Source organism: Taudactylus pleione, unplaced genomic scaffold, assembly GCF_031769625.1.
Source record: "Taudactylus pleione unplaced genomic scaffold, aTauple2 ptg000095l, whole genome shotgun sequence".
NCBI lineage: Eukaryota > Metazoa > Chordata > Amphibia > Anura > Myobatrachidae > Taudactylus > Taudactylus pleione.
In genome coordinates, this window is record NW_028284497.1 from 27,502,649 (window position 1) to 27,646,827 (window position 144,179).

At 42.2% G+C, this 144,179-nt stretch overlaps 1 protein-coding gene across 1 annotated transcript; it reads left to right on the forward strand.

Annotated features, from left to right (window-relative positions):
- The first annotated feature begins 17,239 nt into the window (after window positions 1–17,239).
- PTCH1 (patched 1) lies at window positions 17,240–104,156 on the forward strand. Its single transcript, XM_088470281.1, has 24 exons — window positions 17,240–18,112; window positions 21,481–21,673; window positions 62,233–62,422; window positions 65,168–65,237; window positions 66,042–66,133; window positions 67,206–67,404; window positions 68,500–68,621; window positions 69,958–70,105; window positions 72,336–72,467; window positions 72,631–72,786; window positions 73,338–73,436; window positions 75,685–75,810; window positions 77,411–77,529; window positions 77,963–78,365; window positions 79,347–79,656; window positions 87,926–88,068; window positions 92,561–92,741; window positions 93,929–94,209; window positions 96,082–96,219; window positions 96,690–96,832; window positions 99,824–99,923; window positions 100,544–100,795; window positions 101,380–101,893; window positions 103,493–104,156. Exons 1-23 carry the CDS (start codon window positions 17,927–17,929, stop codon window positions 101,890–101,892), a joined length of 4,296 nt encoding a protein of 1,431 aa, XP_088326407.1. The 5' UTR covers window positions 17,240–17,926; the 3' UTR covers window position 101,893; window positions 103,493–104,156.
- Window positions 104,157–144,179: the final 40,023 nt, after the last annotated feature.

The following is a 144,179-nucleotide window of genomic DNA, read 5'->3' on the forward strand; positions in this document are numbered from 1 at the left end:
CTAAGACCCAGATGTATGACACAGGATGTACATGTTCTGACTGCTAACATGTCAACATTCACAATGTCGACACTGACATAACGTCAACATTGTTAGAATGTTGACATATGAATTTATGTTTAGGCTGCAATTAGTGTTAGGGCTTAGGCTGCAACTAGGGTTAGGCTAGAATAGCATTGTGGACATTCTATCAACATTCTGACAATATCAGCATTATATGACTGTCTACATTGTGTATGTCAACATGTTAAATGTTGAAAGTCAATATCCCGAATATCAACATTCAGACCATGTTGACAATATGCTGTCGACATAATGAATGTTGACATTCTGAATGTCGACATTTTATATCATACCCGACACCGTACATTGTAAAATTTATGATGTAAGAAGAAAAGAGAAGTTATTGCTAGAATAGGGCCCACTCCTAAATTAATCCACTTTTGAACATCATTGGAGTGAATCAGTCAAAGTAAATTGTTTTTGTAATATAGTTGGCAGGGTTTGTACAAATATAATCTACAATTTAGGGGTAGATGGAAAGAACATAGGCTTGTAAAACTTTGACTCAACTAATGCAGATGCTCTTTTTATTTCTTCTTATTTTAATGTTAATTATTCTTTTTGTTCTTCTTTATTATATTACTTATTCTAACACACTAATGTGCATTAGACAGCAATTTGCTTTTCTTTGAAGTACAATACAAGTTGAAGTGAATATACTGAGCAGCATATTCTCCCTACAACTGCAGTAGACGTCTCTAATAAGGTCTGAATGTAGAGCAATGATTTATAAACTTTCAGATCATATTAAAATTTTCTGGAACTGTATAAGGCTATTTAAAACATATCTGAACAGGATATTCAAAATATATTTGAATCTTTAATTGATCTTCAAATTTTAAATTAAATACAAAGTTTCTACATGGACTGCCTATACTGTACTATACTGTATGAGAGATTAAATTACCTGTCTTGTGGTTCTTCTTTATGTAGCATTATGGAAAAGTGTACACAGTTGTTAATACAGGTTGAGTCTCCCATATCCAAATATTCCGAAATACGGAATATTCCGAAAATACGGTATTTTTTTGGCATGACTCAGATAATGAAACCTTTGATTTTTGATAGTTCAATGTACACAAACTTTTTCTAAAACACAAATTATTTAAAATATTGTATAAAATTACCTATAGGCTCCGTGTATACGGTGTATATGACACACAAATGAATTTAATTTCTGTACACAAACTTTGTTTGAGCCACAAAATTATTGAAAATATTGTAGAAAATTACCTGCAGGCTGTGTGAATAAGGTGTATATATAACAAATGCATTCTGTGTGTATATTTGGGTCCTATTCCCAAGATATTTCATTATGGTATTCAAATATTCCAAAATATGGAATATTCCATTATCCAAAATACCCCTGGTCCCAAGTATTTTGGATATGGGAGACTCAACCTGTAATATGAAGACTTACCTGTAATTATAGGTTATAAAACAAAATACAATAGTCCATTCATTTTAAAAACCTGGTCTAGATCTAGATAAAGTTAGAAACCTAATTTAAAGTATATGTAATTTTGTCCATCATTGACTTAGGAAATTGTGTGTTAAATTTACAAATACTTATTACTTTTCTGCAGCTAGACCAAACCATACTTTTACTACCTTACAGTAAAAAAACTGTTCACTACCTGTTGAAAGAGTTTTTCCACCTGAAATTTATTGCTGACCAATATTGCTGAGTGCAATGAGTTACTTCTCCTGCACATGGGATTGTCAAGAGGGAGTTTGGGCTCCTGCATGGTAGAGGGTGCATATGCAGCCTAGTGTTTGCCATCATACAGACCTATAGTATAGGAAGAGGCAAATTCTCTGCTATTGGTTTACGCAGTCTCACCAACCATGTTTTGTTCCAACTTCCCTAGCATAGATGAGGCTGTAGCCATGGCTTACCTACTGCTTTGGGCCCAGAGTGACTAATAACTCTACCTCTATTATTTTATTTTGACACTGCTGTGCTAATTGCCAATAACTACAATGACAAATTGCTTTGATTTTGTATCAAAATACCCAGATGGATCTGCTAGTGCACTCCATTGTGTATGCCTGGTGTGCTGTCTTTAGAGAAGCTTATCAGGTTACACTGCAGCGGTTTTAATCTTATTATTATTATTTATTTCTAAAGCACCAATTTATTATGCTGGCTTGCCTATTGAAGGGATAATAACTTACTTATAATGACATGATACAGAAGATAAATATGGCCCTGCCCACATGAGCTTACAATCTGAAAGGTATGAAGAACATGAGGTAGCGGAATAATAATTGTAACTGTAGGTGATGAGAGTGTGTGTGCCTACTGTAAGGCAAAGTATTATTAACCACCTATATTTAACTGGGAACTCCATTCAAGTTTTCATTAAATAGAAATAAAGCCAAGATCCCACCATGGGTCCAAATCCTTCTTGAATTTGGTGTCACAAACTAAATTGGCAGAACAATCTTGTACTTGGCTAGATGATACTTTTAGACTTAGCAGGTAGATAAAGAGTTAAGAGGGTCCTGCTCTCAAGATTAAAATTTATAGAAAACTAGGAGCTATATACATATGGTTTAGTCAGTCAGATCGCAAAAGGAAATGTGATAAATAATTGTTTTGAGCTGGCGGGCTTAGATGCAGCAGCCCACATTCCCCCGCCGGGTGCTGGCCACTACCTAGCAGCCCGTGGCACCGTCTGATGTGGTGACGTCAGCCAGGGGGGTGAAGGTCCTGGCAGTTGCCATGGTAGCCAGGACACCTCTAACTAGTGCTCCCGTCCCAGCAGCTGCTGCTCATCTACTTAACTATGGGTTGGTTCCAGCGGGCAGCCTGATTGGTTCCTGGGAGGCTTAGCCTCCCTGCTGGTTATGTTTTTGCCAGCCATTGATGTGACCAGTTCCTTGTTCCCTCCTACTTGTGATCTGAATCCTGGCTCTCCTGGTTCAGCACCGGCTTCCAGTAAACCTCCAGCTTGCTCCTGTTCTGCTGTTTTGCCTGCACCTTGTCCTAGGCTCCAGTCCAGCTCATACCTTCTAGCTAAATGCTTGCATCATCTCTTTGTCAGTTTGTACCTGATCTCAGTTCTGGCTTTGAGTGCAGCACACTTCACCTGGTTCTGGATCTTTGCAGTATAATCACCTCCTTGTCAGTTTGTACCTCATTTCATCTCTGGATTTGAGTTTAAGTACTCTCCGTCTGGCTCTGGATTATCACAGCCTGATTTCCATTCCAGCCATCTCCCTGCTGCCACCTGCTGGCTATACATAAGCTCCTGCTATCCTGAGTATAAGACCTAGGGACATCTGACTTCCTGTGGGAACATAAATCTCTACAGGAAATGCGATTGCTATAGATGAAGACCTCTCTAGCCTGATTCTAGGAGTTTATGTGGACTGTTGGGTGCGGGAAAAAGGGAATATTTGTTAACAAGCATCACCTAGGTGTATATGATATTGCATTAGTGAATCCTGTATCTGATGTATTTAAGAAATGCTTGCCATCTGTTCCTTTAATTAAAATCACCCATTTTATTTGGGGTCTCTATAAATAAATGAAAAAATAGTTTTTCATACATTCTCTCTGCCATTTTATCCATGTCTGGGAAGGGGTAAGTTTACCTTGCCTCTCTGCTTCAGTGTGAGGGAGGAAAGAAGCAACAGTTCAGCTAAGGACAGAGCGCCGGAGCAAGAGTGGATTGCTGCCAACATACCAAAACCCAGTAACATCGCGTCTGTGATATTCCAACACACTTTAATATCTAATATAAATTTATTCAGGGTACTCCACCTACTTTAACCTCTAACTTCTTTCCCTGCCACCCCTGGTGTGGATGCTTCATCTTGGAGGAGTATCTGTCAAACATGTTGAGGGTCCTGATCACTAATCTCAGTGGAAAAAGGCAAAAGAGGTATGTGCGCAAACAAATAATTGCATTACTGGTGAAAAGCAACAATATAATTTGCAGTATGTTTCCTCACATACTGCTAAGTCCTGTAACAACACTCTAATTTGTAATAAATGTGTGTCCATTCTCTCTGTATCTTAATTTACTTTGTAAGTGGGCATTATCTGAAGAATGTGATGACTTTGGGCATGCATAAAGTCCCTTTAGATGCTGCTGAAATCACCAACAGTGTAGTCATATCAATAGCTGGGTTCTGTGGTGGGGGAGTCGTTATACTGAGCTTGGTGACTTGTCTGACTTTCATCAGCAGCAGGAGGAGCACATTCAATGTACAGTAGACAACATGAAGGTCAATGATGGTGTCCTTATCTTTGCTGTACAGTCTCTGCACAAGTTGCCATGATAATCTTCTAAATGTCTTGACTTTTTCTTTTAAAGGTGTGCAGATACTCATTTGCATTTGGATCCATTTGACTTAATAGGACTTCTCTGTGTGGGTAACCTGTTGATTGAACCATAGGACAATAACACTACTATTTAATAGTACTGCAATAAGCCCAAACCGTGGCATATTACAGTACTTATTATTACTTATCTTTGTCAACCTGGCTGTACTGATTTGTACATGTTTATCCTGCACAGATTTCAATACAATTAAGCAAATATTTAAGAATTGTTGTCCAGCAATTATGAGCATCCAACCTGATGGAGCTTAAGCAATTTTGTCAAAAACAATGGGCTCTAATTCATTATGGTACAAATCCCACTTTGCTGTATAAATATATATTTATTTTGCGCATGACAAGTGTCCCAGCTGAGTGCGCTCGTGCAGGCTTTCCTGCTTGTGCATGCGCTATACTGACACAAAGTCCAAGATTGGCAAAAAGCCATACTTAGGGCCTCATAGAAGTTCACCTGTGGATGATGACATTGCGGCGTATCGGAAGACACCGGAAGATAAGTATTTATTTTTAAATTACTACAAAAGTTGTTAAATAATCACCGCAAAGCCATATGATAAGTACTACTACCTACCAGAACTTCCTTGTAAATAGACCCCATTTTCTCCTCACTTATCCTGGCTCTGATCCTTGTTTCTCCTGATGTCCCTTCTTATCTTCTCTCAGTGGCTTTTCTTTTCTCCTGCTTCTCTCTCTATGGGGCTTATGAATCAAACACCATGCAGAGACAAGTTTTTCCGCATCATGATCCATCGGTCCTCTAATAGACCATTCCTGCTTATCACTGACAGAACAGATCAGAGACCAATATGAACAGATGCTGGTGCAGGGACGGGAGAATGAGAAACATAATCAAGGAGACGTATAAAAAAGTTTTATTTTCCAATTTGCATTTATTTTGTACAGCCCTCCCACTTCGTTTGTGAGTAGCACTACACCTCTGGCTGCAATGTACTCCCTCAGATATCACAGGTGATGCCTTGCAGGCTGAAAGTTGAAGGAGCCCGCTGGTTCTCATGGAGCAGAAGATTGAGTGGCCGGGAGAACACTATCCTCCTCTCCTGATTGGCCAGTCTGCATTCTGATCATCTAATTGGCAGCCCCAAGAAGCAGTGATTGATTGAGGACAGTGCAGTATTATTGGGTGGAGCATGTTTGCGGGACCCAGGGGTCTATTTACTAAGCCTTGCATGGAGATAAAGTGAACGGAGATAAAGTACCAACCAATCAGCTCCTTACTGCCATGTCACAGGCTGTGTTTGAAAAAATGACAGTTAGGAGCTGGTTGGCTGGTACCTTATCTCCGTTCACTTTATCTCCATCCTATGCTTAGTAAATAGACCCCTCGGTCTTTTCTTTTTGGTGTTCCTCACCATAATTTCACGATAAAAATAAATGCTATAGCTAGATAGATACTAAAGCCAAGGCGTGCTCTGCTGGGGCTGATCTGCTCCAGTCACCAGGTCTGAAATTTTAATTGCCATGGCGACCAGGCGATCGTTATTTGTCAAGCCCTGGTTTAATATACAGGAGAGATATAAAGTAAACAATGCTAATAAACCTGTCAATACAAATAGCTGAAGATTGCAGCACTGTCATTCTCATCTTACTACCTCTCATTATCATCTTTTTGCATTGTTTATTGCCCCTTTTTCATTCAATTTATCATTTTCTGTGTTGCATAATCCCAACTTGAATTACAAATGTAAGGAACCAGTATGTGAGTACATTGTGGAAAGAGTAAGATGAGAGTGCCGTGGTCATTTTGGGGCTTTTCTTTCATTATTGAAATTAAGGGTAATGTGTAGCCCTTTTTAAATTAGCAAAACAGTTTTGTTTAGTTTTGAACCAGAAGGCAGCTGAGAAATCTGTTTTTAATTTGAAGAATATGAAAAAATTTAATTGTGTGGAATTCACTTCTAAAGTCACTTTTGATTTGTACTTATATTAGGTCAAAACACAAATATTTATTTTTACAGTAATGGCCCCCCGCAGCCACCAGCATATGTGATAATATGATGCCGCAGAACAAGGGTCCAGGAGCAGGATTATAGGAACTAGGTGCATTCTAAGGGTGTGCAGGGCTCCACCCGAGGCAGCAGGGTGCCCTTTCTGGCACCCCACAAGTCATAGATAAGTACCACAGTGCAACCATGGTGCCCACCACTCCATCTGGAGCCCTGTGCACGCAAAATTATATAAGACCCTGCACATATCTAGCCATCTAATATATGTAAACGTCAGGGCCGTAGCTAGGGTAGTGCGGCTGGTGCCATCGCACAGGGCACCACAGGTCAGGGGGCGCTGTTTGGGCCTGTCAAATTTCTGTTTATCATCATTCTTGCTTGTAACTTCCTCTTATTTCATCCCCAGCATCTCCTGGCCTCTTCTATCACTTCCCTGGCCCTTCCCCATGAAGCCATGGCCCTTTTTTGGGTGCATTATGTCCCTTTGAAAAATGAGGGGGGCGCCAATACTCTTTCTGGCACAGGGCACCAAAAAGTCTAGTTACGGCTCTGGTAAATGTCATCAATCTCTCATTTATATCTCTATATATCAGTGCCATATATACTGTATCTAACTATAACATACCTCCCTATTTATCTAATATATGTGTATTTAATTTGCATTGTATCTATAGATCTATCTAATATCTACCGATCCTTGAATTATCTATATATCATCATCTGTTTATTTACCTAGCTCTTTGTCTCTATCATCATTTTATATATATCCGTGGATCTATTTAGTAAAATAAATAAAAGGCTTTTCCCAAGCATTTTAGCTGGAGAAAGCCGAAAACACTGTTTCTCTATATTTAGTATGGAGAAAGTGGGGAGAAATCACCATAGGTATCAATGCTGGGGGCTGTGCTCAAACACTATTGATAAAGATGAGAGAAGCAAAGCTTCTCAGAAAAAACATCATGACATCCATGGATGGCGTTATGTCTGCCAACACTGGAGAAAAACAAGGAAGAGACAGCTCTCTTCCTGCTCTCTCCTGGGCCCCCATTTAATAATATTCGCATTGCAATGTGATCAGGGCATGTCAGTACCGGCCATGATTGCATTGTAAAATGCGATCATATCGTCCGGATGTATCACATGGACTCCGAAAGGAACCCATCCCTGCAATGTCTCTGGTGAGCTGGCAGCCAGTACCGGGGCTGCTGCGCGTGCGCAGTCCCGGTGACCGGTGGCCATTGCCGGGGGAGGAACCCTTCGCTGGCTAATTATGTGGTGGTAGCCCATAGGCTACAGTGGCTAATGCCATCTTCAGATGGCGTTAGCTGAGGGGGCCAATATCGGGAATGCATCACATTACGGATATTGGTAAATCTGGTAGCATCGCACCCCCCATAGAAACCTATGGGTGATGCGGCTGCCTGCGGGAATTGAGGGATCACAGCAAATACCTGCTGCGTTCCCTCCTTAATACATCCAAAGGATACTAAATATTTCAGGTAAACCTTCAAGAATGGGTGTTTTCTGGTACTATACCTCCATGATAAATGGGCCCCATGGAGTGCAGGCCTTTGGCTTGATCCTCAAACTGGTTCTGCATGTGCACAAGTAGGCACATGCGCTTTGTGCTCTGAGTATATTTTATTGAGAGATGGCAAACTGAGGGCAGGTTTCTCCTCGCTAGGACCGGTCCTTTTCGCATGGACTGTAGTTTTATATAAATATACAGAAAAACTATTGCCAAAAAACACAGAAACTACATAGACCCCCATGTATGTATGCATGTATCTATCTATCTCTATATATTTTTACTAGTGTGTGTGTGTCTGTGTGTCTTATTAATCTATCTTATATCTACCTCTCCCTGATGTGTGCAGCTGTGTTTAGTGACAAGTACATCAGGTAGTGTATGATGTTGTTACCAATGTCTTAGCCCATAGACACACCTACTAGAAATTCCTATCCTTAGGATGATTGACTTCTCAGCAGACCATCCCTTTCACCTCAGTGGTCTCCCCAGCCTGTCTCCCACACACAGAAGCTAAATAAATCATCACAGGAAAATTACATTTCAACAGTTTTCTGTCTTTATACATCAAACATCTAACCAATTCCCTAGTGTGCCGCTGGTAGTGAGCAGTGATTAATTGAAGTCAGATAACAGAGCATGACTGCCATTTCCTCAAAACACTGATAACTAAATATTTTTTGTCCACAAGAGGTCTTGCTTCTATATTTTCATACTTTCCTAACACATTCATCACTTTTATGCAAAGCCAGTCACTTATCCACCACTGTATTTCCTTAAACTTACTCTGAGATGTTTCACAACAGGTAGCCTTCAAAAACAATCAAAGTTTATTGAAGGTATGGTCCTATAATCAAAATGTATAGCACAACTTCAACTCTATAGCATTTCCACAAGGGTGAATTGAACATTAGTACATTTTTAATTTAAAAATGTTCCTTAAGCAGCAGAAAATTATTTCAAATAACAGGACTGAGCTGACAGGTTTGAGGTCCTGAGAGAGTTTGGTATATGTTTTGTCGACATTCAGTGGGTGGTATTCAATTGTTTTAGCCAGCAGCTGTCCCCCCATCACGACCGACTGAGCTATTCAATTGTTGCTCCTGTCGGGCGCGAACAGCTGCCGGCGCTGGCATTTCAGCTTGCACCCACCGGGGGTGGCAACCTAAAATGCGTGAAGTGACCCGTTTGGGTGCCCAAATGGCACTTTTTGCGATCGCGCCCATTGCACATGCGGACTGCACATGCACAGCCGCCATAGTCGGGGAGGGTGCCGGCTATTTATCCGCAGTGTAGCCCATAGGCTACAGCGGCTATCGTCATCTTCAAATGGCGTTATCTGCGGGGGCCAATATCTGGAATGCACTGATGTCGGAAAAGACCAGCGGGAGCGCGCATCGCTGGTCGTTTCCGACATTAATGTGCCCGATTCATGCCCGATTAATTTGTGATTGAACGATAACGATATCGTTCAATCGCACATAGGAATCGGCAAGTGGATGTGCGCCCTAATGTGCACACACCCACAGATGCACTGAACGATATAGCGTTTGCCGGCTGTACGAACGATATATATCATATAGTGTGTACCCATTATTATAGGGCTTCCTTTAGCTTTTTTCTTGACAATATCTATAAGTAGAGCATCTTTCTTTGCTTTATCATTATTCAATTATAGGTAAGAGGATAAAGGGTGGAACAGAAAATACACTGTAAAAGCTATTGGCTATAGTAAATCTGCATGGCGAGGGTAGTGCAGATAATAACATGTTAGAGGAGTTTCTCTTGTAGAGTTTATTGTATTAAAAAGGTCAATGTGTTTCTTTTTATTTCTTTTTTTCCCTTTAGGAACCACGTGACGCTGACAGGTCCTGCCTATTGAGGCCAGACCACCCACATGGAAGACGATGGAGCTGCTTAATAGAAACAGTCATGTAATTGTGAGACCTTCCAGCATTCTGCAGAATGCCTGCAAACCAGGAGGATTATTACACTCTCAGTTCCTGATGGCAAGAAACTGATGTGATTTCAAAGGGCGGCGTAGCACCAAGTCCCCCCCTAAGGATAGAGGGGAAAAAATAATATCATCATCCCTTCAAATTTCACCGGGGCTTAGCACATGAGAGAAGGGGCCCGATGGTAAGTAAAATGATGCTGCGCTGCACTCAGATACGGGTGAGATTATATGTTAGGTTAGTAAAACAAAATGACTCTCTGGAGTGGGATCTTGGCAAATGGCACTGGCTGTGTTGTGATCTTGCTGCTGCTGCTAGGCTTAGATCTGGGAGCATAGAGAGGGCAGCAAAAGGTTGGCAGTGGAGCACATAGGACGTGTGTGCCTCTATATGTTTGTGTGCGTGGATACAGGATCTGGGAAATGGGGATTAGCTGGTGTAATAAATAGATTTTTCAAAGGACGTGGTGAAATAAATAAATAATAAAAGCCTAGGAACTTGCCAATACTTTAATATTAAACAGTGCAATATATATATATATATATATATATATATATATATATATATATATATATATATATATATATACACACACACGTAACATATATAAAGCAACCGCTTGTTTATATTGTTACCTGGCCATTGCTGATAATGAGTCGGTGATGTACTGTACATACTAATTAGCAGGTCGTTTTGTAGATTACTGTCAGAGATTTGTATAGCAATATGTATGCACTGTGTGTGTACAGTTACTGTTGTACAAGAAGATTTCCTGGTTACTTATGATTTATGAAAGATGTATACATTTTTGTTTGGCTCTAGTAAAACAGTCGTGTAGATCTGACAATATATTAGACAGCTCAAGGTATTGTGGGACGCAGCCTTGAAATCAAATCCCCTTTCATAGTCCCCTACGGGCGGCTGATAGAAAAGTGACAGCAGATCACTGGGATTCGCAGTGGAAAATGTCCTGATTTTTTTCTTCTTTTTTTTTTATCTTTATTTCACCCACACACATATTATACCTTTTATACTCTCTTGCCTCGGCCACAGTCTGTAAAGTCCTATTGAACTGTAGGCGTGATGTGTAAACCGGATTAGTTTGTATGAAAGAAAGATATACAATGAGGCTGAATTGTTTTACTTCCTATTCAGTACTCACGCTTATATCTCTAATAAATGTGTTACTCCAGCAGAGTCATTGCCTGGCATAGACACTAGTAACCAGGCTCCTGGAAGGTCTTCTGCTGACAAGCAGAGTACTGTATATAGATTCTTCCTCAATATAATAGCTATATATTTTACTTTAACATCATAGACAACAATAAATGGGAATTACAGATATGGGGTTCTCCATATAGAACACAAAATGGGTTTTATAAATGATGACATAAGTCTGTACCATAAAGTTACAGTGCTGCAGTAAAATATGCGGCCTATACATATCAATAATGATGTAGACCAGGCAACCTGTGACTCCTTGGCTAATCTGATATGTAATCATTGGACATACAGTACCATAACAGCTGGGTAGCCATTAACATGTCAGTAGCTGGTTTAAAACATATGTACATACTCTGATACTATTATATATATTATATATTTGTTACTCATTGTAAAGTTATAGATCAATGGTGCTCTGATTAGCTAACACTATGGGGCCCAATTATCAATAATCACATACTCAATACTATCTGGGTGCAATATTAGTGCACAAAATCGCACTGCAGTATATGATGATAATACCGCCGGAATGTATGAAATAGCACACACAGGGACTCCGAAAGGAGCCCATCCCTGCCATGTGCTCGAAGTGAAGTGACTGCATTAGCGTTCTCTTCACTCCGCTAACGAGACTCCTGCACATGCAGGGCCTACTGACCATGCCTGTGGTCAATTGTGTTAAGTGTAGCCTATGGGCTACAATTGGCTACGACATCTTCAGATGGCATTAGCTGTGGGGGCCAAACCTCAGAATGCTTTGCACTCCAGAGCTTGGTAAATCTGACATCATCACATACCCCATGGAAATCTATGGGGGCTGCAGTTGCTGTCACAAATGGATGGACCCAGATATCTGCTGAGGTCTCTCCATGGTACATATTTGCTGGTATCCCCCAAAATGGGTGTTTTCGTGGAATCTGACACAAATATAAATAGCCCCCTTAGCATCCTCCAGGCCCTGACACACGTAGTTCTACTTTAGTTACCAACTCAAATGACATTTGACAGACAAAATATTGCACCCAGTTCGCATTGAATATGTGATTATTTCTAAATGGGTTCCTTACTCCTGCAATCAATAGTGTATTACTAATGACACTGGACACTAGCCACCACTAACCTGTATTCACTAGCTTCTAGAGACTATTACCTGTTGCCTTCATCTGGAATGTGCTACCAATGTGCAAACATCCATGTGCATATGTTGCTTGACAAGTAATAAATAATTAACATGTAATAGTATTGGATGATGCCTGAGAAAGCAGGTGCGGGAGAGATGGGGCCTATATGGATTATATATAATACCACTGTTATACCAAAGTTCCTGGTCTGACCGAGGGGTTGGAACAGGGATCCAATCCGGATCAGACCCGGAACTTACCCCTGTCATACTGTGGCGCCAACCCAGCAATTCCCGAGTCGGCACCGTTCACGCCGGAGCCGGGCCTGCAGTGACCCGGCTCTTCCGGCATTGCAGTGGACACTTGGAGATGATGTCATCTCTAAGCACCACTGAAGCTGGCCTATCGGCTGGCATGCAGCACGATCCGGGTCATCGTGACCCAGATCACGCCGTTTACACTGCAAAGTACCCGTGGCCAACCCTGCAAAGTACCTGAGTTGGATCCCCGAGTCCCTGGACCTGGGTGGATCCATTTACACAGACAAAAATTCGGGGATGATGCGCAGCAACCCGGGATTTTTAGGTCAGTGGAAAAGGGGTATAAAAGAGCAGGCTCCAGCTAGCCCCCTACTAGGCTGTGCCTAATACCCCTTTCACACAGAAAAAAAATCGAAATGCTGGCTTTTACTCGGCATTTGATGCACTGGTTTCTTTTCCATTCCCAGCCTGTACCCCCCTTCACACAGAAAAGCAAATTCCTAGGTCAAGCATTTGGACCCGGTAATTTGCGGATCAACTCGGAATTTCCACCTAGGTTGACCCTTTCACACAGAAAAAGGACCCGTGTTGATCAGCAAATTATACCCCTTTCACATCGCAATTGGCAGGTCGCACCCGAGATTTGTACACACGTCCACCCCTGGTGCGACCTGCCTGACACCCCTTTCAGATTGGCGGCCCAACTTGACAATAATGCCAGGTCGATTACATCAACGCCATCGCTGCTGAGCCAGTGCTTGGAGATTAGATAATCTCCAAGCGCCGGCTCTTCCTATGCAGTGAACGGAACCCGGGTCTCCTCGACTCATGTTCAACCCTGCTCGTTACCCGGGTTGAAATGCCGGATCGCTCGACCCAGGTTATTTCAACTGGGCCCTTTCACACTGAGCAGTAACCTGGGTTGCTGCGCGTTCATTTGCAATAACCCAGGTTATTTGATGACAGTGTGAAAGGGGTATGACCTGGGAAATTGCTTTTCTGTGTGATATTATGAATCACAGTTACTACTGTAACATTGGAATGATACTATTGTTATGTCTTTCCTGAAATACAAGTTACATTGCAGTGTGGGATCCTAGGGATTAACAAAACCTGGTGTCAGCACCAGACCATGCATATTAAAGCCACAAAGCTAACACATGTAAATAAGGACAAATTGATTAGGAAAAGCATTATTGCCAGGTATAAGGCACTCAGTCAGGCAAATTGGGGGCAGGCATGCCTCTGACCACCCAAGACGAAAAAGTCAAGTACAATGACACCTTTTCCTTTCTTTTTTTTTTAGAATATTACAGAAACAAGGCCAATTATAGCCCAACAGTAATTCATCTGTGCTGTATGAGAGAAAGTAGACCACAGGGGGAGAGACGACTAAGATGGTGCTTGTTTAGTACTAGACTACAGCTGAAAAAAATGCTGTCACCACTTTTTTTTTTATTTTGGGAGGGGGGCACTGCAAACGTGAACCACATAGAGAATTCGTTGCCCTCCAGCAAACACCACTCCCAGTACCCAGTATCGTCAGTGGAACGTGTTTCATGCCAGGGTAATTGGATGTGCGCCCCCAGCTTGTCCAATGACGAGGGACAGCGTGTTTCATTCATTCTGTGCCCAGACTGTACTTCTCCCGTGCTGTCCGACGTCCCGCCAGCATGTGTTGGCCAAGCCCAATAGTGCCTACAGTATGAGGTCAGCTCGTCGTAAACAGGACTTGGCTGTGGGTTACAGTACAAATCGCTCAGCTCTGCTAAATTTTTGCGATTGATTCATTCATAAGAAACTGATTTTTCCATGGTACAAGCGACATATGCTGTCCATAGGTCTTTCTGAGGCTTGTAGTTCCACAGCTGCTGGATTCCAAGGGTTGCCCAATTTTGGTAAACAAGACTGTATACAAACCAAGCCGTTGTTCGTGTAACAGTTCCATAGGGAAACAGTAAAGCCACAGCCTGGATGAATATTTGCAACATTGTTGCAAGTCAGTGAATCTACTGTAAGTAGTCTGCAGAGACGTGCTCAGTTTTTATACTGTGTTCTGAGAAAGGGGAAAATCATTTTATGACCTAAAAGTACCAATCAGGTCCTAACAGTTATTTTTCAAACACACCTGTAAAATGTAAGTTAGAAGCTGATTTGTTGGTAATTTATCTCACAATTTTCTCTCTTAGAGCTAAGATACCTCATTGTGCTTTTCTCTAACACCAAAATGTTATTTGTCAATTACATAACATAACAATTCCACTGATAGAGGAGATTATCTATGGGATGAAGTTTGATAGAACATTGGGAAAATATACATTTTTTTTTTCTGTGTCAGGCAATGTACATGTATTTTATTGGAGAAAGCCTCCCAATTCTAGCCAAAGCTAGCCATTCTATAACCAGTTATTACAAATATGGCAGCTCTGTTATACCCACACTCCATGGCAGAGGGATCATTATGTGTAACCCTAAGAAGAGATAAAACTGGTTCCTGGACTGCAAAACATACACAATGCACAAGAGCTAACAATTCATTAGATGGTGTGTGGCGAAAGTACAATGCGCCGTGAGAGCCAGGAGGGTGCAGCAGATAGCCGTCCAGTCAGTGGGTAGGATGCGCCCTGTGCCAGTGGATTCCCCAGCTCGCCGGTAGCCGGGATGTGTAACATAAGCGCCTTACAAGAGGGCTCTTTTCATCCCGCTATTGGCCGGTAACTATCAGCCCCTAACGGTATTGGGTAGCGTAAAGGGGGACGGGTGCAGCGCTCACCGCACAGGAATGTACTATGGCTTGCATGGTATTTCTGCACGCAGCAGCCCAAGCATGTGTTGGAGAGAGATCCGGGCACACGGAGTGTGAATATGAGAGTATGGGGCAGATCCCAACCCAGCACTAGTAAAGACTGGTGCCGGAGCGGGTAGAGAGAACAAGCTATTAGTATAACTCTTCCACCGCCTCCATTGTAACCCACCCACCACCACCAGTGCGCCTCTGACAATGCTTGTACTGCCTGCTAATAGAAGTGTAAGTGGCGGCTGTATGCATGAGCACTGCAGCGCCGCACACAGAGAGGGAGAGGGGCTGGCTGGCTGGCTGGCTATACGGGGGAGACTGAGTGAGCGCCTTCAGCAGAGGCCCGTCCGTCACGTGACGCGGCTCCGACCCCGCCCCGTGTCCCGTCCCCCTCTCCCCCTTCCCAGCCTGAGACGCTTCATTTTTTTCAATGGACACACACAGTGCTCGCCTTAACCCCTTTGTGGCTGAGCAGCTCATGGCCGCCCATGGGGCTAGGTTAGAACGATACAGAATTTTTTTTTATTGCATGAAGTTTGCTCTAGCTCTTCCCAGGAACTCTGAGGCATTGAGCATTAGTGTCACATTTATGTTATGTGACACATGAAGAAGGATTACTGCGGGCCTGAGAAGTCCTTGCCTTAGTCCAGAACATAGTTTATTGACACTTCATAGGGCATCAGCCTTAAGTTATCACTAAGGACTGGTAATAATGTCCTCAGCCAGCTACACGTTACTAGAGGCCCCAGCGGACACGGCCTTTTGGTGCTGCCCTTTTGTCTTATTTGCACACATGTGACATTGCTATTTTGAAATGTCTGTATTGAAGCTCTTTAATCAAATGCCAATGACATTAGCAACGCCCATGAGAACGTATACATGGCTACAATGACCATGGCATGTTTCATCATCTATATAGATGGGTTCAGCCGATTTTTGAGATCCCAATAGTTAAAACTTCAAAGAAGCAGTATTATACGCCCGATGTATCATTCCCAAAATACATATATGATTTATTACAGGAGGAATGTCTGCTGTAGTGTACATCCATGCCACAAATCTGTATCATGTGTTACACTGGAATCCTTGAACATAGCGTGAGGCAGGTCGTTAACCCATGCCATGCTGTAGCTAGACTGAATTATGTGGGGGGCAATAAGAGGTTACATTTCCTGCATACTTGTGCAGAAGGTATACAAAAGGTTGAACACACAAAAGGGAGACGAAGTCGGTTGGATCATAGTTGACACTGTAAATAAGTGTTTAACGTCGGTGCCCTTTTAGTTCCCTGCACATGGAATGTCAGAGAAGAAAGAGAAATCTGGCACTTCCCAGCCCTGCTCCCACCAGCACTCTGTCATTATTTCTGCAAGCCTGGGAATTCTACCCGGACCTCCCAGTATCTGGTTCTGCTTGGGGCCAAGGCGCCTCTGTAAAGGTTCTCTCCTTCCTAGTGTATTCTGCAGAGAGGTCCCGTAAGATGTACCAGGGCACACAAATAACAAAACGCAGAATTACACACGGGTGAGGGCTGACCAGTTTCCTCCGATTAGTCGCAGCAAGACGGAGAGCAGAAAGAGAAGAGGGTGGCTAATGGCTGGATTGCATGCGAGAGGGTTGGATCTCTTTAAGGCTCCCCCTGAAGCTGGGAGATACACTCATACACACACAGGGCTTGTCTGCCTGGGTGGTCTCTCTACTTTGGTGAGCTGTTGCTAAGCAGCTAATAATAGTCATGTTTGTTGAGTATTTTTTTGCTTCACGCTAGCCAATGGGATCCCAGAAGTCGCAGCCATCTGACAGCCCCTAGGGCGGCTCTCTGCGGCTTCTCCCCTCCTTTCCTCTTTCTCCAAATGGAGAGAGCTAGATTTTCCCTCCCTCCCCCCTTCTGCATCTCATCTATTGAAGCAAGGAAAGAGCAAGGGAGAAAGAGAGCGCACAGGCAGCTGAGCCAGTCTCCCAGGCCCCAGTTACGGATCGGGTTGCCCTTCTGCTGCAGTGGGTGCACTCTGCAAAGGCATGGTCACTGCCTGCTCCAGAGGGAGTACTCCTCAGCAGTTCTCCATCGCCTCCTTTATGCGCCCGGTAGTGCAGCTGCATTGAAGAGCATCCAGGCAGCCGGGAGAGCAGCGCCGCGCACACTGGCTGTGCTTTTTAAAGGAGAGATCCAGGCTGCTCTGTGGGAGATCAGTGCTGGCAGCCGGAGGGTCTATTGCAGGATAAGCGGTGTGGAATTGGTTGATTGCCTTTGCGTTGTATCCATCTCTCCGGGGATCGATGTGGAATAGTGCGGGGAGCCCGGGCTCGGTGCGTCCTATGGTGTGACTGAGCACTGCTCCCCTCTCTCCAGCTCTCACACATAAACAAACACTTTCTGAATGTGGGAAGCGGCTCAGACCTCCGGATCGCGAAATGTGGGGATGGAAGGCGCAAAGTCTGACTCGCCGCCCTCTGCCACCTCGCCTGGAGAAGCATGAGGACAATCCCCCGGAGAGCTGTGCCAGCCAAGGAAGAAGAAGCGACAGCATTTGCCGTTCTTCCTCCCCCAGCGCGACCCTCACCTCACTGCACCAGCTAAGCCCTAGGGGTAACGCGGAGTACAAGCCCCGGGCTGCTCCCCACCAGTGTCAGGAAAGCTACGGCCACATTCCGGCCAGAACATGGCTTCTGCTGCCTATGCCTCCGAGCTGCAGGGCGGCGGGGTGCCAGCTGCCCGGCAGAGGGTAGCCAGGAGGAGGGGACGGGGCAGGGAGCCGCATATCACGGCCGCAGGGCCGCCTGACCCGGACTATCTGCTGCGGCCGAGCTATTGCGATGCGACTTTCGCCCTTCAGCAGATCTCAGAGGTGAATTGTTCTGCACTGTTGTATCATGTTGTGTGTGTGTGTGGTCAGTGCAGACACAGCCGCAGGTCACTGCTCCCTGGCTCCGAGGGGGTTAATGTAGTGTTACAGAAGGTCAGGATACTGGGAGGTGCACTGTGATGATCAGTATATACATAGTATGGGGTATAAACAGACCTACGTGAAAGTGAGTACAATGCAGCGTGTAACGGTGCTGCAGTCATTCCCAGTGTGCTCCATTCACTGCTGTTAGTATATGCCACCATGTTAGTCACCTCGTCCAAAAGTAGTCTGGTCCTAATCCGCATTTACATTAATTTTAAGGTGATGACTTGATGTTTGGTAAAGTAATTTTGTGTGTTCTACATTGTGACTGCTGGATTTGATCCATATGAGCGGTTGAATTGAAAAGTAAAGGGAAACAAACGGTGAATGTTGTGGACAAAGTGACACCTCCTGTCATTTTATTTTAGCAAATCACCCCTGCCCTTATTGCAGATCTGGGGGTGAAACTATGATTGAGAGACGTTTAACCTACTATTCTGAGCGCACATGTTCCATTATAGACCGCCTGCAAGCCGTCCTGTTTGTTTTCACAGTGTATATGCCACAGGGAACAGTCCTCTCAAACTGTTGTGTGCAGTGGGGAGAGAGAAACGAGCAGACCATGTGGCTGCCCTCTTCCGTTCACAAATATTGTCGTGAGGTTCAGATGGCTGATCTGCTTCATAATTCACATCCCCAGAGCAGACGCTCTAGAGTATACTCTATGGGAATAAGCAAATCCAGCACTCTAACCACGTGGATAGTCCCAGTCTACTTACTATTAAGCACACACTCTGGAGACATCACTCCTCTAATATGTATGTGCTGGGGGTCTGAGGCCATCATTTATTTTGTATGCGGTGGTATTTAAATTAAAAACAGAAATGTATTCAGACCTGCATGTGTTACTACGTCTCAGGTGGAGTTTTGAGAAACTTGAAATATTGGCACCCATGTTGATTATGTTGTTACTCCAGCCACAGTCTATAGAAGAAGCAACTTGTATGTCTATTGTGGATGACAGTCATTATCTATTTGAGATATTATACATTAACAAAGTACAGATCGATATGAGGTAACCCACAACAACTATTCAGAAATTGTGGGTCTATTCAGCAAGAAAATTTTTACTTAAATCATGTGGAAACTAACGTTTTCGCATGATTTAAGTATCCCAGCTATGTAGGAAAGGCTTAACAGAGAAGATAACGCAATTATCTTCTCCGTTAATGCTTGCCTCCTACAACACCTCACAGTAGAGAGCAAGCCATTGCTCTCTACAACGTTTAGGGGTCTTTTTACTTCGCCTTCGATAGAGATAGTCGACGGTGATAAGGTGCCAACCAACCTGCTCCTAACTGTCAGTTTTAAAACACAGGCTGTGACATGGCAGTTAGGAGCTGATTGGCTGGTACCTTTTATCTCCATCCAAGGCATAGTAAATAGACCCCTTAACATTTTTTGCTACTCAGGTAGCAGGAATTTATAAAAAAAAAAAAAAAATCCTTAATGGTTTACTTTATATAACGTCATCTGAGAATGGTGTCGTATGATGAAAATCCTTATTCCAGCCGAAAACTGCAAGGACAGATGGTTCTCGTCCAATCAGACCCTGCAGCCTGCTGAAACCCCACCCACTCTCCTCCCCTCTTTCCGTAATTACACTGCCAGTACTCCCGGCAGTGTAATTACACAGCTTTGTAAAAATGCATTTATATATATATATATATATATATATATATATTAAATTCATATTGCTCCCTCCCCCACACGCTCCTCCGTCTCCTTGGTGGAGTTTCCACGGAGGAGCGTGTTCGGGAGAGCAGTATGAATTCAAGGCAAACAAGTGCCGGGGTGTGTGTGTGTGTGTGTGTATACGCACACACACGCGCGCACACGCTTGGCACTCTTCCACAACTAGTAGGCAGTGACAAACACAGACTTGGTACTCTTCCACAACTAGGAGACACTGGGTGCCCTCCGCTGTAATGGGGATACAAGCGACAAAAAAGTGGCAGTGGCACTCTCACATAAATGCAAATAGTAAAGTCTGGTTAGATATAACCTTCAAGTAAATATTATTGTTCACTCTAGCTCCGGCGGCAGGCAGAGAGCGCACCCGAAAAGGGGGCGTGACCATTGAAAAGCGGGGTGTCTATAAGACGTGTCACCTTTTGGTCAATCTTGGGGGCGTGTCCGGCACTTACGGACATGCCCCAAGCGCTGCTGACGGGGTGAATAGATGACTGGCGCATGCGCCCAGCGTCTATTCACCGACGGTGACTGGGTCACCGCACATTTCCCCACTGCGACCTGTGGGTGAAGACTGCACCCACAGACTGTGAGGGCAGCGCCCCGCTAAAACAGCCTAGCGGGAACGCTATATATGTATATATGCGTTTCCGCTAGGTTGTTTCAGCGGGGTGCCTGCGCCCTGCCCTATTTCTACAGGGCAAAAAGCACCCTGCCCCCCTCCGGCATGGTGCCCCGCTGAAACAGCCTGCGGGTACTGTTCCCTCCTGCGGGTAGCAGTGTTCTGCGGGTGGGGGAGAAAACGGCAGTGCAGCGGTTACCGCCGATGAATGAATGCCGGGCACATGCGCGGCTGCCTGGCATGTACGTAAGTGCTGGGTACGCCCCCAGAGTGACAAAAAGGGGACATGTCATGAAGACACACACCGTTTTCCTTGACCATGCCCCCTTTAATATTAATATATATATATATATATATATATATATATAATAACACACACGGAAAAGACTGCTTGTGTGGACTTTGCAGGCACAACATGTTGACGCACAAGCTGTTGCTGGGACGATAATTGCTAAATACTGGGGAAAAGACTAGGAAATATTCAGGCCAATATCAATCTGATGATGAATGGACCCCTTAGCATCACTCAGTCTAGTGCAAGGTAAACAATAAAAGCATTTGATTAAATGTGTGTATTATGTAAGTTTGCATACACCGCTACCACCATGTGTGGGGTATTCACACGCCTTCATATCCAAATGACTCATTAGCATCTGTTTCTCTCAGTTTAATCTTATGGTTTGACATTATTCTGTAGTGGTGTTTAATGTGCAATAAGTAACAATTTTTTTTTAACCTACAAAGGAGGATAACGGAGATAACGCTGCAGCCAGTATTTGGTAGTTTATTACTTTGTACATCCATATTAGGCACATGTCAGACTTGGGTATTTATGATCAATCTCTTTCAACAAATGTAATTTTTTTTTGTTTAATGTTGCTTTATTAGAAAACCATATTACTGATAAAGACTGTACAATGCATCTTTTTAATTATATGTTCTCTTTTTCCAGGGGAAAGCTACGGGCAGGAAAGCTCCATTGTGGCTCAGAGCAATGTTTCAAAGACTATTATTTAAACTTGGTTGCTACATACAAAAAAACTGTGGCAAGTTTTTGGTCGTGGGCCTCTTGATATTTGGTGCTTTTGCTGTGGGATTACGAGCAGCAAATCTAGAGACCAATGTGGAAGAGCTTTGGGTTGAAGGTAAGAGACCTCTTTTTGTCACAGTTTTTGCCTTGTTATGACTTGTTTCCTTCATGATGAAAATAATACAAACCACATGATTTTAACATGATTTTATCCAGGTTATTTTGGAATGGGCATCATGGATAATTTTACTACTTTTATAGAATCCATCATGACGTCCATGGCAGTATCCATTGGTGCTGCATTGTGTTGATGAGTTTAACAGTTGTATCAAAGCTTGGAGAAAGATAAAGTGTAAACGGAGACAAAGTACCAACCAATCAGCTCTTAACTGTCATTTTTCAAACACAGCCTGTAAATTGACAGGAGCTGATTGTTTGGTACTTTATCTCTGTCCACTTTATCTCCCTCCAAGGCTTAGTACATAGATCCCATAGTTTGTTGAGGTTAAATAATGTATGCTAGTTAGTATTTTACCCCAGTGTGCGGTGCCTTGTTTAGTGTTTCAGGTCTGCTGGATCTTACCAGTTGAACTAGTCCTTTTTTCTGAGCTCAGGCCTCTAGCAAGAAAATGTGCACATTGCAACCTGTAAGAAGGCCCTGTGTGTGGTCCTGTTTTGGACAGCTTTCAAGTTTTTCTTCTATGGGGAAGTGAGTGTTTAACATATGTCTCAAGGTAAAGGAAGAGAAGAAGGTATATGGTGAAAAATGAAGCACGGTGCAGAACAGAATGTATGATTGTAGATGAATGTTTCATAAAGAATTTATGCCTAGAGTGATTGTTTTTTAAAGACAAATCCTTTTGATAAATTTGTTTTTATAATAATGAAGGAAGAGTCGCTTATAATAAACCTTTCCCTTTCTTTGAACTATGTATATATTTTAAGTCTGTTGGCATTTACTATTGTTTTTTGTGGTGGTGGCTTAACATTAAAGTCGGCACTTGTGAATCATGTGTTTTAATTGTTAAACATTACACAGGCATATTGTCCAATGTCATGTGAAAGTATATGTGTATGTGAGGTTGCCATATGCCTGATATAACATGCATGAATCCTTACCTAAGCTGCGTTTATTTGTTCTGAGTGATAGAGCTGGTTGGAATTTTTTATTATTATTATTACGATTATTTATAATGATTGAGATATAATCATGCACCCATAAGTACACCTATTCACTAACATGAGATTTCTTTATGCTCTCAAGATATTAATACCTCTATTTATTAAAAATCCCGGCAGTTCTGCTATTATTAATCCTGATCATTGCGGGAATAATCATTTTAAACATGATTATCCTACCTATGAATGAAAAGTTTCTACTGCAAACAACACTTTTAATAAGACACTGTTTCTGCGAATAACATCCTGGTACATTGGAGGGGGTCTCATATTTTCATATACTTGCTTTTCCATATAAGATTGATGAGAGTTAGATACCACAACCTAAAAACATAATCTTTTATTAGGATTTGTTGATTACATGGTTTAGAGGCCTATGTATCAAGCTTTTATTTATTTTAATTTTATTTATTTTACAGACAATTTTGTTGAAACTGCAGTTTCTGTATAATGTTATGTATTGTTGTTATGTATTGTTGCTATGTACTAATAGCACAATGCAGGAGATTTCACAGAAATCTTAGGCAAATTGCTATTTAGCCCTGCAGATCGCAGTCCATATTATTATCAATGGGTCTACGATCTGACCACCTATGTCCCAAACTCCACAAAGCAAAGCTTTTTGGAGTTTGGCCCTGGTAGTTTAACTTGACACCATGTTCAGATAGTGTAAACTGCTTCACGCCTATGGAGGCTTAGGAGCAGAAGAGAGATCTTTTAATATATATCTGTCTTGCACAGCCTCTGGGAGGCTCCGGAAGCTGGCACTGTTCGCATGCGCAGTGTCAGCTTCCACAGGAGAAGTCTTTAGCAAACGTGAAAGACTTCTACAATTTGCCAGGGATATAACCCGCAAGGACAGCAGTTACCACAACCATTGTCCCTGTGAGTTCCCCTTTGTACATAGCGGGGATATTTTCATTAACAATGAAAATATCCCCAGCGATATGTATACTTAATCGCTGAACTGCCATGATTATTATTATTAGTACATAGACCCCTTAATTTCCTATCATAGGTACACTGTATTTGACCAGAAATTAAAATTAATCTCCAGCATTCAGTAATTATCTCAATCTTTGCAGGTTGCAGATACCAGTAAACGTCTAAATGTAATGGTCACTACAAATGCAGTGTCTTCTGTTTCTATGTTGTGAAGTAGCTGGAACCTATCTGTGGGCATAATTCACATTTATGAGCATATCCAACTATATGGTGCTGCTTTGCACAATGACAATCCATGTTATAATGCAAATGCATGTTTGTTCCTGCATGAAGGGGAAATGGTGTCTGCTTTTGCATGTAGCACACACTGGGCATCTTTATTTTGACATGGAGTTGAGCTAGAACAGAGGTTCCCCAATGTGGTCCTCAAGGCTCCCCAACAGTTCACGTTTTAGAGATATCCGTGGTTGAGCACAGGTGGTTAAATCAAATTGACTGAGGTACTAATTAAGTCACCTGTGGTCAAGCATGGCTATCCTTAAAACCTGGACTGTTAGGGTGACTTGAGGACTGAGTTTGGGAACCTCTGAGCTTAGAACATGTATCTCCCAACTATGGGCCTGGTTCAGAGTTGTTACGCTATTCTGATGTTCATGTAGTTGAGTGATTATCAGTGGTCTGCACGTGCGTCACAGCGCAATGCGCACATGCGGCAATTGAATTGCGAACACGCTTGCAGTGAGTATTCAAGCGCAACTGATTGACAGGAAGCAAACGTTTTGTGGGAGGCAACATGGAGTGACCGCTAAAACGTGTTCCGGCCGCTTTCTGGGCATTTCCAGCAGTGTCTGCGATCCTGTACGCAGATAACATTACTCCAGCGCCTCGGGTACGGCGGCAATGCTGCATGACCATAGGCTCACTCAAGGAGTCAGTTTGCCTGATCTGCGTCCAATGATGCATATGTGTACGCAGTTGCGGACAGCTACAAAGGCTCCGGTGGGCGTCTCAGTACAAGTCTCTGCAGCCGTAGCATATTTTTGCACTTCCACGCAGTAGCGTCCATCTCTGACTCAGACCCCATGTCACCATATTGATATTTGCTGCTCCTAGCTGAATTTACTCCCATCTGTAAATGAGACCTGGTGTGTGTCTATATGGGTACCCAGTTTTGAACTGTTGAGCCCTTAATAAGGTGTATGATACTCCAAATTCTATTAAGGATGTAATATTGGAGTTTTGTGTCTAATAAGAACAAAATATGTGACATCTTTGGAAACCTGATTGGACTGATATCGGCATACATCTTTATATCCCATGTTTGTTTGTTGTCACGCATGCCTTAGGTGGTCTGTTTATGATGGTGGCTAGTGGGCAAACGTAATTTATCATTTTGTATCGCTATATTAGTATTCACACTAGGTGCGGGGAGGGCGACGTACCTAGAAAGGGGCATGTTTACGCACGTCCCGAAAAAGGGGTGTGGCCATGAGAAAAATGGGGCGTATCTTTAAAGATGCACCCCCTTTTCATCACTCGGGGGCGCACCCGGCACTTAGACATCCCGGGCAGCCACCAAGTTCTCCTCTGTCAGTAAATAGATGCCCGGTTGCGGTTCAAAGCTGCCCAGTTTTCATAGTGGTGCTGACCTTTATTACCGGGTCTGCGTCGTTCACACTGACGCAAGCGCCAGAAGCTTCAGCTCTCCCCTGAATGCCAGACTGGAGCAGTCTAGTGACCTGGAGGGGGGGGTCCTTCCGGGAGGGTGCCTGATGTCACCAGGGAGACTGGCAGGGAGAGATTAAAGCTTTCCTGTATGAATCAGGATGAGGTAAAGATCGGAACGTTCTGGACCATATGGGGTGGATGTAATATCTCCCTCCCCGGTGACAGATGTCACAGACACGTCTCGATTACACCCAATCACCATATTGTAAACTGGTCCTGGGTCGAACGACCCGGGTTACTCGTTTACACTGAGCCTTAGCTGGGTCTTGCCTGCGTAAAATCCTACTCGAGACCCGAGAAGAAATGGCGGGTCAGTCAACCCGGGATTTTTTCCTAGGAGCCTTTTCCACTGAGCTGGGACCCGGGTCGACACAGCAATAACCTGGGTTTTTGCGGTGATGGAAAAGGGGCATAACTTTACAATTATTGTAAGAAAAACATCTTGTTCACCTTATTTGTTTCACTCCATACTGTTGTCGTCCTATCCAGTACTTATCACCATTTCCTTGCACATGATATAGGGGCCTATTCATCATACCTAACATTTCTCTGGAGGTAATTAGGTTTAGAACTCGCATGGAGTTCTACCTAATTACTGGAGGAATTCATCATTCCTCCTCTCTATAACTATCTATTTCGAAAAGCTGTCATTTTTGCGATGACGGCTTTTCGGGAAATAGTTTTCCCTCTCTACACTAACTTACCGCAGCTGGAATCTGTGCTGCAAATGCGCTGTTATATCTGTAAAACCAGCGCATATATGCTGTAATTTTGTGTCCCCCATCCCCGCACTTACCTGCCAGCTACAGCGCCTCCGGCTCCATCCTGCTGTTCTGACACGTTGTCTTTCTTTCTAAACTTTATTGTGTTCTGCTGGGAGAACAGAACCGGTGCTGGAAGGAGACACCAGGGGACCTCACCAGCTGGAAGCAGGCAAGTGTCACCTGCTATTCGTCACCTCACAGTGGCGAATAGTAACTTCAGCAAATTCCAAAAATAAATAATTTTCGGAATTTGATGAATACCATAATTTCCACATCCCCATACTAATGTATGGGGAGTGTGGAAATTAACGCAGGGGGACTTAACCAGGAGATATCAGTGATATCTCCTGTGTTAAGTCTCTTCATGAATACTAAAATAACGTTAATTAAGGAAAATGTCCTTAAAAACTTTATTTTAGTGTTGATTAATAGGCCCCGTAGTCTTGTTTCAGTGCAATGCAGATTTGTCTCTTAAAATGGGCGGGATGTACTAACTGTGCGGAGTACATCCCGCCAGTCACCGCATCCCTAATGATCACATATGTACTAACATATGCGATCAGTACCGCAAAGGACAGCTCTTTCGATAAGAGCTGTCCTTCGCGATCAGCGCTGCGCCCTGGACTTCCGGGTTTATGACCCGGGAGTCCATCTGCGCATAAACAGAGTGAAGCGTTGGCCGCGGGGCATGCTGGGAGGAATCCAATCGGATCCCTCATACCAGCACAATGCGGTAAAAGCCCATAGGCTTCTATAAGGTTTCCCTCCGCGTCGGAGTCCCGGCGGCGACCCAATAGTGCATATGTAAAATGCGGTAAAACCCACAAAAACTGTGTTTATCACATTTTCCATTTAGTACTTCCTGCCCAAAGTATTTTGCTTGTCTGTTTTACATTCTAGGACAGAATGTTTGTTATTGTTAGAATCTAGCTGTGGTGTGTGGTTTTTTTTTTTGTTGTTGTTTTTTTATATCAAATAATTTTATTGTATTTTTTTTGCATGGAAACAAATGGGTTGGTATGTGCCGCATGTTTAAAAACACACGTATACACACACTGAGAGTTGGCGCCTGATTGAATGGCCACATGACTCATAAACGATTGATTTTGAGGTAACTTTGTGGAGCTGATTACTAATATGGCATCGGTTTAGCTAGATTGACAGACAACTGTCAACTGATTTGCTGGTTGGGTGGCCGATCACTTATATACACAGGGGAATGTTCTAGAATGATTGCAGAGTAAACACCTAAAATATTTGCGTGTCTCAACTTCTAGAGTGTTCCGTTAGTCTCCCATATGCATGCATTATGGCTAAAGGCCTCATTCAGAGATGTACGCTATAACAATCACAGCTGCGATAATATACTAATGACTCACTCGCCGTTCAGTGTATTACAGTGAAAGCATCTCACATCCATCACTCATGCACAAAACTGGAAACATCGAACGCAGATCAGGTGACCATCAGCCTTCTGAGTAAGTCTAAGATGCTGCAGACACACAGAGGGCTCTCCTCCTGCGAGCATGAATTCAGTGGCTAATTTCTGGACGCCCATAAAACTGCATTTAAGCGGTCAGAGACACCTGAGTGTATCTAAGCACCCCCACATTACTTCCCCCCCCCCAAACTCTGACTACCTGTCACTCACTTTGTGAGCGATTCCTCTCTGCGAGTGTAATAGGAAATAAATTGCTGCGCAGTGCGGCTTACACGCATGCACAGTGACTAACAATTGCTCGATCTGTGTAAATACCACCATTGCATACATCCCTGAATCAGGCCTTATGTTACCTATTATTTTAGGGTATCCATTATCTCAAGAACTAAAGCCAATTCGAAAAAATTTTCAGCAACCCCAAGATACCATAAATTCCTTAGCAACAAAACATATTTGTGTAATGAGTAGCCAGATACATAGGGCTCAATCCAAGTAGGTGCGAATTGCAAGTAGCGAGTTTTTCTTTAAACTCGAACACATCGCCGCGAAGCGCACTCCAGAGAATTCTCCAATCTATTTACAAATGCCTATTCGCACTTCTCGCAGTGGAGGGGTGCGAATTCTCTGCCAAATGAGATTTGCGAGAAATGCATGAAATGTGGGTAGACCAACCTGGAACTCCCAAAATGGTTAATTTCGTTAGCAGGACTGCATAGACGGCTGTTTGTGACCATTAGGAAGTTACTGTAGGTTTTGAAATGGTGTCAAGTGGCTGATTGCTTTTTTTTTTTTAAATGTAAGAAAATTATAAAAACAAACTTTATCAGTTTAATCTCAAACGAATGAAACGAAAAATGCAAAAAAAAAGTTGGAAAAAGGGTGATTTTGGGATACTTTGAGGGCACCTTGAAAAATGGAAAAAAAAATGATATAAACATTTTTCAACTAAATTACTGTAATTAAATTTGGGGTGCCTAAACTAACAAAAAAGTCGATTTTGGGGTAATTTGAGGACATTTTTTTTTTTTACCTCCAAAAATGACATGTAATTAATTATTTGACTAAATAAGCGAATTAGAAACTTCCAATTGCCTAATTGGTCATTAGGGGGGGGGTGTCCAAGGGGTACAGCACAGTGTCCCCACATTTTTACCTTAAAATAAAGATTTTCCTTTACATCTCTCACCCTCAGGGAGGTGCAAGTGGAAAGTTGTGAATTCAGTCTGACTGATCAGTGCGAGTTGCTAATTGGATTGTAAAATTAATTCGCTATGCGGATTTGAAGTGAAAATCGCAACTCTCATCTCGCAACTCACACCTAATAAGATTGACCCCATAGTGTTCACTCTAGGTCTGGCGCAGGGCAGGATGCCAGACCTAGAGAAAGGGCACTCCGGCGCGTGCCCAAAAAAGGGGCGTGTCTTTAAGACTCTCCCCTTTTTCGTCAATCTTGGGGTCGTGCCTTGCTGCCCCCAAGCTCTCCCTTCTCTGTGAATAGACGCCCGGCACCGCAGTTTTCCCCACCCGCGGGATACTGCGGCCTGCGGGTGGGGACTGCACCCACAGGCTGTTTTAGTGGGGCTTGGCCAAAAGGGGCAGGGTGTATTCTGCCCTTTTGAAATCTGGCAGGGTGCGGCGCCCCGCTAAAACAGCCTAGCGGGAACGCTAGTTACAGGGACTATCAAAATATGGCAATTTTGCCAAAAATACCCCTACCCGCTAAAGCAAAAGCCCGTAATTTTTTTTTTTTTTTTATTTACACAGGGAGGGCTTTGAAGGAACTGGAGATAACTACAATAGAGAGATATTAAAGAATATTTATATAACAAATGTAATATTGAAATTTAGGACATCATTGCTGTCTAACATTCTTAACAGGCGATTTTGACAGTATAAATGTTAGTTCCACTGTGACCTGTTTTTCAAGGATTTTCTTGAGTTATACCAGTGGAAATCTGTAAGCTTAGGAAACAAATTGCCTTATATACTAGAGCTAATAATAACATTCAAAAATGTGGAAATGTCAAGAACTTGTCAGAGCTGAAGAGATTTTGACATGGCCAGTGACAGCACGCTCGGTTATCTGACAGAACATTTTCCAACTACAACGAAGAAAACCTGGTGTCATTGGCTCACCATATCCTCTGGAAACCAATTCATACTACTTAACACCTACAAAGCCCTCAACAACCCTTTCACAATGGCTGACTGCTCCATCACTCCTGCTGCAGCCTACAGGGTCAGTGGCAGGGGCCGCATTACTCAGCTGGGAAAAGGGATGTGTTATAGGGGGTATTCACCCAGATCGCACCCCCTCTTGGATCCGCCATAGCCCTTTCATACCCTAATCTCGAAACACACTCCTTCACACCATCTTAGATGTAGCTCTGACCTGCACCTTCTCTCGGACACCCAATCACTACTGCCTACAAGACGTCTCCCAGGCCCGGCCTACTTGTGGAATTCCCTGCCAAACCTGACAGACTCGCTGACACCTATACTTCTTGCACGAGGACACCCTCATAACTGTCCCACTCTACACTCTGAGCCTCTCTTTCTCCTCTTGTCTCAGCTGTGTCCATTCCCACTAGATTCTGCACTCTCATGAGCAGGGGGTGCCCTTATGGAGGCGCACTGATGCCCTGCTGATCACAACCTGAAACCAGAGGGTCTGCGGCACTCCGCCTCCCACTGTGCTACTGCACCTGTGCCTGCCTTCCCCCTTGTGGGTCGCAGTGCAGTGGGGGTGGGGTTAAAGTTTGGGGGAAGCAGTGAGCAGTCGGTGAATAGATGCCATGCGCATGGCATCTGTTCACAGTGTGGGGAGATCCTGGGGGAAGCCTAGCATCTTTCTGAGTCCTGGGAACACAACCTAATGGAAGGCCACACCCTTCCCTGAAAGACCACACCCCCTTTGTGCCATACTTCTTGATCTGCTCCCTGGCCATTCAGGAAGTTAGAACACTAATATAGATTGGTCTACAAGCTCATCCTTCCCTCAGGGGCATAATATTTGGGGGGGTTGGTTGAAAGTTTCAAACATTTAAGTGTGGACCACGTAAAACATATGCAGATCAATTTGCTTACAGTAAATGACAAGCAACAGGGAACTGTGGCATACAACTACAATTGATTCCTGACATGCAGCAGTTTGCCTTGGGTTGATCTCATTAAAAAATACCTGCTTAACAAATACAATGTAAAATTATCTCTAGTTCTGTTAAGGTAGGATAATGTGTGTGTGTGTGTGTGTGTGTATATATATATATAATGTATATATATATGTATACAGTATCCCTATATAGATTGTAAGCAAGGTCCTCTTACCTTTTTGTTTGCTATTACCCAGTCTTGTTTAATTACTGCTCTATTACTATTTTGTTCCCATTTGTAAAACTCAATGGAATTTACTGACACTATATAGGTAAATGTTAATAAAAAAAATAAAAATAAAAATGTAAAGGTTATAAAATGCATTTACGCATTACACGTTAGCCTTCAGATTATAATGGCAATAGTTTATTAACTCCTTCGCTGCTAAAGGGTTTTCTCACCACATGGCATTTTGAGGCTAGGTGTTTGAGGACCCATCTATACATACATTTCATCTCAATACTACCAAGTAATTCAATATCACTCAAGTACACGGACAGCTGCTCTAAAAATCAGCGTCCCCTCGATCCCTAAGACTACTGAATTCTGCCGCTAATTATTAATGGCGGAATTTTACACTAATGGGTTTCATGCTTCAGTATTAGTGCATACAGATGTGTCCTTACACATCTTTGCTGCAGTCGCGCTAAAAAGCCCCTCTCTCTTCACACCAGGTCCTACTAGCGCCGGATGTCTTTTTTTTGGGGGGGGGGGGGCGGGGGGTTTCCCGAAAATGTGTTTTAGTCACAATGTGATGCATCTAGGACGCACCAGCAGACTGTGCTGATTAATTTGATATTTGACACTTGTATATCTGTGTGCGACTGAGTGTTTGAATTTGTATACAAAGTGCTACAATGTAGCATTCACAGCTTTTTTTTCATTCCACGTGCCATTGTGCTTCATATAAAGACTCATGTGCACACAGATATTTGTTGCCTATCAAATTAATCGGCACAGTCTGCTGGTGCACCCTAGTCGCATCATAAAAATAGGCACCCGACGCTAGCAGAGTAGCACGGGAACTGGCGGCTCACTCACTCCAAACAAGTCTAGCTGTGTGGCGTATTGAGGCTAGATGCAGGTAGTGTAGTGTTCACTCTAGGTCCGGCGTCGTGCAGACCTAGAGAGAGGGCACATCTGCGCTCTCCCGGAAAGGGGTGGGTGTCTTTAAGATGCGTCCCCTTTTTGTCACTCTTGGGGGCGTGCCCGGCACTTATGGACATGCCGGGCTTCCCCCAAGCGCTGCTGTCAGTGTGAATGGATCCATTCACCGCCGGTGACCGCTGCACCGCAGTTTTCCCCACCCGCGGGACACTGCGACCCACAGGCTGTTTCAGCGGAGGGCAGGGTGCTTTTTACCCTTTAGAAATAGGGCAGGGCGCAGCGCAGCGCTAAAACAGCCTAGCGGGAACACTATGTATGAGGACACATCTGTATGCATGAACTGAATTAACTCATGCGCAGGGTCGGAAGGTTTCAAATGTATTCCTCGTCACAACCCGGACCTAATTTCCATAGGAAGGAGAAGAGCTCCGGAAAATAACACCATTAGCAGATGGCGTGGGCTCCCACAGTCAAACTCTGAAAACTTCCAGTTTTGGAGTTTGATGAATGAAGGTCCTCATACTGGACTGCAGATAGGATTGGGAAAGAAAGGTAAGCAGGGGAAATCAGTGATTTCTCCTCCTTTTACCTTTTTATAATGAATGGGTACATCACTCCTTCAAAAGTAGGTGAAAAATAATATTTTCTCCTACTTTAAGGAATGATGAATGGGCCCCACTGACACAAACTCCATCTTTCATACAAACACTGACACACACACACTCCCCTCTCTTATTCATTCATACACTACATACACTGCCTTTTCTTATTAATATAAACACTGACATGCACTCCCCTCTCTCATTCATTCATACACTACATACACTGCCTTCTCTTATTAATACAAACACTGACATGCACTCCCCTCTCTCATTCATTCATACACTACATACACTGCCTTCTCTTATTAATACAAACACTGACACGCACTCCCCTCTCTCATTCACTCATTCATTCATACACTACATACACTGCCTTCTCTTATTAATACAAACACTGACACGCACTCCCCTCTCTCATTCATTCATACATTCATACACTACAAACACTGACACGCACTCCCCTCTCTCATTCATTCATACATTCATACACTACATACACTGCCTTCTCTTATTAATACAAACACTGACACGCACTCCCCTCTCTCATTCATTCATACATTCATACACTACAAACACTGACACGCACTCCCCTCTCTCATTCATTCATACATTCATACACTACATACACTGCCTTCTCTTATTAATACAAACACTGACACGCACTCCCCTCTCTTTCATTCATACACTACATACACTGCCTTCTCTTATTAATACAAACACTGACATGCACTCCCCTCTCTCATTCATTCATACACTACATACACTGCCTTCTCTTATTAATACAAACACTGACACGCACTCCCCTCTCTCATTCACTCATTCATTCATACACTACATACACTGCCTTCTCTTATTAATACAAACACTGACACGCACTCCCCTCTCTCATTCATTCATACATTCATACACTACAAACACTGACACGCACTCCCCTCTCTCATTCATTCATACATTCATACACTACATACACTGCCTTCTCTTATTAATACAAACACTGACACGCACTCCCCTCTCTCATTCATTCATACATTCATACACTACAAACACTGACACGCACTCCCCTCTCTCATTCATTCATACATTCATACACTACATACACTGCCTTCTCTTATTAATACAAACACTGACACGCACTCCCCTCTCTTTCATTCATACACTACATACACTGCCTTCTCTTATTAATACAAACACTGACACGCACTCCCCTCTCTTTCATTCATTCATACATTCATACACTGCCTTCTCTTATTAATACAAACACTGACACGCACTCCCCTCTCTCATTCATTCATACATTCATACACTACAAACACTGACACGCACTCCCCTCTCTCATTCATTCATACACTACATACACTACATACACTGCCTTCTCTTATTAATACAAACACTGACACGCACTCCCCTCTCTCATTCATTCATACACTACATACACTGCCTTCTCTTATTAATACAAACACTGACACGCACTCCCCTCTCTCTCATTCATTCATACACTACATACACTGCCTTCTCTTATTAATACAAACACTGACACGCACTCCCCTCTCTCATTCATTCATACATTCATACACTACATACACTGCCTTCTCTTATTAATACAAACACTGACACGCACTCCCCTCTCTCTCATTCATTCATACATTCATACACTACATACACTGCCTTCTCTTATTAATACAAACACTGACACGCACTCCCCTCTCTTTCATTCATACACTACATACACTGCCTTCTCTTATTAATACAAACACTGACACGCATTCCCCTCCCTCATTCATTCATACATTCATACACTACATACACTGCCTTCTCTTATTAATACAAACACTGACACGCACTCCCCTCTCTTTCATTCATACACTACATACACTGCCTTCTCTTATTAATACAAACGCTGACACGCACTCCCCTCTCTCATTCATTCATACACTACATACACTGCCTTCTCTTATTAATACAAACACTGACACGCACTCCCCTCTCTCATTCATTCATACACTACATACACTGCCTTCTCTTATTAAAACAAACACTGACACACACTCCCCTCTCTCATACAGATGTGTCCTCACTTACTCGTTCGTAAGCCATAAGATGCAAGTAGTAGCGTACTGTATTTTGCCTCTTGGTGAAAAAGCTACTACGTGTACCAGATAAGCTGGGGTGACTGGCAAAGGATTTGGTTTTACACACGTGAAGAAAAGCCACGGGCACTCACATTGGAGCTCTTTTTACATAGATTCAGACTCTGTTGCACACAGATGTACAAATTTCCCACATCAAATTGATGAGTAAGCTAGTAATATAGTTTTGTCGCTCCTAGTTTTATTTATGCGAGCAAAATGCATATTTTTAGCAAGAAAGATGCTTTGTGCAGCCGTGTCGCACGGGACCTGGCACTCTTGAGGTTATTTGGTGTTACTTAAGCAACAGTAAGAAAGGACACATCTGTACATACACACTCCCCTCTCTCATACATGCACAAACCTTTCTCTCATACATACACACTGACCACACTCACACTTATCTATTTCTGAATACTGACCGAGTCCAGCTTCCTCAGTGGCTTGTAGTGTAGGTCGGGGCAGGTCTGTGCTCTGATTGGCTGAGTCACTGTTTTATGTGTGACACAGCCAATTAGAGCACAGCAGAGGCGGCTGAGGAGTTCCTGGCTGTTTAGGAGTCAGGACACTACAGAGACTGGCCTTTGCTTCCTAGTAGCATGTGGGGAGTGGTGAAAAAGAGCTGTGGAAATGGTATTCGCATAAGTGAGTGTCTGAGCACACCCTGTGTGCACGCCTATGACCATATGTACTGATTTTCATAGGCAGCATGAGCTGAATATCATTTTATAATGGGTTCTGTTTGTTTAGTCGACATGATTTAGAATGTCGAAAAGCTACAGTTCCAGTGGTGCAACTGCTTAACTTACCTGCTCTGGGGTGTCGGATGACGCAAAGTTCTGAGGGAGTCATCTGTTAAAGCGGTTCCTGAGTACACTACCCATATCCCTAACCCTCTGCTTCCACAGCCTAAGTCTAACTCTCCACTCCCGCAGCCTCACCCTAATGCCGGCATTGTGCAGAATTTCAAAATCATAACTGTCAACATTGTGGTGTTGACATTATGACTGTCGACATTGTTATTGTGGATATGGTGACTGGATCCCTTTTTATAATATATAAGGTTACAGGTTGATTTCTGGGTTAAGAAGCCAAATTGCTGATTGATCTAGAACCTCACCATGTTTTTCTACCAGATTTAAATATCCACTGCAGCTTATGTTAATCAAATGTGTTACCTGCCCACACTCTCAGAAAGAAATTTAGTGAGCTGACCGAACACTTTCTTGACACTAAAAATGTTTTATTATATTTGATATCTAACCAATATTGCCCTCTTCTATTCCCATATATAACATTTTTCCAGTATTATATGAATGTAACTGGTGCAGCATGAATCCTGCTCCTACTACTTCAATGCAGGCGAAGGAATAGTCTTGTTATTTTAAATGGCTATCGGAACAAGGGAGGGAGGGTAAGGGGGACGTCTCCCCCCCCCCTCCCCCCCCTAAACATTTAAAATGGGTGGCGGCCGCGGAGGCTGCACAGCCCCTGCACTGCATGGAGGAGGTGGTGTACTGTGTTATCTTTAAGTTGAAACACCGCACATTACACTACCTCCTCCGTGTGGTTCAGGGACTGTGTAGCCTATTACTATAAAGCGCAGCCCCTGACAGTCCGCTGGCGCCGCTCCCTTGAAATGTTTGTAGGGGGGGAGCCATCCCCTTGCCCCCCCCCGGCGTCAGAACGATTTTATGTTGCCCACCCGCCAACATACAAACATTGTGATGCCCCTGAATGATACCATACAGTCTTTCTATCTTCCCTCCCCAGCCAGAGACCCTGATTCTGTAATAGAGAGTTAAAGCCCCTATACACGGTGCGATATGCACCTTGCGATGCGACTTGTGATCCGACGGCTGGCATATCGGGCGGTCCCCACACACAGAGCGATCGGGTGGCCGACCGCCCAATATGCCAACACCCCCTCCCTCACCCGCATAGCGCTGCGTGAGATCGCATCCCCAGATCAAAGGAACATGCAGAAAGATCTGGAGTTGCAATGTACGACCCAACGGGAGCGAGCACTGGCCGATATCATGCCCACATGCGGTACGATATAGCAGCGATATCGTACCAATCCGGATGAGTAGTAGGACCAACCATGAGCTGCAATCTTTAGGGGGAATTCAATTCTACACCATGTGCAGTGGTTGCACACATATCGCCAAGTCTCTAGTACTGACATTGCCTCTTTTGGGTACCTCTTTTGCGATTCTGGCAAATGCTTTATGCCGTTGCATTGCATCAGTCCCTTTTGATTGTGGCTTGTGATTGGTCCTTGTGCTCAAGCCTCACCCTTTCCCCGCCTTGATTTTGGCTGGGGCTGTTAGAGGCAAAATCTTGTTAAAATCTTATACTAGATGACAAGGTAACTTTAATATAACTATAGTGTCACTGCCTAAAAATTGTATTTCTACTTCAGGGTCCATAGGGTATCCACAGGATACCTTGGGGTATAGGTGTGACGTCAGTCGCAGGGCACCAAAGAGTTAAGCTTTCAGCCTCCCAGGATGCACTAGGTCCCCCTCCTATACCCCGCCCCCGGGCCAAGGCACCTCAGTTTAGTTTGGTGCCCGGCCGGAGTCGGGTGCACCTGTTGGAGTGGGGGCTAGAAGAGCCCCTGAAGCTTATTCTTCATGCAGCTGTGGCTGCACAACTGGATGTACAGCATGGACAGTCAGTCCTGACGTCCATGCTGTCTTCCCTACACCCCGCCGGTACCAGAACGCCGGTACTGATCCGGGGATGCTGGTGGGCGTCTGGGGTCACAGCTAGCGGTGACCCCAGATGCTCCGGACCATGGCCGGATTCAAGGGGGACAGAGGTAAGCAGCGGGGTCCCGCGGTGGGTCCCCGCTGATCACATGGTCCTAAGTCCCCAGGCAGGGGGCTCCCTGGGGACTGGCTGCAGCGTGGAGCCAGGCGACCAACCTGCGCTTCCACTACCCCCTGGGACAGCGGACCGCAGCAGAGCGGTAGCGCTGCGGCGTCCCAGGGGTTAAATGCATGCCAGGGGAGCGCGCCTTCCCTGTCTCACAGCCGGCGCCTCCCCCGCTGCACACAGCCCTCTCTGCATGCTGCCGACTGGTCCTGTGGCAGCGCTCCTCCCCCAGGCCAGCCTCCTCTCTGCTCCTCGGCGGCCATCTTCTCCAGAACGCATGGTGAACGCTGCTGGAAGCGCTGGACGGAAGCATCGTGGTCTGGGTCCCCCCGCATACCTCTCCTCCGCTGTGGTCAGGTCTGTGTATGCAGCGCTGTGTCCTACCAGGCCCTGTGTCTGTGTAGTTGAGTGATCAGCGCTGTTAGTGCAGGAATTGTTATTTCTCTGCATTGTATGTGACTGTGCTAGCGCTGCTGCCTGTAATCTTTTCTTCATCTAAACTGTCAGCTTTATTACTGTCCCTGTTCTTTCTGCTAAAGCCCTTGCGGTGCGGTGCTGCAGGGTGGTCTCTCGCCTATTTAATACTTAATTGGTGAGAGAGGTCACATACGTGGTGCCATCATGTCTGAAAGTGATTTTCCCCTCCGGCTACAGTGTACCACGTGCAAAGTACCGTTAGCGGAGGGGGAGGGTAGCGCGGAGGGCCTTTGCCGGCAGTGTTTGTCCATGGCGCGGCCTATTACGGTTACAGCACCGGTACAGGAGCCGCCCTGGGCTTGTTTCGCTCAGGCGTTAACAGCTTTAGTGGGCCAGTTAGCTCCGCAGCCCGCGTTTACTCCGATGGGTTTGTCCCAGCAGTCTGTGGTGTCGTCACCCATGCAGGGGTTCCCACGACAATTGGTGGTACCCCACAGTCTCCCTATTTCCCCGCTCCCGGGTTCTCAGGAGCCAGCGTGGGTTAACTCCCTGACGAGTTCTGTACAGCACTTGTCGGATGTGTTGCAAGGGGAGTCTGTGATGCGGCCTCATAAACGGCCGGTGGCGTCTCTGTCCGCTCCTTATGAGGATGACGAAGGGACGTCTGATGATGGGGAGATTCTAGATCCTTACGATCAGGAACCTCTCCATACTAAGGACGCTGATGCTAAGTCCAAAGTATATATTCCTGGACTTATTCGGGCGGTCCGCACAGCCTTGGTGATTGAGGACGAAGTTCCCCCAGCGGCTAAATCTAAGTATGCCTTTTTCAAAGATGTGAAGGGCGATGCCACAGTCTTTCCTCTTTCGGGTCAGTTGGTGGACCATTTAGAGGAGGCGTGGAAACAACCTGGCAAAAGATACCAGCCGCAGAGACGCCTGGCGGTGGCTTATCCGTTCGCGGATAATTATTTTGCGAAGTGGGAATCCCCTCCACAGGTGGATTCTCACGTGACCCGTCTTGTCCGTAGTGCCACATTGCCGATGCCATCCATGTCCTCCCTTAAGGATGCTACGGACCGCAAGGTAGAAATCTGCCTGAAGTCCGCTTATTCCCTTGCAGGGGGGGCAGCACGGCCGGCTATGGCCATTTGCTGGGTTGCCAGAGCGATGGAGCGCTGGGCGGATTCATTAGAGGCTTCTTTTGAATCCGACTGTCCGGCCGATCAGGCGGAGTTGATTGGCAATCTCCGTGATTCGGCCACCTACATCAACGAGGCGGCTCTAGACATTAGTACTCTGGTGTCTAGAATTTCTTCAGCAGCGGTAGCTGCTCGTCGCACCTTGTGGCTGCGATCCTGGAAGGCGGACGCAGATTCCAAGAAAGGTCTGGAAGCGTTGCCGTTTACCGGAGAAGTTCTCTTCGGTCCGGATCTGGATAAGATTGTGGCCACGCTGGCGGCAGCCAAATCTGCCTGTCTCCCGTCGGCCGCTGCTCCTTCTGGTTCGGGACCATCGTCCTTTCGGTCATCTAGGGCCCAGGGCAGGCCCAAACCACAGTCGTTTCCTCGACAGGCTGGCCCTAAGAAATCGGTCAAGCCCCGGAAGCAGGCATGGAGTACCAGACGTCCGGCCCCCAAGCCAGATGACAAGCCTGCGGCCTGACGGTCCGGGCCTCCCTTTGGGGGATCCCAGGGTGGGAGGCCGCCTGCTACAGTTCGCCCAGTGTTGGTCGACCACTACGACAGACACTTGGGTTCTGGAGGTGGTTTCTCACGGATACGCCCTCTCCTTCCGGCACAGACCCCCGGCTCGCTTCTTCACCACGGGTCTCCCATCAGACCGGAACAAGGCTACGGAGCTGCGGAAGGTATTGCACACTATGCTCCAGGCTGGAGTTATAGTGGCGGTTCCATTCTCCCAGAGGGGCCAGGGTTTCTATTCAAATCTATTTTTGGTACAGAAACCCAATGGGTCATATCGTCCGATTCTCAACCTCAAAGCACTCAACAAGTCTTTGCGGGTCCCGAAGTTTCGGATGGAGACCCTACGGTCCATCATTCTGGCGCTGGAACCTGGGGACTACTTGGTGTCATTGGACATACAGGACGCTTACCTGCATGTCCCTATTCTTTGGCGCCATCAACAGTTCCTCAGGTTCGCAATCAGCAGCGACCACTTCCAGTTTCGGGCATTACCTTTTGGCCTGGCAACAGCACCACGTGTTTTCACCAAGGTGATGGCGGTCATGGCGGCTTCTCTGCGGCTGCAGGGAGTCCGCATGTTGCCGTATTTGGACGACCTGTTATTGGTGGCAGGATCTCCAGAGCTCCTGTTACGCCACTTGGACCTGACCATTGCACTGCTGCAACGGCACGGCTGGCTAATCAACTGGCAGAAGTCCACTCTAATCCCGTCTCGGAGGATTCTGCATCTTGGAGCCTTATTGGACTCGGGACAGCAAAGGATCTTCGTGACGGAGGACAAGATCTCTGCTTTACAGTCAAGGGTGCGCAGTTGTCTGCACAGCCGCCGGGTGTCCTTACACTCGGCGATGAGGTTACTGGGCTCCATGGTGTCGGTGTTCGACATGGTGGAATACGCCCAGTTTCACTCCAGACCTCTGCAGCACCTGATCCTGTCCAAGTGGAACGGGCTGACTCAGTCTCTGAAGTCCCAGACGATTGTGCTCACCCAGGAGGTTCGCCTGTCCCTTACGTGGTGGTTACAGACGACCCACCTCAACAAGGGACGTCCGTTCTGGGTTCCAAATTGGGTCCTGTTGACAACGGACGCCAGTCTTCGGGGCTGGGGAGCAGTTTCGGGTCCACACTTGTTCCAGGGCAGGTGGACGCCGACAGAAGCGGAGCTTCCAATAAATATCTTGGAACTCCGTGCGGTCTTCAATGCTCTCCAGCAGGCACAGCGGTTTCTCCAGGGTCGCCCGGTGCAGGTCCAGTCGGACAACGCTACCACCGTGGCCTACATAAACAGGCAAGGAGGAACTCGCAGTCGGGCGGCTCTCGTAGAGGTCTCTCGGATCCTGGTTTGGGCGGAGCGCAATCTTCCGGCCATATCAGCGGTCTTCATCCCGGGAGTGCTCAATTGGGAGGCGGACTTTCTAAGTCGCCAGGACGTTCATCCGGGGGAATGGTCCCTGCACCCGGACGTTTTTCAACTACTGGTGGACAGGTGGGGTCTTCCAGAAATCGACCTCATGGCGTCCCGGCACAACAACAAGTTGCCGGTGTACGGGTCTCGCACAAGAGACGAAGGGGCGTCTCTGGTGGATGCTCTGTCCGTCCGGTGGACGTTCCGGTTCGCATACCTGTTCCCTCCGGTCTCCCTTCTTCCACGGGTAATCTGGAAATTCAAACAGGAAGGAGGGACGCTCCTGTTGATAGCTCCCGCGTGGCCCAGACGGCACTGGTTCTCAGACCTTCAGTGTCTGTCCGTGGACATTCCTCTGCGGTTGCCGCTACGACCGGACCTTCTGTCTCAGGGTCCTTGCCTTCACCCGGACCTGACTCGGCTGTCTTTGACGGCGTGGCTGTTGAGACGGCCATGCTGAGGTCCCGGGGGTTTTCCAGCTCTGTGGTGCGTACCATGTTGCGAGCTCGGAAACCGTCTTCCGCGAGGATATACCATCGCGTGTGGCATACGTTCTTCCAGTGGTGTCGACCGAGAGGTTATGCACCGCGGGAGTTTCGTCTGTCTCGGATTCTCGCCTTCCTGCAAGCGGGACTAGATCATGGGCTTCGCCTTGCTTCTTTGAAGGTACAGGTTTCGGCCCTATCTGTCTGGTTTCACCGTAGGATTGCTACAATCCCGGATGTGCGCACCTTTATGCAGGGTGTTGTCCGCATTCAGCCGCCCTTTGTTCCACCTGTGGCGCCTTGGGATTTGGCTGTGGTCCTGAGGGCTCTCCAAGGACCGCCGTTTGAACCACTGGGCTCAGTGGATCTTAAATGGCTAACAGCTAAGACTGTTTTCCTTCTGGCCATTGCTTCGGCCAGACGTGTTTCTGAGTTAGGGGCTCTTTCTTGTAGACCCCCTTTCTTGGTTTTTTATGGGAACAGGGCAGTGCTCCGCACTCGGCCCGAGTTTCTTCCCAAAGTTGTTTCCCAGTTTCATATTAACGAGGAAATAGTTGTTCCGGCCTTTAACTCACCGGGTCTTTCCGTGGGTGAGGCCTCTTTGGATGTTGTGCGGGCCTTAAGGACTTATGTTGACCGCACTTCTTCGTTTAGGAAGTCGGACGCTTTGTTTGTCCTCTTTGGCTTCCGTAAAAAGGGTTGGCCTGCTTCAAAGCAAACTTTGGCAGCCTGGATCCGTATGGCTATTTCTGAAGCTTATCTTCATGAAGGCCTACCGGTCCCTCCTTCTCTGAAGGCTCATTCCACTAGGTCTGTGGGTCCTTCGTGGGCAGCTCGACGTGGTGCCTCGGCAGTTCAGATCTGCAAGGCTGCTACGTGGTCTTCTGTCCATACCTTCGTGAGGTATTACAGGTTTGACACCTTCGCCTCTCAGGATGCTTCCTTCGGGCGGCGGATTCTCCTTTCTGCACAGGAGCGTCCCCACCCTTAAAGGATACTGCTTTGGGACATCCCCAAGGTATCCTGTGGATACCCTATGGACCCTGAAGTAGAAAATATGAGATATGGTAAGAACTTACCCTTGTTATCTCTATTTCTACGAAGTCCATAGGGTTCCACAGGACTCCCGCCCTGTCACACCTGTGCTGCAGATGGGCTTTGCTCTGGTCACCGGTTTTCCGTCTCCCTCTGGTGAGAATGTGATTCTTGTATGTGTCCAGATCTTTGTTCTCTCTCTTCCTTCTCCTCCTCCGGCCTATGGCTTGGTAACTAACTGAGGTGCCTTGGCCCGGGGGCGGGGTATAGGAGGGGGACCTAGTGCATCCTGGGAGGCTGAAAGCTTAACTCTTTGGTGCCCTGCGACTGACGTCACACCTATACCCCAAGGTATCCTGTGGAACCCTATGGACTTCGTAGAAATAGAGATAACAAGGGTAAGTTCTTACCATATCTCATATTTTTTCCTTTAATAGGACATTTCAAAGAATTTGGTGGAGACACTACAGATATCGAAGTGAGCTGTTAGTTGCTGGAAAATTAGCAAATACCATAGCATTAATAGTACAGCTGTTATGCTTTCAGCAATTTGTCCTTTGTGCAGCCATTCTCATGTTCTCAATAATTTCATTTGGTTCTTGAGTACAAAGCAAAGACCAGAATGTGGATAAGAAGGACAAAAGGAGGCTTTAATACATAATTTGTGACTAATAAAGGAAAATTATACCCTACTTGTATAGTACTGTTTATAATCCCTTTTATTTTCGATATCTATGTCTAAAATGATTTGTGCAAATTAATTCTATATAGAGAAACTATTATATTTGCACATTAATATTTATCAACAGCTGTGGAAACGGCCATCCTTTATACTGTTTATGTTCATTCACGTTTTTAAAAAAGCATATTTATTAACAAATCTCTAACCTCCTGGGATCAATTTCTTATTTTGTAACAGAGCATTTCATCCATTTGAAAAGACTGAGGACCTCATTCAGAGCCGCTCGCTCTAAATGACGGCGGCCGCATCTTAAAAATCATCCGGCCTCCTGGCCGCTCGCTAGGATGTGGGTTACCACCCACAGTTTTAACGAGCGGCCAGGATGATGGTCGCGATGGTCAAGACCATCGGGGCTTGCGACAAGACCCTTGTGGTAGGGTCTCGTCTGCCGCAAGCCCCAGAGAGCTTTCTGCTCTAATAGAGCCGTAAGCTCTCCCACTGACATCAATGGTGATGCCAGTGGGGACGCCCACAAAGGCAAGCGTTCGCTTGGGAACGCCTCAGTTTGTGAAGCCACCCCCCGGCCACGCCTACAAAACTGGTCGAGCTGTCGATCAAAATCGACAGCCGCCCCTTTTGTAGTGACCTCCGGGGCTTGCACACGCGCAGTGCGGCCACTGCGTGTGCGCACAGCCAAACATCGACCCGCTTGCGAGCGGGTCTGAATGAGGCCCTGAATGTTTTGAAAATTAGATAGATATATCTATCTATCTGCTTTATTTGCTAATGTTTGTTTACTATGCAGAGTGTGTATGTCCATATTTCAGTACACTTTGCACATGTAGCCTCCTACTAATAATGAGCCTTTTTATTTCTGTTGATTAGCAATTTTATTTATAACATAAGTGTCCACACCCTGCTTTTTTATATTAAGTCTATATGTCCACCCTTGCGCATATATATATATATATATATATATATATTGTTTATTTTTATATTACAGCTATATATATCGCTTATTATACTATGCCTTGATAAAGGTTCTAATGTGGACCGAAACGTTGGCAACTATTTCTACGCATGCTAATAAAGCTTATGTATTATTGTGAATAAACAAGTCTGGAGAGTAATCTCCGCAACTCGTGGAGTTACCTTTTGGTTATTATTATCTGGTTACCCATATGATAGTGGGAACTCTAAGGATAACACCCCAGCATTCACTGTATCCGCATACAGGTGTGAGTGCCAGACCACAGATCGTTTTATTATAATATATATATATACATATATATATATATATATTATAGTAATCCAATAAGAATGCACTCAATAGTAAATCCAAATGAATAATTGGGGTGCTCCGTTAAAGACACTGAAGTCCTGTATACAGCAAAAAATTGATAGGCACTCACCATTTAGTAAAAAGCTGATATTTTACTCACAGAATTTCCATAGTGTAGTCGACGTTTCGGACCACGAAGGTCCTTTTGTCAAGACAGTACAACCATGGCAAGGCTACCACCTTGGGTGCTTTTGGTGGGAGCCTTGCTATGCTATGGAAATTCTGTGAGTAAAATATCATCTTTTTACTGAATGGTGAGTGCCTATCAATTTTTTGCTATATATATTATATTATATTAATTTATTTTTTAAGTTATTTATATAGCTCACACATATTCCGCAGCGCTTTACAGAGAATATTTGGCCATTCACATCAGTCCCTGCCCCAGTGGAGCTTAATAAATAAATAAATAAATAAATATATATATATGTATATATATATATATATATATATATATATATATATATATATATATATATATATATATATTAGTGAGTATGTATGTATGTATGTATAAATCTCAAAGTGTATTTCACTTTCAGAACAGACTGATGCCTGTTTATTTTAACTTTGTTTGATGAGAGTCTCGTTACTTGGTTGAGTTTTGTGCTTATTATTAAATGGGTTGTCCATATGATTAATAACGGTCTTTCCACACTTCGCACTTTCAGGATAAAGCCTCAACTTTTTAATGGGGCACTCTGGTACACCACTTTTCACTAATAACATGGACATTACCATACTAGATACAGGGTGCAGTTCTACAGCTGCAGGACTAGACTGAGGGTGGAATATATCAAGCCTTGGAGAATGATAAAATGCAGAAGTTGCCCATAGCAACCAATCTGCTTCTGTCATTTCATAGACTGTGCTAGATATATGACCGTAGAAGTGGATTGGTTGCTTTGGGCAACTTCTACACTTTGGGCCTGATTCAGAGACTGATGCAATGCCAATATTTACGCAGAACAAGTGATTGTTTGCTAAATCGCAGTAGTGACCAGTAGTAACCAGTAGTAACCAGCTGCAGTGTTTGCAGCTGGTTAGACCTGCATATGCAGCGTGGCTTCACGATGTGTGTCAATGGTTACCGATGTTTACGATGTTGCACGTCATCGTACAGATACAAGAAGGCAGCATTAGGCGTCCCTATGCTCTACTGTGTTTGGAAGGCATTCGCATACTTTAGCAACTGCGATCTGTGAGAGAATGCAATTGTGATTGCATTACCGTCTGTCTCTGAATCAGGCCTTTTATTCCTCTCCAAGGATTGATACATGTCCCCCTGGGTGAGACAATATGTAGTAAATGGGTCAATTTTTTGAGCAGGGACTGCAGCCATTAACTTAGATGCCACATCCAATCCCACAAAGTCAACTATGGACTCCAGCGCTGGAATCCTCCATAGTCTAGAGCAGGGATGGGGAACCTCCTACCCAGGGGCAGTATAAGGCCCTCAGAATCATTTGGTGTGGCCCTCTGAGCTTTTTTCTGCTAGACTCATCTGGCTAGCAGGGTGCCTAGAATGGCATACTGCAGCCAGAATCTATGCAGCAGTGCCGCCTGGAGGGTCCTTAGGATGCTTCAGATGGTCACACTGCTGCCCTTACAGCTCCCCGGAGCATCCTGAGGATGCTCTGGGCATTGCTGTAATCATCGGCGATTGTGGACCTGCCCCCGTGTGATGTCACACGGAAGGGGCACAGCTTGCACCAGGCCCACAAATAAGGTTCTATATATCAAAACGGCCCTTGGCAGAAAAAAGGTTCCCCACCCCTGGTCTAGAGCATGGATGGGGAACCTTTTTTCTGCCAAGGGCAGTTTTGATATATAGAACTATTTGCGGGCCCGGTGCTGGCCACGCCCCCTTCATGTGACCTCACACGTGGCGGGGCCACTATCGCTGGTGATTACAGCAATGCCTGGAGCATCCGGAGGTGAAAAGTCTCAATGATTGGCACCCTATTCATACAATATAATGTGCATATTTAGGGGAAATCCCAATTAAAGAGCATATTATATAGATTCTGATGGTTATAGTCAGTCACTGTTCGGATATGATCATGGCAAGCTAAACTGTTGTATTCATCAGTATATTATGTTCTTACATTTTGGAGCTACAAAAAAAATGACGGTTTCCAGATGTATGAATTAACTGATCCATTTGTTTAGATTATGCTGTACAGTTGATGCCTATATTAGTGCTGGCTGGACAAAGAAGAGGGAGATTTGTATGGTTTTCACAATGCAGTGTTTACATTTAATTTGGGCTTCTCCTTCAAAGCTGACCTTTCATTGACCCACTCAATTTACTTACACAAAAGATGTCACCTTGGTTTATAAACTTTTTGAGTCGTCATTTTTGCATAAAGTTAAGGCCCCCATACATCAGAGATCGATTGCAGCAATCGTGCAATTTGCAATCGATTGTGTATAAAAATCTTTACCTTTTTCAATCGATTGTGACATCTCTGCAATCAGCAATCGATTGAAAAAGGGAAAGATTTTTATACACAATCGATTGCAAATTGCACGATTGCTGCAATCAATCTCTGATATATGGGGGCCTTTAGTTATTGTAAATTTAAGATTTTCATGATTCTTAAAATATTTCTGGCCCCGATCATCTCAAATGCTAAGAGGAAACTTCTTTACATTTTTTGTAAGGACGACAGGACGACTCTTTCCCGAACGAGGTGAGTCCTGTTAGCTGCGCGGGAGGGGGGGGTTGGTTTTAGGGCATTAGTGGGGTTAGCGTTAGGTTTTTTGGGGGGGAGGTTAGGGTTAGGCACCCCTAATGGGGATGGTTAGAGTTAGGCACCCCCAGGGAGAGGTTAGGTTTAGGGAGCGGTAAGGGGGAGGTTAGGGCTAGGCACCCCTGGGGGGGAGGTTAGGGTTAGGCACCACCCCGGGAGTTTGGGTTAGGCACCCCTAAGGGAGGGTTAGGGGGGAGAGGGGATGGTTAGATCACTTACCTGCTGCTGTCGGGATTTAACAGCCGCCGGCATTTCAATCCCATTCCTTAGTGAACATGTAATGATGACATTATGGTGCACTAAGATCCACTTGCACAGCACCGTACATATTGGGCCAGATGCAGAGTTGGACATCTAGCCTGTTTGAGGAGTGTATTTTGCATGTGTTCATGCTGTGCATGCTCTGTAACCAGGTGTAGGGTCATACGGGGCGTAACTGCGCTGACACTGGTTCTCACATAGTTCAGTGAGGGTGTGATGCCGGAATTGCGGGCTATGCACAGTTAGACAAAGACATAAATACACCTGTTTCTATGGAAACTGGAGCACCGCAAAGATGCTTTAAACTCTGGATATTAGCGCACACATATTCCGCAGCACTTTACAGAGAATATTTCAATCAGTCCCTGTCCCAGTGGAGCTTACAATCTATGGGCCTGATTCAGCGTGCACTGCTGATCGCAGATTCCTGATTATCAGGTATCTGTGTATATGCAGAACAGGTCCTGTGTGATTGCACGCAGGCTTCTGTATAACTCTGTCTGATTGACGGGCAGAGACGTTTCCGGGGCGGTGCGGGTGTGGGGACGGACTAATTTCCTGGAAACTGGGCATGTCACCCCCGTTTTCCGGGAATGGGAAGGCCAGGATCTGCGTCCATGCTGAGGCTGACTTAGCTGACCGACACGGTCATGATGGTGATCTCAGGCTGCGACCTCCTGGGTAGTAGAATAAAGGCAAAAATAAAATTTAGAAATTCATCTAAGTGCTGCTGTGTGTAAAATGCAAAGCTCCATGGTCCTAAGACAGCTTCCCAGTTACTAACATAAAATGTCTATTTTTTATTTTAGAGCTTAAATTTTGCTTAACGAAGCTGCATTCACAACTAAAAACTAAAGAAAAAGTTCTGATTTAGGGGCTTATTTATCAATAAGCTCGATTCAATTCAACGAGAATTGAATAGCGCCGGGTAGGAGCTCCTGAAGCTATAAAATTTTTGCGCGCTGTTTAGGTTGGGGAATGCCCGTTCTCCCGCCCCTTGCGCCTTAAACAGGGTGAGTCTCGAGAATGGGCATTCTGACTAAACTTCCCGGCGCGTTGCTGTTTCCACAGCGCTAAAGGCAGAAAACAGCATCGCACCTGTTCTTTTGTCGGAATTCTGCTCGCATCCCAGGAGGGATGTGAGAAGAAATCCTTAGTCAGGCTTAGCAGCGCGCTGAATTGAACAGCTCCTGGAGCCCAATGAGTGATAAAACTCATTGCTTATGATAAATGGTGCTCCAGCCAATTGGCTCCCAACTGCCCATTTTTTAAACAGATATGGGAGCTGATTGGTTGGAGCACCATTATCATACTCAACAAGTTTTATCGCTCATTGCATATGGTAAAACTTGTTGATAAATAGGCCCCTAATGCGGAGTACACAAGTGACCTGTTGATACAGCGGGTAAAATAAGTATTGAACACATCAACTTTTTTCTCAGTAAATATGTGTGTAATGCGGCTATTGTAATGACATTTTCACCAAATTTCAGCAACAATCCATGCAATCCATATATCAAACCAGAGCTGTCCATAAATTAAGTTATGTGTAATAATGTGAAATGACACAGGGTAAAAGTATTGAACACACTTACTGAAATGTATTTATTACTTCGTACAAAAGCCTTTGTTGGCAATGACAGCTTCAAGACTCATCCGGTATGGAGAAACTAGTCGCATGCATTCCTCAGGTGTGATTTTTGTTTCCCATTCTTCCACACAGTCTTCAAATTTTGAAGGCTCCGTGGGCCTCTTCTATGAACGCTGATCTTTAGTTCTTTCCATGGATTTTCAATTGGATTCAAGTCAGGTGATTGGCTGGGCCATTCTAGCAGCTTAATTTTCTTTCTCTGAAACCAATTGAGAGTGTCTTTGGCTGTGTGTTTTGGATCATTGTCTTGCTGAAATGTCCACCCTCATTTCATCTTCAGCATCCTTGTAAATGGCAGCAGATTTTTATCAAGAATGTCTCGGTTCATTTTTCCATTCATCCTTCCTTCAATTATATGAAGTATGCTAGTACAGTATGCTGAAATACAGCTCCACACCATGATGTTCACACCTCCAAACTTCACTGTTGGGATGGTTGTTTTGGGGTGATGTGCAGTGCCATTTCTCCTCCAAACATGGTGTGTATTATGGCATCCAAAGAGTTCAATTTTGGACTCATCTGACCAGACTATATCCTCCCCAGTATTTCTTCAACATGCTTTTTCTTCAGCAATGGAGTCTTGCGTGGTGAGAGTGCATACAGGTCATGGTGGTTGAGTGCATTATTTATTGTTTTCTTTGAAACAATTTGTACCTGCTAATTCCAGATCTTTCTGAATCTCTCCCCAAGTGGTCCTTGGCTCTTGGACAACTCTTCTGATAATTCTTTTCACTCCTCTGTCAGAAATCTTTTGCGAGGAGCACCTGGTCATGGCCGGTTTCTGGTGAAATGATGTTCTTTCCACTTCTGGACTATGGCCCCAACAGTGCTCACTGGAACTTTCAGAAGTTTAGAAATCCTTCTGTAACCAATGCCATCAGTATGTTTTGCAACAATAAGGTTGCAAATGTCTTGAGAGAGCTCTTTGCTTTTACCCATGATGAGATGTTTCTTGTGTGACACCTTTTTATAGGCCATCAGTTGGGACTGAACCAGCTTATATTAATTTGCACTGACAAGGGTCAGGATTGCTTTCAAATTACTGATAGATTTCAGCTGGTATCTTGGCTTTCCATGCCTTGTTGCACCTCCCTTTCTTAAGGTGTTCAATACTTTTTCCCTGTGTCATATTATTATACATAACTTAACTTAATTTATGGACATCTATGGTTTGATTTCTTTGCATGTGTGGATTACATATGTTGTTGCTGACATTTGGTGAAAATGACATTACAATAGCCCCATTACAAATATATTTACTGAGAAAAATGTCAATTTGTTCAATACTTATTTTACCCGCTGTATATCTGCAGATGATGGTTCATACACACTGAACAACCAAACCTGATCTGTTCTCTGGCCGAGGGTGTATGGGCGGTTGGCTGACTGCCTGTGTACATAGCACGATGGCCTGATATATCTGCAGATATATTGGGCATCTGCTGTGCAGCACAGCCGAGGTGATATGTCTGTGAACGACGTTCACAGACATATCACTGGTATACACTGACCGACGCACACAAGATATATTGGCCGATCAATTGATTGGCCTATATATCTGCCAGTGTGTACCCAGCATAAGTTGTTGCATACTATTCTCTCCTACTTGTCCTATACTAAATTCACATGTCTGCATCTATGTTGTCTTCCATGTTTTATGCACTATTGCAGTGGTTTCCAAACTGGGTGCTGGTAGTCATTTGTGGGAGTGCCATGGGTTTGATGGTCCAGGGCCAAACCAAATTATTTATTGTCCATGAGATCAACTAAACCAGTGCAGGTGGCTGCCAATCATAAAATGTGTGGACAAGCAGAATCTGAACCCTGTCCACCACCGCATAACTCACCCTAAAGATGCATATAAGCACATTTACCTAATTTAATACTTTTTCTTATCTGAATTTCTCAAGAAGAAACTTGTGGCCTAGGAGTGGTGTGAAAAATTTGTTGATACTCTAGGGCGCCATGATTCAAGAAAGTTTGGGAACCGCTGCACTATTTTGTAATCAGTCTTTTAGATCATATATTTAGTTTACTTTCTGTTTATATTTTCCTCACTTGCTTTAAAGATTACCTATTGCCTACACACCTTTTCACCTTAAACAGATAACTGAACCCGCAGCCAATAACTAAAAATTTAGAAACGCTGTTTTGGTTCTTAAACCGGATTGGGGAATCTCTCCTAAAATGTAAATATTCTTAAGAATGTTTGAACATGAGAAACCGTTCAAAATTGCAAAAATTTAACAAGTTTGAACTATTATAGTTTTGATTTTTAAAGTTTGATTTTGTTCTTTAATGAAAGCTGAACCTTGAATGCGAACTGTAACCACAGTAGTGTTGAGTTTAAACAAATGCTTTATATCAAAATAAACACTAATTGTAACCCAAACCTTAGGTCAAAAATTTTGAACTGAAAATTTGAGTTGGGGTCATCATCTGAGGATATTCAATTGATACTAAAAATGTTACATTTACCATGTGTTGCAGCTGTAAAAATCCCATATTCACCTTTTCACATAACTGAAAGCTATTAATCATCTGGGCAGCTATGAATATTCATAAATATTAATGAGTGTTAACAGCCCATGTACTGGCAGGAGTATGCTCCGTGTGCTCCTGTGGCATAATGAAACTGTCAGCTTTCAGTACATTGGCTCTTAATAATCACATCTGTCTAACAGGAACTGCCGCCCACAGCGACAGACTAGTGGCTTCACTTGGGGGGTGTGGGCCGCACCGGGTGGTACCATCTGAGGGGTGACACCAAAATAGCATGGCTGCTCTGCTATTTTGGTATCACACCCTCAGATGGTGTCACCGAGCAGCGGTGATGAATGACGCGTGCATGCGTTCGTCCTCCACTGCCCGGAGAGGCTAGGGGATACCCAACAGCTCTTGAAGCACCGAGCAAGACCCCAGCGTGATGAGGCAGGGTGCGGGACTCAGTCACGCTCTCAAAATGACACAACCAGTCAGAAGACAGCCGCACGAGGGGTCACTTCACATAGTGACACCACTGCACCAGATTTAGTGATTTAAATAATGTCTAAAACCTTTTTGACACAAAATGGAAGGGGCATTGTTGTACAGTGGCAATGGTTTGTGCGTCATGACATGGGTGGTAATCAATGTTTTTGACATATTTCTTAACTGATTAGTGTAATGCGCCAATGTAATTTGATATTTTGGCGATAGAATGTGAATTGACTCTCCTTAGGTAATGGCAACATGACTGCTTTATTTTGGGGCATAATAAATACCATGCAAATAATGTGTTGGAAACAGCAATTTATTGTAGTGAAATTGGAGAACAAATGTAAGCAATGTGATATTTCCTGGAATCATTTCCTTCTATCCAAAGTATACGCAGCTTGGCTTTTAGTACTCCTGTCCCCGCACCACCCCCGCTACAAATGCATACTCTTCAAATATTCCATATCAAACGCTACTGAATGGCCCCTTCAGAGAAGTCTAACCATATGATCTAATTACTGCTAGTATATAAGCTACATCCAGCTCTCTGGTTCACTTATTTTATTGAACAAGTGCATCATTTTCTTTTGTAAATATGCCATACTAAAACCTGTATATTAATGGGTTTTTCTTCCCTGTTGTTTTTTTTTTTTTCTTTTCTTTCTTTCTGAAATCTTTGCTTAAGGGCTTCTGGCCCCCAGCTCAGGAATCCTGACCAAAATGCCAGAAGTATTACACAGTCAGGGCTTGCAATGTAAACAGTGCTGGCTGCCATAAGAGCAGGGTGGTCCTTTTTTTTTCCCTTTAGGAAGGGGAGAGGAGGGAAAATGCCTCTGCTCTCAGCACAGTAGTTGTAGTGTTATTTGTATTTTGGCTGAGCAGATGGGTTTTTCTTATGAGCTACAGTATGAGAGTACAGATGAATTCATATTTTGGATGAGGAGGACCTAACATCTGAAACTCTGAGATACTGTGCTATAAACTGCTGCTAGGATATTGTTGCTTGGGTTGGCACGATAACGCTTTACAATTGGAAGGCTGTGTGGAAATCTATATGTGTGTAAGTGATACTGAAGTAATTGCTATTTAGTGCTCTGGCTATAGAGTGAAAGTGTAATCAAAATGTGGCATATGAGTGCCACACACAGTGTTTGGCCAGATATCCGATCCAAAATGTGTATAATGGTATAGTATGAAGAAATGATTGTGGTGATATAGTATGAGATTTTAAAGCCCCTATAGTTTTGCCATTTCCACCAGAGAAGCTAAAAAGTAACATAATCTAAATACATATAATAATAAAGCTGGGTATACATTATGCTATAAGTCTTGCGTTATATCACTCCGAGGTGGATCGGAAAGATCTATTGTGCGGATTGTATAATGTTTACGCCCAATCGCTTATGCAAGGCAGTCGTTCATCATGCTGCTGTGCCGCACAACAGATGGCATGATGCAATAAACGACGCCTTGCTGCTAAATGCAGCATGGAACAATATATTGTGCCATCGTACACAGGATCGTGTATTGTGTACGGCTGCAGCAATATATCGTTCCGTTGCTGGGTACATGCACCGTATAGTCCCCCTAGTGCCTAAACCTAACTCATACTTACCGACTTTGTATAAATCATCTCCGGAGAGCTGCTGCAGCTGGCCGGTTCGGGGGCAAATTGCCTAATTACGTCTACAGCCCCACCTCCTCTCTACGAACCTACAAATTCCCCTTTAAATCTCCCCATTATGCCCACTAGGAAGTGGGTAGGATGCAGGATATCTGACTAGACGTGCGGGGGGCTTTCTGAAAAATCGTAGGCCTCCCACAACTTTCGGGAGTGTAGACAAGTATGACCTAACCTCACCTCCCCGCACCCTAAACCTAACCCTCCCCCTAACCCCAGTACTTACCGTTGGGATTCTGGCGCACGGATTCCCTGCTGATCCCAGACACAGTGTGTGTGTGTGTGTGTGTGTGTGTGTACACTAACAGTAACTCTAGTGCTAATACATTCACCTGGCAAAATAAGAATTTTAATGCCAGCTTGTTATGATCAGAGTTCATTTTTAAAGCCAATCCAAGTGACAGGAAAGTCATCCTAGTTGCTTATTTACAAGCAAGAGCGGTAAATATTTTGGTGGAAGATGTATAAATGCTGTATGGCTTGTGTAATGCACACTGACACACAATGTCATGTGCAACAGTCTCACAGGGCTGGTGAAGAAATGCCCTCTCTCCCTTTGTTTCCCACACCAATTGATTTATCATTTTGCTTGCAAGCAGACTTGAGTGTTAGGGCACGAACACACTCACTTTTCTATCGTAACTTTTGTTGCGGACCGAAACCAGTTGACTTGAATGCATTTTTCTGTGGCCTGAATGAAGCCAGCAACGTGGAAAAATCTTGCCATTCAAGGCCGTCTGAATGTACATTTCAGCCACACAGTAAGCTGCATTGGTAGGCAGTGGACTGCTAAATACAACCATTTTTCGCAGCAGAGAGTTAGACAGGTGATTAGCATAATTAGCACAGAGTAGGCTATACATATGGTAATGTTAAATGTGTAAATGCCAGCTGCGGTGTAAAATTTATGTCAGGGGTCGACAGGGTTGTGCGAAAGTATTGTGTTACCGCTGCAGGTCAAATCCCCCTTTGCCTACACCCTTTTCTCTTGTTGGTGAATGCAACTACAGAATAGAAAAAAGCAGAAACCTGATTGAACAAGCAACAGGGGGAAGATTGTATTCTGTTCTACGGCACTACACTCCTCTAGTTATACCATACATGCCATTTCTAGCTTTAGCTGATGAAGCTGCTTATATGGTATGGCCTGCGTATGTGCACGAGGCAGCCAGTTATTGTGACAGCATCAAATCATTCTGTAGCTGACTTACTATAAAGGCCCTATGTGGTTTTGGTGTATAGGTTGGTATACTGTGTACTTATTCCCTAGGCTTCTCCAGACTTCTAACCCACATCATTATCTGTACATTGAAAAGCACCATTAAGTGTGTGTACATGTATGCAAATCTATATTTAATAGAGGACATATTGGACAGTAGAGAAGTCCCTTTTCTTTTGTTGCAAGAAACTGTATATTCGTGTCAGGGTCCCTTTTGCAAGTAGTAGTGGTGTTGACAGACTATAGTTCACACCACACTGACCTTGTGATGAAACTTCCTCTAGGCCGCAGGGGGTCCTTATGAATCAAGCCCTAATCCAGCTAATCCTGATCGCAACAAAAATCATGAAAGTGGCCCCTAGTGCTGTGTTTCTCTCTGCACAGATGCAGAGAGGGAACAGAGTTGGGTATAAATCAGTGCATATGATGCTGGGGAGCCTCTGTGAAGCTGGGGGCTTCTTTTGTGCTTTGCCCCATGCGGCCTCAAGTAGGAAGCCAATGAAAGGAGAACAGGATGCATAATGAGAAGTGTTCAGAGCCATGAAGTGATGTCAGCTCTACCCAAGTCAAGGCAAGAGGAGTGGGGTTAATATTATGCAATAGCTTCAAGAAAGGGGGAAATTGTTTTTACTATAGATTTTGGTCTTGTTTTAAATTATTTTTTTTTTGTATTATAATTTTCAAGCTGAGCGATTTCATGCAATGTTCATTTTGTGACACCTGTTCTAAACTTGTCCACCTTTTAATGAATACGTTCTATTACCTGTATAAATGCTTCTATTTAAATATACTGCAATCTTGGTTTAATGTTATATTAGTTTGTATGTGGTTAATCAATGAATCTTCTTTTTTTTTTTTTTTTTTTTACCACTAAACTTGGTATGATTATCCTGTGTGTGTTGGGTTGCTAAGAGGAGTTGACAGTGAACTCCTTGTTTGCGGTGCTGTCTGTTGAGATTTCTGAATGAACCATTTAAGTATCCAGTGAAAAATAGGCTGCATGACAGGTCCAGTGTTGTGTTTGGAACTGGTGGGCATGTAAGAAATATAGAGTTGGGGAGGGCCATGACAGGCAGCAGTATCATGCTGGGGGAGTGCTGACCTGACCTGATTGTCTCTGACAGTGAGAGCAGTTCTGCTTCACTGCAAGGATTTTCAATAGGAAACCTTTTAGGTAGCAGATGGCATAACAAGCAGCTGGCTAGGAATCCTGGAGAAGAATAGAGGGACCTGTATTTTAAGCCCTTATATTTTCATCTCCTCTAGTTGATCTGCTGACCACCTCTTCTGCTTGAAATGTTAATCATTATATTTATTTATTTATTTTTTAAAGCTACTATTGTGCTCCTCTTATTTTTGTTATACATTTTTCTAGTAAATTGAGTAGGTGAAAATAAAGCATTATTTTGTGACTGACCACACCTGTGCTCTGTTAATTAACATTGGTTATTGTGCATGTGCTCAGTCCGTGGAGGGATCCCTCTTTGGTGATACTGTAACCTAAAGACTACAGCGATTAACACCATCCTAAGATGGCATTAGCTGTCAGGGTGAAATTCCGAATAGCTAACTATCTTGGAGCTTGATAAATTGGCACGGCCCCCATACAGAATTATGGGGACTGCATTATTCTGTGTTACTTCGCTGCTCCTGCGTTCAACTTTTAGTAAATTGCCCCAATTACAGTGCATGATTTATGATTTGATAATTGGGCCCATGTATAAGTGCAGTGCAGTGGTCTTATAGATCAGCTTATTTGTTATGTTTCTGTTGATTTTATTACAATCCATAATTATTCATTTACTTACCGGCATGAATGCCATGTTATGTTACTGTGAGATAGCACTGGAGGTGATTTTAACGGTGCTTTGCCCGTTTTTGTCTTGCCGTGTCCCTACTTTTACTGAAGGGTTCCTACATTTCCACCAAAGAGCATCATTTCCAGAGCAGGACAGCAGCATTTATGGAGGTGAAGTTCGCAATGCCCAAGTTGGTGCGGAGTAAGCTATAGAGTAGGCACACCTAGTTTTACAGAGGTGCCAGAGATTTCTTTTATCACAGCAATAGTATTGTAATGACATGAGAAGGTGAAGATGGGGCATTAGGAAGGCCATTCCTCGCCATGTGAAAGGTAACACAGCTATTTCCACACTACAAAAATATTTTATTTTTGCTCCAGTTCTGAGTTGGTGGAGATTGGGTTTCAACCTATACTTTTAGTGGGATCCTTTTTGTAGCTCAAGGCTGTAGTTGGGTGGAGAAGCTCATTTCTAGGTGCACTTTGATTAATGCAATACAAATGATTACATACAGATGTGTCCACATATATCTATCCTCCATGCGCTACACAACGCGGGAGCTCCGTGTGATTCTTTACCTTCAGTTGCGACTTATTCGCACAGCAATGCAAATAGGCAGCACAAGCAGCTTCTGCTGATTAAAATGATATACAGCATGCCTATGTTCTGTGTGCGAGTGTATCTGCATGCGAAACGCTACGTTAGTGTTACAGCAGCTGACACTGCAATGTAGCATTTTGCCTGCAGATACACAAGCAGTCGCACACAGATCTGCATGCGAAATGCTACATTGCAGTGTCAGCGGCTGTAACACTAACGTAGCATTTCAGATGCAGACGCACACAGAACATAGGCATGCTGCATATCATTTTAATCAGCAGAAGCTGTTAGTGCTACCTATTCACATTGCTGTGTGAATAAGACACATTTGAAGGTAGAAAGTCACACACGAAAAGACGATCTGTGTTACCGAGTCACGCCATGGCATAGTGCGACTAGAAGGGCTGCTAAACGCACAAGGAGGCTAGATGTATGAGGACACTTATGTACATATGTCTGAGTGACATATAATAAAGGCTGATCCAATGCCTCCTCACTCTCATGATAAATTTAATGAATGGGGTGCTACTTTAGTGCTGTCCTGATCCATACACTACAAATTCATTTTGACATCAATCTTATTAAAAGAAGTGTGAACTTTGAACTGAGACTGGAATGAGGAGAGAAATTAATGTGACTTTTGTTATTATTAATCTACAGTTTATCCTATCATGGAGCTGCATAGTGTCAAACGATTTGTCAATAATACAATCCCACTCCCGCCTGAGTCAGATATGTTGGGCTTGGCTTTTCCTTTTTAAGATTTTAGCCCTTTGTCTCGCATTTAAGGTAATTTACTTTCTGCTACTTGCACTGATAATTCTGGGTGTTGTCACTATGACGTCACCGGCAGTGATCCCAGTATCTTGGCCACATGCTGTCTGAACACCAGATAAAAAAACAAGTTGCAAGCTAACTTTCCATGTGTAGAGATGTTGAGACTTGGGTCCTTGCATGACCTTATACCAGCGTGAAAATGGATACATTCACAAAGGCGGTTCTGCAATATATTATTTGGTTAAATGGTTATAAATCACATTGATATTCATCCTAATTGACTAATCAGCCATTGATTCACTTGCTGCAAGAGTTTGAACATATTGAGGCTTTTAAAAAAAAAAAAAAAATGTAAGAAAGTGGTGCCTGTCACAATTGCGCAAGACATAATTCTACAGGTATCTGGACCAATGTTCCTATGTCTAATCTTGTCATGTTTATGTTTTCATCACTTTCTTGCATGTGGTTTTGATTAGTTTGTACTATAACAAAAAAAATTTGCAATCATTCAAGTAAGTATTGTTAGCATTTGCATGTTTTCTGCCAACCATTATTTCTGCTCATCACAGATCGACTATAATTGGTTTTTCTGCATGAATTATGAAATGGGTTCAGCAGGGATATCGCTTCCAATAAGACGCTGCGCTAGTGAACGGAAAACATTATAGTTATAGCTTTTGTTCTCACTATACTGTTAGGCTCAGGAGCGGTGATGTTACTGCCTATGGGTCCAATCAGTGTAGAGAAAACTATGCAAAGAGTGAGGGGAGGAACTCCAGCCCACTGTTAGCTACCGCCATCTGAAGATACCTAACGGAGACCAGATCCTGAAAAGCTTGTTAAATAGCCCCGTGTTGCCATCACCATAGAAAACAATAGAGACAATTATACCTTTTTTGTGCTTGTGTTGTAATGTCATAGTGAAGGGGATGGTCCAGTTTTTAGTCATAATGGAGAGTTTGCAGACCAAGGAGCCTATGTATTAACAGTACAGCTATTGTTAAAAGTCCAATTTGGCTTGATAAAAGCGCTATTAAAAGCGCTGAAACGTTGCTGACAAGCGTGTGAGTTTGGAGTGAAGTTTTTTCCTACGGAGTGCCGCCATTGGATAATATATATATATATATATATATATATATATATATCTCAACCAAAGAGGCACTCAGTGGCTTATTGACCAATGTTTAAATTTATTGTATACATTTTCCTTTCACACACACAATTCTTGATTTTTCAAGTACAGATTTGTATAAGTGATAATGCACCAGATAGGTGTGTATGTATTGCTTTTCTGGAGGGCATATTGGAAATGGAAAACCTTTAGGGCGGAATTCAATTGTTTTCGCGGACCGCATCTCCCGTGCAAAGTGACAGGAGTTCGTGGGCCGCTATGCAATTGTTCTAGATTTTCGTGCTGATCGCGCCCAAAGTGGTCAGGTTTAGCCACGTAAAGCAGCTAAACCCGACCAAAGTGCTGGGCGCGATTGCGAAAAGTGATGTTTGGGCGCCCAAACATGTCACTTTTCGCACATTTCAGCTCTCATCCCCCTGGGGCTGCGAGGTGAAATGTAGCGCTGGCAGCTGATCGTGCCCGACAGGAACAAGAATTGAATAGCTCCGTCGGGCGCGATAGGGGCAGGAATCAATTGAATTCCGCCCTTAGTGTTAATGTCAAGGCAGATGGATAGATAGAATAGGACCAAAGTGTGATTTGATGTGTTGGAAATATGTTAGGGCATTTAAGTGCTGAGCTTTTCCTATTTTTTGCACACACGCATACTTATTCTAATTCTAAGGGGACTGTTCATCAAGGCAGCTTTTCATAACATTATATAGAAACAGCAGTTTCTGCATAATTTTATGTATCAACGCTATGCACCAACAGCCTGATGCTAAAGCTTTTTGGAGTATGGTCCCTTTGCTTTACGCCATCCTCAGATGGCGTAAGGCACTTTATGCCTATGTACACATACAATATTCACAGATGAGGTATCTACCGATCCCTCTCCTGCAGTCTCTGGCCAGCTCTGGACACTGACACTGTGCACATGCACATTGTCAGATTCCCCCAGAGGAGTCTTTCATAAATGTCCTCCTCCAATATGCCGAAGATGTAATTCCCAGGGACTGTAGTTATCAGTAGATACACCATAGAATTTCCCTGGTGGACCCCACATGCCCCAGTCTGACAAAGTTCATAACCATTACTAAATAGAATTCCGCTCATTCTTTTAAATAAAACCATTGCAGCCAGGCTGCATGGGATTGGATGTGTCGCTGCACACTACATAGATCTGCTTAGCTTCAAAATTTCTAAACTGACCATTAGCATGGCAATTATTGTTCAATAATATAGAAGGTGGTGCATGCTTCAAGTGAATAGGGGAGGGAGATTGAGGCGGGTTGAAGGTAGGCGGTAGCTATGCCCTGCATGGTGCTAGCCACACCCATGACACAGACCTCACCCCCTGCTCAGACCACAACACCCCATTTCAGTAGTCACACCCTCGCTGTGCTAGTCAAACCCCCTAAAGCAGCACACAATAGGCCCTTCATAAATTTCAGCTCCAGGCCCATGTGGACCTTAATCTGGCACTGACCCTCGATATATCATAGGAGTCTTTTTCACATTTGTGAAGACTCCTGAGTATCTGACACAGTGCACGTGTGTCAGATTCTGGAGCCGGCCAGAGACTGCGGGAGAGGGATTGTAAGATCTCTCTACTAGGAGTACGCCTCCATAAGCATAAAGTGGTTTGCACCATCCTTTGGGGGCCAAACTTCACAGTTTAATTCATAGGGGTCATTTGATCATAATGAGGACTGTGGTCTGTAGCACTGTGCAATCTCCTTCATTAAGCTATTAGTAGATAGTGAGAATACATAAAACTGGGCTTGATGAGTCTGCCCCCAAATCTTCTATCAGCATTTTTTTGGCGGCACGCCAAGGTCAAAAGTTTCTTTTTGAGAAATTCAACAAAGATGATTAAATTAAGTAAACTGTGGTTATCCTGGGCTGAGGGGATGGACAGGGTTGTGCTTTTGTTTTATCACATATTTTATGATAGGCAACACCAGTGCTGTTGCTGCCAATCACATTTACCATAAATTTATTTGGTCCTGGACCACCAATCCGTGGCACCCCTGCAAGTACCCTGCAGCTCCCCAGGGTGCCACGACACCCAGTTTGGAAACCAGTGACTTAAAGAACAAAATACACTGTTACATAGATGAAGAATAGTCCATTAACACTTAACTTTTGTTGTTCTATAAGATGTTTGTGACTTTGTGACACTTTAGGATGGACATTTATCAGCCAGACCCCGACTAATCCTGGAATTAACCTATTTCTAATCTAATATCTACAAATAATACAGCTGTAACCAAGTATCTGCAAATTATCATTGTTTAAAGGTAAAAATGTAAACAATTTATTAGGAGAGAAAGAGAGAAAGCCTGTTACTTTAGTAACATGGGTGTAAAGGAAAATTGCTTTAGCTCTGCCAATTTTTTTTTTTCCTGTGCGGATGTATGTACATAAAAGCCATTGATCGTGAAATGTGCTATAGGACCAGACTGTTTATACAAGTGCAAGAAATTGTACAAAAAAATGTTCAGTCTGCTCTGCAAGGAAAGCCTTCTTGATTTAGTTTCTCCATATGGTAGCCTTGTATTGGAGCAGGGGTAAAAGTAAACTTCAAGCAAAATTAAGATTATTTGTGATTTAATTATTGTCCTGATATAGTTTCTTGCAAAACATCTTCTGTGCATTAGAGAAAAGGAGTAGGTGCCCTCTGGCTCTTAGGCATTTTTTGGCAGACAAAGCATCCTGAAAATGGTAGATTAGTAGCAGATTAAGACCCACATATTACCTAGCATAGTCTTAGAGCAGCAATTGAGCAACCTATCTGTATGATGTGCAGAAAATGATTTGTAAATTCCCTTTGCATGCAGTTGGTGGACGAGTAAGCCGTGAACTAAATTACACCCGCCAGAAGATCGGAGAGGAAGCCATGTTCAATCCACAGCTCATGATCCAGACTCCGCTAGAAAATGGTGCTAATGTCCTAACAACTGAAGCTCTAAAGCAACATCTTCACTCAGCACTTGAAGCCACCAAGGTGCAAGTCCACATGTACAACAAGTAAATGTCAAATTTTCAGATGTTCTCTATACAATGTACTGCACAGTTTCTCAAATGATTTCTTGTGTCCACAGCATAAATTATCTTTAACTTGTTTACATTTTCCTTGGGTACTCAGAATTCCTACTGAAGAAACAAAAGGGGGGGGGGTGTAGAGTTTCATGTTTCATGTGGAGTTCAGCAAAATGACACATGTCGAGGTGATGTCCCAGCTTAAATGTTCTAGAACCTCTCAGCTATGTAAACTTGCCTAAAAAAAACCAATCCTGTGTTTACTTTCCATGCATGTCCAAAAAGAGCTTATATCTGGGGCGCTGAGCAAAGGAATGGATATAAAAATGGGTCTGTAAGTGCAGAAATCCCTGATACTGGAAGGAGATGAATGGATTTGTGTGTTTATATACAAGAAAAATGTAGCTAGGTTTCAATGAATTGCTGGCATAAAGCATCTTTACAGCCCTTAGTAGGAGGGAGTATAGTGTTATCTCTATTATAAATAATCAATGGTGGGGACAAGGACTTGAGAGAGTTTGAAGGGAAATATGCATGGGGTTCTGAGTGGAGATGAGCCTGAATGTGTTTATGGGGCCTAGACAGAATATGTACAGTTTTTGCAGTCTGAGTCAAAATTTGACTGGGCCTGACTCAGTAGTGCACGTAATGTCCATGCTGCACACAAGCGGCTGTTTATTCTACACGTGTCCCGATGGTTACCGCCGTAAGGCGCAGGCCGAAATAGCATTCGGAGAGAAGCAGTTTTGGTGGGTGTTTCAGGTAGGTAACATGGGGGTTACTAGACTGATGCATGCGAATTGAGGTCAGTGTCAGCGGCCATGTTCACATTAGTAAAATGCACCTCCATAGGGCTGGTGCAATCTCCGATGGTGCGTCGAAAGGTCTGACTGATAGTACATAATACAGCGTCGGATTAGCGCTGCAGCAGGTGGCCGTATCATTAGGAAGCCCATTGGCTTTGGCATTAGCATAAAGATGCAGTAGCGTGCACCTCTGAATGAGGACCTAAGTGTGTGTGGTGGGGGTGAATGTATTAGCAGGGAATGGAATATTTGTAAATCAGAAGTAAGGTACAGATGTAGAGTATACTGGGAGATCTTGGGCTATGGATATAACATGTAGGCAGCTAATAGCGGGCCCTGAAGGCAATGTGGGGCATTAGAGCAGGGATCAGAGGCATGGTGTGTGAATGGATCTGTGCCAGTAGGATATAGTGAGGGTTTATGAGAATGATAAATGAGGTAGGAACATCATGTGGATTATGTAAGAATAGGGAACTTAGAAACAATTTGAGGGAATGTGGAATCATGGATGAGACCATTGGGTCTCATGTTGAGTTGGCCATACTCTGTTTATCTTTTAGAATAAAATACAGATATTTAGACACTGCATGCTCACAAAACCGCATACACTCACCTTTTATATGCAGATCTGGTCACAGCTGACACTTTTGGTACCTTACACTTGGAAAGTTGGGACAGGGTAATGGAAGGGACGGACAGTAAGGGCATGTGTGTGTAATTGTGACAGATGCAGGCCCACACAGAGGTGCACATGTGCCTGTCGGTAGCCAAATTTTTTGTGGGTGCCTTAAGGTATAAGCTATCGAAATAAGTGTTTAAACAAATTCTTATGTTGATGATCTGTTTGAGCATAAGGGTGTCTGATGTATACCTGATGTAATCCTGATACATATGGTGGGTTGTATTTAGGAGACCGCCGGTCTCAATCCCGACACTGTAATCCCGGCAAGGGATTTAAATAGGCGTTGAAATACTGATGCCTATGTTAATCCCGACGCCAAGATGAGGGACCTCTGCCGGGGGTGGGTACACACTTAGGTTTAGGGACCCCCCAGGGAAGGTTAGAGTTACGTTAGGGAAACCTAACCCCCTCCCCCCCTAATAGGGTTAGGTTTAGGGTGCGGGCAGGGGTGGTTTAGGTTTAGGCACTAACAGGGCGAGGTTAGGGTTAGGCACTAGGGGGAAGGTTAGGGTTAGGCACCCCTAAGGGAGGGTTGGGGGGGAAGAGGTAAGGATATGTAAGGGATTTTCACCCATCGGGCTGCCAGCGTGGGGATTTGAATCATACTGATTCCCATATGGTACTGGTGTAGAACTGGATGTATCTTGAGATGTCCACAATATTATTTTGTACCTGTGCTTCCAACTCTGCATCCTCTGCACTGTCGGAAAGCTCACGGTTGCTTCTGGTTACTTTGCTAGTCAGTTAGAAAGAAAAACACGCTTGATAGATTGTGGTGAATAGAGAAAACAGTAAGAGTAATGTATTAATATTGCGTATAGGTTGTACAGTTTGCAGTGAACTTGAGCAACCAATCATTGTATACCTAGTGCCAGGTAGACTATGACAGAATGTGCTGGGTTACTATGGCTTACTACACATTTTATTATTTACATGTAATGTTAGTATATGAACCCCAATATGTCTTTCTATTCCAGAGCTGTGTGTTTATTGGTCATGATACCTATTTGGTAGCAACCCCACATTGCACATACAAATTGTTATATTTCATATTTAATAATATAATGTTTTTCAGCTTTTTGTGTTAATGTGTCTGCCGACAGTTAGTATCTGCTGATAGTTAAAATGATGGTAGTGTAAAGATGTGACAGTAAAAAGATGCACACTATATCACTATACCAACTGCAGGTATGAGAATGCAGAGCTTTGTTTTATTAAGGATTAAATTGTCCTTTTTCTTTGTAGGCCTTGGAAACTAGAGCATTTATGCTTTAAATCGGGAGAACTCATCACTGAAGCTGGGTATATGAACAAGGTAAATGTGTGAAAATAATATCTTTTCAATTACATACTCTTCTTTGAATAAGTGGATGAAATAACGCTTAATTAGTTAAAGCAGGATATGAATGAGGATACACCTAATCCGTCTGGATAGGTATGCTCCCTTAGTTCTATTTTCATTTAGTTTTCTTGTCAGCACAATAAAGTACCTTTAAAAGCTACAGGTACAGATACGGGGGGTATGCAGTCGGGAAGCTGGCGGACCTAATCCCAACAGCCAGCTTCCCGACTGCTTAATCCTGGCGAGGGTTAAATGACAGGCGTCTAAATCTAGACGCCTGTCATTTTACCGACGCCGGGAGACCGGCACCCGGCATCCCGATCAAAGTGATGCCGAGCCCGGACAGCCGCGCACGGGGAGGGGGGGGGGAGGGTTAGGTTTAGGGCTCCCAGGGGGGACTTGGGGTTAGGCATGCTCCCGGGTGGTTAGGGTTAGGCTAGGGGGAGGGAGGGTTAGGGTTAGGCTCCCCCGGGGGGGACTTTGATTTAGGTGGCGGGGAAGTGGGGATTAGGTTTAGGCACCCCTAAGGGAGGGTTAGGGGAGGGAATTAGGTTAGGCTATAATTACCTAGGGACGATCATGATTTTCATCCTTGTCGGGCTGCCGCTGTTGGGATTTGAACTGCCGGCCAGGGGTCCGACGGTAAATCATGCCGATTCCAGATACGAATATGTATCTGGTTAGCCTTTCAGGCCCTAATAAGGTATAACGTTAATTGGACCACATTAAAACTGCTGCTCTTCAAGGTAAATACTCATGTATTATTTTATTTCCCAGATCATAGAAGCGCTATATCCTTGTTTGATTATCACACCTTTGGACTGCTTTTGGGAAGGAGCAAAACTTCAGTCCGGACAGGCCTATCTACCGTAAGTCGTCACCATAATATGTACGTGTATGTGGAGGACCAATGTTTATTTTATTTTACTTGGAGAAAAATAATGTGGAAGCTAGCATTGATGGTGTGTTCCATGTTTAATGTTTGTAGGGTGCAGGACCTTTTCCTTTAGTTGTGTCTTCCTGGGAACTTCTCATACTGTGTGCTTGGGAACCTGCTTGTAAAGCTGAAAGCATTCAGGGCACGAACAACAGGGTTTCTCTTTATTTCATTTGTTAAATGAAACAAACAAACTCCATTTTAGTTCGCATCTTGGATTTTTACAGTTGACCAACTTTTATATTTCATAGTCTTGGTGCAACAAAGAGTTAATTGTTTTGTGCATTTGGCATGTGCAGGCATTTTTGGGTAATTATGCAAGAGTTTGTGTCTGAGTAATTGTTCATGTCCTGGTTTGCTTGTCTCTGGAAATAAGCAATTTGTAATGGCCATCCTCTAACCTACAATGTACAGTTCTGGATGGAGAACATGGAGCATTTTCGCTTTTCTAGTTGGAAGGTTTAAAATAATGACCTAAGCCTGGTTGGGCAAACACAGTTTGGCATAGACGACAAAATGAGGCGGCCAAAAGCTTTTTATTATTTGCCTGACTGAAACGTGATATGTGGCAGTTCTGGTGGAGCGACAGCAGCCACTGCCCTGGAAGAGATTGCCAAGTATGGGGCTCCCTAGTTCGTTGAGCTCTACATACAAAGCGTTTTCTAGACCTGTCTATGTCAATTTTCTATATCCCTTTCTCATATAAACTTGCCATCACTAGTAGTATTACTTACCTCCTACTCTGCCTCATTCTTTTCATTATTTTTATTCTTTGAGGGGGATATGTACTAAGCTCTGGAAAGTGATAAACTACCAACCAATCAGCTCCTAACTCATGTTACAGGTTGTGTTTGAAAAATTACAGTTAGGAACTGAGTGGCTGGTAGTTTATCACTCTCCAATTTATCACTTTCCAGAGCTTAGTACATCTGCCTTTTGTGAGCATGTAGACTAGAGCACAGATTTCATGTTGTGATCTGTAACTCATACAGATATCTTTCTAGAGGGAAATCCCCTTTGCAGTGGAAAAACTTTGACCCCATGGAGTTGTTGGAGGAGTTAAAGAAACACAATTTCGCTGTAGCGAGCTGGGAGGAAATGTTAACTAAAGCTGCGGTTGGTCATGGCTATATGGACCGGCCCTGCCTCAACCCATCAGATTCCGACTGTCCGCCTACAGCACCTAATAAAAATTCAACCAACGTAAGTGTGTTATCCAATTGTTAATACTATGGTCAAATTATTGTTCTTTTTCGTTCTACCTTCTGATGAAAAAACTGCTATCCATTAAAGTTGCTTCTATACAATATTCTTGAGTGTAGGAGATTGAAGCCATCAAGTGAGTTTGAAACGATAGTAGCCTGAGCTCTCTGGGTGGGATGTAGTCAGGATAGCCGGTGGACAGGATGCCGACCGCTGGAATCCCGAATAGGATCTAGATACCGGCGTCGACAGCCCAACTGCCGGCATCCTGAAGGTAAGTATCCGCTTACCTTCACTGTTAGCCCAGGGATGAGGCGGGGATAGGTTTAGGGAATCCCGGGCGGCTGTCTCCTTACAAAACTCATTATAATAGACCTTGGCAGGCAGCCATTTCATTTTCACATTGTTGAAACAACAAAGCTGCTCTTTGCAATACGTTAACTCTTAAGCTGGGCACACCCTGGACGATCTATCGTTCATATAGCCGTCAAAATATATATTGCCCAGACTGTTGGCTCGTGTGTACATCTGTGAACAACGTAGATATATTGTGTTGGCCATGCAGCAGGGAACCACAACTGCTGGTGTATACCGATCCAGCCCATATGCTGGCCACAGGAAGGAATTAAAATGACGTCAATACTGCTTTCTCTGGCCTGACATATCAGTCAGCTGATTGGTTAGTGTGTATGCACAGGCAAATACTTATTGGTCAGTTGGTGGGTGTTTTCCAGGCATTAGTTCTACAGCGAAGCAAACAAGTTTAAGGGGTCTATGTACTAAGCAGTGAAAAGTGATAAGGTGCCAGCCAATCCGCTCCCAACTGTCATTTTTCAAACACAGCCTGTGAGATGACAGTTGGAAGCTGATTGGCTGGCACCTTATCACTTTTCACTCTGTCACTTATCACTGCTTAGTACATAGACCCCATTATGTTCAAAAAATACAGAGTGAATAACTGTTTGCAAATCATCTTATTAGCAACTGCGGCATAAGAACTAAGAAAATATTGTGCAGATATATTACTATATATACTTCACATTTAAAATGGTTATAGATCACCTAATATTGCTTTACTACAAATTTTACTTTTAGCCTCTCGATGTTGCTCTTGTGTTAAGTGGAGGATGCTATGGACTTTCAAGAAAGTATATGCACTGGCAAGAGGAGCTGATCATCGGTGGCACTGTTAAGAATGCCAGTGGAAAACTTGTCAGGTAAGGGTTATTGTGCGGGTATGTGTGTGTATATATGTGTAAATATAAAATAAATCTTAACAACATGATCCGAGTGTGATTTTGTTCGGGCGTGCCGCCACTCTGGAAATTATATATGTGTATATATATATATATATATAAAAAAATGTGTTTTTTTTTATTTTAAAAGTTAGGGGTACCTATTGTCACCATTGCTGGCCCTGAATCAAGTTACTAGCCTTTTATCTTGCCTTCTTACCATACCATAATAAAAAATTAATATAATAAGTTCAGTCTCTTTCCTCAGATAATTTATTATCATTTCTTCATATAATACCAGCATATTTAGTTGCGCTTTATATATCTACATTAATATTTTCAAAACCATAACTCATTTACTCCTCAGGCTCACGGACTAGCTGTTTTTTATTCCAAAGTGAAAAATAAAATTCTATTAACAAAACCGCTCACCAGTCTGATCTAACCACATTCTGAAAGCTCTTCTTTATGGTTCTGGCACTTGACTTATAACCTGCTGCTGTCCCCCACTCTGCTTGCTCTAAAAAGCTCTTTAATGAACGTGTAAAAAGCACAGAGCCTTTCTATTTGCTCAGATGAGCTTATTTGTCCACCTAGCACATTAATAGGAGCACATTAATATTTGCACGACTCACATTCCCGTTTTTAAATAAAATAAAAAGAAAATCCAATCTGCTCTTATTGCGGTGTTGTAGGTCGTACTGTAAATGTGCATGGTGGAAATACTAGAAATAAAACATGGATCACCACTGTCCTTATTCAACATTCTTTGGTGTATGTAAAGGTGTTTATCACATTGTTACAAATATACCCACAAACACGATATTTTGCAGAAGTGCAACGAAGTGCATCTCATTAATAGTATAGATTGATTTCTCATTACTAGTTTCTCCTGAAGGTGCAATTAACTGGATACAGTGTGATTGCATAGTAGAGAGGAGAGGGAAAGGCCTGCACATGTCTGTTTAATCCATAATCACCTTTTGTGTAATTCCTAGATGCAGTGTCAAGAGTTTAGTCAGGTACAGCTCTCAAATCAGACCAAAACAAATAATCTATTCGTGGTTGTATGGTGGCACAACAAAGTGAATTTTTGATTTTTAATATGTGACCATCGAACCTATTTTTTTTCTTGTAAATAGGGAATTTAATGACTTAAGGGTCCATAGTGTATAATTTATATATTTCTGTAAAACGCATGAACTCTAGAAAGAGGAATTCTCATGTGCCTAAGATTTATTGGATTTGCTAATAAAGTATATTTCTGCTTTTGAAATGACACATTATTATAGGATTTCTTTTATGTGCTCTGTTACAGCGCCCAGGCATTGCAGACTATGTTTCAGTTAATGACTCCTAAACAAATGTATGAGCACTTCAAGGAGTACGAAGACGTTTCCAAAATAAATTGGAATGAAGACAAAGCAGCAGCCATTTTGGAGGCCTGGCAGCGGGACTATGTTAAGGTATGGATTTTAAAAGGGAAACTCTACATTTACAGGAAAGCATAAGCTCCCCATAGGTAAACATACTTGTAATGCATTTGTATGAGAAAATATTTACCCTATGTGCAAATACCAGGTGACATCCAATTATAGGTTGTCTCTGCTGTGTCCGACTATGATCATACAGGTTGAGTCTCCCATATCCAAAATGCTTGGGAACAGGGATATTTTGGATATCGGAATATTCCGTATTTTGGAATATTTGCATAAAATAATGAAATATCTTGGGAATGGGACCTGAATCTAAACACAGAATGCATTTATGTTTTATATACACCTTATACACACAGCCTGCAGGTAATTTTATACTATACTTTTAATAAATTGTTGCTTCAAAAAAGTTTGTGTACATACATGGTATTCATTTGTTTCATATACACCTTATACACACAGCCTGAAGGTTATTTTATACTATATTTTTAATAATTTGTGCTTTGAACAAAGTTTGTGTACATTGAACCATCAAAAAGCAAAGGTTTCACTTTCTCAGTCATGCTAAAAATAATCCGTGTTTGGATATGGGAGACTCAACCTGTATAACAACAAGCGTTAGATATATCATGTAATATATACTGCTATTAAGGCACAGGGGCAAATGCACTAATTACCGTGCACAGTGATTGTTGTCAACACAAAAATGCACCACTTGTTGTATATCAAAATATAGTGCGACATTGGGAAAAGGAAGTGTTCCATAAAGAACATAAACATTATTTTAAGGATGTGTGCATGTACTGTACTTGTATGCATGTTAGTATGTGTACATGTATGTGTGTGAAAGTATTTCAGTTATTTATATATTTTTGTACTAACTTTTAACTAGAAAACAGAACTATTAAGTAAAGTTGAGGTTCTCACTTCTTGTAGTGATTGTTGTTTCTTTGTGGCATATGGTTAATTATCGAGGTTTAGACCCAATAATTTGTAATTATGGCAATAAGAAATAAAAGATCACCCGGATTTACCAAAAAACCCATGCAAGGAAAGGCTCGTCCCTGCGATGTGTAAAAGTAAAGTGATCACTGATGCAATCAGTTTTGGGACCCTGGCAAGTAGGGGGTCCCAGGGAGGTACGGATCCCTCTCCCAGTCACTTTTACGTAGTGTGGTCCATAGGCTACAATGGCTAACAACATCTGAGGCTTCCAGAGCTTGGTAATTTTGCAAACTAAGCAACCCCCATAGAAACCTATGGGGGCTGCTTTTGAGTTGGAAATGGAGGTCCCTCCATGATGCATCTAGAGACAATTTTCCTTATGCGGAGAATGCCTGAAAACTGCTGTTTTCAGATGATTTTCCACAAAATAACATTGGTAAATATGCCCCTTTTGTACACAACCACAAGTCAATAACCGGTGTTTTCACCAAACTAATTATTTATTGTTGTCTTGTTTGTAACTGGAGATTCTGTTTTCCATGATGGCCTTTATTAATGGAGAGTATTTTAGTTAATTATTCTCATAACAAATTTCCCCTCTTATCCGCTAGAACAAAAAAGGCCATTGTTTAGATTATTATTTTTTTACTTTTTAGATTCTGCGACTGTTGATGTTGTGCTTTTGCTTTTCTATGTTTTCTAGAAAGACACAATCCTTTATTTTTACCGGTTACATACACGCACAAGACAGCTAAACTTAAAATTCTCTTCTCAAGTATTTAATGGCACAAAAGGTTATTTTCCTAGAGTTGTAGTACCTTTGCCAGGGCGATATTTCCTAATATAGGATGCAGGCAAGGGATAAGAGAGCTGAAATAAAAAGTAAGTGTGACTTGTAAGGAAAGGTGTCTGGAACACATTAGTGAGCCAAAGAATCTGTTCACAGCTGCAGTCCCATTGATGAGGTCATGTGACATTTTTTTGGCCTTTGTTTCCCAGGCACTGACCTCTGCTAAGCTGCATGTGACCTTTTGTGAATCAGCCAACCAATTAAAAACAAAGACACCTCTTCCCAGCAATGTCTAGAAGACCACTGCAGAGTAGTATATAGGGGATATATAATGGCTCTGAATACTTCTACCACACCGCAGCCCTGTAAAGTTCTAATTATATTTTCTTTAGTCGAATTGTTTTTACAAAAAAAAATGTAATCTGTAAAAGTACTTGCTGATACAGTTCTCCATGTTTTCGAAACTAATTGTGTGTTCTACTCCTATGTCTTTCCTTATGCTGTCAATGGTTTATTTTTTGCTAGGTTGTACATCAAAGTGTTGCTCAAAACTCAACCCAGAAAGTTCTCTCCTTTACCACAACTACCCTGGATGACATCCTTAAGTCATTCTCGGATGTGAGTGTTATTAGAGTTGCCAGTGGATACCTGCTAATGGTGAGTTGAACACATTTTTGACGTTAGCAGGGACATAAACAAAGGCATGCTCATCACTTAGTATGTTAACATGCATGTTAGAGACTGAATATGTAATAGCTAAGGGATTGGGGTGACCTGGTGCGTTCTAATGTGCGTTTGTTTCCAAATGTTCTGTCTGTAGCTTGCCTATGCCTGTTTAACCATGCTGAGGTGGGACTGTGCCAAGTCTCAGGGAGCCGTGGGGCTGGCTGGAGTCTTGCTCGTTGCGCTTTCAGTGGCTGCAGGATTGGGCCTGTGCTCATTGATTGGAATTTCCTTTAATGCCGCAACAACTCAGGTATTAATTAACTTATGTGTAGCATATCTTTCAAGAAACAACATTAGAAGCATGATTTACAAAGATATAGCTTTTATATTGTGTATTTGTTTTATTCACCTTGTCCGAGCGAGCCTTTTATTTATCCTCAATTGTAAGTAGTTTAGATATAAAAATAGCTTTTTTTATATTTGCTAATTAATGAAGAGTTTCCCTTCTGCCACATACAAACTATATTTCTGTGCTCACTAAACAGCATATTGGTATTTTGGTATATTTATTTTTCCCCCATAGAATTTCTGCTTTTTAAAACAAATGCTGGATTTCAAGTGATAAGAAATAAGTATCGTCGTTTGATTTTGTGGTGCTTGTAGATAATCAGACTCTTGATGATCCATGAAACTATTTCCTAAACTCAAAAAGTCGCCAGGATGATATATAAAAGAGAGCATTCTAGTATAGTATGGCTTTGCGATGAATGGACAGGTTACTTAGGGTGCACGTTTGACAGTCCTGGATTGCGTGTGTGAGTGTGTTTGTCAAGTGTTGACTGTCTGCATTGTTCCCCACAGGTTTTGCCTTTTCTTGCTCTTGGGGTTGGTGTAGACGATGTCTTTCTCTTGGCACACGCTTTTAGTGAAACTGGGCAAAATAAACGGATTCCATTTGAGGTAATTAGAAATATTTGAAATGAAAGACGTGTCTTTGTTCACAGGTATTTTATCCAGGAGGTATGTTTTATTTTTTTGTAAAAGAATATTTGTACTTTAAACCCTTTGTTGCGGATGATGCCGTAATGCCTCATCTCCTTCTGGGCATAGGGGTGGTGTAGGGAGCCCCATAGCTTGGTATGGAGCCTTTTCCTTATTGAAAAAAAAAAAGAAATTCATCATTTTTGTCAACTGATCGCATTGAAGCTTTGGCTTCCAATAGTCACAGCGCCAATGATAGAACAATGATTCTGTTGATTGTCTGATCGGTACTTAAATGGAAGTATTTTAATGGGTATAGATAAAATTATGATTAATGGTACGTGCAAATAGTTTTCTGTGCTAATTACACTTTGCAAATACTGGGCCTTCGGGAATAAACCAATTCAGTAGTTCTACATTTTTTTGAATTCCTGTGATGCCTCATTGTATACATTTTGTGCATTCTTCTGTGCTTGGCTACCTAAGCTGGCTATAATATTAGAGGCCGCTAAAGGTTTAAGGACTAAGCCAGCTAGTTTATGCACAGGTATAGAATATAGAGAGCAGTCTATTAAAGGGAGGTGATGAGGCTGATTTTCTGCAGCAAATTAAAACCTCAACAGCACAAAACAAAAAAGAACCTGGGGCACTTAGTAATTCAAAGAAAAAGTCTTTTACATATAAGAATAACAGGCAACATGTAGGAAAGGGCTGTACCAAATTGTCCTCTTTAAAAAAAAAACAACAAAAAAAAACGTAACACTAAACACAGATATGATTACATAATTTTTCATATAGCATTCCCGCTAGGCTGTTTTAGCAAGGCGCTGCGCCCTGCCCTCCTTCTGAAGGGCAAACAACGCCCTGCCATCACCGCACCGCTAAGACAGCCCGCGGGTGCCGTCTTTACCCACGGGTCGCAGTGTCCCGTGGGTGGGGGAATGTGTGGTGACCCGGTCACCGCTGGTGAATAGACGCTGGGCGTATGCGCCCGACATCTATTCTACCTGTCAGCAGCGCTTGGGGGCTGCCCGGCGTGTCCGTAAGTCCCGGGCACGCCGCCAAGAGTGACGAAAAGGTGACACATCTCTTTACAATGGCCACGCCCCCTTTTCACGCGCAGAAGTGCCCTCTCTAGCTCCGGCGCCCTGCCTGCCACCGTAGCTAGAGTGAACATTATCATACATATAGTATATAGCAGACTTCATGAAATACCATATGTCTATCGTCCTGATTCAGAGATGTACGCTAATGCCATAGAAGCTGTGATCCCGTACGCAGCTGCTGTATTAAATATATGTAAATGTCGCAGGCGCAGAGGCATGTATTAAGCACCCACCTGCGGCTTTGCAAGTCCAAGCATCTGTGTACAAAGACACAGCATCGGTCACAGATCATTCGATTATCGGAGTTCTGCATAACCCTATGGCTACTCAGAATGGCCTCTGGAACTAGGACGCCGGATCCAGTTTCAGTTATCGCAGACGCAGGTTGTGTGACCCACCCCCCAAACATGGTCCCGACGCGCCTGCGTTCTTTGCCACCACCTGCCGTTACTTCCCACAAACGCTCCCTGACTGTCAATCACACTGAGTAAAAAAAAAGCAGCGAGTGACTATGGTGATGTACCCTGACATACGTCCAGTGGGACAATCGCTCAACTGCGTATATATATATATATATATATATATATATATATCGTCATTGCGTACATATCTGAAACTAATGTGAGTACTATTGTTATTCAAGATGGAAACAACATAAATCAAAGCTTCGATATAAAGTGATACATTAGAGGAGGTGTTTTCGCTGCAATGTTACATTAAAATATCGCCGGGGCAGCTGGGCATTATCTATTGCCAAATTAATAAATGCTTTTTTCAAATAACACATTTTTTTTAGTTAATTTTCTTCTGTTATCACAATTCTGAGGGAGCAATAACAGAAGAAGGATCATGGAGATAGATGTACCGCAGCAATCCTACCCATGTTATTTCTAGTGAGACCCATCTGTGAGTGCTACCACCAGTGATTGCATTGCAGTGACCCCTTGATGTATGTGCTGTGAATCTGATATTGGTCACAGCGTGGATCGCTGATCATTGTCAATGTCCATAAAACAGTTAACACAAACCTGACATTTTAGTGATCATTATTTGTTTTTTCTATTAACTTTATTGATGGCTTGATGTTACATTAGTGGTGTACCTTTTTATTTTTTACCCAGGACCGAACCGGTGAATGCTTAAAAAGGACAGGGGCGAGTGTAGCCCTGACTTCTATCAGCAATGTGACTGCCTTCTTTATGGCCGCTCTGATTCCTATCCCCGCACTCAGGGCTTTCTCCCTCCAGGTAAGAATGTTGCACGTAAAAAGTAATCTGATTCCTAAATTATTTCTGTGAACATTTTCATAGCTTAGAAAAGCATTTTTGTCATATAGTCTTAAGGTCCCCATACATCTGTGACGGATCGTCGCGATGTAGCGATCCTGCACCCCGGCATCGCAGGATCGTTGAAATCCAACATGTTGGATTTCACAGATATGCCGATCACGATCAAAAAATTATCGTGATTGGCAATAGGTGAAATTTAACATGTATAATTTCTCCGATCCTGCGACGGATCGTGGAACATCGATGGCCGACCGCCGGATCAGCATTTCCGATCCCATCGCTACATCACAACGATCCGTCGCAGATGTATGGGGACCTTTACACTCTGAGACCAGGTACTGCAATTATTTCTGGCCATGTTTTACTAATCAAACCTATTAACTATGTAATCTAATGGCGTTCAGTAATGAATTGCGTAAATCAATCGGCAAAGTACACACAAATATTAGAAACTCTCATTTATACCTAACAACATTTTATTTTCAATTTGTATCCTCTATAGACTACTGACATCTAGGAAAAATATAAATTCTTTTATTTGCATTCAAAAACACACATTCACTAGTATTTTAGTATAATAAAATTGTTCTGACTATAGCACTTATATATTTTATTTAGTGTTGCGGAGACTAGAAAGTAGGTTCTGTTTTTGTTCTGATTCTTTAGAATGTTCTTTTTAAAAATCTTTACAGAAAGAAAAATTGGCAGCAGATTTAATTTTTCTTTTTAGTTATTGGTCTCTCCCTTAGCGGTTCTTGTCACTTTTCCCAACCCCTGTCTTGAATAGATAATAATGGGTAATGTTGGAGTCACATATTGGACAAAAAGAGGCTTTGCACAATAGCTGGATAAAGAAGGGAGTTGCTTCGGAGCAACTGTAATGTGGAGCTCTAGCTGACAGGCGTCCTCATGTGCTCATCACTTGGAGCTATGCAGTACACCCACTCTCCCTGTGTGGTCTGCCAGGAATGGCAAAGAAAACACACATACCTTGGGCAGGGCCCCATCTGTGAAGGCATACTAGTTTTTCCCTGGGTAGTTCTAGTACAGACCTCCCATTCTTCTCAGTTACAGGCAGAAAGCTCTAGATTTTCAAACACTGCAACAGTGAAACTTGCAAAGGCTGTAAATGTGACCAAATAGGAAAGTCTGTATAGTCTGTCCGATCACAACTGATCACTTGCAGCAACAGATGTGGAAGGCTGCGCATTTCATGTCTGTTTCCATAGTAATTGCAGAGAAGCAGAAAAAAATAAACCCTGACATATTTGCGTCATTGACCCTCATTTCTTCTTCTTTTTATGTTATATACTAAATAAATAAGGACGTGTAATTATCCCAAACATTTAGAGCAGAAATACATTGGATGCTTGTCCAACAATTATGGTGCAAAATAAGTGCGAATAAACTGGATTGTTAGGTTTTATTTATTTTTTTGGCAAGTTCCTCCTTCCTTACGCTCTGCTAAGCCGTGTTGTACCTCTGTGTATGAGTATTTAGATTGTAAGGCAGGCAGTATAACTAGTAGTATATGTGACTACTGTCCTATGTCCTTCAGGCTGCTGTTGTGGTGGTGTTCAACTTTGCCATGGTTCTACTGATATTTCCCGCCATCCTAAGCATGGATCTGTATCGCAGAAGAGACCACAGGCTTGATATCTTCTGTTGTTTCAGCAGGTAAGCCCCCTCCCTGATCTCTGATGCCCTGACTGGACTTTGAATTGGTTGTGCCTCACACTTTTACTGGATTCTTGGTGTTTTAATAAAGTTTTGTATATTTGGGAAAATGGGAGCGCAATGTGCAGACACACCACTGCCACACATTTTAATTTTATAGTAATGGTCCCCATTCCCCTTCATTGTCCTTGTCCTTGCACTCATTTCCACATCTGTGTCTTCTAACATGGAAAAGCTCTGCAAACATTGTTGAACCATGTTGCAGGAAATAAAATATTAAATTGAAGGAATGGTAAATACTTCATAAGTAACAAATCTTAAAAAAGGTTATTCACAATGTACGGTGATACGTGTGTAATGACGTGCTGGAACAGCGAAAGGCACATGTGCTTACCCCATCATCATTAATGGTAATATGTCATTTTTCTTCTAGCCCCTGCGTTAGCAGAGTCATCCAGATTGAACCTCAAGCATACATGGATAACAATGACAATACCCACTATAGACCTCCACCATCCTACAGCAGCCACAGTTTTGCTCATGAGACCCAAATCACCATGCAATCTACAGTCCAGCTGCGGACAGAGTATGACCCACGGACCCAGTCCTACTACACCACAGCAGAGCCTCTGTCTGAGATCTCTGTGCAGCCAGCGGTCTCTACACCCCACGATGCCACCAGTCAGAGTGCAGATGGTGCAAGTTCCACTCGGGACCTACTTTCCCAGTTCTCCGCATCTGGCCTTCAGTGCCTTGAGCCTCGCTGTGCAAAGTGGACACTTTCCTCATTTGCTGAGAAGCATTATGCCCCTTTTCTCTTAAAGCCAAAATCAAAGGTGAGTGCCCCCCAGTAATACAGTTCAATGTTGCATATATAAATCTACTTTACCTGTAGAACCGCTTTCTGCATTCCCATAGACTGTCATAGACTGTGTTACTTAGAAATTAATCTTGGCAATACTAATGAATGAGTTAGTGATACAATAATCACTTATTGCTTGGGCACACTAGTTTGTAGTAACACATACCTACGTTTCTTAAATAATGATCTGAAATGCCAAAGTTGATTTTTATCCCATAATACAAAATGTAATGATGTACATTTAAAAAATAAAAGCACCTAAGAATATATTTGAATGAAAATATAAATATACAAAGTTGTAGCCGTGTAACCACATTATTACCTGCTTGTTTTGTGGGCTTTACTTATATTTATATTTCTCCAGATAACAAATATTGTACTTATAATATAATATATAGAACTCAAAAAGTACCGTAGCAAAGCATGAGGATGTGGGCCTTGAAGAACTGACTTCTATGAACTTCTAATGTTGTGCTTGTATTATGTTACTCTCATATAGGGGTGTTCTACCTTCAGTGACACTATGCATTCCACCATGTAACACATTCAAAATGAGTCATGTGATACAAGTGACATCACTAGTCTTCAAATTGTACTTGCCCGATGGGAGACCCCTGTAATGTCCCACCCTTATCCCACCCAATGTGAAGTGTGGATTGCATAATGGCTTTCGCTGAGCAATGACGTGATAGGTGGCATTGCACTGAGGGTGGGGCTGCAATGAGGCCATTTGCATTGTCTCTACCCCTGCATTTGCCCCATGGAGGTCCATAAAGTAGTCCAAATATAAGTTCTGTTTTGTCACTTCTGTATAAATGCAAAGAAAATAATTAGTAGGCGATTGCTATTTGTGTATATGGAGAAGGTGGAGATGTCTTTATTTCATTCTTTCAATTTATGAAGTGGCTTAAATTCTGGTAATTTGTCACTGATTGAATTTTTCTTTCCTTTACAGGTTGTGGTTATATTTGTTTTCTTGGCCCTGCTTGGTGTCAGTCTATATGGTACTACTTGCATTCGAGATGGTTTGGATCTCACGGATATTGTTCCTCGCGAAACCCAGGAATATGATTTCTTTGCAACACAATTTAACTACTTCTCTTTCTACCACATGTATGTGGTGACACAGAAAGTGGATTATCCTCGTTCCCAGCACTTGCTGTATGACCTGCACAAGAGTTTTGCCAGTGTCAAGTATGTTCTGCTAGAGGATGACCAACAGCTTCCTAAAATGTGGCTACATTATTTTAGAGACTGGCTGCAAGGTAAGGCAATACAACAATATTTTAAAGATATAAAATGAATCAGGCCTCTACTGTCAATTAATAAAAACTGGTGACATCACTGTGTCCGTGATGTCACTATTAGTGAATTGGTAAATCTAATTTTCGTGCATATTGCTTCAGCCCACAAAATGCATGACTCCTCTGGAGGTCATTTATAAAGCACAGCCAATGTGCACCTCGAAATGCTTTGGTCTTCCACTGATACTCTGGGTGAGCTGCCAAGGGTACTGTAGTGTGCACACCTACTCTCTGCTCTCAGAAGATGCCTCCTACATCTAAACTACTATCCCTTTCTATAAAATAAACAGTTTTTCAGCTAAACTTTCTTTAGTCTTAGTTATGGTTTAAATGAATTCCAAGTAAAGGGACATCGGGGCTGTCTTTATTACTTGTGGCAGTTGTATATGGGTTTACATTGTTCACTAAATTGACCAAAATGTAAAAAGACTTGGAAATACACGTTTTCCCAGGTCTAAATCATTACCACAGAAACATTGGGGTCCATTTTGTCAGCAGCCAATAAACCTATTCAGTATGATTTTGGACTGGGAGAGAAAACCGGAGTACCCAGTGTATATACTCATGCAAACACTAAGAGAACATATAAACTCCACATAGTTAGGTCCTTGATTGGAATAAAGCCCTTACCTCAGAATGATACCATTGTGCCACTATGCTGCCCTTTACACTAGAATTGGCCATGAGGCTTTGAAATCCAGCCATAGATCTTCCTACCTGCAAACTCATTCTGCAGATGCCTTGATGTCCAAATCCGTAGAAAATGTCTCATGCATCGTAGAACTTTTTTAAATTTTTTTTCTATAGAGATAAGAGACATATTATTTACAGAGGGTAAAATAACTATTGAACACATCAACCTTTTTCTCAATAAATATATAATGTAATGACATTTTCACCAAATGTCAGCAACAACCCTTGCGATCCACACATACAAAAAAACCAAACCATAGATGTTCATAAATTAAGTTGTGTAATAATGTGAAATGACACAGGCAAAAGGTATTGAACACGCTTACTGAAATGTATTTAATATTTCATACAAAAGCCTTTGTTGGCAATGACCGCTTCATAACGCCTCCCGTATGGAGAAACTAGTCGCATGCATTGCTCGGGTGTGATTTTGACCTATTCTTCCACACAGTCTTCAAATCTTGAAGGTTCCGTGGGCCTCTTCTATGAACTCTGATCTTTAGTTCCTTCCATAGATTTTCAATTGGATTCAAGTCAGGTGATTGGCTGGGCCATTCTAGCAGCTTAATTTTCTTTCTCTGAAACCAATTGAGAGTGTCTTTGGCTGTGTGTTTTGGATCATTGTCTTGCTGAAATGTCCACCCTCGTTTCATTTTCAGCATCCTGGTAGATAGCAGCAGATTTTTATCAAGAATGTCTCGGTACATTTTTCCATTCATCCTTCCTTCAATCATATGAAGTATGCTAGTACCGTATGGTGAAAAACAGCCCAACACCATGATGTTCTCACCTCCAAACTTCACTGTTGGGATGGTTGTTTTGGGGTGATGTGCAGTGCCATTTCTCCTCCACACATGTTGTGTATTATGGCATCCAAAGAGTTCAATTTTGGTCTCATATGACAAGACTATATTCTCCCAGTATTTCACAGGCTTGTCCAAATGTTGTGCAGCAAACTTTAAACGAGCTTCAACATGCTTTCTTCAGCAATGGAGTCTTGCATGGTGAGTGTGCATACAGGCCATGGTGGTTGAGTTGCTTACTTATTGTTTTCTTTGAAACAATTGTACCTGCTAATTCCAGGTCTTTCTGAAGCTCTCCACAAGTGGTCCTTGGCTCTTGGACAACTCTTCTGATAATTCTTTTCACTCCTCTGTCAGAAATCTTGCAAGGAGCACCTGGTCGTGGCCAGTTCATGGTGAAATGATGTTCTTTCCACTTCCGGATTATGGCCCCAACAGCGATCACTGGAACATTCAGAAGTTTAAAAATCCTTCTGTAACCAATGGCATCAGTATGTTTTGTAACAATAAGGTTGCGAAGGTCTTGAGAGCACTCTTTGCTTTTACCCAGCATGAGATGTTTCTTGTGTGACACCTTGGTAATGAGACATCTTTTTATAGGCCATCAGTTGGGACTGAACCATTTTATATTAAATTGCACTGACAAAAGACAGGATTGCTTTCTAATGGTGTCTAGGCTTTCCGTGCCTTTTTGCACCTCTTTCTTCATGTGTTCATTACTTTTGTCCCTGTGTCATTTCACGTTATTACACATAACTTAATTTATGGACATCTATGGTTTGATTTCTTTGCATGTGTGGACTACATGGATTGTTGCTGACATTTGCTGAAAATGTCATTACAATAGCCCCATTACAAACATACTTACTGAGAAAAATGTCGATGTGTTCAATACTTATTTTACCTGCCGTTTATGGAATCTGAGAGTGTAAAAGGTGTTTACTGTACATAGACCTATTTTTAAATTAACATACATTCAAAAACAGAAAGTTAGATCTTGTTTATGAAACTTATGAAAGTTATCTGTGTATAATTTGTCCGTGAGACATCATGATAAATACAGATATGTCCACTTGCATCTTTGCCGCATGTGTTGCGAGTCACGTGCCTGTGACCCATAGGATTGCATGTTGTGAATGCAGCGTGCGATGTGGCGCACGCAGCCATGGCAAATCGCATGGCGTGGTGCGTGCGCACATTTGAAGTGCGAGTGGCAAGGATGCAAGAGGACACATTCGTAGCATTCCTATAAAAAGTCATCATGGACCTAGCTCTCTACGTGCAAAAGGAGTTGGATAAATCAGGGGACTAGAGCAACAACATGGCAGATGTCAATGTAAATAAATATAGATTTATGCATTTTGGGGTTAACAACATTCATGTCAATGGCTCATTGCTGTAAAACTCAATATACTTGAAAAACAAACTTGGCAACAATCGGGATGTAGTTAGCATTCTGGGGGGAAGGGGCAAGATGCAGTCGCTCAGAATACTGGCATCGGAATTACCGTCGGCAGTCTGAATCCCAGCACCAGAACCCCGGCGGTAAGTATTCCGGTTAGGGGGAGGGTTAGAGTTTTGCACTTGGAGGAGGGCGGTTAGGGTTAGATTCCAGGGAGGGGGGTGGGGGGGTAGGGTTAGATTCCAGGGAGGGTAGTGGGGGGGTAGGGTTAGGCTCAGGCTGCAGGCAAGGTGGGTTAGGGGACTTACCTGCAGACGTCGGGATTTTGACTGTCGGGATGCCGCTGTCTGTATTGACAACCGGGATCCCGTTCCCAAACCCAACAACATGCTATAATCATTAGTGGTGTCTTTAGCCAGATAGGTATTATCTTGTAATAAAAGGAACGCGATTCATGCATTTGCACCTTTTATAAAGCATGATTGAGGATCTGTCTAGAATCTGCGGGAAAGGTTTAGTTGTCATATTTCCAAAACCATGTTCCAGAAATTGTCAGAGCACAGAGAAAGCTGTTTAGTATAGATACATTTCTGTTCTCCATTGTAAATCTAAGGGGAATCTCATTTTGTAAATATAGCACCTGCACAAAAATGTTTCCAGCAACAGCTTCCCCAACAAGGTCACACAGTTAGGATTACAGATTTCTGTTTTATCTAGAGCTTCAGAAGGGTTCATTTCAGTAAGGGCATAGATACTATGGAATGTACTCCTATGAGAGAACTGTCATTTACAACTGCTTTTGATAGTGAAGAAATAATATAACAAGCCTTCTTCACAAAGCAAACTATGCAGGTGACCTTTATTTAAATACCAATATGGTGGTTTTCGGATTCAAGTATGAGACTGATTGCAAGTATGATATTGAAAATATGCTAGATTGTTTGTCTTTATGATGAGTATAAATTGCTGAACTTAAATGATATTTGTAGCTGGTTGGTTGGTTGGTTTGTTTTTAAACTAAATTATTGTAATTTTCCAAAAAAAAGTGTAAACCTGAAAAGAATAACACTGCTATTTACTGAAATAAGTGGGGTTATAAATACCAGTGTGTGAAAGAGGAAAGTGAAGAGTTCTAGGATGAGTAATAGCTGTGGATTGATGCATATTTTGGTTAGTGTCTAGGTCTTTGTGGGGTATTTTATGGGGAGTGCTGTATGTGTCAGTTGTGGTTTTGTGGCTAGCTAGACCTGGGTGGTATTAGATTTCTGGTCACATTCCCGGGTGGGTAGATCTCCCTGTGTGTAATCGCTTTAAGACATGCCTCATTGTTCTCAGAGTCTCACAAGTTTTTACTAGTCTTATTGTTTTAGGCCTTTCACTGCCGGGGAAGATTTACAATGTAAAGATGCGTCAGTGATGGGTTAAAGAAAACACTACATATAAAAAAGGGCATCTCAAGCTAAACTATGTTTAAGCAACTGTAGCAGTGTAATTGCATTCCATAAAAGTGATAACATCTCCCTTCCAACTGATTTCTTTTTTGTGCTCTGATTGTAATTTTATATTTATTTTCAATCTGGTATCTTTTCATCTCATGAGCTCCCCTGCTTTCCATCTGGGAAGCAGTATCCTGATCCTTTCTGCAGCTGTTCCGTAGTGACTGGAAGTTTTTAGAAAGTGGCTCACTAAATTGGTGCTGAGCAAGTCCTTGTTTATGAATACAAAGCTAGCCTATCTTTGGTATAAAGAAAGTGTTTAGCTTGTGTATTGTTCATGTAATAAGTCGATGTGTGTATATGCATTTTTCATAGCAGATTCCCGTTGAAATGCATGTTTAAATGGAAAGTAGCTCTAATTTTGCAGAGACAATAAAGCGATAATCCCACATAGAATAAGGTTTTTTCTTTAAATGGTAAGATAAGTACCTTCTAAGCATTTATCTTATTATGTGTCCTGTAAGCATTGTCCTTTATGAAAAGTCTCTCTGGAGGGGAGTCCAGTATGGTTGACACACACACATGTGACTGTGGTTGCCATGGTGGTCACATAACTGTATCATCCTGCAGTATTTTCAAACCATTTATAGCAGCATTTTCTTAACTCTTGTTTCAGACATCCATGGTCAGGTGCATGTATATGCATCTCCCAACTTTGGTGATTTGCACGTATGAGGCCATTTCCAGTGCTTCCAAGTGTGTGTTCCACGGGCCCTCCTCAAAACATTATTTCAATGCTACGCAGACAGCAATGGAAATGATATACTTCCTAGTTATCCCATTGGAGGGCAGAAATGTCTGTGCACAGGACAGAGCCCACAAATCACCATTGCCTGCCGAAATGGGGACAGCTGGAAGGGAACAAACAATAGGAGTCATCAGCCCCTTTTGTAAAGGCACTGTGTGTACATACAGGCATCCCCTGTGTATGGTCTCGCATCCGAAAACCACTTAGTGAATTCTCTTAAGAGCACATTCACAAGAGGGATTAGCGATGCTTAATCTGTGTCACATGTACGTTTTAATGAAAACTAAAGGTGCCCACACACATACCGATCTGCCAACGATCAGCCGATGTGTACGATTTCCCTTGAAACTCTCCCCGGCAGCCCTACACACGATCTGCACACGATTTGGTGTCCAATCTTCAAACGATCTCTCCTGCAGTCAGACTTTTTACAGTGCATCGTGTCCTAGATTGTCAGATCTGCCCTACTGCACGGCAGATCTGAAGATGCGATGTGCGACCAGCGGGGAATCGCATCGTGATCGTGAGTGGGGACTCACAATTTACTCACATATATTGGCCATATTTTACACGATCTGTCGTTCCAATGTGTCGGAATCGGCCAGATCGTGTAAAATATCGCTGTGTGTGTGGGCACCTTTAGACAGACATTTGAGAAGTGCAAGTGTGTACAAGTCCTTAAAAATTTAAATTGATGCCAGCAAATATGAAAGATTATTATCAAACATCTTTACTCCCATGTTGTTAGGAAGTTGGTTGAAACTTACACTTAGCTTTCCCTACCTGCTTTTCTGATATACACGTGTACACGGCTCACTATAACAGGCGCACATCTGGTGATGATTGCTGGCTTTCAATGGTTATTTTGTTTTGTATTAATCATTTCTAGTACAGGTGTTTGGGTGTTTTCTGTGTCCTCATCCCCTTCTCCCTTCTCTGGGACTGTGGATAGTCATGTTTACCTTTGCAGTGGTCACCATGTGCTGAGCTATGGCTTCCTGTATGAAATGTGCTCCAAATTACCTGCCTGCCATTGCCTGGCTGTTGAGTGGAATTCCCTCTCTCACCGCGCTCTCCCTCTCTATCCCCTCTCCCTCTAACAGGATGGCAGAGAGGAAAGGAGCAGTTGAGAGTGAATAGATGTTGGCTGTGATCTTTACACATGCTGGCAACAGATCCCACATCTTGTATTAGCTGCACAAGTTGAACAGATGGAACAAATTGTCAAAATTGTGTTCACTCACACTGTGCTCTAGAAGCAGCTGAGATGCTATTTGAAGCCCCAAAATTGGAGTATTTTTATTAGTTCTTGCTTTCTCTCATCACAAACCTTGTATTTTAACCTGCTGAACAGTAGCTCAGTACGCTTAATGAGTATTGCCTAAATCCTGCCTGTCTTCCCATTACATGCCCAGCCACGTTTGTTGTTATCTAGTCTAGGCCGTATCTTGTATTGGAGTGGACTTTCCAGCTACTGATTTCCACTAGAACACGTTCCGTTACTTATTCTACAATCTAAACTTCTGCAGCATATCAATTGTAGATTATGTTTAAGCGTGAATATTAATTTAAGATTGAATAATATATACAGTTTGTGTAGGCTGATCCTCAGGGCAGTAATGGTTAAAGGCTGTCACTTTTCACTAGGTCCTCATGATGCTGATGGGTCATTGAAAATCAGGATCATTTCACATTGTAGAACTAATAGTGATAACTTACACACAAGGAAAGACAATAAATCTAAGAATTTCCAAGTGTTTTAACACAGGCGAATCCCCAATACCTTTCCTAGTAAAGGCATTTCACACTGCCGGAATGCTGAAGTAAAAGCTTGCGTTTATTGCATTCCTGGTGTGCAGCTGTCATCCTCCCATCAGTCTTTAAGGCACCCCTAACAGATGCAGATTTAAGGATGGCCCTTCCTGAACAAAGGTGTCAGAGGTGATTTAGATGAAGGATTTGCCAGCATTTTCTTCCTTAGTTTCTGTGATTTACATCTCATGAAATAACACAATGCTATATTATGTGATTAATCTCTTGAGATTAATCGTCAAAAGGCAAAAACAAAATCCTAGGTTTTCTATTTCAGTGAGTGCATCCTGCCCAGAATGACCCAAAATGTAATCGGTAAGGGGCTAGTCACTCCTCCCATTACCCTCTATGGAGTAGATTCATTGAAACTTGTGTGAGGCAATCAAATTGCAGCATTGCGCAAATGAGGGAGATCATCATACTACAAAACCGTTATTAATTGCTTGTATATCAAAGCACTTGGAACAGTTAGTTATAACATGAGAATGTCTGTTATGAAATTAATCTCAGTGGACTTCTATTCGCCAGAGTAAGCATAGGCTGCACATTTCGGTATGCCGACGGTTGGGATGCCGTCCACCGGCTTCCCGACTGTCAGATCCCGGCAAGGTACTAATGAGAGGCGTCAAAATCCTGACGCCTGTCATTAGACCTACGCCGGGAGCCCGACTCCCAGCATACTGAATGAAGGTAAGCCTGGCGCGGACAGCTGTGGGGGAGTGGGTTAGTTTTCAGGGCTCCCAGGGGGTACTTAGGGTTAGGCCCCCCCCCCTGGAGATTTCGGGTAGGGGAAGGGGGAGTTAGCGTTAGGCACCCCCGGGGGGAGGTGAGGGTTAGGCACCTCCCCGGGAGTCTTAGGTTTAGGGTGCGGGGAGGGGGGAGTTAGGTTTAGGCACTTACAGGGGGGGTTAGGGTTGGGAGGGTTAGAAAGGGGGAGAGGGTTAGCATTAGTTAAAATACTTACCTTCGGGATTTTAAGTGCTGCCGGTCTTCTGCTTTCGGGATTTGAACCGTCGGACATAGGTCCAGAGGTCATAACGGCCACTGAGCTCTTTGTGTTAGTTATAGAGTAGTATGCTTCTGTGCTTTTCCACAGATTGCCCTTTAGGTTATTTGTTACTGTGTCATACTCTGTTATATATGTAACACAGACTGAGACAGTTGTGTGAATCATTTATAGATCATACCCGTTTTTTATCCTTTTACTGATATGATGTAAAACATTTTTAGGGTTTTCTTAGTTTCTAAATGTTGTCACTTTTTTCCACCCTATTAGGATTACAGGATACCTTTGACAAAGAATGGGAAGCTGGGAAAATGACCTATAACAATTACAGAAATGGCTCTGATAATGCTGTTCTTGCCTACAAATTATTAATACAGACTGGCAACTCTGATAAACCCATTGACTTCAGTCAGGTAAGGCCCAGTACCACAATCCCTATTAGCGTTTCATTTCAGAAATGATATCTGTGACCTTTTGCTTAACATATGGATCCAGATAAGATGAAAACAAAATATTCACTACTTTTATTGATCATTAAATGATGAAGTTATTCAGCACATTGAAAGTGTTATGTTTTCTATATTACCATACAATAACCACGTGTCATGGTTTCAGGATGTGTAATGGGAATCGCCACTATTATAAAATGTATGTATTAGTGTAATTTTATTCATTGTTTCATTAAAAAGTGTTTGTATATAACAGCAGCCTAGATTGTTTAGCCACTGCTAAAGGACAATTTTTTCATATATTTTTGTACAACATAACTTCTAGGCATAAGTCAGTGTGTGAAGAAAACTTTCATCACCGAGGGCCTGATTCAGAGTTTGGAGCAAATATAGAAAAAAAGAGTAAAAAAGGAGCAATTTGCTCCTGGGGCAAACCATGTTGCAATGCAAGGGGTGCAATATATATATTGTTTTATTTTTTGCATGAAGTGAACAAATACTGAGCAGCTTTGTTTTTACATAGACATTTAGGGGTAAATTTACTAAAGTGAGAGTTTTTAGAAGTAAGTTTTAAAAGTGATGTTGCCCATAGCAACCAATCAAATTCTAGCTATTATCTTCTAGAAGGTGCTAGATAAATGTTAAGTAGAATCTGATTGGTTGCTATGGGCAACATCACTTTTAAAACGCACTTCTAAAAACTCTCACTTTAGTAAATTTACTCCTTAGAGTTCAGTTAGGACACAACCTACCCCAACTAAAAATCTCTCTGTCCCACTTTTACATTGCAACATGGTTTGACTGAGATGCAAATTGCGCTTTTTTATTTGTCCTAGCACTGAATCAGGCGCTTAGTGTGTAATTCTAATGTGGTTGGAGACGGCCATATTACATTAGCAGTTGATGTAATGAAATGTATGTAGCATGAAATACGTACTGGGGGGGTGTTCATTTTTCATGTACATGTGCCCCTGTTTGTCACATTGAACATAAATAACTTTACATCCAAAGAGCTATTTCATGGTTTATGGGCTCGGACAAAAGAAGTGACTCTTGGTAAATTTTTGGTCTGTTCTGCATTCCTTGAGGCACATCCTTAGTCACTAATATCTACCCACCATTGTAGTAAATATTGTTCTTATTAAATTATGATATACTTCCAAACATAATAAGACCTAGCTCCATAAAAAAGGCAAAGCAATAAAAGATCAAGTATTGGGACAAAAGAGCTGCTCACACTTTAATCCATCAGCATTGTATCACTGCACTACTTGTCTGTAAACGCCATCCAGACTTTTAGCATTGGAACATTTAGTATTAGAGAAGCCGATACGACCCATTTTTGTAATCCCGAGATTTAGGATTGAAAAAATCTCAATCCCGGGTTTCCTGGGATTGAATTGTACAAAGAAACTAAAATAAAAACACACACACATTGTCCCCCACAGGAAAACAACAACACACACACATTGGCCCCAACAGGCAAACAACAAAAAGCGCACCATGATTCCCACAGGAAAAAAACACACACATTGGCCCCCACAGGAAAAAAACTAAAACCCATTTACCTCAATGTGCAATAGAGACTTATGCGGTAGAAGAAGAGAGGAGCTCCCAGACTCCCAGTCCCTTCCTCACCGTGGCACTCAGCCGCCTCATTCACTCAGTACTACGTTGTCGTTTATAGGTAAGCGCACGGGCCGTGTCTGAGCCCCCGAAGGAGTCCAGCACTGCCCGGGCCAGAAGTTGGTTTATTACTGGCTGGTGGCTGCAAACTAATCCCGACATGTTGGGTTTGCTGCCTCCAATCCAAGGACTAAAATACCAGACTTTTTGAAGATAATTACCTGTATCCCACAGATTGGCTTCCCTAATTAGTATTACTGGCTAATTTACCACATATAATTACTAAATTAAGACACAGGATTTTTTGGTTCACAAATTAGATCCACTGTTGGTACATGGGTGAGAGCAAATATTTGTTTTTCTATGGTAATCTGAGTTTTAATAACCAAGAGTGTAGTTTTCTACTAAATTATCAGATTTCTTCTAATTCAGAGCAACTTTGTCACCAAATACTATTCTGAATGTCAACTGGCCTTAATGTGACACTGCAGTATTGGTCTGACATCTTTTGGACAAACGGCCTGTGTCAGATGGACACAATGCAGATAGTTGTGCGATTATCGGTGGTGTGTGCTCGCGTTTCAGTCGCACTGCTCATGCATCACATTTCATTACCAATGTCGCTCACAGTGAGTATTCGCAAAGTGATTGACAGATGGGGACCATTTGTGAGCAGCAATGGGGAGGTGGAGACTCAAATGCAGGCGTGTCGATACTGTTTTAGGGGCGTTTCTCTGCCTGCGACCCCATACACAGTGAAAATGTCTCCAGAGTCTTAGTTCCAGTGCCCATTTTGCACAACCATAGGGTTACTCAGGAGTCCGATAATCAACTGATCTGTGACCGAACTGCGCCTTTCTACGAATTCGATTGGTTTTGCAAAGCCGCTGGTGGGCGTCTCAGTACAAATCCTGGGCAGCTGCAACATTTGCATATTTTCGCCTAGCCACTGTGTCCCCAAATTTGCAGCGACGTAAAGCTCTGAATCCGCCACATAGTTTGATTGCAGAGTCGGGGTACAATATTGCTCCCGTTTAATTTTGTCTTTGCTTTACTCCCAACTCTGCCCCTTTATTGGAAACGTATAGCAGCATCCATATTCAGCCACGACATCTCTTATTTATCATATTTTTGATGAATGGATGAATAATGTTTTTGGAGGCGGCCTGCAACAAACCCATAATTATTTTTGCTACAATAATTACATACATGTCCAACGTGGAATTTAATGCAGAGGATTGAGATGAAATCTCTCCTAGGAGTGGTCCTTCAGTAGAGATGTACTCTGGCAGACACATCTTGAAGACACGCTGTTATTCCATCTCCAGACGATTAATTAACTCCAGATACTTCAATTCATTGGGGGCAAGAATGAGAGAGTTGTGCTGCTGTCACTGTTTCTCATTTCATTCAAAAGACCTTATCGTGGACTTTTGCCAGGCTTTTTTTTTTTTATTATTAATTCTGTAGACTTGCTTTAAACATAATGGTTGAATGAATGTGCCTGTCCTTGGTCTCACTGGTGGTGTTTGGTGATAGGCATCAGTAGTGAAGGGGTTAAAGGACAGCATGTCTAATTAAGTAGTGATGGTCAGTTTGGTAAATAACCCGGTCATGGGCTCATTTATATACAGATGTATTATTTTTTTATTTTTATTACTTACCTTCATTTACTGGGTGGCATTTCCTTCAGTGTTAACAGCACAGGTTAACTGCACCCAGACGTGCAGCGAGATGTTTGCCAGGACTGTTTTTTTTTTTTTTTTTTTTTCTTCTTCTTATTTGCAATTCTTTGTTTTTTTGGAAAATGTTTCTCTAGCTTGGCTATCCCTCCCTGAACCACCATCACCCCCACAGCTGTAGACATTTGTTGAACACACTGGTCCATCAGGAGGGGCTAGGATTTAAGAATGGAACAGGGTTGCTAGTGTAATTAGCAGAGGAAGAGGGAAAGAAAAGAGAAATGTTATTGTTAGATGGGGAGTCATATTTCTTTGGAATGCAGTTACTGTTTATCCATTGCCATTCGGTTCACTTCAAGTGTAATTAAAAAGCAGAGATGTTTATCATTTTTGTTTAATCAACATCATATGGCTCTACCCCTTACTTTTAGCCATAATCACTTCAAGTGGACAATCAGAAATAAAGCATATTGGTAAATCTGTGTGCATACTATAAATACATATAAAAGCATATACAATTAGGTAACCTAAAGCAAGGAGTCTCTGGTTTCCAGTTCTCTCTGAGCGAGAGGCCCTGTCTCAGACATGCTGATGTTCATGTTCAGCTCTAGAACGTTAAGCAGTGCCTTTTAAAAGCCTGGATGTTTCTGTTTCTAATGAATTATATCCCTTCTATTTCATATAACTGTGCTGTACCCAAGTAAAGTTTCAGCACATTTTAAATTGAACGCAAGTCGGATGCAATTGTGCTGGCAATACGTGCATGGAACTAAATATGTATACTCGCCCACTTGTGGAGTTGTATGCATATGTGAGACCACACCACCCCTATCTGTATGCTAGGCCTGGGCTTTTAGTGTAAATGATTTGTCAGAATACGGACCTAATTATGCATACACGCAACTCTACATAGCGCACAGTTGCCTAGACATGCCCATCTCCCACACTTGCTAAACTCTGTTAACACCCTTTTACTCAATTTCTGCCGCAAGTAAAACGCAGCATCACCCGTAGCATGGGGAAAACACACAAGAGCTGTCTGCAAAACTCTGCATCATCCCCATGCTTTTACTAATGACTATCCTGGAGTGCTACAGTTTTGTGCTAGTTGTCCAAAGTAACTCCAGTTCACTTTGTCTGTTTTGCAGTTGACTAAACAGCGTTTGGTGGATGCAAATGGGATCATTCACCCAAGTGCCTTCTACATCTACTTAACGGCCTGGGTGAGTAATGACCCTGTAGCCTATGCTGCTTCCCAGGCCAATATCCGCCCTCATCCTCCAGAGTGGGTCCACGACAAAGCAGACTACATGCCTGAGACCAGTACAAGTAAGTAGGACTTTGCCTCTAGCCTTAAAACTGTTTATGAACAGCTTCCTCCATCCTGGCTCTGTTTTTTTGATGACATTGTGCAGATCTACCACACTTTCGGAGACTGGTCTATTTTAATTTGACAGCCATTTTACGGTTACATTTTTTGTTAAAGGAAAACATCATGCCTTTTTCCACTTTGCCAAAAATAAATAACATGCATACTAAGTGTTGAACGATTAGTCTTTTTAATCATAATATTATTTTTAAAGGGTTCAGAGGTTTGAAATGTTTATGAATTTCAGCTTAATCATACCTGAAAAAAAAAAGTATTAATTTACCCAAGAAGCTCTGTGAAAAATGTAAAAATCCTGATATGTACTATATGTTTGTAGGCTAAATTCTTTGTGTTTTATGGACCTTGTGGGAAAGCTGCAAAATAATTTGACATACATAAAACTATATTGATCTTATTGTTGCCTTTTTTTCTTTTACATTTTTGTTCATTTATAAAATGGTTTAGCATTCATTAATAGGGAGTAATGTGTTTGTTGTTGTTTTTAAGTATTGGGTGATGTTTACTCTGCGTATCATAAAGGTCCATATTATGACAGTAGGTGGGTCTTATGTATTGCTAGACCTGAGGTTTGCTCTTTTGCTTTGGCTAAGGGACATTTGAAAGAGATTTTGGTATTCCTGCCTTTGAAATGCAATTGGCTGAAAAGTTAACAAAAAAAGTACTTTACTGTATCCGAACCCTAGAGCCGTGTGGCAGCCAGCCAAGTCTTGTCTTAATGAAAATTTATAGTTGAGATTATAATAGGGCAAATCATGTTTAGCAAGTCAGCTGAATGACCCTGCAGGGTCTGGAACACACAACGACAGCAACTGAACGCTAGCAATATGACTGACTGTAATTTATATATCGTATTTTTTTTCCCCTTATTGTGGTAGATCTAGGGTTACCATTACATGATAAAAGAAGCATGGAAAATCAACGTTCCCAGACTATTAAATGATCATATGTTCTAAATTTCCTAAAACAAAGACCTTTTCATCTTCTTAGATATTTCTCTGGCTCAGTCACTGTCAACAGCTTTACATAGTCCTTCTGTGTTTGTGTTTTCACCAGCAGTACAAACGTTTATTTTAATAGTATATTTCATGTTTAGCATTATTGATCTTCATGTTTATTTTTCCTTCAGTTCATGCAGCTGAGCCAATAGAATATGCCCAGTTTCCTTTCTACCTCAATGGCCTACAAGAAACTTCAGATTTTGTGGAAGCTATAGAGAAAGTGAGAGACATTTGCAACAGTTATACCAGCCTGGGAGTGTCAAATTATCCAAATGGCTACCCGTTCCTCTTCTGGGAGCAATACATTGGGCTCCGCCACTGGCTGCTCTTGTCCATCAGCGTGCTTCTGGCGTGCACATTCCTGGTGTGTGCCCTTTTTTTGCTGAACCCCTGGACTGCTGGAATCATTGTAAGTTAATAAGGTTCTTTGTTGCAGTCAAATTCCTTTCGGCATAGCTCTTGCTACAGCCAGCAAGGTTTGTTTATGTCTGGATCTCTGGTGGAATAAAGTATGTTACATCATTCATGATATGTTTATTCGACTTGGAAGGGTAAGAGAAGGGAGGGCTCACAGCTACAGAGTAAACCTTAAAAACGTAATTCTCTATAAATTCTAGCAAATTTGTATTTTATTTAACTTGTATCATTTTATCATTCATTTAAGCAAAATACTTACATTTCTGTAAATAGATCACCTATAGTGCACAAAGATGGTGTTTTTATACCATAATTTATCTTTGTTTCCTACTGTTTACCAGTATGGATATGATATAGTTGATTGGGGAGCTAAATTAATGTATCTCGTGATGTCTGGCTATTACATTTTTAAGTTGTTCTTCTTAATGTAATATTTTGAAAAATTTTATTGTTTTTAAATATAATCCTGTTATCATTTTTAAATGTTTGATCTGTGCAGAAATGTTCAAAATATTCATAACAAATTTTAGGATATGTGTTCAGTCTTCATCCATCTTGTAGGGAGAGGAGAGAATTTACAGAGCACACTCAATGTGCACTGGTAAAAACCTTGGTTTTGCACCAGTGCACTAATGTTGCACAGTAGGCCCTGATCTTTGGAAAGACCTCTGAAGCCTTGTTGTGCGGTGAAGCGTATGTTACATCTACTACTTAGTACTACCCCTATCCATAAAATAAACTCTCCTATTCATCTGAAATACGTCATAGCGTCATCTGTGACCTATTTATCAGGAGAGAGTGATATCCGCACACAACAAAGCCCACATGTAATAAAGTTGGTGCACCTAGGAATGCACATTTTTGCCAAAGTGGAGTTTTAGAACTCATGGAGTTACAAAACCAGTCCCAATAAAAGTATAAGGCTAGACCAAAAGACACCAGCTCTTAGCTTGTGCAGAACTGGAGACCTGTCGTAAAAACAGTCCTGTAAGGCACAGAAAATGCCCTCTCTACACCTTTGACACTATTGCAGTAACCTAATTCTGCAACAGAGAGTCTTGTTTCTGCACAGCTGCACTCACTGAGGTGCTGCTGTCACTAAGAACACCTTCACTTGACCCAGCTCCTCCTGTCTGTCTGTCTGTGAAATTTCTACTGCTCCCATAAATAACCATCATGCTCAGTAAACCTATGCACCTTGGCAGAAATCTAGTCACATTTGTACAAGTTGAGATCCACAGCAGCTGCATGGCGGAGTAGGAGTTTGTGCTAGGTAAATGACTAAATGAGTCTTGAAAAACTCAATGAATTTTCTGTGTTCTATCCACCTTTGTACCTTTCTGCAGCAAATAGCAACAAATCCTGCTAAATGAAAAGAATAACTCCATTTTCATGTAAGGTCCATGATGTAGTGTGAAAGTGTAAATTTAAAAGTACGCTTTTCAAAAACTAATTTTCTTTGCTCCCCCTCAATAGTGTAACTTGCTTCCCTGCTTGCTTTGTCCATGGCACTCTGTCCAGGCTCCTTTAAAAGCTATGTGGCCTTCCTGTAATATGACACCGATTCGGTTTCTCCTTCTTTAGCAACTCTAAACTCCTTTAACCTGAAAATGTCCTGGAAAATGTCTATCTTTATATTCCCAATCCATTTTTTCACTTTTTACCCCAAAGTTTTGCATAAGCTATACTAGATGTGAGGGCGAACAAGGTCATACGTTACAGTTACAGTCCCTCTTGTGGATGAATGCAGAACTGCTAGCAATATCTTACAAGTGAAAAAACTATTGACTCATTATGTTAAATTGCTAGAACCTACAAGTAGTAGGCTAATTGTATTGTAAATACACACGTTTTTTTTTTGTAGGTTATGGTGCTGGCCCTTATGACAGTGGAGCTGTTTGGAATGATGGGACTCATTGGGATTAAGTTGAGTGCTGTGCCTGTGGTGATCCTGATAGCCTCTGTAGGCATTGGCGTTGAGTTTACCGTACATGTGGCTTTGGTATGTGCACAGCATATTTCTGCTGATTTTTGTCTATTTTGTTTAAAAAAAAAAAAAAAATTTATGTTTTTTTGAAACACCATGAAAATAACCTTTTACAATTGTCATTTGCATATAATATAACATCACAAATACATACACGAGTGTAGTAATCTATAAATAATGTTATAACTGCAATCATAAGTCACACACTGTTCATAGAAGGAGAACGAGTAGTATACACATTCTGGAAAAAACTTAAATCTTTTTTCACATTTCATAGAAAAATAGTATTCTATATAAATCTTTCATGCAGGTGGTTCTAATATGCAGGTAGATCTTTCCTTCAAACTGATCCTTGCTTTATCGGCAGTGTGTTTTGATTATATTTTGCACTTTTTGTGGTTAGCAGGTTTCCGTTCCTCTCTGCTATTTGGCCTATCCTTATCATTCGGTTTTTAAGGCTAATGCAGTTCTCGGTTAATCTACAGGCATTTCTCACCGCTATTGGAGACAAAAACCGAAGGGCAGTCCTGGCATTGGAACATATGTTTGCCCCCGTATTGGATGGAGCTGTATCTACACTTCTGGGGGTCCTTATGCTAGCTGGATCTGAGTTTGACTTTATTGTCAGGTAATGTAAGGTTTTAGTACCTTTTTGTGTTTCAAATAGAAAAAAAAATAGAGGTTTTTAAGTCTGTCTTAAAATTCTCCCTTTTTTTTATGTTTTTACTCTAAGCATGTCACTATTCTTTATTATCATGCTTCAGTTCTAAAGTCGGCTTAACATAATAAACGTAACCCCACAGAACAATGCTGTAATGGTTGAGCAGCAGATTGATTATTTGCGAGAAGGCATTAACAACTTGGGGTTTCTGTAAGGAATTACAAGGGAGGCTGTTTCCTTGTGGATTTAATTAAGAATGTAAGTTTGTCAGCTCTGAGGAGGGTTTCTTTGAAGGGAATTTGATAAGTGCAGTGAAATAGATCCCTCTCTATTACAAACAACCTGCGGAGCACGGTAAAATGACTAATCTTGGATATAACACTGCTTCATTGTGGTGGACTGCTGTGGCAAAAAGAAGAGAAATAAGACCAAAGCTTGGGGGGATGGGCATCTGACATTCTCTCTGTTTGAAATGGACACATGTTTGACAAAACCATGCTCGTGATTTAAATGTGTCCACCTGTATAGCATTGTACAGAAGCATCAGCCTTTTTTATGGCGGAACCTTGATAGGGAATAAATCACAATTTATAAAGTATTTGAAAAATGGTGCGACAAGTGTAATTGTGTTATTCACCATCCATAAGCTAGGTATGATACCTGGAAAATCCCCCATCACATTTAGACATGGGGCATGCTCTCTCTCTATATCTGTATGTACAGACACAATTAAAATAAAAAATAAAATGATTTGAACATCTGTTCTATGCTGCACTTAATAAAAAAGATATATTTTGCTATAGACGACCTGCTCCTTAACTATATATGGGTGTGTGGCGTGTGGTGAACACTTCAGAGTATTTGCAATGCAATAAATGAGGACACTTTTTTTCCTCTGCAGTTATGCTGCTGCCTATAGAGGGCAACCGCGTACATCAGACCTGATTCAGAGTTGTACGCTATTGCCACTGCGGCTGTGATGCCGTACGCAGCTGCTGTGTGATAATATGCTAATGCCGCAGCTGCCGGGATATGTATTGAGGCTCCCACCGGCGTCGGCAAATCCAGGTGTCTGTGTGCAAAGAGACAGCATCAGTTGCAGATTATTCGATGTTAGCAGGTCCTGAGTAACGCTATGGTAAAGCAAAATGGCCGCAGGAACTGAGATGCCGAGCCATGTTTACAGCATATGGGATCGCAGACGCAAGATGCTACATGCCCCCGAAACGGTCGTGGCACGCCTGCGTTTTTAGCCGCCACTCACCGATACCACCCCCAATCGCACCCAGACTGTCAATCACACTGAATAACTGCTCGTTGCGAGCGACTACGGTAATGTGCCTTTATTCATGCGCAGTTTAACTCTGATGCGTGCGCAGAAGACCGATAATCTCCCAGCTGTGAATACATTGGCATTGCTTACATTTCTGAATCCGGTCCTCTGTGTTACGGGTGGCGGAGAGACATGGGGTCACTCACTTCTCAACACACAAGTGAAATCTGGCTTTTTTCTGGGACAAATGTAAACTGACCAAATGTCATCTCCTTGTCCAGGAGATTATCCGCGTTACAAAACTTCTGCTAAAACAGAGAAATGAGTTCAACAATGTGCTCCACTAAAATGGAGTAAATGAGCAGATATTGTATATGCAAAATAGTCAGAATGGACCGTGTTGTTTATTCTATTGCTAGATGGATGACATGCAAATGTTTCTGGGGCCTATTGTTGATACAAATCCCAGTTTAAAGTTTAGCTTGGTTTACATATGAAGAGGACATTGGCTCGTTGATAGTGCTAATGGAGTTAAGATTTTCCAAGATGTTTACAGAACCAGGTTATTTGTGTGTTGTGATTTTATTGCAAAACACAGAGTGGAAAACATGAGCCGCAGTTGAGCCAAGACGTGGATGACTGCTTTTGTTAATGTTAGGGACGCATCTGACCTGAGAGATATAAAAAATGACTAATGCAGGCCACATGATTGTTTAGATTTTCTTTGAATGAATCTACATTTTATCAGCTTCATGCATCTCATTTTGAAAAACCATGCCTCAACGACTCTATTTTTTTTTTTGTTTTTGTTTTTTTGGAACAGTCCACCAGGGTATTTCTGAATAATCCCTGACCATAAAGCCTTAGTGGTGGGAAACAACGTCCACTTGTGCACTTCCCTCCTCTTCCCCATTACTTTGGCCTTTATGTTTGAATTGGCTGACTCAAAACAAGAGTATTCAGAGATGCTAAATTGATCAACAAAAGATTAGCCTGCAATGCAGCTCAGCCATTGTGGAGCTTTTTACTCTGTACAATGCTCAGGCATACCATAGAATGGAAAGCATTTTCTTTTACAAAAAGCTTATTCCTCTGCTCAAAATGTTTTTCATTTAAGCTATGCGGTAAAACTGAAACTCTGAATTCCAGGAGGAATATAGTCAATTAAAGCTCACAAAAGAAAAAAACTTTACCTGATCAACTAGAGGTTTAATTGGATATTGCTATAGTAAGATTCACAAACATTTCACAGTGGATTAGCACTGGGAGAAGTAACTCTTTCCCCTCATTTTTGTGAAAATTCTCCCCTTACCTCCATTTGTTACCATTTCCTAGGTCCTGGCTAATGGGGAGAGCAGAGGAGGCTGGTATTGTGTGTGCGCGTTCCCTCTATTCACCTCACATTCCATATTTTGGAGTCTTGTGTTACACTTTCATGAATAGAACCAATCTAGCAAGCCTCCTGTTTTCTTAACAATATACCATTTTCTTTCCTCCTAACACTGAATCGTGGAATGTAGAATTCAAGGTAAAATAAAGCTACATGTTACTACTGCTCGTTTTGTGTTGCTGTGTGCGCGTATTTGTGTCTTCATAGATGCATGTTTTATACAATTCCATTATATTGTTACTTCATTTGATGAAATAACTAGTGTGACACTTAACGTGCTATCCTTTCCTTCCAGGTATTTCTTTGCTGTGTTGGCAATATTAACTCTCCTTGGGGTGCTAAATGGATTGGTGCTTCTTCCAGTTCTCCTATCTTTTTTTGGACCTTACCCTGAGGTGGGCACAATACTGCTTGGTTTTGTATTACAAACCTTCCTCAAGGTTATTTTCATTGTGTTGTTGTTTATACACATTTAGGCTGCTTCAGAGTGGCACTCTAGTCGAATGCATTGCATGCACCGAAATCTGAATCTTCGCCTGTATTCAGGGTTGGCCACATCTATACATCCACCCTACCCATGCGTTTGTGAATGTAGCAGTCATCATTGTCTTACACATTTGTAGCAGTCCTATCATTGAAATCTGAAATGAGATGGCTCGCTACATACATTCACCGGTGAATAGCCCGCAGTTCCATCTACACACCCACTACACTGGCCCAGAACTTGTCCTACGTGCAGTATGACAGTCCAGTTACACCAATCAGGAGTAAGTGGAAATGCAGCTGAGATGCATATGACTTTGAATATACCATAGTTGCTCACAGTTGCATATGCTCAGCTATGAAGCATGTGTATTGCTAAAAATCACAAGATCTGGCCAGAAAAAAGACTAGCATGCATCTCTAGCCCCCTTGTGTTTTAAAAATAGTACTTTATCCAAGATATATCAAATGTTTGTGTCAGGTTGCAAATAATATACGTGTCTATCTGGTAACAAAAGCATTGTGCTCTTAGGTGTCACCAAGTAATGGTGGAGATCGGTTGCCAACACCATCCTTAGCTCCTCCAACAAATGTTATGAGATTCCCAGTGTTTACACAACAAACTCATACTGGATCGGATTCTTCAGATTCTGAATCAAGTTCACAGACCACTGTATCTGGATTCAGTGAGGAATTTCACCAGTATGAAGCCCAACGGTCTGGAATGGCACCACATCAAGTCATTGTTGAGGCCACAAGAAATCCAGTCTTTCCAAGATGTTCTGTAAGTTCTCTATATTATTATTATACTTTATTTATAAAATGGTAACTTATTACTCAGAGCTCTACACTGTAAGGATCAAAATAGAAATAAATAGTATACTATGACATGAAAGAGACAGTAAAGATCCCTTATGAGCTTACAAGCTACAGTAATAATATAATCAAAGTCAATGTGGGGATGGATTTTGGGGAGCCCAAACAAAAAGCCTGAAACTCTCATTTTGCTTTTCAAGAAAATTAGGGGTCAGTGCTATACATAGACAATTATGAGTATATTTACTAAAGTGAGAGTATTTAGAAGTGGAGTTGTTGCCCATAGCAACCAATCAGATTTTAGCTATTATCTTCTAGAAGGTGCTAGATAAATGATAAGTAGAATCTGATAGGTTTCTGTGGGCAACATCTCTACTTCTAAAAACCTGTACTTTAGTAAATATACTCCTTAGTGTGAAGATGCAGAATTCATCTGTTTTTTTCTGTATTGTGTCCAATTCCATTAATGTTTTGTTTCTAAATGAGTGTTATATTAGTAGGGTTCTTAATGTGATTGTGTCCTTCTATTTTTTTGTTTTTGATAATCTTCAGGTTGTCATGCCAGATTCAAGGCATAATCAGTCATGTCAGAGGACACAACACGTTGAAGAGCCCAGACCTCAACAACAGTGGTGCCCTAACAGGAATCAGAGGTGGGAATCAAAGGAAGGGTCACGGCCACCTCCATACCGACCACGCAAGGATGCTTTTGAATCCTCTACTGAGAGGCATGCAGATTCTTGTAACAGAGACCGCTTAGGGCACAGACCCCACTTACTGAACAATAGGAAAGCTGCATTTCCTCCTGTAGGTGCTTGCCAGCCTATTACTACTGTGACTGCTTCGGCTTCAGTTACTGTTGCTGTTCACCCTTCTATGTGTAGCCACAATACACATGGTAGCTACCCATTTTACAGTGGGTATCACGAAGATGACAATGGACCTTTTGAGGACCCTCACGTGCCTTTTAATGTGCGCTATGAGAGAAGGGACTCTAAAGTAGAAGTGATAGAGCTGCAAGATGTTGAAAGTGAAGAAAGGACACAAGGAAAGGTCTCAAAATAAGGTAAATTGTGGGGCTCGTCATTACCTGTGTAACAGCCTTTCCAAGATTGCATTTGAAGCAGAAATATGGTAAAGAGAAATGGTTACGGTGCTGTAGTTCAATTTTCTGTCATAAGACTTTAAACATGTGTCTCCACATGTCCCATCATAGCAGTCCACTGGTAGTAGTGTCATCAGTTATAGCTTCATAAGATAAGTGTTCATGGAAGGGGTTTACAGAACTTCCACACTAGGATTAAGCCAATGTTTCTTCAGTCACTAACCACAGATATGGCTACTGATACAGCTACCTATAACAGAATAGGAAAGGAGCCTCTGCAGTGTATCTCAGCAGATGTATAGACTTATGGCATGCATTTACAGTGTTTATAGGGGAAAACCTCTATCATCTCAACATTGCACAGTGTCTGCTTCAAATTCTACATATAGTTTTCAACATAGTGGCCAATAAATCAGGGTAATTTCGTGGGGTGTGGTATATGAGGTCGACATTTAGAATGTCGACATGGTGCCAATATCAACATTTGACATTTCGACATCCTCACATAACAATAGGCCCATCTTCATGACAGGATGATGATGGCTAGCTGGCCATATAGACAGCCATAAATCATAAGTATTAAAATAGTTTATTTTTTTATGTATTTAGGGAGACACTGGCACTAGTTACAGCTCCTCCCTTTTTCAGTATAGGCCCTTGAAAATGTTCAGCCCCAGGCCTAGGCCCTGGTAGACAGTATTATTTTACCCTAACCGCAGCCTAACCCTGGTAACTACATACATGTCTAATGATAAAAACCGCACACAATGATTTTAAAACCTAATCCCAAAATGTAGCACTTTTGTCATACTACAGATGTGTATTAATCCTTCGTTAAACAGCCCTTTGTTCTTTTAGTCGCGCCATGCCGTGGCGTGACTCTGCAAATAAGACGCATATGAAGGTAAAAAATTGCACAAAATGATGTTCAGCGCCACGAAGTGATGAGAATAGCGAGCACAAGCAGTTTCTGCTGATTAAAATGATCATGCCTATGTTCTCTGTACGATTGCGGGTGTATCTGCATGTGAAATGCCATGTTAGTGTCACAGCCGCTGTCACTGTAATGTAGCATTTTACATGCAGATATGGTAGCTGGGCACCATGCTCTCTTTGCTACCGAGTCACACGGCGCTCATGCGTGTTTAACGTGACTTGTAACACACGGAGGTGAGATGTATGTGGACACATCTGTACATATTCTGCTAAACAAAGAAGTGCCAAACTAACTATATGTTGCAGACCAAATAGCGGCACATTGGAGTCATATATTTTCGATCAACTAACCTTTGTCACTGAGCAATTTTGATGTTTTCAGGGTTGCTTAAGGTGTAGTGTTTTCAGGGATACAGCTTAAGTTTACATTGCATACCATTGGGGCAGATGTATCAAGCATTGGAGGGAGATAAAGTACCAATCACTCAGCTTCGGCCAAGCAATGCCTGTAAACTGACAGCTATAAGCTGACTGGCTCTCTCTCCCTCCCAGATTTGATACATCTCCCCTCTTTAACAGAGAGGTGATGAGGTGGTTTTAGTGATCTGTTCTTTTGTTTTACAGAGTTGACACATTCTGAAACATTGATGGCCAAAGATGGGACAGAATTTCCAGACTACTTAATGGAAGCTGCTGGAGATTTTATATAATGGACATGCTGCATCAGGACAAACAGTTCATATTTACTGTAAACTATTGTACAAATGTGTTTTAAATATTGTTATAAATATTTAAAAGGTGTAAACATATGTAATATACAAAAGAGCAATGTAAAGTTAGTATAACTGCAGAGTTCCTCGACTCTTTTTAACAGAAGCGGCAAAGCTTGTTTGCCCCCTCTACTTAATGTACAGGATTTGTGCTACACTTTAATTAATCTAGATATAAGATTCAGCATATTTTTCTGCTGCTTTAATATTGTATAATGTACTTGTATAATTTCTATGCAAATATTGCTTATGTCATAGGTGTTTTATATATGTAAAAGTTTCCTGTTTTGATGTTTAATGTTCATATCACAACCCTGTGGTAGTATGTTACTGAGAATTTCAAACACGCTATGCGTGAGTATTTCTTTTTTGTTGGAAAGGGCAGATATGAAGAATTTGTCTTAGGTGATTATTTTTTTTTTTCGTCTGTCCTTGTGTTTGGGTACGTGCACCTGTCTCATGTGATACTGTACAGTCTGTCCTTGTGTTTGGGTACGTGCACCTGTCTCATGTGATACTGTACAGTCTGTCCTTGTGTTTGGGTACGTGCACCTGTCTCATGTGATACTGTACAGTCTGTCCTTGTGTTTGGGTACGTGCACCTGTCTCATGTGATACTGTACAGTCTGTCCTTGTGTTTGGGTACGTGCACCTGTCTCATGTGATACTGTACAGTCTGTCCTTGTGTTTGGGTACGTGCACCTGTCTCATGTGATACTGTACAGTCTGTCCTTGTGTTTGGGTACGTGCACCTGTCTCATGTGATACTGTACAGTCTGTCCTTGTGTTTGGGTACGTGCACCTGTCTCATGTGATACTGTACAGTCTGTCCTTGTGTTTGGGTACGTGCACCTGTCTCATGTGATACTGTACAGTCTGTCCTTGTGTTTGGGTACGTGCACCTGTCTCATGTGATACTGTACAGTCTGTCCTTGTGTTTGGGTACGTGCACCTGTCTCATGTGATACTGTACAGTCTGTCCTTGTGTTTGGGTACGTGCACCTGTCTCATGTGATACTGTACAGTCTGTCCTTGTTTTTGGGTACGTGCACCTGTCTCATGTGATACTGTACAGTCTGTCCTTGTGTTTGGGTACGTGCACCTGTCTCATGTGATACTGTACAGTCTGTCCTTGTGTTTGGGTACGTGCACCTGTCTCATGTGATACTGTACAGTCTGTCCTTGTGTTTGGGTACGTGCACCTGTCTCATGTGATACTGTACAGTCTGTCCTTGTGTTTGGGTACGTGCACCTGTCTCATGTGATACTGTACAGTCTGTCCTTGTGTTTGGGTACGTGCACCTGTCTCATGTGATACTGTACAGTCTGTCCTTGTGTTTGGGTACGTGCACCTGTCTCATGTGATACTGTACAGTCTGTCCTTGTGTTTGGGTACGTGCACCTGTCTCATGTGATACTGTACAGTCTGTCCTTGTGTTTGGGTACGTGCACCTGTCTCATGTGATACTGTACAGTCTGTCCTTGTGTTTGGGTACGTGCACCTGTCTCATGTGATACTGTACAGTCTGTCCTTGTGTTTGGGTACGTGCACCTGTCTCATGTGATACTGTACAGTCTGTCCTTGTGTTTGGGTACGTGCACCTGTCTCATGTGATACTGTACAGTCTGTCCTTGTGTTTGGGTACGTGCACCTGTCTCATGTGATACTGTACAGTCTGTCCTTGTGTTTGGGTACGTGCACCTGTCTCATGTGATACTGTACAGTCTGTCCTTGTGTTTGGGTACGTGCACCTGTCTCATGTGATACTGTACAGTCTGTCCTTGTGTTTGGGTACGTGCACCTGTCTCATGTGATACTGTACAGTCTGTCCTTGTGTTTGGGTACGTGCACCTGTCTCATGTGATACTGTACAGTCTGTCCCTGTGTTTGGGTACGTGCACCTGTCTCATGTGATACTGTACAGTCTGTCCTTGTGTTTGGGTACGTGCACCTGTCTCATGTGATACTGTACAGTCTGTCCTTGTGTTTGGGTACGTGCACCTGTCTCATGTGATACTGTACAGTCTGTCCTTGTGTTTGGGTACGTGCACCTGTCTCATGTGATACTGTACAGTCTGTCCTTGTGTTTGGGTACGTGCACCTGTCTCATGTGATACTGTACAGTCTGTCCTTGTGTTTGGGTACGTGCACCTGTCTCATGTGATACTGTACAGTCTGTCCTTGTGTTTGGGTACGTGCACCTGTCTCATGTGATACTGTACAGTCTGTCCTTGTGTTTGGGTACGTGCACCTGTCTCATGTGATACTGTACAGTCTGTTCCACTGTGTTGCCTATTCTTGGTGTGCTTATGTAATCCTTCGATGTTGGGCGGCTTTGTCTCTCCATCCTAAGCACTTACTAGCATCCTCGTTAGCAAACAAGTGATTTGCAGACTTTCTAGCAAAGTCCTTTATTTATGTCCCTTTATGTGTAGGTATATGGGATGGCGTTTGATAGTATTTGGCGCCCTTACTGTTGCTAAAATGCATGCTCCCATGGTGCCGCTCCGCTGTAGTGGCTGGTTGGCCATCGTAGGAATTGTCAGAATTGTCATTTATTATCGAGTGAAGTGCCAAAAGTTGCCTTTCCTATTTTGTAATAGAAAGCACTTCAAGTGATAAATGGGATGGAAGAACATGTGTGTTGTTCAATTTTTATATAATGCTTGTATTACCTTCTGTTATGTTGGTGCTAATATTCCTAGTTTGTTTGTTGTTGATGTTTTTGTTTTCTTTTGCCTGTTTTCTTTGTTTTAATGAATTGTTTGTTTCTTGTCTCTGAAAGTATAAATGGTTTCCCTATCTACCTCCCTTCCTCTTTTACATACATAGGTATGTTGTTTGCTCAGAGTTTACCTTTATATTATTAATTTAATTCAAATGTTGAGTGTATATAGATGTGTATATATATAACATTGATATATACTGTATACATTCTTTCTGTGTCATTGTGGGGTTGCAGTGCATCACATTGCATGCTGCTTTGTCACAGAAGAAATACTTTAAACTTTAAGGCACTTGTTAAAAAGAAAAATACAAAAAGAAACCTAACAAGGAATACTTAGCTGCCTTTCCTTATTATAAGCTATTGTTAATATAAGCACACTGAGACCACCACAACTGCCTGAATATATAGAGAGCCAACGCTTAATTACAATAAAAAAAACAAAACCATGAACCCTTTTTGCTTGCAGTGTAGTAACCATACATTTAATACATGTTGTATTTAAAATCTCACAAAAGAACATATATAGTCACAGTGATGGTTACTTTCCGGCCATTAGAATTTTCTGTAGAGTACAACTGACAGTTTGTTGTACTCTTAAACAATGAATGCCCCCATCCCTCCCCATGCATGTGAGAAACCTAACATCTGGCTATGACTGATCAGTTCAGATGCAGGACACAAGTTGTAGTCACTGAGATTTACCCTTACTGTAAGACGAAGGCAAAGAGTCAAATAGGTTGAACCAAACAAACTGTAATTTAATGAAAACATTTGAAATAAACCAATCATTGTGATTTTCTTTCCCAATATCAAAACATTCTAACTTTACTAATTCATCTTTGGAGGGCAGTATATACTGTATCGATTGCTTTCCTGGTATGGCATATGTACTTCCCGTCTGCCAGCTTCAGTAGCAGCTGCTAAAAGGAAAAGGAGAATGAATTTGCCTGTGGACATTGTTTTAAAGGGAAAAAGAGAAAAACGTAAAGTTATTTTACAGTTCAGTAATTGTGACAATGATCTGTCAATGTTTTACTAGCTTATTGCCCCATTATAAACATCACCAGTTTGTGCCAAGCATTTATCTAGTGCGAGGGACCATTAGACTGGCAGCATGCTTTTTTTTTTTTTTGAAGATACTTCCTGAGCGGGCAAAGCACTCTTTGCGCTATCATAGTGTAAGTGGGTGAATCACACTGACCATAAGGATACTTTGTGCTTATAACTCTTCAACACTAATGCAAATTTTGAGCAGCACCGTGTTGTCATGTCATGTTGGCATTGCCAAATCCTTAATACCCCTTCTCTAACGTCCCGAACTACACAGTTACACTGCCAAACCTTCCCTCTCCCTAGTTAGTGTGTCTGCTGCCTTCTGCGCAGTATAGACATTATATATCTCCTATAGTCACATTGGCAAAGGGAGAACAGTAGCTGGCAATGTTTTTGTTATTTTTAATATTTATATTTTTGTATAATAAGAATGTGTTCCTACAGTATTTGTCATGCCAGTTTATAACAAAACAATGCAGGGATATTTTTTATTTCTATTGGAAAACACTATTACAGCTATGGGCTACTTTTAATGGAATTTTTATTTGTATAGAATGCTTACTAATGTTAAATAGGAGAGAGTATATAACATTTACATTAAAGACTCATAGCTTTTTAGATTAAGGAGTTAAAAGGAAAAATATTCAAACTGGGTCTCATCGTCTGCCCTTTTTTTTGTGTGGCAGAAATGAGTTTTGCGTCATTTCATTTACAAAGATAAACATATGCCATATAATTTATTTATATGAAAATTTATTTTTGTAGTGTACATAGTAGTCATCAAGTCTTTTTGACAGAAGTATATTTTTAAAGAGTTTATATGTGTTAATACCATTGCGAGACATGAATCTTGGGTACAGTGCACACTTTTAACTACACCAGACAACATATTGCTTAAACCTTCTAGTTTTGGGATGGCCGCAAGACACCAATCCAATGGGTATTGCTAAACCGTTCCAGCAGAGAATGGGTTAGCCACATTGAGAGAGCATTATAATTATTACCATACAGAATGTGTTTGTTATGTTTTGTGATCTAGTGGGGTTTACACTTCACCACTGAAAATTAAAATTGTACAAACTCTCTAAATATTAATGTTCAAACACTGATAGAATTTCTAACATGAATAAAAATTATTATAACTTATTGGTTACGTATTTTGTTTTTGTGGTTTTTTTTTTTCACTTGCAAAATAATCACATTTTATGTTTGGGAACAGTATTGGTTGTCATCCTGGGTCTATTGATCAGAAATGTTATGTAAAGTAGAGTAAAAATGATTAAAAACATTGGTGAATCAACAATTAATAAAAACACTTATTAGAGTTACCTATGCAATAAGGTTAAGAAACAATGCATTAAAACATTATTTACCAAATATAGTGATGAAAGAGTCTCTGAAACATCAATAATGAAAATGACTACATCATGTATTCAAATGATTTAAGTGTTAATAAAGCGTGCTCATAGTAAACTACAAAATAACACGAGTCTTAGAATGGGTACATTTAGTAAAGTTTGAGAAACATTAACTTCTGAGAGCTCTTGAAAATAAAAAAAGTTACTTACACACAGAAACAATATGTGGCCATGTTCATCTAGTTATAATTGCCTGCCTACAGTACATTTGAAGCCATTGGCAATGCAGATGGAACATGAGTTATGCTGGGTACACACTGAGACAAACTATCAATCAGCAGGCCGATCCACCATCAGAGCGGCCGATTGGAAAACTATTTTTTTCTGGGCTGACATCACACACAACTGAGCCGGCATTTAAATTTGCCTGCCCAGTTGATGTCCGTGTTGGCGGCCACTGCAGCAAGTGTAATGGGCGGTCTGTTGGACGTCAGTACACACATGCAGATGCACCGATAAAACAAATCAACGTCTAACTGTCCCTTTCAGTCTGTAAAGTGACATTTATGAGCTGATTGGTTGGTACTTTATCTCTCTACTTTATCTCTATCTAAGGCTTAGTACATCTCCCCTTAACCGTGCCCAATATTACGGAGCTGAGCTTTATCAAAGAAGAAACACTAATCATGGGTTGTTATACTACCATTATAGCATACTCTTTAAATATGTCCTGCAATAGGTTAGTTTAACAAATCGCCTTGTCAGTCAGCATCTTACTACTTAAGCCTAAAAAAGAAAGGGCAGTTGGCACCATTCCCTTTTGTTCATTGGAAGGCTTGCCTCCTAGCAACAGCTTGTGGGTGATGAGTAAGCATCCTGGTTACCGCTAGAAAACGGTAGAGGTACTGTTCCTACAGAGGAGGGTGGGGACGAGCATCTGCTCTATAACCAGATGCTCAGGCAGATTTTTCTATGGTGCAGACATGGGATGAAGCTGGGTTTCTTTCTCTGCCAGAATCCTTACAGCTGTCCTCCATTAAAATTATAAAAGGTGTCAGGAGAGCCACTAAACAGTGCTGGTAGTGGTTCTTTATCATTTAAACTGTTATTTATGATAACAAAATAATTTGGTTCTGCCAGGTAAGTGGAACACATTTTTTCTACCAAGTGTCTGAGGTAAAAATCACTGCCAAAGACCTAACACCCTCCATAGACTATTCAAGGATGCCTGCTCAAAAACATTGTATCTTAAACATGAGGTGCATAAGTAAATGTGGAGAAAAATTCACACAGGGATGCCTATTCAGCGCAAAAGCGGAAAAGCGCCAATGTTCGCAGCAGACACATCTCCTGCCCGTAGCCGGCACCGTTAGGACACCTGTTCAAGACAGAAGGGGTCCCAACGTAATGCTCCACTATTTAACTCTCCTGAGTATGTATGTCCACCATGTTTTTCTACCGAGGACTGTGAGTCAGAAGAGGTGACAGGTCCTCAGCCTCTTCAGAAGAGGCAAGTATAGTGACCTATACATGTACGGAGTGGCACTAGCAGGTAAGACCTCCCACCAAATTCTGCACCTCACATTGGACTCTAAGTGAGAGGTATTAGGTATACAAGTTTGCCAAGGCAGTCATTAGAGCAACTTTAGTCACAAAAGACAAATAGGTTTTTTATAAGTCATACAGGGAAAACTGACATAGCTGTACTAATTGCTCCTGAAGTTGATCCTTCTTTATGTTCATATGTGAATAATACATCTCAGAGCAGTGGTTCTCAAACTCGGTCCTCAGGACCTCACACGGTTCACATTTTCCAGGTCACCCAGCAGCTGCACAGGTGTATTCATTACTCACTGACAGAACCATAGGGGGAGATAATTATTTCACTTGTGATTCTATGAGGGAAACTGGAAAACATGCACTGTTTGGGGGACTGAGTTTGAGAACCTGTGTCTTAGAGCAACCCCAACCCCACTTGCAAAATGTTCAGTCAAATTCAGTTTAAAAAATATCTGATGCTGCTTTACTTTTTATTTTGGACAAAGCAGAAAAAGCATGTGCACCAGTCTTATCATTAGCCTCCAACTATGCCCAATCTGGTAGACTCTGACCTCTTTGGCACTTTTTTCATATTTGAGTTCAGGGGTCTTTACAAGGCCCACATGTCATTATCAGGCAGGTAGCTCCTAGACTGAGTCTTCAACTTGTTTGCTCCCCATTTCAAAATATGGTTGTCTAGCAAAGGGCTGCAACTCTTTGAACAAGGTCTTGTCTGTAGCTTTGCAGCATGAGAAGACTGAGTTAGCCAAGCCAACCTCCAGAGGCTGGGCCATTGAATTATTCTCCATAAAAGTGAAATGGTCCATTCAGACCACTGCTAAATGTTAAATCACTGAATACACGCGTACAAAGAGAAGGTTCGGGATAAAAGGGCTAGCTGATGGCCCTTTTTGCCAGAAATTAGGAATGACTTCAAATATAGACCTGTAGGTGTCTTTGACGTTTTCTACTATAGATGCCGCCTGTTCCACATTTATACCTGAAAATAGTGGTTCCAAACTATGTTCTTGTCACCTTCGTCATAAAGTAGTCCACTGAGTAATCTACTTAAACGATATGCTGGTGATAAATTCAGACCAGAACATATTAATCAGATACCAAGGTCTGACTGTCTACCTTGGCCAAGCTCTGCTTATCTATGTAAAGCATAGTATATACTCCATCTTTCTCTTTGGTACGTCCTCAAGAAAAGTGGTCTGAAAAAGTTATCTTTGATGGTCCAATATCAGAGTATAAATTTGACGGACTTAGAGTAATTGGAAAAATTAAGGCCTTACATATGCCTTCAATGTTCCTCTGCACTGTAGATAATCACAGAACATATTGAGACATGCATCTATGAGATATTGGTGAGCATTACTCAGGACCAGGCAAGCAGAGGCAGATGGTCCATAATGGAGCAGAAGGCTCATAGCAATCTGCGCAAGTTGAGGACATCCAATGTAGCTCAGAGCTTTAGTTCCCAGTCACTTCAGGACATTGCAGACTGTCTGGACAACAAAACTACAGTTTCTTCCCTGTAATAGGACAGGAGGCTCTCACTTTCTGTCCCTGCGCATAGAAGCTCTAGCGATTAGGGAATTTGCTATTCAAAGGCTATCCACTTAACAGCACAGTACATTCTTATTACCTAGAACAAAGAAAGTTTGAAGGTCATAGATTCCTGCAAAGTACTGTATCTCTAATGAACAGTTGCCAGAAGTCTGCTGTGTTCTGGTTGCATAATAAATTGTTGGGAGGGACTGAGAAGGATCCAGCAGTCTTTGTACACATTGCTACCAATGACAAAATTAGAGGTAGATGAAAGGTCCACAAGAATGATTTCAGGTATTTAGGTATTAAGACTTTGTACCTGAAATCCAAAAAGGTAAAAAGTTGCTTTGGATTCTTGGATAACCAATGGTTGAAGAAACCAGCTACAAGAAGTCTATTATAGGACTAGTTATTATCTAACATAAATAATATAATGTACAAGCAAAAGTACCTATATACAGTCAGGTCCATAAATATTGGGACATTGACAGAATTTTCATATTTTGGCCTCTATTCACCACCACAATGGCTTTGAAATGAAACAAACAAGATGTGCTTTAACTGCAGACTTTCAGATTTAATTTGAGGGTAATTACATCCAAATCAGGTGAACGGTGTCAGAATTACAGCGGTTTCTATATGTGCCTCCCACTTTTTAAGGGACCAAAAGTAATGGAACAAACTAAACAATCCTAAATCTAACTTTCACTTTTTAATACTTTGTAGCAAATCCTTTGCAGGCAATTACAGCCTAAAGTCTGGAACGCATAGACATCACCAGACGCTGGGTTTCATCCCTGGTGATGCTCTGCCAGGCCTCTACTGCAAATGTCTTCAGTTCCTGCTTGTTCTTGGGGCATTTTCCCTTCAGTTTTGTCTTCATCAAGTGAAATGCATGCTAAATCGGATTCAGGTCAGTTGATTGACTTGGCCATTGCATAACATTCCACTTTTTAGCCTTAAAAAACTCTTTGGTTGCTTTTGCAGTATGCTTCGGGTCATTGTCCATCTGCACTGTGAAGCGCTGTCCAATGAGTTCTGAAGCATTTGACTGAATATGAGCATATAATATTGCCCGAAACACTTCAGAATTCATTCTGCTGCTTTTGTCAGCAGTCACATCATCAATAAATACAAAGGAACCAGTTCCATTGGCAGCCATACATGCCCACGCCATGACACTACCACCACCATGCTTCACTGATGAGGTGGTATGTTTTGGATCATGAGCAGTTCCTTCTCTTCTCTTCCCATCACTCTGGTACAAGTTGATCTTTGTCTCCTCTGTCCATAGGATGTTGTTCCAGAACTGTAATGGCTTTTTTAGATGTTGTTTGGCAAACTCTAATCTGGTCTTCCTGTTTTTGTGGCTCACCAATGGTTTGCATCTTGTGGTGAACCCTCTATATTCACTCTTGTGAAGTCTTCTCTTGATTGTTGACTTTGACACATATACATCCACCTCCTGGAGAGTGTTCTTGATTTGGCCAACTGTTGTGAAGGGGTTTTTCTTCACCAGGGAAATAATTATTTTGTCATCCACCACAGTTGTTTTCTGTGGTCTTACGGGTCTTTTGGTGTTGCTGAGCTCTACGGTGCGTTCTTTCTTTTTAAGAATGTTACAAGCAGTTGATTTGGCCACACCTAATGTTTTTGCTATCTCTCTGATGGTTTTGTTTTGATTTTTCAGCCTAATGATGGCTTGCTTCATTGATAGTGACAGCTCTTTGGATCTCATATTGAGAGTCGGCAGCAACTGATTCCAAATGCAAATGTCACACCTAGAATCAACTCCAGACCTTTTACCTGCTTAATAGATAATGAAATAATGAGAGAATAGCCCACACCTGTCCATGAAATAGCTTTTGAGTTGATAGTCCCATTACTTTTGGCCCCTTAAAAAGTGGGAGGCACATATTGAAACTGTTGTAATTCCTATACCGTTCACCCGATTTGGATGTAATTACCCTCAAATTAAATCTGAAAGTCTGCAGTTAAATCACATCTTGTTTGTTTCATTTCAAAACCATTGTGGTGGTGAATAGAGGCCAAAATCTGAAAATTCTGTCAATGTCCCAATATTTATGGACCTGACTGTATGTATGCAGTGATCATATTCGAACACTTGACTTTTGTTTTAAGAAAACATTTTGTTAGAGGGCTGCAAAAACTATGAATTTTACTATGGCTGGATTTAATCAACTTAGAGAATCAAATTATAATGAGATACATGGAAATATAGTAAACAAGTAGTGTTAAAGATGTCTTTTGGCAACAAAAACTCTTGGAATAAAAATAAACTTAAGTGGCCATATACGAAAGCATTAGAAGTGACAGCAGAAAAAAAGCTTTTGGAGTTTACAGCTACAATTGGCTACAGAGACTACAATTACTATATGCCAGAGGTTCCCAAACTCCGCCATTACAATCCATGTTTTAAGGATATCCATGCTTCTGCACAGGTGACTTAATTAGTATCTCAGTCAATTTGGTTTAACTTTCTGGACTCAAGCATGGATATCCTTAAAACCTGGACTGTAATGGCGGAGTTTGGGAACCTGATTATATGCATTTATATATATAATATATGAAAAAGGGGGTTAAAGAGACATGCGCCTGATAGTGTAGTAGATTCAGTAAGCTGGTGATTGGTGCTCAAAATTAGTGTGCGTACCAAAGAATAGAACTTTAAAGCTTATCTGGTTTCCAATGGTATAGTTCATATATGGATGGGTGAATGGGATGTCATCTACTGGAACACCTTTGAAGAGGGCTCGTTCAAGCCAGGGAAAGAGAAGATAATATAATGTAGTTTGTTTTTTTACAGAAGTAGCGAGACAGGACTACAATTAGCTGCGTACCATATATCGTAGTAAGGAGGAGTCCATACTGGACAAAACGTGTTGAGGCACCCTGACCCAGGCTCTCTAGACAGTGGACACTCATATCCAAGAGGACTGGGTACCATTTTGAAAGATAAGCATTTATTTATTTTGCCCTTTTTGTATTTTCCTACAAGTTGTTTGCCCATGTTAAATGTATCCAAATAAACCATTCGATAAAACGCACAGACGGGGGATCAATGCTATATCTATCCCAAAGCTTGTGCGCAGTTTCTACTCCTCCAAGGAATATTGAGGAGAAAAGGGATACTTGGAGATACCTTGGTTGTATTTACTGCGATATATGGTACGCAGCTAATTGTAGTCCTGTCTCGCTACTTCTGTAAAAAAACAAACTACATTATATTAACCTTCTCTTTCCCTGGCTTGAACGAGCCGTCTTCAAAGGTGTTCCAGTAGATGACATCCCATTCACCCCTCCATATATAAACTAAAGCTTGTCTGGTTTCCAATGGTATAAAGTTCTATTCTTTGGTATGCACACTAATTTTGAGCACCAATTGTCACCTTACTGAATCTACTACACTATCAGGCGCATTTCTCTTTAACCCCCTTTTTCAGAAATCACCTAATCCGCTGGCCAAAACGGAACACTAAGAAGACTGCTGCTGCCTTTTAATGAAGGATTAGTGACTTTTATTAGTCTATTGACTACATCACATTCACATTACCCCTTTCTACATAAAATTGAGGGAATCACTATGTTTGTGCACTGTCCCTACACACAATTTCACATTTATATATATATATATATATATATATATATATAAATCTCCCCTATTAAAGCCATAGTTTGTTCGAACTATTGAAAGCCTGCTTCAGTCTTTTCTGCTATTGTGAAGATCTGTATATGCTACACTGATTATTTGATACATATTGTAATTGTGTGTAAGCTTAAAATATACAATATCTGCAATCATAACTTTTATGTACCATAAACAAGATAAAATTATACCAATGAGAATGTCCATATGAAATATGTTCATAGATAATGTGTTTCAAAAAGTTCAGCAAGATAAAATATGCCTGGGATAATGCCCAATAGGAAGCCGAACACAAAGCCAGTGTAATGATCAACAATACACAAAGAGAAAAAGTTGTCCCATACGAGTGCACAGCAGTCTCGCAATAATTCGTAGTTAAAACATAACTTTTTTTAATCTAATAATATCCACTCAAGTGGTATTGAAACACAACAAAATAAAAAACAAAAATATTAAAGTGTGAGACATATAGTATGAAGTCTATTTTAATCACCTAATAGTGCCCAGTCATACATACCTTATAATCATAAATAGATGTCTTAATAGGAAGAGGACTGTTTAGGATAGTATCTGTAGAGCAATCTCTCTATTATTTCACTCCCTAACAAACCTCAAACCCTAAATTAGTAGTAGAATTACTGCATATAGTTGTATAATTCCCAAAAGACATTCATTAAAGCTTTTATAAGCAGTATATTAAATGTAAGAAGCTCTTTAGGAAATTATGATTTTAATTATCCCACTCGTGTTTTCTCACCTGTCTTATATAGTGGTGTTATACTATTATGAATCACATTTATTCCAATACGATTCCACATAAATAGTTATTTATTGTTCTTACACCAAATTAATGCTGGTGGACACTCTGTATTATCCTAATGGTGTTATTACACGTAGAGTGAGTTATAGCTTGTAGTAGCTATTCACTTAGCGCTGACACAGCCTTTCCCAGCACTCTGCTCATACAGGGCTGTCAGCGTTTCTCACACGGTTAGTATTGGTTCGCCCCCTATGCTTACTGACACTGGGCCTAATTCAAACCCACTCGCGAGCACTGAGCACTCGCAAGCGGGTCGATGTTGGGGCAGTGTGCATGCGCACGACGGAGGCGGCTCCGTTGTGCACATGCGCGAGACCCGAATAGCGACAGGCAAGCCGTCGCTCCGGGTCTCGCTACAAAGGGGGCTTGCTGTCGTTGGTGAGTTACAGCACGCCCCCTTTGGTGGGTGTGCCGGGGGTGTGGCTGCCCAGATGGAGGCATTCCCATGGGAACGCCTACCGTCTGGGGCCAGCCCCACTGACATCACAAGTGATGTCAGTGGGAGTGCTCTCGGCTCTGATAGAGCCGAAAGTACTCCAGGGCTTGCGGCCATGAGACCCTACCACAAGGGTCTCATCACAAGCCCGATGGTCGTGATGGTCTTGACCATCGCAACAATCTTTTTGGTGCTCGCTATAGCTGTGGGTGGTCACCCACAGCTATGCAACCGGCCAGGAGGCTGCTGTAAAAAAAGAGGACAGCCCTGATTCAGAGCGAGCGCTCTGTCAGAGCGTCTGGCTCTGAATCAGGGCCACAACTTCTTCAATCATCGAACACATACGGGGCTGTCAGCATAGCTCATAGTAGCGAGCTGCTACTTCTTCCCGCACTGACTCTGCAGCGTCGTGCCGTGTCCCGTCCACTCTCATACAGCCGCGGCTTATCACATACACATACTTAGATTCAATCCCATAATATAAAACTGCATTTTTAGACTGGCACTATTGAACGCCTGACGCGCGTTTCGCTAGTGCTTTTTGAAAATTTGATACAGACGTGTAATGGTTGAGGTCGTGGGTTAGATTTCCACTACGGTCCTAACTGTGTAGAGTTTGTATATTCTCCCTGTACTTGTGTGGGTTTCCTCCAGGTGCTCCTGTTTCCTCCCACACTTCAAAAAATTCAAGTAGGTTAATTGGCTCCCTACAAAATTAACCTTAGTGTATAAGTATGTGCGTGTGTATGTGATAGGGAGTATGGATTGTAAGCTCCACTGGGGCAGGGACTGATGTGAATGGCCAAATATGCTCTGTAAAGTGCTGCAGAGTATGTGTGCGCTATATAAACAACTGGTAATATAAATAATTATATGCCCAATACTACAGGGTGGTCCATAAGTGTGGAAACACCCTTATAAACAGGAAATGAGTATGGAAATATTAATCCAGTGTTTACACATACAGTATGATATGGAAGTGGGGGAAAACTTTTTTAGGATATGTCACCAGTATGGTGGCCATCTTGGATGCAACTTTAATTTTGATTTGGGAAGGTAGTCATGTGACATATAACAGATGCAGAATTTCATAAGAAAAACAATGGTGTTCTTTATAATGTATCTTGATTCATTTTCGAGTTTTAACTAAATGTTCTTTTGCAGGTAGTGACATTAATGCCAATGGCACTAACACAAACAGAACGTGTTGAGATTGTCTTTATATCTGGAGAATGAAGCACACGTGCTATTGCAAATTATTTCAACTAACGTCACCCAAATAGGCCACCCATTACTTACAATGCAGTTGCCAAACTCCTTGCCAAATTTAAAGAAACCAGATCAGTTGCAGGTAAACCAAAAAGTGGATGACCAAACACTGTTACAGATGAAGCAACAACAACTGCTGTGCTGGCATCGTTTTCAAAGAGCCCACAATGTAGCACTTGTCATCTGTCTTGTGAATGTGGGGTTAGTCGTACGGCCATTTTTAGAATTTTGGCTACACATAAATGACACCCCTACAAGATTCAAATGTTACAACACCTAACTGTGGTTGAACCAGACCATCGACTGAACCTTCATTCTCCACACCAGGTATTGTTTAGTGATAAGGCAAATTTCTTCATCAATGGTGAGGTAGACAAACGGAACCACAGGTACTGGTCAGAGCCAAAACCTCACTGGATTGTAGCCTGTAGGCTTGTAGCCTCAGAAAAACAGTTGGTATGGTCTGGTTTGTGAGGTTCCCGTATTGTGGGACCAGTCTCCATTTATGGAACATTAACAGCAGCAGGTTGCAAGAGGTTGTCAGATGAAGATATTTTTCCCTGCTTGTTATCAGAGGATGGGTTAGATCCTAATTTCTTCCATTAAAATGGTGTCCCACCTCATTATGGACTCATTGTCAGGGAATATATTGATGTGCAGTTTCCCCAAAGGTGATTTGGCCATAGAGGTGCAGTCCAGAGGCCACCAAGATCTCCAGATTTAACTTTGTTGGTTTTCTTTGTGTTGGGTTACATTATTATTATTACATTTTATTTATAGGGTGCCACAAGTAGTCTGCACCGCCATACATACGTCAGCAGTAGCATAGTACAGGGTACACAGAACATTACATTACAGTAACCAAAATATAAACAGCAACGAGTAACAGTAACAATTATCAACACAATTCTCCATACACAATACAGCTGGGTCAATGAAGTGCTAGAGAAGAGGGCTGTGAGACAGTAGGGAGGAGGACCCTGCTCTTAGGAGCTTACAATCTAATGGAGACAGACAGTTGACATGAGGCATGAGTGCGTAGATGGGGACCTGAGTGCAGGAAGTAGGCAAGGAAGAGATGGTTGAGGCAGAATGGTGGGGAGAGTGACCTGGTGACATGGTTATGTGGTGGAAGGGTATGCTTTGATGAGCAGGTGGGTTTTCAGTGCATGATCAAAGCTCTGCAAGGTTGGGGAGAGCCTGATGGAGCAAGGGAGCTCATTCCAGTGAAGGGGGGCTGCATGGGCAAAATCTTGGATACGAGTATGAGATGCAGTAACCAGGATAGAGGAGAGGTAACAGTCATTGGCAGACCGGAGTGGGCGGGAGGGCGTATGTAAGGAGATGAGTTTGGAGATGTAGGGAGCAGTGGCGTTAGATAGGGCCTTGTATGTGAAGCTGAGTTTGAAGAAGATTCTGTAGGGGAATGGGAGCCAGTGCAGGTTTAGGCAGAGGGGAGTGGCGGAAGTGGAGCGGCGAGAGAGGAAGATAAGTCTAGCTGTAGCATTGGAGGGGAGCAAGATGGCAACGTGGGAGGCCAGTGAGGAGAAGGTTGCAGTAGTCGAGCCAAGAAATGATTAGTGAATAAATAATCAGTTTGGTAGCATTCTGAGAGAGAAATGGACTAATGAGAGCGATGTGGGGTAGCTGGAACTGACAGGATTGAGCCAGAGATTGAATGTGAGGGGCGAAGGAAAGGGTGGAGTAAGGGGGAGACACTCAAGCAGCGAAGTTGGGGGACAGAGAAGATGATGGTGTTGTCAACAGTGATAAAGAGATTGGTTGGAGTGATTAGAGTGGAGACTCTGTTAGGGGGAAAGATGATGATTTCGGTTTTGTCCATGTTGAGCTTCAGAGAGCGCTTAGACTTCCAGGAAGAGATGGTGGAGAGACAGTTGGATACCTGAGAGAGGACAGAAGGGGAGAGTTCAGGAGAGGAGAGGTATAGTTGTGTGTCATCGGCAAAGAGGTGGTATTGGAGGCCGAAGGAACTGATGAGTTCTCCTAGTGTAGAGATGTACAGGGAGAAGAGCAGGGGTCCAAGGACAGAACCCTGCGGGACACCAATGGGAAGGATGGCAGAGGGGACATTTTTATTGTAGCAATGTGTGAAGTGAGCTCTCAGCTGTACTAGTTTAGCCAGGAGGCCGAAACTCCCTAGATCTCCTGCCCCCCCCATACTCTCAAACCAGGGGGAAGGAGCTTTCCCTACGTGAAAGGGGATAGGGTCCAACCAGTATATTAGTTGAGTCCAGTGATCAGCCATTGTTCATTTTCGTGAGGAGGCCATAAGGGTCAGAATGCACCATATCCCTAAGATGAGACCTCACTTCATACTTGCCTGCTCTCCCGAAATGGTCGGCAGCCTCCTGAAAATCGGGTGTCGCTCCCGACCTCCGGAAGAGCAGGCAAGTCTCCCAGCCGGTGAAACCTCCCCGCATACCCCATCCAGCGTCAGCTCACCCCCTGTTTAAGTGGCTGGTTCAGGGGAGCTGATGACGTGATTCGCACTGAATTGCGTCATCGTGCCCCACGACCTTGGCTACACAATGACAGTAACCTTCGCATTGTGTAGCCATGATTCAATCATGCGACCACGCCCCCGTCACTTCCCCTCCACCGCTGTGCCGAGCTGGCTGCTTCCTCCCGAAAGTGGCAGCCAGATAATCAGCAAGCCTGCCTCACTTCTGTCATTGTTCAACCCTGTACAGGTGATTTGAACTCTGTTTTTCCCCTGTTTTTCATTTCTTGAAATTGCTAGTAACTTGTGTGAACGTTTAGTAATTATTATAATCTTTGTAACCTTTTGGAACCATAAGCTTTGAAGTGATTACTTAAAATTAAAACCTAATTTTTAGTTCTGATATTCTGTGATTCTTAAACTCACGGCCTCCTATGGCCACATGCTACTGATTTAAAGGTATATTTTTCTGGTTAAGCGGAACCGAAGAGCCGCAGTGAGGGGCATCTCCCAGTCTAACACTTGGTGTTGGCAGGATTTATGTTTTTGGTAATAAGGCAACCGTCACAACCACCCATCTTAGCTAGCAATCTGAGTGCAGATGAGTTTGTGACAAATTGGAACGTGAAGGAATATGTTTATGCTGTGAAGATACAAGATTGTTGTGATCTGCAACAATGAATTATTGAAGCTTGTACTCAGATTTAGAGAGACATGTTGGTCAAAGTTCATCAAGAATGGGAAAAGAAAATAACCTTAACACTGCAATATTGCGGACAGCACTTTGAAAATATTATATAATCTTAATGTTAAAACTCGAGAATGAATATAGATATATTAAAACGAAGAACACCATTGTTTTCTTATGACATTCTGCATCTGTTTGATATGTCACATGGCTACCTTCCCAATTACAAATTAGAGTTGAATCCAAGATGGCCGCCATACTGGTGACATCGCCTAAAACATTTTCCCCACTCTCATCTCATATATGTGAAGACACTGGATTAGTATTTCCTTACTCATTTCCTTTTTATAAGGCTGTTTCCACACAGCCAATCAGAAGCAGTTAGCTAATGGTGGTGGCCATCATCCTCTAGATCAGCAGCAGTGTGTATTTGCTTCATATGCATGTTGGGTTCAACGTAATTTAAAAGTGGAGTCTCTAAACTTGTTTTGAATTTTCAAAATATACATATGCATAATTTGCCAATTTCCATAGGGTCTTCAGATATTACCAATAGGCCTAATTTAATTGCCTGATATCGTGGGTCATTTTAAGCCTTTTGCCTTCTTTACTATTAGAAAAAATGCAATTATCTCACTCTTATCACTGTCTGACCTGCTGAGATTAACCTCTGTTATAGGTACAACCACTTAGCCCCATCCCACAATTTACCAAAAGCCAGTGCTGTTTTAGCCTAAAGTTGGGTACACACCTATACAATCATCGCTCGGGCCATTCTTTGATTTGGACACGTTCATGTGATATCTGGAAGAGTGTGTACCTTCAATCATGAAATCTGGTCAAATCGAAGGATCGCATCTTATGTACAATTTAATATTCATCCAATTCATGGGGCAAGATCAGAGCAAAAGTGCACTTAGTACGCACCTTTGACCGTTCTTACAATACTACACCAACACCAGCGCCGCCTCTGTGGGCGTGCAGAATTAAACCAAGTCAGATGGCTTGCTACATACACGAATATTTACTGTCGTCTCTGTAAATATTCGCTCTTTTTTCGTTTGCCATCACTGTATATAGCAAATATTGTGATACTGCAGTCTGTTAAATGTGTTTCACTTGCTAACATGTCCTCTGCTATACAGCAGGGAATATACTTATATATTGCAAGTGGCCAAATGCATATACCCTGTACCATACACCTTCCTTCAGGACCCATATGCAGTATGTAATGTCTGAAAACATGGTCAAATATATAATTACTATGTATCTATCTATCTATCTATCTATCTATCTATCTATCTATCTATCTATCTATCTATTTAATTGTGGCATATAACCATAAAATATAATCTATTTACATTTTTTTTTTTTTAAATTAAACTTTTATTTAGAAGATAATGCATAGTTTACAACTTTTTGGTAATATAATAAAAATGTTAGTAAAAACTGCAGCCTACATGACTCAATACAACAATAATTATGATTCTGCAAACATATAGTGGTATATGTGACTCATACAATCCTGTGCCAACAATGCATCACATGTGAACATCCCGGCCTATTTCCATGTGATGCATTGCTGGCATGGTCCTATATGCCCGACATATACTACTATATGTTTGCAGCCACAGAAAATAGCACCGTCTCGCAGTATGTGCATACTACAACATAATTATACCCCACACACTCCCACAAACTACAAAAATAAACTCCGCTACCTATATGGCTCAATACAACAATATTTATGATTCTGCAAACTTATAGTGTATATATCACTTATACAGTCCCATGGCAACAATGCATCCCGTGACAACATCCTGTCCTAATTCCATGTGATGCATTATTGGCATAGTCCTATATGCCTGACATATACTACTATAAGTTTACAGCCACAGAAAATAGCACTGTCTCCCAGTACGTGCATAGCAACACCCCCATCCCTCTCCCACCCAGGGGCGTATCTATAATGGGTGCAGGGTGTGCGGTGCACATGGGTCCCTGGGTCCAGGGGTGGCCCACACCGCATACCCTGCACCCATACTTTGTCATACTTACCCCTCCGAAGTCCCCGCGTCGGGTCTCCCAGCACTGTTCAAAAGTCGGAAAATGGCTTGCGCATGCGCTGTGAGAAGATTGCCGGGAAAATGGCGGCCGCGCCATTTTCACTGCGATCTGCGCATGCACAATAGACCCTGGGCACACTCTAATGCCAAGAGTCTTTTGATTCTGCGGTGTCCGGCCAGCCGCGTCAGTCGGGTGCCGGACCCTGGAGTGAGAGGAGGGGGCCCGTGACGGAGAATGCACACAGACCTCCTCCTCTCTAAAGACGCCCCTGCTCCCACCTTGTAATATATAAAAAACATAGGGTCTATGTTGTAACTTCCACTCGACCACCGCTCTACGCTCACCTTGGACACTTTGTGGATATCACTCTGTGGTCATGGCCCCCTGATATGCTGTCTAGTACGGCGAGGGTGTTATTACTGTAGAGGGAAAGAGAAGTGATATATATTTATCTACAGAATGATACAAGTAGGACATATTATATGTATTAATCACTATGCCCAAGAGCGTTTTGTACTTATGTATTTTACCTTCTTGTGCTTTGTGCTTTATCCTCACACAAGTACTGGAATCTGGATTGATACTTTTTCCAGAACTTTGCTCCAGGATTTTATAGTTCTGCAAAGAAATGACAGTGTCACCCAAAGATGTCATACTCATAAGTATACAAAAATGACAGCTTTTTACAACGATTACCAGAGATTTCTATACTTCCTTTTTATGTATGTATGAATTATCTGGAGTGCCTGCTGCTCCTTGTGCTTGAGATCAGACCATCTTTTTTGTATTTGGTATTTCGATAACTGTTTCCCTTTTTTTTTTCCCGGAGACTTCTAGTCAGTTGCTTGTTCCTCAATAAACTTCTCCAGACACAGTCATAATGTTGCTGATCCAGTGTTTTGACCATCAGCTTCCTCTCATTGGATGACACGGCCATGGCTCGCTTCATTTTTCTTGGGCCTTCATGACCCTCCTCCATACTGCTATCAGCCACACTTGCATCAATAATTTCTCCTACCCTTCTCCCATGTCAGCGTGCACCTCACCAGACAGCATGGCTCCTCCGCTTATTGTTGTTGTTCAACATCTATGAAGAGTATGGGCTGGGGGTGGGACTTCAGTCAGCCTGTACCAATAAAAGGCCATTCACAGACGTCCACACAAAATCTTTTTTTCCCCATCAATACATTTTTATTGAATAAATGCAAAAATTAAGGGGATACAGAAGTGAAAAGAGGGCAACAAGGGCCAACGGGAAATAAATCACAAGAGAAGTAAAGACAACAGGTTATCTACAGGCATCAAACAACAACAATAAATCTGGAATTACAAAATAAGTAGGTCAGGCATCTGAATCCACCAATGAGGGTTCATTTAGAATGGATGGGCTCCATAGAGTAGATTGTGCAGGGGGTGCATCTTTACCCTATGTGACATATAAATGCCATGGAACCCACTACATAATAGGAGAGGAGGAGGCCGTGGAGTAAGGAACCTCTCTGGTCTCCATTTCAAAATGAAATAGAGTTTTAGATATAACTTTAGCAAATGGGAGGAGGGAAGGAGATTTCCAGTGCTGAGCTATTATATCCCTAGCAGAAATTAAATAGTGACCGAGAACATAGCAGGCAAATTTGGGAACAGTGATGAGGTACCAATGGTCTGGGGATAAAGTGAGACCTAAAACATCTTTTATGAGGGCATCCACACAGAATCTTCATTCGTCATTACGATTCCGAGCAGAGACATTAGTGTTGTTTCTTAAGCATATTTTCCGTATTGTTTATACACTCCTGCTATACTTTTTCCTGCTAAAGTGAGTATATATTATTGTTATCACTTATACACCTATATATAGTGTATATGCTTAGTATATATAGTACACATTTCAGTCCCCCCATCCCCCAACTGCTCCATTCTTTCTATATATCTATAAAACATTTGTCTTTATCTCTGCATCTAGCTATATAGATATAGTTATGGGGCAGATAAAAAAAATGTTTAATGTCAATAGAGCAATATATTCCAACTTTTATTATATGTGTGTAAATAGTTAAATATTTATAGTTATATAATTTATATGCTTAGTTTATTTTATACCTCTGGTGTAAAGGAGCGTGCTAATATCAAGATTAAGGGCGGAATGTACTAAGCATTACATTGGCGATGCAGTGCATCCCATCTCTTATTGGGTACATACTGCGGATGATTACCGTGGTATGTACCTAGAACATCACAAAGGACAGCTCTCCCGATAGGAGAGGGACTTCCGGGTTTAACACCCACCTTCAGGTATCCTTCTGCACTCAGAATACCAGCGCCGGAATCCCGACAGCAGTTACAATCCCTGAGCCAGAATCCCGACCACCGGCATCACGACATTAAGTATTAGGGGGCGGTTTAGGCACTATGGGGAGGATTAGGGTTAGGCTGCAAAGGGGAAGGTTAGGGTTAGGCTGCAGGAGAGGGTTAGGGGGAAGGTTAGGGTAATTACCTAGTTGGGTTGGGATTCTGACTGTCGGGATGCCACTGTTGGTATTGTGACAGCAGCATCCCGACCGCCGAGATTCCATACCCGACCCGTCTGAACATTTCATATATTTTTTACTAGATGGGATGATAAAATGCTTGCCCTTGAGTAGTGTTACATATATTGCATTCATGACCATTTTAAAACACATTTTTTTATATGGATGGGAAGCGTTTCATTAATTGAAACACCTAGATTAAAATGTAACCTTAATAAAGTTAATTATCTAAAAGCTCAAAAAGCATAGGTAATTTACATAAGTGCGTAATGGAATGCTTTCAGAATTCGTGACATTATTTGTGACATCATGCTTCTATTACTTCAGAAATACAACCATTATTGTTAGAGATGAGCAGGTCCGGTTCTCTGAGAAACGGACCCACCCAAACTTATAGATCCGAGGCAAGAACAGAGCTCGGCTCGGGTTTTCCCGCCTGACTCGGATCCGAAAACCAGGTAAAATGCGTCATCCTCCCGCTGTCAGATTCTCGCGGGTTTTGGATTATAGAAAGTCTCCGCGATCGGCACCATTATCACTCCAGCTGTAGAGAGAGAAGCTAGCAGACGTAGTCAGTCACTGTCAGTCACTCAGTGTGTGTGTCCAGTCAGCGTCTTGGCCTGAAGGCTGCTGCTGTGTTGTCCATAAAGGGGCTTAGGCTGCAGTATATAATGGGGGCTTCCTGCAGTGGGTGCTGCAGCTGCTGTGTCACTTGTCCTGTCAATTAACCGTGGCTGCTGCTGTGTTTTTGTCATCTCCATCAGGCTAAGGCTGCAGTCCATAAAGGGGTGCTGTGTTATCCAGGGGGGGTGCTCTGTCAATTAGGGGTGCTCTTCCCCAGTGTAAAAAAAATAACAGTACTTTTTTTCTTTTTTGTGTGTGCGTTAGCAACTTAGCTGCGCTATTATTGTATTACACTGCCGCAGTGCTTTTGGGGGTAGACAAGAGTGGCCAAAGCTCAAACAGTGATAGTTGGAGTAATTGTGCATACTTTTCTAAAGTATCCTACATATATTAATATTAGACACATCTGTTGTATAGGGCTATTTATATAAAGATGAAGAACATAACCAGAATGTAGGATTTTCTGTAGTTGTAAAATGAAATATCACTCTATATCATACTTGCCTACTCTCCCGGGACTGTCGGGAGCCTCCCGAAAATCGGGTGCCGCTCCCGACACCCCGCAAGACTAGGCAAGTCCCCCGGAATGGATGCCGGAACCCCGCTAATCCCCGCACCAGCCGCAAAAGTGGGCGGCGCGGAGGTGTGATGACGCGATTCGCGCTGAATCGCGTCATCGTAGCCCCGCCGCCTGCCTTATGCCAGTAATATTGGCATTATAAAGCAGGGGGCGGAGCCACTATGAAGCGATCGCGTCGGCACGCCCCCGCTCCGCCTATTTCATCCGCCCCCATCCTCCCTGCTGGACGGACCTGCCAGCCCCCTCCCGGATTCCCCTGCCGAAATGTAGGCAAGTATGCTCTATATTTGCACACTATACATAGGAACATTTTGTTTGTTCACTGTTGGAATTCTATCTATCTATCTATCTATCTATCTATCTGTCTATCTCTTATCTATCTATCTATCTGTCTGTCTGTCTATCTATCTCATATCAATCTATCTATCTATCTATCTCATATCTATCTATCTATCTCTCTAATATCTATCTATTTATCTAATATCTATCTATCTATCTATCTGTCTGTCTATCTATCTCATATCTATCTGTCTATCTATCTATTTATCTATCTCATATCTATCTATCTATCTATCTATCTAATATCTATCTATCTAATATCTATCTATCTATCTATCTATCTATCTATCTATCTAATATCCCTAAGAACCGAGACCAGACAGTCTTCATACAGGGTTTTCCAACTATTGAAAAAGAGAGGAAGTCTGTCATTTTACTTCTGTTATGATTAAGGTGTTAAAGCAAATCATAAGAAAAAAAACAGTATATGGGGGAAAAAACAAGTAAACATTTGTTAAGACATTTAAAAAGCTAGTAATAATAATAATAAACACACAGCTTTTTAAGCTATACCCTGAAAGCAGACAAACATTCATAGGTATGATATGGAAAAGTCAGCAAACACCTTCCCAAAGTGTGATTGCACTCAGTAAGGAAGTGGGTTTATTTCTTAACTTCCCCTCTTTTCACAGCAATCCCTTTTATACCTCCACATATGCTCTGCCTAAAAGGTGCAATCACCTCCAAAGTGTTTATTTTTTAATGCTTCTTAAAATGCAATGGGCATTTACTCATTAGGGTACAAAATTGTGTTATTTTTACATAAAAATTATTGAGAACTGTATATATATATATATATATATATATATATATATAATATACACACTGTATCTATATATACACACATTCTACATATATATATTACACGTACATAAAAAATAAGACTATACACGTTTGCTTTAACAAGCGTACTGAATATTTGCTTTTGATGTATATTAATGCATGGGCAAACCATGATTTCCCATCATAATATTACATACATGTGCTAAATATTTGTAAATAATTGTATGGAATTGCTATTAGGGATTTACATACTGTATATAGATCCACATACATATTTTAAATACATGTAAAAAATGGAATGGGATTGAAATACCGGCGGCTGTGTTCAAGTCCCGACAGCGCTAGCCCAACGCGGAGGAAATCCCGACAGCGGATGTAAGAAATCCAACCCTCCCCTCTCCCCCCCTAACCCCATTTAGGGGTGCCTTATGCTAACTACCCCCTAGTGCCTAACCCTGACCTCGCCCTGTTAGTGCCTAAACCTACCCCCCCCACACTCACCCTAAACCTAACCCTCCCGGGGGGGTCCCTAACCTCCCCCCTAGTGCCTAAACCCAACCCCCCCTTTTCATAGCCTAACCCTCCCTGAGGGGATGCCTAACCCTAAGTCCCCCTAGGGGGTCCCTAAACCGAACCCCCCCATCGCTACATCACTACTTACCTCCGGGGCTGGATGATCGGTCCGGCGTCCTGCGGGGGTTCCCGGCATCGGTATTGCGACGCCTATGCTAAATCCCCTGCCGGGATTGTAGTGCCGGGATTGAGACCGGCGGATGCATTGCACAATTCGTACAATTGAAACAAGAAAGAAAAGGGAAAAGGACACACAAATCCACAAGGGTCAAATGTATTTCACATAGCATCGTTGACAGTAATATACCAACAGTCATCAGTAACATTTACTAGACACACCATTAATTGTCTTCCCAAAAATAGTAAATATAAATGGATGAATTCCAAAATTTTTCCCAAAATAAACACTGCTGAAATATAGTGTATACAATAACAATATCACACATATAATCGCCAAAAAAATAAAAAATACAGACGAAAACAAGAACAAAAACAATAATAAATGCCACACTTGGTATCTATTTAACGAGAAAACATAAACTTATTGTTATTTTTCACACACAGGGGCCTATTCATTAAACGTAAAAATTCAATGGAGATAATTAGCTTTAGAACTCTCATGGAGTTCTAGCTAATTATAGGTGGAATTCATCATTCCACCTCTCCATAAGTATCTATTCCGAAAAGCTGTCATTTTTGCGATGACAGCTTTTCGGGAAATAGATACTTTTCCCTGCCTACACTAACTTACCGCGTCTGGAAACAGTGCTGCGCATGCGCTGTTACGTCTGTAAAACCAGCGCATGCGCAGCACTGCCTACAGATGCGGTAAGTTTCGTACCCCCCCCCCGACCCCCCACCACCCCTCTCCGCTCACCTTCCCCCCCCCCGACTTACCTGTCCGCGCAGCAGCCTCCGGCTCCGTCCTGCTAGTCTGTCATGTGCTTTCCCTGCAGACCACATGACAGATTAGGAAAAAAAATATATATATTTTTTCTTTTTCTAAACTTTCTTGTGCTCTGCTGGGGAGCACACATGACAGACCAGCCTCCGGAGCCTGAGGACGGAGCAGAGCGCAGGAGGGACTCGTCGGGGGACCTGCACACGCTAATACAGGTAAGTGGATTCTGCTATTCGCCACCTCACAGTGGCGAATAGTAACTGCATCAAATTCCGAAAATTGATAATTTTCAGAATTTGATGAATACCATAATTTCCACATCCCCATACTAATGTTTGGGGAGTGTGGAAATTAACGCAGGGGGACTTAGCAAGGAGATATCTGTGATATCTCCTGTGTTAAGTCTGTTCATGAATACCAAAATAACGTTATTTAAGGAAAATGTCCTTAAAAACTTTATTTTAGTGTTGATGAATAGGCCCCTAAATACTATATCTAAGGTCGAGAGGGTGCAAATTTCGACTCCATCCATCTAATCCAGATGCAGTTAAATTTAGTCTCTGCCTTATGGCAAGATACAAATACAGTTCATGTTCCACAGTCAAATTAAACCCACTCTTGAAGGTCTGGCCTGATAAAAGGAGTTTTTACATCTGTGTCCAATTCATGAAGCGGGTTTCTGACGATCTTGTGGTCCCCCAAATTTTGCGCCATATTGCTTTAACACACAGGAGTATGCAGCATTTTTTTTTAATTATGCAAAGCTGTGATTACTGCACTCTATAATACAATCATAACACTATCTCAGGATGGAGTTGTCACATTGATACAGCCTTGTTGGGGAAGGAAAGTAGAGAAGTTAGTTTTCCTGCTTTCTCCTGTCTGGGCTCTTAAGAGCGGAGGATGGGGGCCGATTCTTGGTAGCTGCTTCTGCTGACAGTGTGACACTCAAATGAATATGGGCTCAATTAATGAATGTTCACTTTCATATGCCTTCTGTTCAACACTCCATCTTTATAATTATTAGGAAAAATAGTATGTAGATAAGAACAAAGGTAGCCACAAAAAAAATCCCTGGTTTTGTTGTTTTGACATTGATTTGTGGGTGTTACTGGCGTTTTAAAGTAATGTCACCCTGTTAGGAATGAGCAATGTTTCCATGATGTTATCCTCAAGAAGTTTATTCAGCTTTGCATGCAGAAAATGAGGAAGAAATAAGAATGAGAGTCTCTGGTTTTTACACTGGTGTGTGGACTGTGAAGTGTACATGCTCGTTCTAGTTGAGTGCATTGGGATTTGTTCCTTTATCAACAATGTTATCATTTTGTATTTCATGCTATGTTATGTTATATCTTTGTTGGAGACAAGGTTTCGTTAACATTCACATGATGGGTTTTCTTGAATTACAATGTTAATGTATCGGTATGATGAATTGAGCCCTCATATGAGATGTACACTGTGATAATGCATCATCTATCCACCTATTTGATGTTTACACAGGTTTGTGATTGTGACAGTGCTTCATCATTCACTAGTTAGCAGCTGTCAAAATGGCAGCTCAGGGGGGCCTGTGAGGAGAAATATCAGTGCCGGTTGCTGTGCATGCTTGAAAGGGCTGCAATTGAATTGCTCCATCAGGCGCCATCTCATGGCCGCGGTCGCGCAACATACTTGAATTCCCTCCATAGAGGTGAGGAGCAGCATTAGCCTGAAGATTGTCACGGACGCAAAAGGTCCAGTTTGAGCGCTCAAACGGGTCACTTTTCGGTCACTTCTGCTCGTCAGCTCGGGGGGCTACGAGTAGAAAAGTCACCGTCAGCAACTGTGTGCGCCCAAACAGAGCAACAATTGAATTGCTCCGTCGGGTGCCATCTCATGGCCGCGGTCGCGCAACATACCTGAATTCCCTCCCATAGAGATGAGGAGCAGCGTTAGCCTGAAGATTGCCACGGACGCAAAAGGTCCAGTTTGAGCGCTCAAACGGGTCACTTTTCGGTCACTTCTGCTCGCCAGCTCGGGGGGCTACGAGTAGAAAAGTCACCGTCAGCAACTGTGTGCGCCCAAACAGAGCAACAATTGAATTGCTCCGTCGGGTGCCATCTAGTGGCCGCTGGCGCACAACACACTTGAATTCCCCCCATAGAGGTGAGGAGCTTTTTTTTTTGTATTTTATTTTTATTGTGAAAATTACACAAGACAATAACGGAAAACATGGTATAGTAGATATTAGCTACATAACAATAAGTGGGCAAAATAAACAGAACATCATCATAAACAATACAAATAATAATAGACTGAAAATAGTAAACCATACAATTATTATTCCATGAAAAGATCTCAATAAGGAAAGGCAGCTGGTATTCATGTAATTAATAATATGGGAGGGAAGAGAAAAGACCATTTGGTCATCTTATCCAACTTTAAAGGAGGGGATTTACTTAAAATGGAGGTGACCCTCATGATACAACCTCCATAGGTACCATGTCGTCAGCCATTTCTATATATAGATTCTTCCTGCTCCAATGTAAAACAATCACTTAAAGTATCATTTCTGTTCTGTTGCAAATTATACACCTAATAAGCTTGGATCACAAGGTGCTGTGGAAAAGACTGCTGATCTTTCATTCATGTTACTAACGGATCTACAGAGCTTTCACATCACTGTTTGCGTATTACAATCAAATCTTTCTAAAGTGTTATTTTTTTACAACATATAAACTTTAACACAGTCATATTTCAATAATTGTTATGTTGCAGATTCCTTCCTTTGCACAGAGACTTGGAAGTATCTATGTACTTGTGACTTATCTTATAATAATATTTTAAGGTTATTACTGTATTTGCTAGATACATTTTTTTTTATAAATTGTTGTTTTATACCATATCGGCTCGTTTGGAATTTAAACATATTGTATATAGGATTTCTACCTTAACCTACCAGTACTGCATTCCTGCTTTTGGTGTCAATTTTAAATATCCTCATTTTCTTATTCAGAAAGGGAATACCTTTTGCTATTTAACTGATTGAAATTGCTGTGACACTTCCTAATATGTCAATATAATACGTTAGAACAATGTGAGAACTAGAAACAAAGGAATATGTTCATGTCTCAATTGCCAGAACTACAGTATAATGGAATGATTTTGTATCACATGCCTCAAAAGGCTTTAAAAACCCTATTTATGGGTTAATTTTTTAATGTGCTAATTGCGATCAATACTCCTTACAGATGGTGTTGCCTTTCCGGTGCTTGATGCATATGGGGAATGCAGTTAATCCTCTGAAACTGCATTTTATGAGGTTTAACCACATTTTTTAGGATAGTGCCTTTAGAGGTCTATCTGTGTAGCATCCCTTTATCAGTGATAACAGGGATTTTCACAGCTTTGCCCCAGTCAGTGCAAGGGGTTACTGTGAAGAAATCTCAGAATTCTTCAGCGGTGCCCCTGATTAATGTACATATCACTTCCCCATACACAAGTATGGGGAGAACTAATCATAGAAGCATGGAAACCTCAGCTTTCTGTTCCGTTTCTCCCAAAACATTTGCCATCTCCGGATGGCGTAACGAGCCTCCTGATGGGATAAAAGCAGAGAAGACAGCTGCCCCCTTCTATTACAGCAGCCAATCAGAGGGGTCCAGGGAGAAAGTGGCAGAGAGAAAAAAAACTCAGCCCCTGCTCCTCGAGTATGATCAGGACACTGAGCACTGATGGAGAGGTTTCCAGAGTGTATATAGAAGTGACCAGGCATTTACCGGGTCCCTTCATACCAGGGCCACCATCAGAGGGGGGCTGCTGGGACTCCAGTCCAGGGCCCGGAGAGAGAGGGGGTCCTGGTGGCAGAGGTGCGGAATGCAACGGGCAGCAGCCAGGAAGGAAGCGGCATTTGAAATATGGAGCCAAAGGTGAGCCAATTACAGCTCACGGCAGCCAGGAGTGGCTGCAGTGGCACACACAGGAAGAGGAGCCACACAGGAAGAGGAACCATGGGTGCAGAAGAGCCCGCTGAGACTCCTGTCACAATACAGACAGCGGCATCCTGATGGTTGGTATCCCGACAGGGGTCGGGAATGTATACTTACCCTTATCCCCCTAACCCTAACCCTCCCTTCTTGTAGCCTAACCCTCCCCACCCCACACCCTAACACTTCCTGTTGGTGCCTAAACCTAAGTTTCCCCCCTTCGTGCCTAAACCTAACCCTCCCCCCTTAGTGCTTAACCCTAATCCCCCCCAGATGGTGCCTGACCCTAACCCTCCCCCTTAGGGGTGCCTAACCCTAACCTCCATCCCCAAAACCTAACGCTAACCCTGATAACTTACCTAAACCTATAAACCCCCCCTCCTGGCGGCGCCCCGGCTTACCTTCGCTCGGGCGCGCGTCCTCCTGGATTCCGGAATCGGGATAAAGATAGGCATCTGTATTTCGACACCTATCTTAAGTCTCTTGTCAGGATTCCAGCGTAGGGATTGAGACCAGCAGCCTCGCACCTGCCGGTCTCATAACTACATCCCGAAGAGGAACCATGGATGCAGAGGACCCCTCTGAGACTGGTGTTCCCAGTGGGCATTTCTGACTGGTCGCATCAGATGCAACCATGTCAAAGAAAGCCCAGCCTGGCGTGGTTGCATCTGACGTGACCATGCCAGGCAAGTGTTGCATTTACAAGCTGACTCTGAGTTGGGAGTAGAACACAAAAAAGCAAGTACTTTTGGACCTTGGCAAATCCATGCTGCATTCTAGGTTTCTAGGTGGGGGAGATTTAAAACGTGCAGAGAGATTTCGATTTGAGGGTTGTGTATAAACTCAAATTTAAATTGCAGTGTAAAAATAAAGCTGGTCAGCATTTGTGGGCTATATGCAAAGTAACCAGTATTTACCCCACATGCAAAAACAAAATCCATATATATGAACATTGTTTGTCCAGGTGCAAAGTTTTTCTCCTCTGCTAGATTTTTTATAAATGAAAACATCTTTAAGACATGCTCACATTTTACTCATGTTGTAGGATAAAACCTATGTATTGTATTTGCAGTACACACAATATTCTAGCTGCCATTACGCAGGCTCCAAGTAGGTGCTGACATCTGAAACATGAAAAACCAACCGTTTAAATGCTGCAGAGATCACTTGCTATAAATGTAGCTTGTGTTACCCTTCCATTACCACAGTTATAACTGACTTGAGTAACATTGATAAATACCGAATAGTTAAATATGATCTACTTGGAGATGATTTATATAAAAAAATGTTTCAGAGATTGAATTTATTACAAATGTATGCACTATCTGCTAATGATGATTTATCTTATGCAGACTTTATATTATGATTTTTTTCCCCTTCTGTGCTGAATAATGGGCCTGTATTAGTTTCACGTCCTGATGGAGCTCATTTTACGCTGCTATTTGCCAACTGGCAGATACTGACACAATATTACCATTACACTTGGCATGTGTTTATCTGGTCTTCCTTTAGGTGCCAATCTAGTGAAAACTAATCTAGGCTGAGTGAATGTTAATCTTCAGACAAAGTAATCTCTTTGTATAAACCACACACAAGAAATTCGAATAGAAAGGGTTAAGATGCCTGATTTTCTGACCTCAAGGTTGGTGTCAGAGTGATAATGGAAGCTGCAGGAAATGCACGCCTTATTAAACAATCAGGTAAGGTTTTATTCAACCCTTCAAGCAGAACTAAAGTACATAGACATCTAAAAAGTATTAAAGGAACATCTTGCATGCAGTAATACCTGTAAAACTGGACATGTTCATAACAAAATCAGGATGTCCTGCAATATGAACAAGGATCAAAAACATGGTTATCACATTGTTATGAAGGACAAACTGATTTTTACATCGGCATTAGTTAGTGGATCTACATAATGTGGTCTAGTTTTATACCAGCCAGTGGCTTGAAAACATAATTTTATTTGTAGTTTAGTGGAAGCTGGTAGTGTGTCTATGAACTTTCCCAAGAATCAAATAATCTAGGTTTTTAGGTGTCATATGTAAGGATACTTCCAACCAGTCCATCTGTAAAATAAAAATATAACTTTTCTTTAGGTACTGTCATTGGGGGCGCTTCAATTGTTTTTTTGGTTGCCCAAATGTAATGGGTGTCCAACAGAGCAATTCAATTCTCTCTCAGTTTGAAGCACCTTTGCCGCGTGTGTGCACCTAAAAGCTGTATAGCAGCCATGAATAAAGAATGGTACCAAAACATCCTCCAAGAGCAACTTCTCCCAAACATCCAACAACAGTTTGGTGATGAACAATGCCTTTTCCAGCATGATGGAGCAACTTGCCATAAGGCAAAAGTTATAACTAGGTGGCTCGGGGAACAAAACATCGAAATTTTGAGTCCATGGCCAGGAAACTTCCCAGACTTTAATCCCATTGAGAACTTGTGGTCAATCCTCAAGAGGCGGGTGGACAAACAAAAACCCACAAATTCTGACAAACTCCAAGCATTGATTAGGCAAGAATGGGCGACCATCAGTCAGTATGTGGCCGAGAAGTTGATTGGCAGCATGCCAGGGCGAAATGCAGAGGTCTTGAAAAAGAAGGGTCAACACTGCAAATATTGACTCTTTGCATAAACTTTGACACTTATGAAATGCATGTGATTTTATTTCAGTATACCATAGTAACATCTGCCAAACAGGTCTAAAAACACTGAACAGCAAACTTTGTGAAAACCAATACTTGTGTCATTCTCAAAACTTTTGGCCATGGCTGTATATATATATATGTGTGTGTGTATATATATATATATATATATATATATATATATATAATGTATATGATGAGCATATTATATTTATGAAGACATTATAAATCACTTTCACTTGCACAAGTATTTCCAATTTTTTTCCGTTAGTGTGCATGTGACACACTTGGCCCAATAGGAAATAATGAGGAAGTGGAGTTCGATTTTGCATTCTATTTTGCATTTGATTTTAATGGGGATTTGATGTTCAATTTATGGAACGGATTTCATATACTGAACACAGAATCCCTTCTTAAAATCGTCCAATATCGAATTTGATTTAAAAATCGAATACTAGTAAATGAGGGATTTGTTAAGGGATTTTGCAGTTCGATATAAATTCGATTTCAGTCGATTTTATAGAGTCACAAAATCGAGTGACAAATCGAAGTTTAGTAAATTTACCCCCTGCTTTGGGCGCCCAAATTCCCTCAGGGGGCTGTGAGCAGAAATGTGTCTAGCCAAGGCTATGCGCACCCGAACGGAGCAACAATTGAATGGCTCTGCCAGGTACCCATTAGTTTAGGCGCTCTATAAAACAATTGAATTGCCTTTACTGATGGAGAGTTTAAATAGAGCCAGTATATCCAAGTATAAATGTGTAGTGGCTGCCGAAATTATCAATAATTGTTTTCTGCTACCCTTTATGAGTTGACCCACTGGGACCTACAGTATTTATCAAGTAATATTTGCAGGACATCCTCTAAAGGTTTTTTTTTTTGTGGAGGGGGGGGGGCAAGATATAATTTTATTTTGGCACCCCTAAATTGCTGAATGCTGCTCCTTGGTTTTTATGCCTCATAAAAGCTGTCATCGATGAAAAGCTGTCATCGCAAAAATGACAGCTTTTCGAAATAGATAGTTATGGGAAGGAGGAATTATGAATTCCTCTGGTAATTAGGTAGAACTCCATGCGAGTTCTAAACCTAATTACCTTCTGAGAAAGTTTAGGTATGATGAATAGGCCCAGAGAGAAAAACCTTGTTCAGATTTGCAAAAATTTTTACAGGCGTGCAAACTGCAAACAAAGCAATTTGTCCATAGATGCAGTCTACCTACATTACAGAGTAAATATGAATAATACTCTGTTTTGATTTCCAACAGAACAAAACCATAAGATTCTCCAGCTCAGCTGTGTAATTCACAGGGAAGCTGTAAGAAATGTACTTGGTTATTCTGGGTTAACCTGCAGACATTCTTTTACAGTGTTTATAGATTCTGCCCTCTGCAAGGAACCTTTTAAGGTATATCCATCACTTTTCTAAAGTATTTATATGGAAATGTCAAGACATTCTGTTCTATCAAGTATAGCTTAGACTATCCTTGTCCATATAGTGTTAAAGAATGAGTTTAATAATGAACTGTCTGATAGAATTAAAACAGTTGGTGGCTGTTTAAAACAACAACAAGAAAAAACTGGAACAAAATACTTTAGATCTGGCAAGTGTTCATTTTAGACCGATGTAATTTGTCAAAAATAACAATACTTTTCTTCTACATGAACATCTCCTAATAAAATGCTTCACAACTGGTTATGGTTCTGATCACACAGGGCAGTCAGTTCCAAAAACATTTCCACTCGCAGGTAGTTAACTGCTTGTCAAGAGTCGAGCCAGAATGAAAATAATATACTTCTGGTAAAAATCTGGCCTGGAGTTTAGCACAACTTCCACAACTCAATTGACCTTTAAACATCAGTTGACATTAGATACTCAATAATTTCATGTACAGATCAGCATTGAGAACGATGACGATGAAATGCTAATAAGAAACAGCAGTTAATTAAGCGTGGTGAAATAATGTGCTAGGTGAAGTAATTAATAAATTGCTAGCTTGCTCATTTGTACAGTATGTTGACTCAACACAGCTGTGATGTGTAACGGTGCCTGTTGTTACTAGCGAGCAACTGTATGTGCAGTGATGGAGGTAAGAGGCTGTGACCGCGGGGTGACCCGCGGGTGTATGCTGGTCTGCCCTTTATTAGGTAACAAATACAGATGAAATAAAAGAGCAAACAAAATAAATTAAGGATAGTTTTAGATCATGACAGATTATGTTGTTTTATGGAAAATATTGTTTTACTTTTTATATCCTTGGATTGTCTTTATCAGTGTTACACATTCACTAGAAGAACCTAAGCAGTTAAATACTCTACATATAACAAGTTATATACCCTTTCCTTCTAGTATCTGCAAATGACTACAACCATCATCTTGCTTGCTAACTGTTGCTGTTAGCGTGGTGGGCTGTAGTTCAGTGGAGTAGTCTGCCAATATGAAGTCACACACTGTGTCAAGAAAAGGATAGTCAGTGAAAAACCGACACCTATCATTAGCCCCGCGCTGAAATCCTGACGCCCGGCATACCGAATGTATCGTCGGGAGGTGATAGCCACGTGGGTGAGGTTAGGGACTCCCGGGGGGTCTTAGGGTTAGGTACCCCCCCTGGAGGGTTAGAGTCAGGCTAAGGGAAGGGGGGGTTAGCGCCAGGCACCCCCGGGGGGGAGGTTAGGTTTAGGCACCCCCCGGAAGGGTTAGGTTTAGGGTGCGGGGAGGTGGGTTAGATTTAGGCACCCCTTGGGGGAGGTTAGGGTTAGGCACTTGGGGGGGAGGTTAGGGTTAGGCACCCCTAAGGGAGGGTCAGGATTAGGGGTGGGGAGAGGGGAGGGTTAGGGGTCTTACTTACCTCTGTCGGGATCTTCATGTGCCGGCCTTTCAACATCGGTATTTCATCTGCCGGGCTTAGGTCCGGCAGTAATTCAACTGATTCCGTCAAGAAACTAACGGGCGTAAGTTCATCCCAGTCACCCCGAAGCAAGTAAGAGATTCTGTGGAATCCGAACAGCTCCGAACATAGGGGATCCGAGTCCACCCGAACCCTATTCAGGTGTTCCCTGCCTGACTCGGATCCCCATTCGGGGCCGAACGGCGGCCTCCTGATGTCGGATTCTCGCTAATGTGGCAATGTGTCATAGATGTGCTTTATACTGTGGTGTCTGTGCCACTGCTTTGTCGCTTAGTAATCAGTAATAAGCTGTGAGGTGTTCTAAATTGACTGGAAATTAATGTTATTGAGGTTAATAATACTCTAGGAAGAAAAAAAAGACCAATTTATGTGATTTTAGCTTTTTTTCCAAATCCAAAGCCAGTCACTGCAGTTTGGCAAATCCAAATCCAAAGCCGGACAACGACTTAGAACCAAATCCAAATCCGGCAAAAATGGTCTGGCGCACATCCCTAATATATATAACACCCGTGCAATCCACTTAAATAGAATATGTGAATATGATTCTACGGTGCTTAGAGAAGTATGTTACATATCAGGTATAATTGTATGTGAGCATCTGTGCCTCATTCGGCGCTGCCAAGCCCCGGGGTCCTGCAAGGCCCAGAGATAGTTCTCCTAAAGTTAGTGCATAGGTGCAAACATATATATGTAGTATTCACATGTTGTACATGTGAGGTCTGATACACAGCAGGGCACCGATGTGCTGTGGCTTTTACAAGGTTAGCCTTGGCAGTGCTGAATCAGGCACGGACACTCATATACAATTATGTCTGATGTGTACATTTTGTTCCTCGACTCCAGATGTCATACTAGGGTTAATTTTGTGGGGAGCCAATTAACCTACTGGTATATTTTTGGAGTGTGGGAGGAAACCAGAGTTCTCCCGAGGAAACCCACGCAAGCACAGGGAGAATATATAAACTCCATACAGTTAGGGCCGTAGTGGAAATCGAACAGACGACCTCAGTGCTGTGAGGCAGTAATTTTAATTCCAACAATCCAAAAAAAGTACTATCACCAATACATAGTTTACTAGATACTGGGTTCCAGGTAGTCTATCTATTTTGTCTCCTCAAAGTTGGAAATTACGATCACTGGAAATATAGATGTAGAATGAGTTCCACCTTTTATTATGTTATTCATGTCCCACTAATCAGTCTCAACTAATAAAAAATATCCACAATAGGTTTAAGGAAATGGGATACATACTATTCATACTGTCCTTTTCTATGCCAAGAAATGCATAAAATCCAGGTGGTTGTTGCCAGAATCTCTCTCACTTATACCACTTTTACACCTAAATTCAGGGTCTGACCCGGAGTTGGAACAGGGTTCCAATCCGGATCAGACCTGGAATTTAGCCGGCGCTGACCCAGGATATTCCCGAGTCACCGCCATTCACTCCGGAGCCTAGTCTGCATAGACACGGCTTTTCCAGCGTTGAAGTGGACGCTTGAAGATGACGTCATCTCCAAGCGCCACTGAAGCCGGACCAATCGGCCAGCATGTGGTGCTCCAAGTCATCGTGACCCAGAGTGCGCCGTTCACACTGCAGGGTTTCATGGGTTACTCCCGTGTTAAACCCTGCTAGTTACCTGGGTTGGATTGCCGGGTCACTCGACCTGGCGATCCAACCCTCTCCCCATTAAAACCAATAACCCAGGTTTTAGCTCCGTTGTAAAAGTGGTATTAGAAAATAGAGAAACATGGGCAACACTGACTGACACTGCTAATTTATCTACAGATAATTACCAAAAATACAGTGATTTTTGAGGTTAGCCAAGAATAATAATTAGCTGCATGCTTTCTATGTACATCCCATTCTCTATGTAGAACATATTTATATCTCAGTGATTTTGAAATGTAAGATACAGTATACTCAACACTAAAAGGATTCTGGACTTCATTCAGAGTCGGTCAAAGCGGCCGCACGGTCGTACGCAGCCGATGTTCGCTGATCTGCGCATGCGTACAGTTCGCAATGCGCGTGCGCAAACTAGCGGCTACAATCAGAAATTTCTCTCTCCTTGAACACCGCCAGGTCGGTAGTTTGAGTGACAGATTGCAGCGTTTGTAGGTGGTAACATGGGAAGGTGCTTGAAAACGGGGGTGTGGAGATCCGAACGCAGGCGTGCCTCATTATGCGAACAGCGTTTTATGGGAGGGCATAATTAACAAAGTAGCGTCATGGCACACGTGACAGGGGAGGTTTTACACTGACATGATCATAGAGCTTAAGAGAGGGTCAGGTCAACCTTTAGCTCTATGACCAGATCCGATGGCATACGATGCTCGCGATTAATCCTTATGTAGCCGGAGATGACGCACTATGCGTACGAGATGTGGGCGTATTTTTAGTGATCCGACCGCATCCACCCCTTGGTTGGCCAGCTAATGATCCGACCTTAGGGACGCAACATGCTTGTGCATCATTTGCATATCCGGCCCCTTTTTCTATACGACCGTGCGGCCGCTTCAACCGACTCTGAATGAGGTCCTCAGATTTGATAAAACATTTTGCAAAAACTTCATAAATATCTAATAAGGATTCTGAATTTAAACCTCTATACGCTCCTGCCTATACCTTCTAAAAACCTGCCTATACCTTCTAAAATTGACGCTATTTGCGTACGCAGTCATACAGTAAAATAAAAACTTCAGACCTTGAACATGTGTTTCCAAAGCACAAAGTATTATTCAAGCAAAGTACAGATAGTTACACGCTGTGATCTAAGTACAATTTAGCGCAAAGAAATTATACAGACCCAAGGTACAGTTATACATACGCACGCGCTCTGGGACCAGATTCCGGCATCAACAAGAAACCTCCATCAACAGCATCAGCATGAAGACTCCAGTTTGGGGTCAGAACACACATATATATACCCTTATAGAAATAGACAATACAATAGAGAGGTTTGTTGCAATCCCATTGGTTCTCCATCACGGTGCTTCTGTTACAGGACATTTAACATGTTGATTCAAATGGACACAGGTCAGCCTCCGACAGCCTATTGTCTCCTCTATTTCCCCTACATGCAAATCTAAGCTGTTAATTTTACAAAGTACATTTTGGTGTTTTAACTCTCTACGGTCCATAAGTTGAGAATGCATGTTGCGATCTTCACACCGATGATACCAGAAAGCTGTTGAGAACGTGCAGATCAGTACAACACCAAACACTGTTTACTTATCATGTATTAAACCTAAGATACCAAATAATCTTTTATTTCACAGCATTAGTAATAAATGGATAAAACTTGAATCTTATACTTTGAAGCTATGGAACCTTTTGCGTGAATGTGCAGTGTGTAAGTATTAGGGGTTTGGGAAAAGACGCTAGTTAACTTGGGGCAGATGCGTACGCATGAAGCTAATAAACAGCGTTCGCATGCGGGGTATTATGCATTCGCTAATGTGCATAATGTGAGGTGTTTATGCATGTGATTCTATTTATGATGGATTTAATATATATATATATATATTATATATATATATATATATATATATACACTCCTTACTAACATTTTTAAACTGCAAATGCAATTGGCAGTTCCTGGTGTATTGTCTTTTCGAATTACTTTTCTCGGGAAGCTGTTTTTCTAGACTCTGCGTGAATACTGTGTTTGTTATGGTATTTTTTTATGCAAGGTTGTCCTAAGATACATCAGGGTATGGTTTCTGAAAGGATTGTTAAAACATTGCCATATGTACTGAGCTCGTGAGTTGTAACTTAAAATGGCGCTGGGCGGCCATTCACAAAATGGTGTCGTGCAGATTCTTATTTTTAAGATGGAGTCTGGTTTCCATTCACAAGATGGCATCGCTCCAAGCTAATTTTACACTGATTCTGTCTCAGCCACTAAACCAGCTTCAACACTACATATGCAGAACAATGCACACAAATGGGAACTGGCATTACCAGCACATATACTGTACCACTTTTTTGGGAGGTGTATTTACACCTCAGCTAGGTCTACCTGCAAATCGCATTAATATATTGTAAGCCTTTCAACAACTTCATAAATTGTTTACTTTGGAAAAACTCCATTATTAAGGTTTTACCATTAAAATATATCAAATTATTCCTCATTAACCAGTAATATGTGTTAGAATGAGCTAAACTGTGTAATGACTACAACTCTGAGTCACCTAAGTATTGACTGATTGATTGATTGATTGATTGATTGATTGATTGATTGATTGGTATTAGAACCAGTCAGACACCTGTTGCCTATTATATAGAATCCACAAATTGCCTATTATATAGACTCCACTTTATTGGTTACCCATCCGTTAAATAACTGCCTTTCCATTACTCATGTGTCGTTCACAGCCTCCAGCTCAGTATGTTTTGGATACAACCCTGATTGCTTCTTTATTTGATTCCTGGTATTTGACTTTGGCTAGTCCTTTTATACTGTCCCTGTGCTGTCTGTTCTGAACCTGGAGTGTTCTCAGTGATTCTTCTGTCTCAGCCCTTGAATTTAGTTCATATTCTGTTACTTTAACCGTTTATTCATATCTATTTATTCTGTATGTATCTCAGTGGCTGTCCCACATGACTGTGGGAAGGTGTCCCCACCATAGTTTCATCATCATTTTTATGTGTGTGATATTGTTGAACAACTTTTTGTCAGAGGTTTTTATTGTTATTCTCATTCACTATCAGGGGCTTAGGAATGAAAATTTTCATGGGTGGGCAAATAATAAATGATGTGTATAGTAAAACTATAATGTAATAAGCCAAGCAAAATGTTAGGAAAGAGCGGAGAATGGGCCTGATACAGAGATGGAAGCAGAAACACACGCAACAGTATCTATTGTCAGTCGCCCGTCTGTGACTTTATGAAAATGCCGCTGCAATGCCCTTCCCTGGTGTATATCCATGTGTATTAATGTGCAAGGCATGAGACCAGGGCTGCCATCAGAAATTGTGGAGCCCGATACTGACAAGATAGGCAGGCCTCCCCCACCCTGGACTAGGGGGGAGCCACAGGTCAGGGAAGGCTGGC

Bases quoted from the DNA above. Each gene is read 5' to 3' on its own strand.
- PTCH1 (XM_088470281.1), top strand. From the start codon at position 17,927: ATGGCTTCTGCTGCCTATGCCTCCGAGCTGCAGGGCGGCGGGGTGCCA. The intron at 72,468-72,630 runs GTGAGTTGAACA...TTCTGTCTGTAG, and splicing joins CCAGTGGATACCTGCTAATG to CTTGCCTATGCCTGTTTAAC. The intron at 96,833-99,823 runs GTAATGTAAGGT...CTTTCCTTCCAG, and splicing joins GAGTTTGACTTTATTGTCAG to GTATTTCTTTGCTGTGTTGG.